This window comes from Salminus brasiliensis, chromosome 11, assembly GCF_030463535.1.
Source record: "Salminus brasiliensis chromosome 11, fSalBra1.hap2, whole genome shotgun sequence".
Classification (NCBI taxonomy): domain Eukaryota; kingdom Metazoa; phylum Chordata; class Actinopteri; order Characiformes; family Bryconidae; genus Salminus; species Salminus brasiliensis.
Window position 1 is genome coordinate 1,412,890 of NC_132888.1, and position 144,179 is coordinate 1,557,068.

At 43.1% G+C, this 144,179-nt stretch overlaps 4 protein-coding genes across 7 annotated transcripts in view; 1 reads left to right on the top strand and 3 right to left on the bottom strand.

The window, feature by feature from the left end:
- Nucleotides 1–1,545: 1,545 nt before the first annotated feature.
- On the bottom strand, nucleotides 1,546–70,213 carry chd7 (chromodomain helicase DNA binding protein 7). Of its 4 annotated transcripts, none has more exons than XM_072691287.1 (38): nucleotides 69,923–70,213; nucleotides 50,985–52,972; nucleotides 44,202–44,629; nucleotides 34,535–34,664; nucleotides 32,304–32,435; nucleotides 32,083–32,148; nucleotides 30,640–30,695; nucleotides 29,452–29,566; nucleotides 28,314–28,397; nucleotides 27,703–27,840; nucleotides 27,444–27,565; nucleotides 26,944–27,187; nucleotides 26,647–26,823; nucleotides 26,141–26,284; nucleotides 25,575–25,848; nucleotides 24,859–25,069; nucleotides 24,472–24,667; nucleotides 24,041–24,208; nucleotides 23,547–23,726; nucleotides 23,289–23,399; nucleotides 22,306–22,511; nucleotides 19,667–19,866; nucleotides 18,934–19,093; nucleotides 16,744–16,833; nucleotides 16,108–16,211; nucleotides 11,847–11,976; nucleotides 10,779–10,836; nucleotides 10,640–10,700; nucleotides 9,657–10,002; nucleotides 9,189–9,397; nucleotides 7,841–8,644; nucleotides 7,197–7,351; nucleotides 6,721–6,948; nucleotides 5,583–5,993; nucleotides 5,215–5,424; nucleotides 4,526–4,666; nucleotides 4,297–4,401; nucleotides 1,546–3,779 (listed from the first exon to the last, which is right to left on the bottom strand). In XM_072691287.1, exons 2-38 carry the CDS (start codon nucleotides 52,803–52,805, stop codon nucleotides 2,709–2,711), a joined length of 9,486 nt encoding a protein of 3,161 aa, XP_072547388.1. In that variant the 5' UTR covers nucleotides 52,806–52,972; nucleotides 69,923–70,213; the 3' UTR covers nucleotides 1,546–2,708. The 4 variants fall into 4 exon arrangements, with proteins under 4 accessions (XP_072547388.1, XP_072547391.1, XP_072547387.1 ...); XM_072691290.1 differs by having other exon boundaries at nucleotides 7,841–8,641; nucleotides 69,861–70,213; XM_072691286.1 differs by having other exon boundaries at nucleotides 69,861–70,213.
- Nucleotides 70,214–71,918: 1,705 nt separating this feature from the next.
- On the bottom strand, nucleotides 71,919–101,971 carry rab2a (RAB2A, member RAS oncogene family). Its single transcript, XM_072691293.1, has 8 exons — nucleotides 101,638–101,971; nucleotides 91,651–91,722; nucleotides 86,634–86,701; nucleotides 79,866–79,948; nucleotides 79,233–79,325; nucleotides 78,250–78,361; nucleotides 76,262–76,330; nucleotides 71,919–73,572 (listed from the first exon to the last, which is right to left on the bottom strand). Exons 1-8 carry the CDS (start codon nucleotides 101,681–101,683, stop codon nucleotides 73,477–73,479), a joined length of 639 nt encoding a protein of 212 aa, XP_072547394.1. The 5' UTR covers nucleotides 101,684–101,971; the 3' UTR covers nucleotides 71,919–73,476.
- A 9,588-nt stretch (nucleotides 101,972–111,559) lies between these two features.
- On the top strand, nucleotides 111,560–135,563 carry ca8 (carbonic anhydrase VIII). The gene is made up of 9 exons (XM_072691318.1): nucleotides 111,560–112,077; nucleotides 116,912–117,103; nucleotides 120,952–121,076; nucleotides 125,285–125,380; nucleotides 125,512–125,574; nucleotides 126,311–126,359; nucleotides 126,458–126,570; nucleotides 128,485–128,655; nucleotides 134,805–135,563. The coding sequence occupies exons 1-8, from the start codon at nucleotides 112,005–112,007 to the stop codon at nucleotides 128,617–128,619; spliced, it is 846 nt and encodes a 281-aa protein (XP_072547419.1). The 5' UTR covers nucleotides 111,560–112,004; the 3' UTR covers nucleotides 128,620–128,655; nucleotides 134,805–135,563.
- Nucleotides 133,416–144,179, bottom strand: part of gtf2b (general transcription factor IIB) — a 340,326-nt gene continuing 329,562 nt past the window's right edge. The window contains exon 8 of the transcript XR_011980593.1: nucleotides 133,416–133,433. The gene's annotated coding sequence lies outside the window, so the exon portion shown is untranslated. The remainder of the gene's footprint in view (nucleotides 133,434–144,179) is intronic.

A 144,179-nucleotide genomic window follows, 5' to 3' on the forward strand; every position in this document is an offset into this window, starting at 1 on the left:
CCCTCCCGCCATCAGGAAGAAGGTACCGCAGCATCCGGTCCAACACGACCAGACTCTGCAATAGCTTCTTCCCCCAAGCCATCAGACTCCTCAACACAACTCAACTTCTGAACTGATATCTTACACTCTCCCTCTCTCTCTCTCTCTCTCTCTCTCTCTCTCTCTCTTTCCAACCATTTACCCCAGATAACATGGGAAGCATTTTTTGCACAAGCATTTGCACTGATAACTTTACTACCTCACTGGACTCTATTTATTACACATTGCACAATTTGCACACTACCGTCATTATTTATTATCCTCTGTCTGTACTGTGTTGTGTTGTCTGTCCGCACTTGTTTGTGTTGCACTTGTGTTTTGTATGCACTGTCTATGTTGCACCATGGTCCTGGAGGAACGTTGTTGCGTTTCACTGTGTACTCTGTATGTAGTTGAAATGACAATAAACCCACTTGACTTGACTTGTTTAGGACGATTTCACACCAAATGTGCAGAGGCTTCAAACAAATCTAACGACACCTGGCTTTAAAATAAGGATGGGCAATATGGCAATATTTATTGTCATGATAAATTACAAAAAAATAAGTGCAGTAATATTTAATCTTACTAAACAACCACAGAACAGACGACCGTTAACAAGTCACTTCAGAAATGACAGTCAGTCGACCCCACCAGAGTCAAATTACTCAGCCCCAAATGTCAGAGTAAAATGAACGGCAGTTATAATTTGTGCCCTGGCTGAGCTGTTCCACACACCAACTCGACTGCAGCTGCTGAGCGAAACTCCGTCTTTTATCATTTATAAAACAAAGAATAGATAAGTAATTTTCCCATATGTATCACACTTTCAATTGTGCAGAATTAGGATCAGCTGCAGATGATCAGAAGATGGTTGGTGAGGATTATTCTGGAGGAGTCTGGCTTGTTTAAACCTTTAGACATTTAGTCTGGTCTGATCTTTATGGTTGAACCTAGACTAAGACTTCTGGAACAATGTCAATCCGACAAATGAATCCAAACTGGAATAATCTGAGCACAAGAACCCAGCTCCACTGTGAAGCACGGAGGTGGAAAGGTCATGATCTGGGGCAGTTTTGCTGCAGCAGGGCTTGGCTAGCTCCTCATCCCACAGCTGAAAGAACTCTGCTTGGAGGAGTGGGAAAACTGAGCTTTATTAAAACACCTGCCTGTTTCTGGCTGAATCTCATACTTCCCAACTCCCCATGAAGTGAACCACAAAAGTCATACAACTACATCTACACAGAGATGGCACAAGAGTTCAGATTTCCACATATGAAAAATGTAAATACTGTTACTGGTGTAGTCTGGGATTTAACCTCAGTTTTCTCTCTGAGGTACAATCACCCTACAACAGTCTCATTGCAAGCGTTTTTGTCTGGACGTAAATAATTTCTGAATTAAAAAAAGAAAAGGAAATATATATTTCATGTGGACAAGGCTGAGCCACACTGCTTAATTAAAAGATTTAATTAGGATTACATACTCGAGTAATTGTAACTGAAACTTTAATAGTAAAACATCAGAATCACAGATCAAAACAAACACGGTTTTGGTTTCCTAGGCGAATATCATGAGTCACTTTTATTAAAAGCATCATTACTACAGTTGGCAGCAATTTACAGTTCATCATACATGATGGTTCAAAAAAAAAAAAAACAAAAACAAAAAGGAAAAAGACACACAAAAAAGAAGGAAAAAAACATTTACAACGTTTATTATGTCTGTAAACTTCAAGGCTAGTTAGAATTGAGGTAATGCTGTTCAGCTTTGTGGCTAAAGTAACAAAAGTCCATTCAAATAGATAAAGGTACCTGATTTAATTCTTACACCAGTGCATTAACGCGGATATAAATGAGACAATTCGACTGCAGTAATTAATGTCACGTCATTGACTTTTTCTTTTCTCTTCTCCACACTTTCCGGTGTCTAAGTCAGAGAGTAAAATCGAACATTCAAAAGCTGCCTTCGTTATTGCTGTCTCCACAGGCCGAGATGTCCCCTCACCCGTATAGATTGTCAGTGTGAGAGACTTTTGAACAGTCAGAGTGTAGGCTATGATATGTGAGAACTTCATCCCTCTCCTCTCAGCAGAACAGTACAACGAAAACTAAAACAGTTCCTTTTGTTTTTGTTTGCTTTCTCAGCAGCAGAGAGAGTCGCTTAATGCCGTTAAAGTTGTACGCCACTGAATGTTACGAGATGCTACTCATTGTTACGTTAACAGTAGAGAGAAAAAATAAAAATAATAATAATAATAATAACCAAAAAACCTCAACAGAATAAGCAGCACAGCACTATCGGAACGAGTAATTCCTATACGATTTCAGGATGTTTCCACCTCTTCTAGAAAGAAAGCACCACCCAGTGCTCGAAGACATAATAAAAAGGTGGGAAAACAAAATACAAAAAAAAAAAACCCTTTGACATCCACAACTCTACTACTGCCCGTGTTTTCCCTGCCTGCCTACACTAGCGTTCGCAGAGACAGCGTCGTCGTGTTCCCCTTGGTTACCGGTCAACAAAACTAAACCAAATTCATATTCATGAAAGGTTTTGGGATTTTGAGTTGGCATTGTAAACAACTGGACTAACCACACTGTCGTAGAGTTCTAAAACGGCATCTCCACGGCCCTCGCGGGACAAAAATGGTGCAGGACCAGTTTTACTTAATTCAGTCAGTCTGTCGGTCAGTCACTTTTATCCTCGTCCTCCTCTCCAGGTTCATCCTCATCATCTTCATCATCATCTCCACCTTCCACAGAGTCCAGTTCCTCAGCAGGTCCAGCCAGGTCCTCGTCCAGTACAGACGAGTCGGCAGTCTTGTTCTGGCTCTCCTCAGAGTCACTGTCGTCCAGCATGGTTGGGTCGGCGCTGGCCGTTAAGGCGTTCTGGTCCCGTCCTGGATGGGCCTCTTTCTTGGATTCTTTGTTTTCCTCTCCGGCAGCTCCTAAAGAGCCAGACATGGCGTTCTGAAGGTCAGCCAGAGCGGCCGGAGAAAAGCCAGGCAGGCCCAAGCCAGCCAGTCCTGGAGACAGGAACATGGAGGGGTAGAACAGGCCTGGAGCCATGGTGGAGAGCAAGAAAGGGTTAAAGGCCAGCGGATTGGTGGACATACCGGCGGCGGCAGCGGCGGCGGCTGCAGCAGCACCTAAAGCAGTTTCGCCGTTGGTTTCGGCTGACTCTGCCTCTTCAGGCTTTTCCGCCTCCTTTCCTACTTCCTTCTCCGCCTCTTCTTTTGGCTTCTCCTCACCATCCTCCTCCTTGCTCTCCTCATTCTTCTTAGGCTGGGCGGTCTCCTCTTGTTCTCCCTGCTCAGGAGCCGCCGCTGCTGCAGCGTTGTTTGCGGCTGCTGTGGTGGCGGCTGCCAGATTGCCCCCGAATAGACCCCCGAGGCTGAACATGTTGGGCAGCCCGCCCATACCGGGAAGCATTAAGGGCAGCATGGCTGCAGCATGCTTACCGTCCGCCGCCCCTCCGCCCAGTGCTGGGGGGAAGCCCATGAGACCAGCGGCCAGCTGGAGGCTCTGCAGACTCTGCAAGCTCTGCAGGCTGGTCAAGTCCATGCCCCCGAACAGACCGTTCATCAGTAAGGGGTTCACACCGGATGTGGTGGCTGCTGCCGCAGCCGCTGCTGCCTGAGCTGCTGCCGCTGCTTTAGCGATCTCCGACTTGGGTCGCCTGCCCCGGCGCCGCACGCCCTCTTCTCTGACCACAGGCCCAGTCAGGAGACGGTCGAACATGGACTCTGGGAGGAAACCCTGCAGAGCAGAACAAAGGACGGGTTTAGGTTATTTAAAAAAAAAAAAAAAAAGGAACGGAGAAACAGGACTTTATTTAATATACACACGTGCGCACACATGTGTATGTTGGCGGCTATTTTCTGCATTTCTGTATATATTGTGTTTTTAACTACTGTGCACTAAAGGTTTTCCACTCTCGTTTACGCCATTGTTAATTAAAATATTTCAAAAAAGCTAAATGATTTTTTAAAAAAGCACTATTGTATACTATAATTGATTTCTAATTGATTAAAATTGGTTCAGTCTGAGGGTGACTATTGTTACACTGCTAATGAGAAACCAGCAAATATTCTACTATAGAGACAAGCTGTTCTCAGAAGAGACCAATATAAAGACTCCAATATAAACTAGGCACAGATTACTCGTTACACTTATACAGCTGCCAGTTTATCCCAACAAAAAAACAAAAAAAAAAAAAAAGGAGAAAAAACTATAATGCTGTAGGTGGGGTCTACAATACTACTGAAAAACTCACCGATTGTTTGACAATATCCGTCCAGTCTGGAGAGACTGCAAATTCTGGATTTTCAACCAGCCAACGTGGCAAATCCTTCATCGGAGGAGCCATAGCACCACCCATCTGTATCCACAAGAGGGGTAAAAACAAAAAACCCACCACATTAGACCAACAAAAACCATCAACAAAACGCTCATTAATAAGGAGGACCACAAACTATTATCTGAAATATTGCAGCAATATTGACCTTTCTCCCGTTTCTCTTATTGACCACAGGGACCCTCTCCTCTCCGGTCAGGGTGTTGATGTCAATTTTGTTGGGGTTACGACAGCGGTGCCTCTTCTGCTTCGGTTTACCCAACTGTGAGAGGAGGAGCTCCTCATTCTTCTGCAAATAAAGAGCGTTCAGCCATGAGCAACTAACGATCCAATTTTTAAAAAAATCTTTAACCTTCAAATGAGTGAGGGCCAGCCACTTCCAATTATATTAATTAGGTAAAAAATTAATTATACCCTTTAAAATATTTCCAACATATTAAAAGCAAAAAAGGAAGTCTTAAAAGATTTATATATACACAATTTTAAATGTATATATACACACCATTTTGCATTAAAGATTAAGAGTAACAGGAGTATTTATTACATAATAAAACAGCTAATAGTAATTGCTGAATTTAGAGAAAAAAAGTTGTACATTTTTTAACTTAGTATTATCAACAGCCCTAGCCATCATTAAAGTAACAATTTTAACCAATAAAATACAGAACCAGATTGTCTTTCTTCTCAACAAAGACTGAACAGACAAAAAAAAGCAAACCAGAATCAGGTGTTACTGATCCAACCAGCACCAGTCCTGTGTGGGTGACGTCCACTGTGTTTAGTGCCTCTAAGCTCTACTGGAGACTAAGAGCTGTATGCATGGTGAAGGCCACTCACTGGTATGTATCCAGGCATGTCCATAGTGTAAGTGGGGTGCTGTCTCAGCCACTCCCGAAGGTCCTTAGTGCTAGTCCCATCCTCTCCTTTGAGGCTGCTCTCCTCCAGGGCGGCGCTGGAGGCCTTCGTTGCAGGAGCTGGAATGTGTGTCTGCGCCCGTCTGGGCACATGTGCCCCATCTGCAAAAGCTTTGGTCCCATCTGAATCCTCCTGGAAAAGCAAAGAACTTGGGTGAGATTTTCAGAGCTAAAAATCAACATTTAAGACAAAAAAAAAAGCTACAAATATAAGGATTAACGATCAATAATGAATCTGAAACCAAAACTATAAATGTAATTCAGATCTGCATTAACAGGATACACCCTTACCACACTCAGCTGGCCTCTCTTGCTGCCCATAAAGAGCAGTTCCAAGCCTTCCACGTTTTTCCTGCGGCCTCTCCTCCTTCGGGTAGGGAGCTCTGCTTCCAGCAGGGAGCCGTTGGCCCTGGACGCTCCGCCTGCCTGCAGCAGCTCCATCTGGGCCTTGAGGGCTGACGAGGAGGTCATGGCACCAGCGCCAGCAAACACTGAAGAGGAGGAAGAGGCTGAGGGTGTCAGGCCATGCAGGGCCTTGGTCAGATCCATGGCCTGAGCCTGACCTTCAGCAGCGTGCGATTCCCGCAATTGAGCAACCATCTCCATCAGGTTACGGCGCTTGGCGGCCCGCTCTGCTTCAATCTCCACCTTTCTTCTTCGGCGTCTCCGCTGCCGTGGGACAGACATACTCAGAGCTTCATCCTGTGAAGGAAATAAGTGGATGGGTCATGATCATGTTATTTACCAAAATTTAACTCCTACCCTCACGTGTTACATATCAACACCACTGTTATTGAGTCTTCACCGCTTTTGTAAATATTCAGAGTTACTATGCAATTTGCACATAGGCACCTGGCCCAATTATTCTAACCCGGTCTCTCAGTAGTAAGTTTTACAGTAGAAGCTCCAGATCTCCTCAGACCAGATAAAGCAGCTGAACATAAATCCAGTAAAAAGGAGAAACAAGAGCTTCTCATTCTGAAGAAAGTAGTGAGATCTTGTCGGTGAGCTAGCCTGAAGAACAGAGCTCGGTTCCTCCAGGGTTCTCCCCCAGTCCAGCCAGCACAGCGTGGAGGATGTGTTCAACTCCATCAGCAGCAGCTCACCTGATTTACCATCATTAAGCCCTGATTTACCACCAAACCAGGAAGAACTCTAAACACTAGACTCCATGAGAACTTTGGAGATGTTCTAATGATGAACACAGTGATGAAGAACCTCCACCACTTTCTGTAGGAGTGCTATTAGATAAAGCACATCCTTCTAGTTTTTTATTTTAAATTTTAAGAGGTGCCTAAAAACTTGGGGGGCTGTATTTGTACTTTAGAAAACTAAACTACAGGTGGAATCGGAAGAGAGCAGAATGGAGATTGATGGTGCTGGGTCAAACCCAGTAACTGATCTGATGGGGGCAGGGTGAGTAACTTGCCTTGTTGACCTGCGGTGACATGGTGAGGTCCTCACTGCCACTATAGCTGGTCTGGCTCACCATGGAGAGATCACCCAGGCCCCTCCTCGGCAGGGGGCTGTCCGTTGCCATAGCACCGTATCCAGGCAACAGGCCTGGGAAGTCAAAGAACTGCCTCCTGTTGGAAGGCCACTTGCCCTTGATGACCGCCTCACAGATGTTGTCCATACGATTGATCATTACCCTGTCCTGCAATACAAACACAGCAGAGAGGCACACAAAACGTGAGCACGTGTGCAGGCGCCAGTGAGTACACAAAGCAAACCGGGGAACATCTGCACATCTTCAACCAGATCTTCCTTCAACAAATGTCACGTTTACTTTTCCAGAAGCTTTGCATACATTAAAAGTTCAGAATTTCACGAACTGCACATTTAACTGCATTCATTGAGATCTAAAGCCAAAAACTGATCACTGACACTTGACTTTAGACCAACCTTAGGCCAGAAGGAAAACATGGCTCGGTCTCCAAACATCTGAGGAGATGGCTCGACATCATCTACCCCAAAGTAGTCGCGCGTCTCGTCCCGCGCTGTGCTCAAGGAGGCATTACTCTCCTCGTCAAAGTTCTTTCTCTCAGAGGACCCTCCAGCTAGAAACAGAAAAAACAGAAAAGCAGCTTACGAATAGGTCCAACCTCTTCTGATTGGATGCTGTGAACTGCTGCAGACTCTAATGAATGCATTAAGCTACTTTAAGCTGCACCCATTGCTGACACAGATGTGCAAATGCACGCACAGCTTGTCTAGCGCCTGTAGAGAAGTACTGCCAATAGAATAGGACTCCACCTATTAGCACCATTCCTAACGCCAGGCGTGGGCTAGAGGGGTATAAAGCCCCCCAGCAATGAGCTAAGCAACTGTGTTTTATAAAGTACTTTTGGGATGAGTTGGGGAGGAGGTGGGGTGGTTAACATCCAACATTGACCCATTTCACTGAATACAATCAAATTCTCACAGCAACATTAAGAAACATACAAAAGCATGATGAATCAATATCCTCGATTTCAGAAGAATCACAATGAACGAAAGGGGTCCAAACACTTGTGCCCATATTGTGTATATTGTTGCGGTTGTCTTACCTTCAGCCTGAGACGATTTCTCAGACTTGTCATCCTCATCCATCTTCTCCTCTTCCTCTTCTTCCAATGTTTTGTCAGTGTTGGGTTTGCAGTCACTCTCTGGAGCTTCAGATGAGGCCTCTTGCTCTTCCGGCAGTGCTTCTTCAGAAGCAGTTGCAGGTAACACGTCTGTAGGTTCAGGCTCAGTGACTGTCTCCTCCTTAGATGTTTCAGGAGTTTCAGTCTTCATCTCTTCCTCCTTTTCCTTTTCCTTTCCCTCTTCTGTTGCCTCCATCTTTTCCTCTTTGGGATCCTCCTGCTTCTGCTCACTTTCAGGCTTCACCTCATTGTTCGGCTCCTCCTCAGGCTTCTCCTGGTTCTCCTCTTTACCTTCCTCCTTCAGGTCATCACCAGCTTCCACTTTTGCTTCCACACTGTCTCCCTGCTCCTCCTTTATCTCCTCCTCCTTAACGAGAACCAGTGGAGTTAGAGGATTTGAGGCTGGTGCAGGTTCCGTTCCTTTGCCCTGGGTGAACTTGCGGTGGGCCTCCAGGAAGCCCAGCTCAGGGTCGTTGAGGATGTGGTAGTCGGTCCGACTGACTCCATGCTTCGCAGCTCCGCGGAGAAGGTCGCGGTCGTGTCGGCCAGGTTCCCACCACGCAGGGAGGTCCTGGCTGGGCTGGCAGAGACGCAGGCGCTCCTCCAGCTGTGGATGGGGCAGGACCTGCTCTCTGATTCTCCGGAGCAGCTCGATACGGTACAGTGTCCGTGACGCTCTCTCTTCTGTGATTGGGTCAATTATCAGGGTGGGGTCTGCTAGATCTGCTTTAAGAGAAAAGTGAAGGAGTGTAAGGGGAAGCAGTAAGGTTGACTCTGAATACAGAGAAATGGCAAAATTAAATAATAAATAAGAGGGTAAAATAATAGAACAAAAGTCTCAAACATACAGACCACAGAATTTTTGGTGCATGTATAAATTTGCTCAAACTTTGAATGGGCAATATATTCTGTGATAAATTTTATATAATGTATTGTAATGGCATAAAATAATGTAGCACAACGCAATTAAATTATTTAATTAGTCTCAGACACTGGAATCTAAATGTTTATAGTCCATTTTACTGTGAATTTTTTATTATAATATTTTAAGCAGCAAAGTAAAAGGAGAAATTAGCAACTTTACATAAATAAAACAGACACTGGGTATAAATTGAAATATATATATGAAATGCTCCAAAATGATTTAAAATAAAATCTTTACATATACTTCCATTGAAAGTTTAGATCTTTTCCTCTTATAAAGTTGCCATTTCATAGATACAAGGATTTTGCATTACATTTTTATATTTATTTTTCAAAAGAGCTATACCTGTGTCTCCTTTGACCTGCATACGGCATACACGTTTGCACATGGCCACAAAGGCATAGTAGTATTTCTCCAGACTTTCGTCAGTCTTCTTGTCCAGACGAGCAAAGGCCCGGAACTGTGACCAGTCAAAGCACTGGCGGTGAACGTCATACACCACTCCGAATGTAGACACCACGCGGTAGAAATCGGCCTCCTCCCGCCTGGTCCATCTGGAGAGCAGACAGGAGTAGAGAGACGAGGGGAGGTTACACAAGGGGTCACGTGTGAAATATGAGTAGAAAGATGAAGTTCAGAACTTCAGAGGAAAGTCCAGCTTAATTTAAAAGGGATGGTTCGATCAACAGCAAGAATCCACTGGTTCTTACGATGGTGAACAGAATCACACTGTGATTCATAAAACATACAGAACTCAAGCAGCAAGCTACTCAATTCGGTCCCAAATATTCTCCATTCCTCCTCAGGCCTTACCTCTGCCGTCGCTCCTTAAAGTAGGCTGCACCGTCGGCCAACAGGGCGGCGCTCTCAGGCAGGAACTGTGAGCTCTTCATGAAAGGCCCGCTTTCTGCCAGGAATGCAGTTGCAGCGGCCACATCCTGACCATAAGCTCCTCCTTCAGTTACCATAGAGAGAATGTCTTCACGGTGACGACGACGTCTGCGACCATCAGGTTTGGTCAGAGCCTCCTGTCTCAGCTGCTCCCTCTTGTGGCTGCGCTGGTAGGCAGTGATGAGGCGACGCAGGCGAGCGGTCAGGGCTGAGGCTGGGGGCCAGTACAGGTTACCCGCTTTACCATTTTCACCAGACTTGGGGACAGCTGGAGTGAGAGATCACCACAATCATAAGTTTAATTGTAGGGTTACATGCTTTAAATGATAAGTTACATATTGTCATAGATTCTGAATAATTGATACTTGGTGAATAATTAGTAGATACTGAATACTTAATGTTGTGGACAACAAATAAGGTGGTATAAGTATGAATAAGTAGTAGACAATGAATAATTACATTGTGTATTAATGTACTAATTATTTGTTATCTACACATTCAATAAAAGATTAATTAGTATAATTAGTAGGTACCAAGTAAGTAAAGAGAACATGACTAGGTACTGAATAATTACGACTCACTGAACATTTCATAGTTGCTTAAGTTACTACTGCTTATTGAATAATCAGTAGGTACTAAATAATTAGAAGGTAATAAATGACTACATAAATGAACACTTATTGAATAATTAGTAGGTACTCAAATTCAGAGTACAAACTAATTATTCAGTCTAATTAATTGTAGTGTATTTAATAATCAGTGGGCATCAAATAATTAGTATGTACTAGGTTAGTAAGAATGAACTACTAATTACTACATGCTGAATAATTAGCAGGTGTTAAACTCAAATAAGGTTGGGGTGAAAAATTCACATTTAAAATAAAAGTAGATGAATCTGAAAATACCTTCTCCACCCTCAATATCCATGGTTTCTTCTTTATCATCAAGAGGAGAGTTAGTGAAGTCCTGGAAACAAAGGGAAGTTAGTAAGCTAATACTCAAATTTTTGTGCGATACATCACATTAAACACTTTAAAAACTTACATCCATCTCGTCTTTGAAGGGCATCCGGAGTGGTTTATACTCCGGGTCTTCTTCCTCACTGTTGGTAAAGAACATACAGCAGTCTTAGAACACACGGCACCATTCTCACTGGAGCCTCATTCAGCAACATCTTCCTAAAACAATTAAATTAGTTCTTGATTGATTCGAATCAAAAGTCTAGGTCAGATTCATGATGTGTTTTAAAGAGCAGGACTGTTCACAGCTCAGCTCTTATAATGATTGATCCCACTGTTCCCCTAAACTGAACACATCCCTAATAAGAAAACCTCTAACGGAGGTTTAGCAAGAAATATATTAAACGGTTTTCAGCTGGTGAGGTGTACAGGCTGCTGCTATACAGTGACTCTGCATACTAGCATATTTATTCTCAATCACATTTTTGTAGTTGCACCAAAGTTGCTACTTAAATATTACATTTCAGACGATCTTTTGTCTAATATATTTTGTACAAAGTACAGAGTGCCATACACTGGACCCCGTTATTGTATAGACTATGGCATATTTAGCATTTCTGCATATTTAGTTCAGTTCTATATTTTTGCAACCAATTCTGTATATATTTAGCATATCTATTGCATACATTTTGTATTTCTACACATTTAGTGCTGCATATTTTACAATTTTCTATATATTCAGCTCTATAGTTGTGCATGTATATTTCAAAACAGCACTAATGTCAAATAAACCGTGAGACAAAGCTGAAAGTCTCCCAAACAAAATCAACCTAATTAACGTCATCCAACCTGAAGTGTGCGCATTACACAAATCAGTCTCAAAGACCCGGGACTATGTGAAAACTAACTCTACAAATCCTACTCATCATTTCCAAACACACCCTGCTTTATTAAACAGCCTAGATATAACTTACAGACCAGACAGACTGAACTGTGCATGAGAATTTCATACAACTCTGAACAAAGGGAAGACCTGAGAGGGCAGAAGAGTGGAAGGAAGAGAAGCAGACAGAACGAGAGAGAGGGCAGAAAGAAAGAGTGAAGAGGGAGAGAAGTCCCTCTCGCTGGGGCTGTGATATCGGGCCAAATTTACCCCTCGCCACCATCTGCCACCATGTCCGCTCCCCTCTGCTCGGCTGCGATGGCTTTGGCATCAGGCATGCCCACCCTCTCCAGGAAACACAGGGTGGGGTCTGCACGCATCGAGTTATACTTCTCATAGCCTGGTGAAGAGAGAGAGCACAGACTCAGCATCACTCACTCCTGATCGAGGGCTTGGCTCTGGGCCTCAGGGTTGAGAAAGTAAGATTTTAAACAGAACATAAAAACAGCACAGAAGAGCAAATACATGTGGGTGGACAAAAGGCAAGTTTCTCAACCAGTTTGGTTTTTAGGCATCTTAACAGATCACATTCATATGGTGACCCGTATCTGTCACGTGAACGGATCCGTCCCTGAAACAGCATGCATGCGATCAGCCTACACGCGCTGCATCCATCACCACCTACAAAAACAATAATTTGTGCCGAATTCCTCAGTCACAGCTGCTCCTCTCCTCCGTTGTTTTGCCATGCTGCCAGTGTTGGCTGATGGTGTTGCAACTCTCACCCCTAAAAATAAAACCTAAAACCAAACCACACTACAGGATCCAAGTGAAATCACCACTAAAAGGGGTAACCAGGACACTGAACCAGGCTACTTCACATCAAAATGACATACTAAGTATTACAGACTAGTATTACTAGTATTACAGTTTTTAATTTAAAGAAAGTCTACAGCAACTAAATCAGAACCTCAATAACCTGAAACCCTAAAACACTGAACCAGTCTACTCCAGAAAGAGGAAAAAGCAAAGGATAGCCACAAGAAACTCGTGCTCAGGTACAAGTGCTACAGCTCAACTTCGGAAAAAGAGTAGAGATAAACAGAACATCAAATCAAGCTCACACCCCAAATGAGACAGATGATTGATTACAAAGGATAACTCCGTGCAGGTAAGTGCAATTCTTTAAAAAAACAAACAAACAAACAAAAAATAATAATAAAACCCCCCCCCAAAAAAAAAAAAAAAAAAAACCAACCAAACAAAAAATACCCTGGTCTCAAGCATGGACACTGGACGGCATGCATCCAACTTGTTTTTTTAATATACTTTTTGAAGAAATCCAAACTACAGCATCTAAACCAGAACCTCAATAAATTTAGAATAAATCAGGCTACTCCACTCCAAAAGCAAATTAACCAATGCAAAAATACATATCAACTAGTACTCAAGAAAAGTGTGCCTCAATACGGTCTTTAAAATGACATTCTACAATCAACTAATACTAAAACAAATAAAACTACCACCCGAATCAGAATCTCAAGGTTAAGCCCCTGAAGGCCACAAAACAAATCCTGAAAACCCAAACTACAGCACCCAAAACATCTCAACAGCACTGAACAAAATGTTACAACATTCACTTCTAAATATAAAACCTAAAACTATACCAACAGAATGATTATTATTATTTTTTTTAATCACTAAAAGCAAACAAGACACAATCAGGCTCCCTGATTAAAATGAGACAACTGCTAGAAATGACATATCAAAGGTAATGGGAAAACTAGTTTAGGTATGAAAACCACTGGATGGTTAAAAAAAACAAAACAAAAACAAAAACAAAAAAACCTACAGAAAACCACACTACAGCACCTAAACCAGAACCTCAGCAGACACTGAGAATTAGGCCACTCTAAAAGAACATGCCATCAACCACAATCCTGCCTCAAATACAGTACTCTAAATGAAGTGGTAGAAGTCACACTTCTAAACATAAAAGCTAAAACCAAACTTAACAAGATCTAAAGCAGAACCTCACAAAAGGTAGAAAACAGCTGCATCACACCAACGAGAATAAACTAACAAGCAAAGAAAAAGGTTAAAAACAATAAACGTGTTACAACTCACATCTAAAAATAAAACCTAAGCCAAAACAATTTATAGGACCTAAATGAAAACCTCTCAAACAGAGTAAAGATGTAAACAGGGCACTAACTTGGCCAAGCCCAGCGTAATGGAAAAACTGGTTGGTACAGTACAGTATCCTGAAAACCGCTGAAGGCCTCTGAATGAAGTGTTACAACTCTCGCCTCTAAAAATAAACCCTAAAACCAAAACACAGGATTGAAATCATACCCTCAATAATGAGGGACACTTTAAAGGAAGCTAGAAAAAGGCAGAAACCCAGAAAGGAGTGCAGTTGTGGAGGAAAACGCCCGTTGAAACTGTCCATGCAGAACAGATTTGAGGCTGCGGATCCCGGCCGTGCACGGCAGGGGAGATGATTGGCAGGCTGGACCCACTTCAGCTGAGAGCTGCTGATTTCTTCCCTCCTCCTCCTCCTCCTCCTCCTCCTCCTCTTACCCCCCCCCCTTCTCTCCGCTCCTCTCCTCTCTCCACCCTCTCCCTCCCCCCTGCCCCTCCCCTGCCAGAACATCACATTTCAATTAGGATTTATGCGGTGACACATTGTTCCTAACTGCCGGCGCGGCCCGAGCCAAACTGTAATCATGAGGGGGTTTTATAGGCTATCATTCTTCCCTCTGCAGCGCGGGACCGCCACCTCTCCGCTGCTGCTTCCTCCCGAGACCTCCCCGCTGAATTGGGATTATGATTAAGAACAGGCTGCCTGTGTTGTACACACGCTTGCATGAGAGTGTGTGTGTGTGTGTGTGTAGGGCAGAGTTAACGAGGCTGTCCAGGGCTCTTGGGAGCAAGAGAGTGCGAGGTTTCTGTGTGGACACTCGAGGAAGCTCTCGTCTTAGATTAATGGCAGCTGTGAGAGCTAGTGGCCGTTATTGAATAAGAAAAAGTGCATTTGACTACATTTAATATCATTACAAGTGAGATGCTGACAATTCAGGCCTGCAGCCTCCATTTTTCTCGCTTGCATTCAAATGTTTACAGTTCTACAAAAGAAAACTAAAGAAATAGGGATGCAGCTGTTCTCTCATATGGAATTTAAAGGAATATCCAACCCATCCTTCAGATTTCCCCCAAATACAGAGCTATATTCTTTAAAATGATCAAATTCAACCACCAATTTGATCTGAAAGAATTGAACAACCCTATAAGACACATACAGCACTGTGCGCAGGTTTTAGGCACCCAAATCAGTGAGTAATTAAAGCTGCTTATCTGGCCAGTAAGTGTTTATCTGCTCAGTAAATCACTGATATTAGAATAAACACTAATAATATCACTCCTACAGAAAGTGGTGTTGGTTCTCCATCACTGTGTTCATCATTAGAACATCTCCAAAGTTCTCCTCATGGAGTCTAGTATTATTTAGAGTTCTCCTCAGATCAACACCTGGTTTGGTGGTAAATCAGGGCTTAATGATGGTAAATCAGGTGAGCTGCTGCTGCTGCTGATGGAGTTGAACACATCCTCCACGCTGTGCTGGCTGGACTGGGGGGCGTCCAGGAGAAACCTGGAGGAACCGAGCTCTGTTTTTCAGACTAGCTCACCAACAAGATCTCACTACTTTCTTCAGAATGAGAAGCTCTTGTTTCTCTTATGGTCACCTGCATCTGTTCTGATGAGATCTGGAGCTTCTACGGTACAAACTCATAGCTGAGGGACAAGATTTAGAGTAATGGGATTAGGGGCCTAAAACCTAAATTGCACAGTACTGTATATGCACCTGTCGCAAAAACGGCAGCTCTACAGGAGAAGGAAAAAAACCCCTTAACTTCCAAATGTAAAGTACTGCCAGATTTCTGCTCCATTAATTTATTTAGTTTTTCACTTTAAGACCAAGATTATCAATATGCAAGTGGGCTCTGTTCTGATTTGCTTCCTTATTCAACAATACAGCCAACGCTGCAACACTCCTTATCTTAAGATGGGTGGAGCTAAACAACTAAAGACTGAATAGGTATGACAAAGCAATAAATACAAATGTGCAGCTTGGTAAATGGACTGTATGGGGATTTAACAGAAATTCTTAAGCAAGAACAAAACCCAAACCAATAAAAATAGCTTTCCAAGACATGGGACATCTAACACACGTCTGCCTGAAGCTTAACGTGGCAGGTGGAGGTTAATAAATGGCTGATGGATTAGAAGATGGCGCAGCTCAATTCTGACACCTCAAATCTATCCCTTCTGCGTTGTCCTCGTCCAGGCTGGGAAATTATCCGTGTGAGAAATATCGCCAATCAATTTTCAAAATGATATTACAATGGGTCAGCGCAGGCAATTACAGCCCACTCAGCCCTCCTGAAAGCTGTCACCATGAGAACACCAATCAGACGTCTCCAGCTGTGAGACGAGTGTGCAGGAGAGGATCTGAGGGGGTGGAGCTCACCATGCTTGAAGACTCCGATAAGGAGGGACTTGTCAGCTTCCAGGTCCCACCAATCAGCAGGGACTTCGGCGTGGAAGGGTTGTGGCATCCAGACGTCCAGTTCGCTGCAAGCAAAGACGGAAGGGGGGGGGGAGGGAGGGTAAACACAGGAAGTGTGATTAAGCTGGAGATGGCCGTGGCTGAGAGTAATCTGATGAGGAACGTGGCAGTGAGGTCTATCCACAGACATCTGGAAGGAAACGTGGCCATTAACACACCGCAACTCATTTAGAGGCCATTTCTCAGCCTGGCCGTCCAGGGCCAACCTGATTACGAGCCACAAGCTTCTTAGAACTTCAGTCAAGACCTCGAGAGCATCATCAATATGGCAGGCACGTCCTCACATTATCCATGCATGCACATCTGGGTGGGGTGGGGGTGGAGAGGGGAGCTGAGGGAGGGGTTGAGAGGAAAAGGGAGAGGAGGGGGGGGATGGGAGAGGAGAAGGAGGAGGAGAAGGTGATGGAAGGAGAGAGGAGATAACAGCAGGCAGGCTTTGGAGTGAGGGATTGAGGAAAGAGAGGGGAGAAGAGAGGGGAGGAGAAAGAAAAAAAAAAAAAAAAAAAAGAAAAAAAAAAAAGAAAAAAAGATGCCAACCTTGAATCCGTTCCCTCCAGGATCCGGTCTGCCAGGTCTCCGATGACTTCCTGTCGCAGATAGTACAGCATGCGAACCCGGAGCAACACTCTGCCAGATATGGAGGGAGGGAGAGAGAGCACACACAAAAAAAAAAACACGAGTGAGAGAGAGATAAGAGCGACAAGCAAAAGGAGAAGCTGAAAGAAAGAAGCAGAGCAAGCGCAGAAGGGGAAAACAAAAGCCCGAGTAAGTTTGGCCACGCAGCTCTGTGCCAGCAGCAGCGGTGGAGGCAGAGGCAGCAGCAGCCGCTCGTTGGCGTGTGCCACGGCTCATCCATCATCCTGCCAGGCCTGATTAGCCACGCTGCGCGCCAGCCTCCGCGCCTGACAGATGGCAGCACATAATCACCTCTGTGTGTGCCGCCTTTCACCCGCTTCCAACAGGTCTGCCTGGCTGGCACCTGGCCTGGCACCATGCCGCTGCTGCACGGGTGGGGGGGAGGGTTGAGATGCCCGTCAACCCTCAGCCCCCCTCCCTGTTCATTATGTTCTGCCTCCACTCTCCTTCTCCCTCTTTTCTTTCCTCACCCTTTATTTCTCCTCAGTCACTCAGACTGTACCCTGCCCTACCTCGCCCTCCTTTTGACTACTCTGTATCGCCCTCATTCTGCCCGCCCCTCATTCTGTACAGTCTTCCATAGTGCTGTACCACCTTTCTCCACCATTTTGGTAATTTTAAAAACATTTTTAGCTTCGGTATTTCTTGCTCCTGGGCACCCCCTACAGTCAGCATGTGCAATTAATGCTTTGAGCCTTTTCACATGCATTTCTGGACAAGCCCCAGAAGCACCATCTGAGGGTAGAGTTACACAGGTCTGGAGAGAGGTCTTACCTTTGGTGCATCTCTGCGTGCTGAGCCAGAAGCGGCCACAACAGAGGTGCTATGACTAAACATGACTTTATGCTGCATTTTTACTTTTAAATAGCATCTCAATGTTTGAATATTTCATTTAACCAGACAAGTCATAATACTTAATAAGTCAGTAGAGATTACATGAGAAGTGGACACAGTCTAAAAACAGGTCACTTAATAGAAAAGCAGGTACACGCATCAGTAAAAATGTCCTTGATGCAGTTCTTAAAATTTGAGCTTGAGATAAAAGCTCCAAATTTTAGGTTTCATGGCAGATGACTGAAACTTGATCCCCTCCCACAGCTCCATTTTCTACATTCAGCCCCTCATATCTATTCCTCGCATTCCCCTTGTTAAATTTCCTGCGCAAGCGCTGTTGAAGTTGCGAGGTGTGAACGGGACGAGGCAGAAGTTCGAGGAGCGGCAGGCAGATGGCTGGCGGTTCGAGCGCCTCGAAATCTATCGACTCGGAACAACGCTTCCTCAGCCTGCTGCTCTTAGAGAGGGAGAGAGCAAGAGAGCGCCAGCAGTATAACCCCCCCCCCCTTCTCCCTCTGCCTAGGCGAGACCCAACAATGCCGGCCTGGCAGCAGAAATTATTTATCAAATGAAACCAGAGAGGCCCGGCAAAACAAAAGAGGGCAGACGACAGCGTGCAGCGGGTGACGGACAAGCGGGGCTATGACAAAATAACAGAGCTTGGCGCGATGAGCAAACGGATGAATTATTGACAAGATCTTAAAATCTTTAATTTCAGCAACAAGAGGGGGAAAAAAGGCTGTGTTCCTCCCTCATTATTCAAACACTCAGAACCAGGCTTTGTGGATTTGCCAAACTAAGCCCTACTGCAGGAACCATTTCAGTGTTTTATGATTTACACACAAGAGAGAAAACAAACATGTCTAAAGGTTTGTGGACACCCCTTCTAATGAATTCAGCTACTTTATGTTGCACCATTGCTGATACAGATGTGCAAACGCGCACACAGCCTGTCTAGTCTCTGTAGAGAAGTACTGCCAATAGCATAGGACTCTGAAGCAGATCAATAAACATGACCCTATTGGCTCCATGCTGCCTAATGCCAGGCGTGGGCTAGAGGGGTATAAAGACCCCCAGAATTGAGCTGTGGAGCAGTGGAAGAACGGTGTTCTCTTAAACAAGGGTGAAGCTCCTGCCATTCAAAACTTTGAGACACTAAAATATTCACTACAGAATGAAAAACCATACAAGCCCCATAGCATCATAACACACCTAAATGCGGGTTTAACTGGCTGATTGCAAGCGCGTAGCTCTTACTTGTTACAGTGGTGTTTCAGATGCCTCTTGTAACTGTCCTCCTGGAGCAGCACGTCTGGGTTGCAGTCAGCCAACCAGTCGGCCTGGGGCATGTGGGGCTGTGACACCGGCAGCTTGCCCTTTTTACCTTTACGGCCTCTGGGCACGGGAGCAGACAGGCCTATACACAGACAAGAAACACGTATGCAAGTGGTGTCAGACCAAAAAAAAAAATACTTCAGCACTTTCCTAATTTAACAGTTTGCAACATATCACCTGTGACCATAATAAAAAATTACAACTGTGTCCTCTTAGACATCCATAAGCTTCTACGGTATCTAACCTAAGTCTACAGAGTCTACATTTTGTAATTATATTTTACAGAAATACTTAAATTTCCCAATCTAATCTCCATCTCCTGCATTTACAGACAATGATTTAAATGGACATTAATTTGCCTTGTATTTCGAAAAATAAACCTAAGCCCAACCTTATTTTGTAACTTATTGAAATACTCAATTTCTCAACCGAAATGTCAGTTTTCTAAACAGAATGATTAATAGGCCAACAATCTTGTATTTAGAAAACAATAAGTACAACTGTGCACCCAATGCCACACTCCCACTGGCTTATATTTTGCAATTAATTACATGGGATCGTTCTAAATTCTACACTACAAATCCATTAGATAAAGATTATATGTAAAAACACTGGTTGACCCTCAAAATAACAGTGCTTGAAAGTCCAGTCATACCAGAGTGGTTGGAGAGAGTGCGGCTCTGTCCGTCCTCCGTGGGGGTGATGAGGTCCCAGATGAAGCTCTTAATGTTCTCGTCTCCACGGTAATGCAGCAGGCAGTAGGCCAGGAGCGCGCGGCAGATTATCTCCACGTCCCGCTCTCGCAAAGGACGCTTGAAGCGCCCATGGGACAAGATGTCCCTCCAGCGGCCCCAGCTAGGTGAAGGAGAGAGAACAGAGTCAGCCAGGGTTTCAAAACAAAAGAAGCTATGCTACAGTTCCAGGATCTGCATGTTCCCTTCTGAGATTTCTGAAATTCTGTAGCTCACATGGGTCACGGACACTAGATATGAGAACTTAATTTTTTGGCTCAGCAAGTTGCGTAGTCAAGTCAATATAAGGGCAAACGAAGCAAATCAAACAATGAAAATTTGAGCTCAATTTAATTAATAAAATAAATAAATCAAATAAGAATAAAGTTCACAGTATGGTTTATTTTTGTGCTCATTCGCTGAATAGATACGGATGCAGACAGAACTTAGTGGAAATCATGGGGCAAGTCAAGTCAACAGTGACTACTGCTGTATGGACACAGCGAAACTCTGGTAGAAAAGACACTCATGGCTGAACATAGTTTTTACAAATGTTTACACTACAACCTTTTTCCTCTTTTTTGCAGCAAGTATATCATAACCTCCTCCATGTTTGTGGTAAGAAAGCTTTGATTCTGAACGGCCCTCTAGTGGATGTATTGTTTAACATCCATGCCAACAAAGGATGTATAGAAGTATGCAGGCGAACGACGTACGAAATGGGACACCAACTGAGACCATTTTTTCCTGCACAGTGTTTTAATTGAAACTCTTAATCTCGTAGACTAATCTACTAATTGTAGTTTCTTGAATGAGTCACTTCTGTTGGCAGCAATTTATGCAGACTAAAGAGGGGGCAGAATAATAACGGGTGTTTGACAAGTTTTAATGCAATCGAACCCGATGTTCAGTACAGTGCACCAACTTCGATATATTGAAGTATCACAATACATTTATGCAACACTATTGATTCTCAAACAGCACTGATTTTTTTTCCAGACACCACCTTTTCACTGCTTACTGTATTTTCATAAACTTATAAATGATAAAAATGGCCTTGCTTACAGTACTACAATGCATACCTACACAATGATTCGTAACCCTTGTATCAAAACATGGCCTACGACATACTCATCCCATCAGTTTGGGATGACAATTTCAAGCTCTCCTACTGCCTGAAGGTCACTACAGTGGAGTTATTTGTATTTCTGCAGCTCTTCTGTGTGTTACAGACACCAGCCGGCAGGAAAAAGCACAGGCTCTGGCTTGCTGGCATGGTCAGTGGCCATGGGGAGACCCAATGCCCTTGTTATTTGATGGAAGCACTCAGACTCTCTGAGGAGAACGGAGTTCTGCCCTGCAGGGATTTCTGGAGAGACGGCGAGAGCACGAGCGAGAGTGCGCGAAAGTGTCTGACTACAAGAAAGCAAGAGAGCATCACAGAGAAAGAGAAAGAGGGGGGAGGTCTGCTCCGATTCCACAGTCCTACACTGCTTTTCATAAAAACAGCATCAGATGAGACCAAGCCCTCAGACTTGATGGATCTAATTTGCTGTGTAGCCCAGGGGTCTAGACGCGTCTGACTGAAAAGGAGGGAGGGGTGAAGGGAGGGAATTTTAAAAATAATAATACTGGTCAGACATTGCGCGTGCAGCCAGCCATGATTAGCGCTCAGAGCGAGCACCGAGGCCGGGTGCTTAATTAACTGTGTACGTTAGATAGCGCCGCTTCTGCCACTGCCCGGGGACAGGCAAGCGTGACAAACTCTGCCACAGCACTGGTGGGCTGCAAGCTACCAGATATCCACATCCAAACGGAAAAGTAGACAGGACAAGGGGGTGTTTGGGTGGCGATGAAACAAGCATTGCAGGAAGCCGAATATCCCGTCTTGTGGCATTGGGATGGCCTTCCTGCTGTGGCCAGTTTCCATGGAGCGCTCTGGCTCACAGCTCCATTGAGGGATCTCTGGGATGTGGCCTGGAAAAGCCTGCGTGGAGGTGGGGCTCGGGGGTTGTGTATGATGTGTGTGGAACTGGGACAGGAAGAGCACATGTTTGTGAAGATAAAGCTGTGTGCTAGAGTCCAGTTTTTCCAAGGGCATAAGGCAGCATCTTCCATGCAGATTTGATACACTATGTCCTAATGTTTGTGGACACACCTTCTACTGAATGCATTCAGCTTCTTTATACTGCACCCATTGCTGACAGAGGTACAAATGCACACAAATCACAAAATAGGACACACTGAAGTAGATACACAAAAAAAAAAAAAAAAAAAAAATCAACACCATGCCTAATGCCAGGTGTGGGCTAGAGGGGTATAAAGCCGCCCAGCACTGAGCTGCGAAACGGTGTTCCCCATTGAGCAGTGGAATAGTGCGCCATCCAACGCTTCAAAACTAGTAGGAACCTAGTAGCCTTCCATGGACAGTAGAGCTTGTTACTCAGTTTCTTCTCAGATCAAGATTATATTAAGAGTTTATGACCTAGCAGGTGTCTCAATACGTTTGTCTGTAGTGTTTTCATAGGTAGCTGATTAAATGAAAACATTAAGCTGCACTCACCCATAGACCAGCAGGTTCTTCTCCACTCTGAAGCATTCACTTCGGGGATACCCCTGGGTCTTGTCCTGGGGCCTTCGTGGTTTCTGAACAGGCTTATCCTCAGAGTCGCTCTCCAGCTCAGAGTACTCCATCATCTCGTCCTCCTTCATTGAGCTGTAGTGACGAGTCTGCTTCCTGACACGAGGGGTGTCGATCACCAGGGTATTCTGAGGAGATACACAATGTTCTTTTAGAGCGCGAAAGAAAAAAAAAATATATATATATTTTTAAATAAATAAAAGTCAGCAGATGGTTTTGTATTGGTGGTCACTTGTCCTTCAAAACAAATGGCCTGCAGTCAACCACACAAGTACCGGACAGATCTGTCTGCTCCATCTACTCTATATTGTTTAGATTAAGAGCTCTGCTCAAGGGCACAAGCAGAAAACAATATTGTGATAAAGCACTTTTGCTTCGACATGAAGCGATGTTTCCATTCAGCAGCCGTAAGCTGCTTAGAGCCTCAAATTCTCCCGAGTGGAGAGAACAGCGGTAATTACAGAAAACGCTTCCCATGGCCAAGTTTAAACAATTTCGCCTTTGCCCAATTACGACTACATTCCACGCACTGTTAGCCTGGGGAAATAAGCCTCATTAATTATGCTCAGATAGCATATTTATGAGGAGTGACACCATTGAGTGCTGGGGAATCTACTCAGACCTGGATTCTCCCCGCCTTTAATTATCAATCTTCAGCTGCAGCTACGAACGCGATACCCGTCAGAAGGCTGCTAATGCGTGACCCTGGCATTAATGAAACAATGATTAACAGTCAGCTATAAATCCCTCACACATCGCCACACAAGTGAGAAGAGAGCTGGAGATTAGCACATGGCTTTAACTACATCTCCTGAGGCACGAGGCATTTCTTCACATAAGCAGGCATCCTAGTCTCATTGCTTTAAAAAAAAAAAAAAAAAAAAAAAAAAAAAAGGGGGGCTCACCCTGCCGTTGATGACGTCCAGGTCCAGCTCTGCTTTCTTTGCCCATTTCTGCCAGAAATCTGGGTCCTCCAGAGAAATATCCGTCCTATTCCCAGAGGACACAAAACTCGCCTGGTGGAGGGGAAGGGAAAATAAATTAACACAAACATTTCACCCTTTAATTAGAGTTATTTATAGGGCAAGATGAAAGTCAAGTCAGCCAAAACGAGGGTAAATATATTGATCTATTAACCTCAGCTGATAATGTCGCTACATTACCTTAGCAAAAGTAGAGCCTTTTCCTTCAGACTCAATAGTAATTGTCTGGGTGCGTCTCTGTAAGATCTGGTCAATGTCCTCTTCACAGAATTTTGAGCCCTCGTCCTCCTCGTCCATGAGGGCTCCATACGCTCCTTTGCGCAGGAGGTCCTCAATCTCCTTCTTTGATAGCTGCTGAACCTGAAACACCACACATTAAAGTACAGTGAGCATTCAGGGATGCCAGTAGCTATATACTTTATTATGGATTTTACAGAAAAAGTTTACAGGTAAAAGTTTAAGTAGCAACAAGGATGGAAAAATAAGTGGGGGGGGAGAGAGCGAGAGAGAGGAAAAAAAAAAAGCAGTCCAGAGAGGTAGTATTAGAGGCCCATCCACCAGCTGTCAGCATGTGGAAAGTATGTGTGTGTATTAATGAACCATCTGGAATATAGTGGAAGAGTTTCAAACGCAGCTCCGTAAAGAGGAGGTGCAGAGAGAAGAGCAGGTCGTACCCCGTTGGCAGCATTCTCCCTTCCGCTCATGGACTGCAAAACAGCCTTGTCCAGACCCAGCTTCAGACTGGCCTTGTCAAACATCTCCCGCTCATACGAGTTTCTGGTGATCAGGCGGTAAATCTTCACCGCCTTGCTCTGTCCGATCCTGTGGCATCTAGCTTGTGCCTGAAAGGCAGCAGGGATAGAGGAGTCAGACATGCACAACCTGACTGAGCAGACACTCTCTGACAACCAAGAAAACTGCACTGGTTGCATAATACAAGAGCCACATTCCATCCATTCACTCTGCTGGAAGCGTTCTTTTATAAAAGGGCTTTTGTTGAATAAAATAGTTTCCCACGGAGGCTACCGGCAGCGTAGCTCGCTGCTAATGACCTGCAGCCCCGGAGCAGGAGAGAGAGGGCGAGTGAGGGAGAGTTTGCGCTTACCTGCAGGTCATTCTGAGGGTTCCAGTCAGAGTCAAAGATGATGCATGTATCAGCAGCAGTCAGGTTAATGCCCAGGCCTCCGGCGCGGGTGCACAGTAGGAACACAAAGCGGTCTGAATCCGGCCTAGAGAAGCGGTCAATAGCTGCCTGTCGGAGGTTGCCCCTCACCCTGCCGTCGATACGCTCATATGGGTACCTGCAGCAGTTTTAGAAATAATTTTTAGAAATACAGATTTCCACATCCCAAAGATAAAATTAATTCCCTGTGTCAATTCAGATAATTAAAATTGAATCAGCTTTATGATTTGACTACAGTCCATTTGATCCAAACCTGACTGATTATGACTATTGACACATTGTGTTGTAGTGATTTGGAGGGGCTCCTACCGTCGCTGGATAAGGTAATCCTCCAGGATGTCCAGACAGCGCACCATCTGAGAGAAGACGAGCACACGGTGGCCACCAGCCTTGAGCTTGGGCAGAAGCTTGTCAATCAGAACCAACTTTCCTGCAGCCTGGATCATGGCCTGTAGGTGGAATTCTGGGTGGTCTAAGGGGTGGGTCTCCCTGAACTCCTCCATTATCTTCTCCTCAGCACCTTAAAAATGAAATAAATAGATAAAAGGATTTAGTTTGACTTGAACAAAAACTCTACAGTTTTGACCTTATCCACTATACACTGATCAACCATTACATTAGGTCCCCTATTGGTCACAACAGACATGACCATTTGAGGTTGTGAGGTGGGCTTTCATGAGCAGCAATGAGCCTTGTGTCCAGCTGACCTTCCTTGGAGCACTTTTGGTAGGTACTGACCACTGCATACTGGAAACTCTCCACAAGACCTGCCTGATGTTTTGGTCTAGATCAGTTTGGTTCTTGTCAAAGTGTCTCAGATTCTTATGCTTGTCCGTTTCCTGCTTCATCACCTTCAAGAACTGACTCTCACTCATTGATCTGATTGGATATATTAGTCAGTGTTATTTACTTCACATGGCAGTGGTTTTTGATGTTATGGATGACCAGTGTATCAGTTTAACAACGATTGACAACTCCCACTTTTTTTCTCTTTTTTCTTTTTAAAGATGACTGTGTGGCCTCACCATTGATGAGGTAGGGATGATTACAGCACTTTCTTAGCTCCATCATGGTATTCAGCAGGTTGGGGACACTAGAGCCTCCGCCTCCTGCACTGCCACCTCCGCTCTTGGACAGGAAGGCAAAGTTTTTCTCAAGAATAGCACGGTAGTATTTCTTCTGCACGTTTGTGAGCTCCACCTCGATAATGGTTTCCTCTTTTGGGGCCAGGTTCTTCTCCACATCCTCTTTGAGTCGTCGCAGCATCATGGGCTTCAGAATGCCCTGCAGCTTTTGCACCTGAACAAGCAAAACCCACCACTTGAGTCAAATACGCATGGTAAATAAGGTCAGATTGACGTTAAGGATTGTTTATGCAAGTAAAATAAGAACTTAGTATTTAAGTGCTGTTACATCTTTGCTGAAAAATAAAAATAACCAATATTTTTTATTTATGCTGAGCTTTTATTAACACTAATGTAGCATTTGCATTATCTGTAACAGGTTTAGCTATAAAACCAAAAGGTAAATCTGCTGTCTCTGTAGGCAGCAAAACAGTAAGTGAAAGATGAAGAGCTGATGAAAGTCGCACCTGTTCCTCAGTTTTGAGATCTCCAAACTCCTGCATGAAGGTGGTCTCTGAGGGGAATCGTTCTGGCTCCAAAAAGTTGAGCAAACTGAAGAGTTCCTCCACAGTGTTCTGCAGTGGCGTTCCTGTCAACAGGACTTTGTGTTCCTGTAAGAGATGAAAAGGCTCGTTAAAAATCACGACCCACCGCCCCAAGTGAATACAAAATTCAATAGAAGTGTCATCTGCAACCCATTAATCAAAGCCCCAAATCCAGCACCTCCTGAGCTCCACAGCCAACGGTCCCACAGCTAGTCCCCCACCTCCAAGCTTGGCAGGACAAAGATTAGTAAAAGCTGCCATTTTGGTTACTCTAATTGGTACAACACTCCAAACATGAAAGGTTTCTCTCAACTCGCCCTCATCAGAACCATTTGGTATTGGGGCCCTTATAACTAGAGCTAGCGTTACACATCTGTAAGAGGCATTCACAGCTTCTAAACTGTATGGAGAACCAGCAAAGAACCAACCATGTCCATCATTTTGAGCCCCTCCAGCAGTTTGCAGTTCCTGTTCTTCAGACGATGAGCCTCATCAATAATCACACAGCGCCAGGGAACGCTGCGAAGCTCTGGGCAGTCGGTGAGGATCATCTCGAATGTGGTGATGATGGCATGGAATTTGTAGGCTCCCTTTATCACACGACCCTAGGAGAGGAGGGCAAAACGACGTGACTCAACAGAAGTGACTCAACAGAAACGCACAGATATCCAAAAACAGTTTAAAAAACATTAAATGTTAAACAAAAGAAAAGTGAAGGTTTTTACCTGTGCATCCCTGTAGTTCATCTCATACGCCTGGATGGTCCTTCGGCTGGCCTGGCTGCCATGGTAGACGACCACGTTGAGCTCGGTCCATGTCCTGAACTCACGTTCCCAGTTTGGTATGGTGGAGAGAGGTGCAATAACCAGGAATGGACCGTGGATGCCCTTCAGGTAGATCTCATAGAGGAAGGTGATTGACTGGATAGTTTTTCCCAGACCCATTTCGTCAGCTAATATACAGTTTCGTCTGAAATTGAAAAAGGAAAGAGTGGAGGAAAATTAATATAAATAAATAAATAATAATGCTTCATTTAGTGCCTGCCAAAAGGAACACCGCTTAAGTGGGGATTAAAGCAGTTCATTAAAATCCCTTAATTTAAACAGAAGGAACGGCAGCCTTAAAAAAAACGAGGGAACGTGTTGGTGTAACTTGTGGCCTTACGGCCTGTGTTTATGAGGGTGAGAAGCAGTGCAGCTGGACGGTAGAGTAATTGCATACATACGTGTTATACCAGTTGAAGAGCAGCCAGTTGACTCCTTCCAGCTGGTATTCCCTGAGTGCGTTGCCGTTTTTATATTCCCTGGAACTCTCGGATTTCTGCCAGTCGCTGGCGGGAGGTCGCTCCTGTTTCAAATAAAACAATTCCCGTTAGTGGTTTTCAGCAACCGCAAGAACGTGGCCCTTTTCCCTTTGCCCCCTCTCTTGCGCTCTCGACACTCAGAAGAGAAAACAAAGAGACGGAGCAGAGTGCCAGTCCTCACCACTCGCTTCGAGTCCGGCTCTCGCGCCATCACTCTCTCAAAGTCCTCGATCTTGCTCTGGTCAATGTCAGCCTTCAGCTCCCACGTGCTGTCCTCATAGGGCAAAGAACACCACTTCACCAGGTACAGAGTGACCGTCTGAGGAGGACAGAGAGAGTTAGAACCCAACTCTCAGTAGGACTGTGTATTGGCAAAAACCTGGCGATACGGTATGCATCCCGAGACAGGGGTTACCATTTAGGATACCACAATCTGTTGTGATTGTTATCAAAACAATATATTGTTTAAGATAAAATAAAGAAAACTGGACTGGAAAAAGTTACCACTGCATGCTGCCAATCTGTACATGTTAGCTATTCATTAAAAAAAAACACTATGAATCGAGACAATGTCGCAATACTTTGCTGAGAACTATGAGTGAAAAAAAATCCATTGCAATGTTTATTTATTTATTTTTTTTAGACTGCAGACTGGCAGAACACTAACTTTTTAAAATGGTTCACAACAAGAGGGGTCATCCTCTAAGCATCTGTTGCACATTTGCTTTACAATTCATCAGAAACAAAAAGAAAACAAAATAAACAAGAAAACAAAATACAACTGCTACACACCTCTCCATTTTCATCTGTGCTCTCAGACACATCCAGAACCCTATCCACCTCCACATAGTCTGGGTTGAAAGGTTCATCATCCATCTTGGAGTGAGAAGCAGAGGTAGAGTAATTGTTAAATGCAGCACACTTTGAAGGTATGCGGATTTCACACGCTAAATATTCAATACCCTTCGTACATCCCACCTGATACAATGCACTCAACATGTGCATTTGACCATAACCATTTTGTTAGCATATACAGAGCGTAATCAGCCCTGTTTAATTCAATGAAGGGCAGCAACAGCAACACTACATGGCATTAATATTACATACCATGAAAATCTCTAAATACAGTGATTAATTTACCCACCCCAGTATATCGTATAATCTCGGTTCTTAAGGAAAACATTTTCCATGGACTTTCATGAACAAACTTACTATTTAACACCCAGCACTACATGCAAATATTTTCAAGATTTATACCCCTCTAAAACGATGGTTTCATTTAAAAAAATGACCAACACAGCCTTACAGTGTTAGGCATGTGTGGTTAGAAGTGTCCTATTAACCAATGACAGCATTTGTTTACTTGAGTCTTCACTTATAAACACTGTAAGACACTATGCTCGTCTATCTGTCCACATAATGCAGCCTTGCCCAATAACTAAGGGCACCTGCAGCTAAACTTGGCAATCTTAGTGGTTCAAAAGCTAAATTTTCCCATTCTCATTTCCCAGGAGTTTCCACACCTGTTCAAATGGTCCATTTTCCAGGTTTTTCAGGGCAAGTGAGAGCCCTGAATAATTAATACAACCCTGTGTTCACAAAGACAAACTCCTAGGAAATTAACATACCCCAACTTAAATGTACAGAATGCATATCTCGTTCAGTTCCCCTTTACACTACAGCCCTTTCATTCGGGACGTAGTATGATCATGAGAGCAATCAATAGGTATCCTCATTTGCCTCAGTAGCAGGAACACAGAAGATAAGGCCATGAAGTGCTTCGTTTTATTGTCTGCTCAAAAACCATAAACATATGCAACAGTGCATGACTACATACTGCCACCATTATCAGCTTAAGCTGTAAAACAGGGGGGGTGGGAGGGAAAAACAAAATGGAGGACAAACCGGGATATAGAGGGCGGGTACTGACCTCATTAAGGAAGTTGTTGAGTGCCTGTTTGGCTTTGAACCTTTTGACCTTCTGGTGGATTCTCTTGTCCTTCTCCAGATCCTCGATGTCCGCCCAGCGGCAGTGCAGGTAGGAGCTAAACAACAGCACACAGAGCCAAAGTTTGTTTTAATGTAAACAAACTAAACATGGATGGCTAACAGACGTCAGGCTTTAGACGAGGGAACAGTGAGTGCAGGTCTTACAGGCTGGCAGCGTGGGGACAGAGCTATGCATATAAATGCGTTTGTTCTTTGCTGGTAAGAAACCAAATCTACAGATTTGTAAATAGCCAATTTGCAAATCCTCAGATGTACACAATCCTATATTCCATTCTAATTGATTTTATTGTTTTTTCTTCCACTTGAGATATTTACAGTATTTTTTATTTATTCCTTCTCATTTTAAATCGTGTTGGTGCAGACTAGACATGAACAGCCTGTCAACAAGACAAATTTCTAGGCAAAATAGTGATAGATTTGATTTTAAAAAGTTATTGGTGTAACAGAACACACATTTTTATAAACACAATCAGCATTTCTTTTTAAAATCATGAATTTAAGTAAATTGCTGTTACATGCATTAAGCAAGTATTTACTTTTTTCCCCATGTTTTAATTGCAAATATTGTAAAGTTACTGTTACTGCCTTCACCCCACCCTGCACACTTTGGCCACCCCTGACTCAAATGCTTGTGACAAGCCAGAGCTCAATCAAATGAACTAAACTTTTACAAAACATGCCTGTTAGAGAAGTTACAGTTACAGCAGCTGAGAAACCTGATTTTTAACAAACATTTTACTTAATACTTTTACTTTTAATTTATTGTAAAAGTACACAGTGAGCCTGCTGTAACAGATTTTGTCTGTAAACACAATCATACAATTAAAATAAAAGTTTAAATCTGATAAGTGCCTCAAGGCAGCTACATTAAGCTGTAAACTATGCAAAAGTGTCCACCAGGCACAGCATGCCCACTTTCAAAGTAAACAATAATTAACATCTTCAATTAAAAGTAAGATTGAAGATTAAGAAAGACGCAGAAAAGTGGCTGAGATGAGGGTGTTCGCCTGCCTAAAAGGCTTTAATAAGATTATAGATTTGAAAGCTTTTAAAATAATCAGTAAATGTTCATAAACTGCATTAGGGTACATGTTTCAGAGATACTCACAAACTCTTAAATTTGACGTAAAATTCCTGAACCTCCACTTCATCTCCAGACTCCAGCTGTAAAATAAAGGAAGAGCAGAAGGGATTGATTAGGTTTTAATGCAGTCGAGGTTCAGTGTTTGTTTAACTTACAACTTTTAGGAGTCTATAAGAGCCTACAAATCACTGCTGCAGAGGGAGAGCCTTTTTTTGTAATTTTCCTCCTCTGCACGCTTCCTGTGACGAAACGAGGAGTTCTCGTTTTCTTGGCACGCGTAATTTTGCCGTCATCTGCACCGCCCCGAGACGAAAGCAGAACGACAATGAGTGAGACGAGGAAAAAAAAAAAAAAGAATAATAAAAAAAAAAGTTCCCAGTCTCTCAGTGAAGAGCAGTGCGGTGTGCCTGAGTCATGAGTCATGAATCACTTCAGCCCTCCACCGCACACACAGCTCCGCTCGCAGGGAGCTGACCCGGGCCTGGCTTCCTGCCAAAACCACAGCTCTACGCCAGACGCCAAAACCTACCATTTCCTCGGGCGGGAGCCCATTTGCAGCTGCGCTACTGAGAGCCGCGTGTGCCGGGTGTATTATTTTTGGCTGGAGGACTCGCAGCACCGCTCTGAAAGGTAGTAGCATTGCATTCTGCACGGTTCCTGCTAAAGCGGAGAGTAATCGCCCCAAGAGGAGGTTCTCACACTCCGTATGTGTCACCAGGCAGCTCACAATTCTATTACCGTACAGCAGCCGTGGAGCAGAAACACTGGAATTCATTACAGGACTTGTATTTTTGCCTTTAGAGTGGAATAAAATCTACTTCCTCTTTGAGCTTCTCAACATTACACACTCTAGGCCTAGAGTTTCTCAGCTCTGAAGATGAGCAGATGCTGGTCTTCAAGGTAGCACACCACATCGGTTCCTGGGTTTATTATTCGGTAATTATTCTATTATACCCAATTACCAATCATTTAATAACCATTTAGTATTTAAAAAAGCTCCTTCAACTTTAACTCATGTCCCCAAGTGGCATACTGAATATGCTGGACACGTCCCAGGACAGGTTGTGTGTGCTTAAATGTGACCTCTTTAACAACATGCCAGCATGCTTGATTAGTGCTCAAGCCAAAACCAGCATACATTGTGTATTTTGTGTTCCTAAGGGCTCGGTTCCAATTCCATTTAACCATTCACACACATTTATTCCATATAGCCAGTTTTGACCCCATTCCTAGACAATAGTTCTAAAATTACCTTTTTAGATTTTAACCTCATGCGACAACAAGAAACACACTAACAAACTTCTCAATTATTTAAACTAATTATTCTGAACTAATATTCAAAACCGGGTCTGGGTTCTTATGGGTTAGCTTTCTCAGAGAGTAGCAGCTCTTACTGCAGGCACATGTGGAGGTTTGGGGGCCGCCGTCAAACATGTAAACATCAGTGATGCCCGACTCAACACTCACCTGTTTCTTTACCATACGCATTCCCATAATCTTCTCCACAACAGGGCCCTCTGCATCAGGCACCTCCTACAAAACACACACACACACAAAGTGACAGTGATAAATCAGTGAGGAAACATGCCTCCAGCACAGCAACAAACAGCTGTTTACATCAGCAATTTTCCACCTCCGCTGTGGTGACTCCATCACTCACCACCACCAAAACAGCTTGTGGTACTGACCGTCTGTTCTGAAGTAGTTGAGGGAGATTTGGGTCCTGGAGAATCGTCTCCATCATCGTCTTCGTCAGAGATCCTAAACTCCAGGTCTTCAGTGTAGCGTTTTCTCTTCACCTGCCGGCTTGAGCGTCTTTTCTATGGGCACGCAAATACAAACACAAATGGTCAAGTAGCACATATTCAAGATGTTACGGTCAGTAAGTAACACCTAGTTAACTGAGAGGCGAGAGCTTTGGGAAATGGTGTTCGCAGAGATCTTTGCAATTAGGTCATCGTTACATTTTTATTCCATTGCCTCTAATATGTACCATACGCTGCAGACCCTTGTGAAAAGGAACGACCATAGCTAGCAAAGAACAGTGCATAAAAATATACAAACTAAGAATTATTTAAGATACATATTCCAGCAGTATAGCCCATCAAAGTCTACACTAGTTGCAACTATGAGATTTTAACAGAATGATGGTAGGAGTTGTGAAATGCTGTATACTGTGATGCTGTAAAGCTGATTTTCTGTGATTGATCAGGTACAATGACCCATAAAGAAACTTTCACTAAACAAAAAGCCTTACTACTACTTATCCATTTAAAAAAGGGAAGGATATGTAAAAGGTCACCCTATAAAATATACAAACGACTATTTAGCTAATAATTTATATTATAGATTATTCTGATAATTATTTTCCATTAATCAACTGACTGGTTTTCTTCTCTGAAAATGGTGAGAAATCTGTTCAGTGCATTTTATACCTGTACTCAGCTTGTTAAAGAACATGCAATACTTGTAATAAATGACTTGCAACTAGCCTGTAGACAGGTAGCAGTAGCCTCAGACAATACTCATGAAACTCATAATAAGGTTCACGGTATAGTAAAATATAATGTTGCCATATGGACTAATACCGTGCACAGATTCCCTTTTCTAAAAGTAATATTTAACCTTCAAATACATCAATAGTTCCTCTTAAAACTACTGCACTTTACAACAAGCTGCCGTTAGTTAAAGTAGTTCACCTCAGACAAGCACCTAAAAAAGCTACAGTTCTTTGAGCGATGCCATAGAAGAACCTCTCATGTTGTATAAAATAACTATATCTGTAATAGATGTGGATAATGATTGTGGAGAACTTTAACATAAGGTCTAACGTAAAATTTCTTCACCAGTTGAAAATTCCACACAGACACCTCTACTACAACCAGTTCTTTATGGAACCAGAAATGGCTCTAATATGGCACTGATCAAAGAATCTTTTAAAGCACCTCTTCTCCTGATAAATATTTTATATCTTTCTTTAATAACTCCCTTTATATCAGTGAGCTAGTCTGAAGAACAGAGCTCTGTTCCTCCAGGTTTCTCCTGGACGCCCCCCAGTCCAGCCAGCACAGCGTGGACGATGTGTTCAACTCCATCAGCAGCAGCAGCAGCTCACCTGATTTACCATCATTAAGCCCTGATTTACCACCAAACCAGGTGTTGATCTGAGGAGAACTCTAAATAACACTAGACTCCATGAGATGTTCTAATGATGAACAATGATTGAGAACCTCCACCACTTTCTGTAGGAACGTATTTTAATATTAGAGTTTTACTGAACATATAAACACTACTAAATACTAAGTAAGACTAATCATGCTGACCAGTTCACAAAAGGAATAGAATCTAAAGCCAGTCAAACCTCCCTGCTAAAACAAGGCCTTTTTCAGAGGACCTCACATCCACAGAGCAATCTGGCAAAGCACATTTTCTTTAACACAACATGGCCGACTCAAAACACAGCCCCCTTTCTAAGCACGGCTACATCCACACCGGCCATGTGTGGCAGCCATGTTGACAATGTCTCATCCACAAAACAAAGGAAAGCAGCCAATCGGTGAGCTCGCCCAAGATTTAGTCCAGAACAGAAAACTGCAGATGGTCTGAATTGGCTGGTCCTGCCGCTGCCTAACGGGGCGGTGGAGCACAGCAGGCCACAACCAGAATGGCACCTAGGCAGTCGTCCAAAACGAGGTGCAACGAAGTCACAGTGGACCAGAAAGGTGCAGGAGAATGAAGATAAATATGTAGAGATATTACACAACTAAAAACACCAGGTCCATTTAACCCGCTAACACGAGACAACTGAACTGTCTGAGCTTTTATTGAATATAGTATGTAGTGTTGTGTATCCATTACACTGGTAATTAAGTAATCTACCAAATGTGACTTCAATAACACTTTGATAAGCTTCAGTTACCTGGACACCGTCATCATCCTCTTCCTCTGGTGACGGGGGAGGAGTTTTCTCAGTGTCAGATGTGATCGAGGACTCCCTCTTGCGCTTGCCGTCCTTCTTGGTGGTGCTCTCCGTGTCAGACTTTTTAGCACTGTGAAGGGATATTGAGGCCGTTAGTGTACACAACGGCGAGCAGAGGCAAAGTTCACAGTCCACACTTCTGTCCAAACGCCACATTTACCACATGACAAATACCAAAACCAACCAAACTACTCAGCCCACCCTTAAAAATCTGAAATACTAAATCACTTTTAGAATGGAGTATAAATGATTCAGTGTGCTATAGATGATCCCACATTTGCTCTAAATTCAGTAGCTGCTACATCATTTATAGCAAATACTGATTCATTCCAAGAGATACAAAATCATTTACAGCAGATCATTTTGATATAGAATATACTGAATCATTCACAGCACCAACTGAATCATACAGCAGCTACCATATTTTATAGCAGAAACCAAATCATTTACAGCAGATGCCGAATCATTTAGAATATTTACTGAATCTCTTGTAGCAGCTACAAAACCCTTATAGATGAGGAATCCATTATAGCCTATACCAAATCCCTGATATACATTGAATCATTTTTCAGCAGCCTCTGAATCACTTGGCAGATACATAACTTAAAGCAGATGCTCAACCACTTATAGCAGTTACTGAATCACTTAGTGGATACAGAATCATTATGTAGTGAATAATTTACAGTAGACACTCAATCATTTAAAGCAAGTACTGAATCATTATATAGACAATGGTTAAAATATATGAATAGTGAATCATTTATAGCAGTTACTGACTCCCTTTTAGAAGTAAAGTTACCAAATCACTTATAGCAGATGGTAAAGCGCATAGCGGCTAATGAATCACTCACATTACAAAGGGAACCAATATACTGAATCCCCTATAGCTGCTACTGAATCACTTGTAGTAGATTCAGCAGAATCATTTAGGAGGTCCTAAAATTAAGACTTATTTCATTAATGAAGAAGACTAAAGGTTCTAGGGGTTAAAGTGGCTCATCTGGTGTCAGTATTAGGGGAGGGGGCAAAGACAGAGATGGAGAGCGAGAGAGTGTGCGAGAGCTAGAGAGCCGTTTTGGGGGTGGAGCGATAAAGAGTGTAGTGGAGCCGGCGATCCGAAACTCCACTTCCAGTTCCGAGTGCAGCCCTGTCCCCGCCACAGATTACTGGATACCCTGGAGGCTCCGGCGCGCTCTCGGCGCTCAGGGCCCCCCTCTCCTTTCATTCGCACGCCAAGAGCAATCAAATCGCCCTGGTAACCGGCGGTCACGTGACCCGCACCTGTTCCTCTGGCTGGACGCCACTGGCTAAAGCCATCTGCTTGCCTCAGTCAGAGTCTCTCTCTCCCTCTCTCTCGCTCTCTAGCACCTGCAGCAGCAAGGCTGGCTCTGTGGCTTTGGGTTTCATACTGTCACCGTTCAGCAAACACAGCCAGAAAAGAAAGGAAGAAAGAAAAAAGAAGCACAAAAGGAAGAAGAAAAAAACTGATAGAAAAAAAAAAAAAAAAAATGGCAAGAGCTACGAGAGCATGAAGAGCGAGAGGAGGGGCGAGGGGACGGCGCACTCGCTGCTTTCGGTGGCCTGACCTTTCTGAATAATCACAGCGGTCAGGGAGCAGTTCAAAGCTCTAAAGGGCGAGAGACTCTGCACTAGTGTAGAATTCACCCTCCCTCACTGCTAAAGGCAGAGTAAAGCTCTCTATATGTGGCAATAAGAGTGGGCAATACACCCAGACAAGTATCACAACACTACAGGTGTCGGTACATCGTATTGTAGTGAAATTAAGCACACTATTCAAGAACGTGGAGATACAACACGCATCAGAATACAGAAGCAACACTTGCTTAAAATATGAGTAAAAGTTTACTTCCTACCCAATCAGAACAATGAAATCGGAAAGTCTGAGATGCCACAATACAAAATAAACTGCTATCTGAAACATTTACATGTAAAAATCAACAGTGATTGAAAATCAACACAGTATCGCAAAACATTGCAATTTCAGTATATCGATATTTACACAGCCTAATATCAGTGTTGTACTGTAACGTATCGCAGGGGTGGCCAATATGAGCATCATAATATACAATACGCCTAAGTACACAAAAGTCAGTACTTACAGTGACAAACTGCACACTTTACTAAAGAGTGTTTAATTAGTGCTGCTTAGTTGGATGGCATAGAAAAAGAGCTACATGACTACTTGGAAAGCTATTTTTGAAATTTGCATCCAATGTTGAATTTTTAATGAAAGACATTTTCTCGATATTACTGTGGTATTTTTGTGGTACTCTGTTTAAGCACTTAGGCAATTATTTACACTGTTGGTGCAGATCATATTTTATAATCTAATGTAAAATACTTTATTGCATTTACAATCATGATCACTGTTTTACTGTTTGTCCAGTTAAATACTGATAATTGATCGTGTGAGCGGATCACCCAGCTTTACTGGGAGCATGCAAGAGTCTGCAGGATGTGCTGTGTCTGTAAGAGACAGAGCTAGAGGGTCTAATTGGCATTAGGAGGGAGTGCAGGCAGGGGTAGGGGGCAGGACACACGGCCCAGTGCCGATTTCCATGAGCCCCGCTGCTCCACACACACACACAAGGAGAGGGCCAGGGGGTTAATGGGACACCTGCCGTTGCCGGTGAGATGACTCATCCTCAACTGGACCCACCCCCACCTCCCCCAAACACACACACACACACACACACACACACACACACACACACACACACACACACACACACACACACAGCTCCAACAGCAGCTGCTCTCTTACACACACAGAACTGTTTACACCCCTTAGCTCTTTTTCAGTCGCCATCGCACGAGAGAAAACGTAAACACACAAGCTAGGAGATGTGGGGTGGGGTGGCACTGCAGGAAGAGGCTGCTCAACACCTGACCACTGAACTCAATTTAGCTCAGTCATCACACACACCAGCATGTAGCTATAACACACCTAATTCTGTTTATGTACCAACGTCATGACTGTCTTGACGCCAAGAAGCCACTTGTGATACCACAGCAGCCACTTAAACCACTTCGCATCCTTAGGTGGATCTGCTGGTCCCCAAAGGGATCATGCTAAATAGCCAGGAGGTCCACAAATGTTGCCAAGCAGTTGCCAAGGTATCCCAGGTGATTCCTAGGGTGCTGCCAGAAGGTTACTTTGGTATCCCACATGATTGCCAGGGTTCTGATAGTGTGCTAGCATCAACACTATATGAGGAGTGCAAAGACTTTCGACAGGAATCCCACAGGCATCAAGCTGTACAGCCAGGGGGTTCACTAAGATTTTTAAGATGTGTGCCATGTGGTTGCTGTGCTATCCCAGGAGGGTTCTAGGCCATTGTTGGGAGGTTGCTTTGGTATTCCACATGGCTTCAAGTGTGTTGAAGCAAGCAAATGTGAAGCAGCATAATGATTCAAGAGGGGTCCAGAAACCTTTGCTCACAAATTTCTACCATTCATTCTTGTGCTGGGTTTTTGAGGAGAAACAGACCAGGAACTGTAGCGCTGCCCCCTAAAGCTGAGGAGTGTAATTAAAATTACAGATCACACCAAATAGCTGTACACATGCATTTGTTGACAAGCTGGGAGACTGTATGGGGCGACTGTACCCCAAAGAATGACCTCAAAAAAAGGTTTAATTCCAAATTACACACTACTAGTGTGTTTGCATAGTGTACTATTCAAAAGAAAATTGTGGATTCCAAATCTTAATACAGCATCATATCTAACAGAACAGAGTTTACATTTATTCTCATGTGGAAATCTGAAATCTAGGGCCATCTGAATTTAGACGCTGTAGTTTTGTGTTTTGCGTAGTTCACTATATGGGAAGTAAGGAGGCATCCGAGATGGAAAATGCATGCTTTGGGACAGTTTTTAAAAATCTTCACCTTTCAGAACAGTTTCTGTGACCAAAAAACATGTTATTGTGTGGCTAGGAGACTGAAACTGACAAATATCTAAATGTGTGGGAATATTGTTCACAAATCTGACACTACCAGAGCACTTTCTTGGGTGTATAAAAATAAAGATGGGTGTCAACGAAAAACTTCCAAATCAATGTAAAAAGATTTTATTCCTAGTCATTCTGGAGCTTTTCCATTGGTCAATTCTTAATCAAATTCTGACAATGAATCCAAGTTCTGTATATTGTCAGTGAAAAATGACAAATTAGAATTATTGCGAGACTGACAATATCAACCATTTGCTATCTGCATTCTCCAAACCAAAACAAGGTCACCATAAGGGCACACAATCCTGCACTTGGTGTGTGTTCATGACTATCAAGTGATTATGAAGTCCAGTTATCATCTGGGAATCAACAGGGCGTGGGAACACAACTGCTCAAAAATGTCACTGAATTAAAGGAGGGGAAATGCCTCACTAGATATGAGAGTGCAAGAGAGCGCGAGAGCCAGAGAGACGAGGAAAGATACAGGACACAGGGGAGAGGGTGGGCTACGGTCACCGAGAGAGCTTGATAATGAGTTAAAGAGCAGTGTGTAGATGTATACACGCACACTGTCCAAATATTTGTGGACATCTAATGAATGCATTCAGCTACTTTACGTTGCACTCATTGCACTAGTCACTGTAGAGAAGCACTGCCAATAGAATAGAACTCTCTGGCATTGAGGAGCTGTGGAGCAGTGCAGGAACTGTGTTCTCTGGAATGATGGACGGTGGAGCTCCATCCAGTACTTTTGGGATGTGGAGTAGGAATGACCAATGCTGTTCTCCCTATTAGTCACCTCATGTACATTACTCGTGGTTCCCTCTCCCAGTCCTACAGTATTTAAATTTTGTGAGCAAGGCTTCTAAAAATGGATATTGGTCGTGTGTGCGCGAGTGTGTGTCCTAATCTCAGTAGAGGCCTGGTTAATAAACCTGCCTTGTCAGTGATGGGGAGTAATTGAGTGATTCCACAGCACCGGTGACCTTGCTCAGACGGCCCACGGTGCAATGCCATCACCACCTCCTTCCTCGCCACACTCTCGCTTGCACACTTCCTACCTGCTCAACACTCAAGTCTGACTTTATGCACATCAAGGACAAAGGTATTGGACCAGCTGCTTTTTCATTTTCTTCTGAAATCAATCAATTCAGTGACATCCCAAAAGCATTAGACGGCGCTCCACGATCATTCCAGAGAACACAGTCCCACAGCTCAATGCAAGGGGGCTTTATACACCTCTAGCCCACGCCTGGCATTAGGCAGCATGGTGCCAATAAGTTCATATTGATCTGCTCCAGAGTGTCCTATTCTATTGGCAGTACTTCACTACAGGGACTAGACAAGCTGTGTGTGCATTTGCACATCTGAGTTAGCAATGGGTGCAATTTACCTAAAGCCTGAATGCATTATTTGGGGGGGGTGGCCAAACACTTGGACATAGCGCCATGCTATGTAGACTACTCTACCCGTTACTGGTCAGTGGAGCATCACAGTGAACTTGACGCCGTTATTTTAAGGTAAAATGCTACATAATGCTGCTTTAACAACTCAGTACTGCTCTGTTACTAGAAGTAGTGATCAGGTGGTTATTTTAAGGCTCTGCCGTCTCGTGAACGAGGGGTACAGGCAGAAAACCACAAACTTAAAAAATTACCACAACAAGCTGCTCTGCAACTCTGCACGCCTCATATCTGCGATCTCCTTCAAAAACGAAAGTGAACACTGCACGACTTGCTCCTGAGGTGCTGGTGGCTGCTGAACCAACTTTCATCATCATCTTTCTAAACAATGCCTGCTCAGCCGACGGCCCTTTCATATGCGTCCTGTGTCAAGGGGGTTGGGTTGGGTGCACTGCTCTTTGTCTTTCGCATACCAAGCTTTGATGGTGTTTAGAAGTTTAGTGGTATGAACGCGCCCCCTCTCTTCCCCCCTTTCTCTCCCTCATGGCCTGCACAGAGTGAACGACATACACTACTTGTCCAAATGTTTGTGGACACCTTCTAATTAATGCATTTAATGTACAAATCCAGACACAGCTTGTCTAGTTCCTGTAGAGAAGTACTGTTAACAGAACAGTTAAAAACCTATTGGCAGCATGCTGCCTAATGCCAGGCATGGGCTAAAGGGGTATAAAGTCCCCACCATTAAGCTGTGGAGCAGCGAAAAGATAGTGGTGCTCCATCCAATACTTTTGGGATGAGGTGGAGTGGTGATCATCTAACATCCGGAACTCCCTAACGCTCTCGTCATTGAATGATGCAATCAAATGCTCACAGCAATGCTTTTGCAATATAGTACAGTACTTTCATATACAACTTATATTATAACTTTAATACCCTTCATTTTAGACGAACCACAGTGAGCAGGTGTCCTAATACTTTTGTCTATATAGTGTAGGTAGTGTTAGCTGGAGCGTTAGACTAATTTATTGACTTGACTGCTCTGGCTCTTCCTTTGGTTCTTCCAAGGAGAAGGCAGTGTCTGATCTCCAAAGCTGGAAAACAATCTCATAAGACGTTAAATCTCCTAACCAACCCCTGGTGGGACGATATGCCTGCTAGGCAGGGAAGGACACATCTTTTATAAAAAAAAAATAAATAAATAAAAAAGGGAGGGTGAAAGAGTTGGCTGGTTAGATGCTGAGTGTTCACTCTTTACAACGCATTGTCTTTGAGGTTCAATGTCACATGAAACTACTTCTGCTGGAGAAGGAGGTGGAGGTGGGAAGGAGGAGCTAATGGCGCTTGTTTGAGGACAAATAATCAGCCAGGCTTGAGCGAGCGCAACCAGGCATGTGGGTCCACAGAGCTAAAAGTGCAATGCACTCGCCGTCTCGCTCGCTCACTCACTCTTACTCATACACACAACACACGTGTTGCTGCACTTCCTATGCAACCACCACTGTTGTGGTTTAGCAGTTCTGAGTGTACAGGATGTACTTATGAGATAACCTGTGCTTCTGCGTCAACGCCAGATCAGATCGGAGGGCCTGTAGAGCCAATGGCTGCACACCGGGGTAGGTACTTGAGTTGTGAGGAGAAGGGGTAAATAAAAAAAAATAAAAAGGTCTCAGTGACTAAAACGGGGGATTTGCTGTAGTTGCTTGGGAACCTGCCAATGAATTGAGGATGAGAGAAGTGTATTTGCATTGCAAAACACTTTAGTCTTCTCACTAGGGGACAGAGACACACGCACACACTTATGGTGGCGGAAGGAGACTGGGAAGTGTTTGATGGCTGCGTGTACAAAAACAAAACGTGCGCACACTCGTATGTAACCCCTGGGTGTGGTCCCATACAAGGCAGAATGACTATTTATAGTTTTACCTTCCCGCTGGATAAGAAAGCCAACAAAAGCAAGGTCAGACGGCCTTTGAAAATCAAAACTACTCCAAATCTTGTTGCCCCTTTTGTTCAAGTCCTCCTGGAATAAATGTGTTAAATCGGTGGTGGATTTAAAAAGGTGTTTAAATGTGGGTTAAGTTCACATATCCTTAAATTTGATTTAAGTGCAATTACAGTTGACTCAAATGTGCTTAAATTTAGATTACATGGTTATAACTCTTCAAATTCAGGCTAAAGGCGCCCACATTTCTTCATGTTTGTTTAAAATTTGCTTACATGTGGTTTTAGGTGGTTAAACTCAATAAATTTGGGTTATATGTGCCCAAACACCTGCAAATTTGGGTTAAATGTGATATTTGAATGTGTGTAAGCATTGGTTTGCTGGTCTGGTGTAAACAGCACAGACCAGTAATGGGTTAGAAGGAAACTGATAAGAGGGCTAGGGAGGTATTCGCAGCTTTGAGAAATGGCAAGTGGGGGTGAGACCGAATGACAAAGGCTAGTCACGTGTGACTGTGTGCCATGTGGATTCGGCCTAGTAGCCCACTTTTAGGGGAAGGGGGGGGTGCTGGAGAACGGAGGTTCAACCCCCAGAACATCCAACACTAGAGGAGATCTGGTCCAATCCAGGGCGGCATGATTAATGACACAGCCTGATGGACTAACTACCATTATGTGCCATTTTGAATGGAGAGAAACCCTTCCCCCATGCCCCTCACTCTCACTCACACACACACACACACACACACACACACACACACACACACACACACACACACACACACACACACACACACACACACACACACACCCCTCCCCCTTGAGATGACCTACTGCTCTGGCTTCGTGCTGCAGAGGCACCGCCGACTGCTCTCTTTGGTCCCACCCTCTTCCTTGAGATGAAAGGAGCGGTGGAGTGGCAGGGCTACAAGAGGAGGGGCATGGTGGTGGGGGTTACACATTCCTCAGCAAGCTCATATTACCACCTTCATCAGTGTGGGGGCAAAAAGGGACGCTTAGGCTAACTGCTAATTGTTTTTTTTCCTCCCTCCCCTCTATTGGGTGGAGGCTATACGTCCATATACTATAATAAAATTATAGGCTAGTCTCCATTTGGGAGGAAGAGCAAAAAGATCAAAGGAAGAGGTAATTCAGGAGTTCAACTCAAACCCTTAAAAGAACCACCAAAGAACATAAAGTTTAGCTGACTCTACAGCGCTTTCACACCTGCACCTTTTAGTCTGGTCAAATCGGACTCTAGTTCGTTTTCACTCTATGGTGCGATTTGTTTGGGCAGGTGTGAATACAGTTACGGCACTCTGATGCAGACAAACAACTGCACCAGTCCCAAACAAACTCTGGTACGGTTTGAGGGAAGAATGTGATCAGAATGCCATTCGATCCAACCATTAGGCAGGTGTTAACCTGGTCTACTGATCATTACTACAGCTAGGAACAGATGCCACCTCAGTGTTAAACTGTACAGAAATCCGCACTAGTCCAGAACACAGGACCTTCTTTCTGTACTTTCCTTCCCACTCCGCCCCAGATAGGACTGACCAATAAGAAAACGTTCCCACATGCGTTGCTGAAGTGCATTTTGGTAAGCTTGGATTTTCCTCCTGTGTGAAAACAAACCAAACCAAGGAGAAACGCTCCAAGTATTCAAACTCCAACCGATACAGACCAGAGCAAGCAGTGGCCTGTGTATTCCAGAACATCCAACATCACTACCTGTATTGATACACAGGTATTTTATATTACACAGCTCATCGGCTGGCTCCTGCGGTTGACTGAGGCTGGGATAATGCTAGGTTTGCTGAAGATCGGAACAGAGCATAAGACCTACAAAATGAGTGATTTAAAAGACAAACAAAGCACTTTTACTGCTATTAGCCACACGTTTGGTCTGTTGGCTGGAGACAACCATGCAGCCACCACAGACACTACTAGACAGTACCAGACGACCTAGAAAACATATCTACGGTTCAGTGAACCGGATGATCACATGACGATCAGCGCCTCCGTCGAACTGGTCGCTGAAAAACAGATCGCTTAAAAAAAATATAAGATAAAACCAAAGACCAGTTTGTGGCTCTTTACGAACTTTAAGGTCACAAAACTGTGTGTACATATGCTTTTTGTCCCAGTTCAGGTCTCCAAAGCATGACAACCAACCTTCAACCACCACACTCCCACACTTCAAATTAAGAACAGTTGTGGTTCTGAATCAGGAAATACTCTCCTGTTCTCAGAGATACAGCATGTGAAAATATTAACGGCATACCTGGGTTTCTTGGCGCTCTTCGGCTTAGGAGTGGTGGCCTTGGGCTTCTTCTCTTTAGGTTCTTTAGGTTCCTTAGGTTCTTTGGGTGTTTTGGGAGTTTTCGGTGTTTTTGGAGTCTTGGGCTCTTTCGGTTCCTTGGCCTCCTTCTCCTTTGGTCTCTTTTTGCTCTTTTTCTCAACAGGAGACTGCTCAGTGGGGCACAGCCCAGTCTCTCCATCTTCCCCCAAGCCTCCTCCTGCATCCAGCTTATTGACCTCGTGTTTCCCTTCTGGGTCGTCGCTCACCTTAGCTTTCTTCTTCTTCTTCTTTTTTGGCTTCTGCTCACTCTCCATCTGTTGTGCGTCACAGCTGCCTGGCTGAGGGTTCTGGCCTGAGGCAGGTGTCTTGCTGGATTCGGTCATCTCTGAAGAGGGGTCTGATGGGGAATGCTGCCATTGAGAAGGGAGAATACCAGTTAGCATTGCAAAATGGACAGGACAATTTCACTTTAATGGAAAACAGGTCATTAAATTTATTAGCCTCCATGTATGAATTCTAGAAAAGCATGAATAGGGGACCAGAAGCAGCACTATTTTCTAACAATACTGAAGTCTTCCCCTGACGGCATCAGCTTGCGTTTTGACCTGCAGGGTTTTCCAATCTGCTTTATTAGCCACTCCTGTGCTGGTCACTACAAGCATCACTCCAATACCTTATAACCAACATCCATCAGTCTTTACCGAATAGGTGTTTGCACAGGATTAGGGTTCTAGAGCTCAAACATTTGGAACAATGGCCCAGTTATCCATGTTAAATAGGTTTCCGAACAGGCCTGTACAGTGCCACTGTTAATATGATATCATGAAAATGGCATAAACAAATGTTGGCATCAGATCAGTACTCTTGGGGCTGAAATATTTAGTTACTTAGGGAAAGAAAACAAGATAAATAGCTGGACACCTAGCTTTTCCTTACTCCTGCAGAAACACCATCAGCAGACTCTTTTCTCTCTGCGTCTTTCCTGCAGCAGCATTAGACCCACCGATTCCTACAGTCTACAGCGGAGACAGACTGACAGGAAACACGGTGGCAGCTGTGCAGAGTGTCCAGCTGCCCAGAGGCCCAGCAGCAGATGGGCCCAAGGCATTATGGCACTAATAAATTATATCTATACTTTAAAAAGGAAAGGAAGGGTGGGGTAGAAGGCGTTTATGGACATCAGCAAAATTTACCGCAATATGCCACAACTCTCGCAAGGCACATGCATCTTAAACATCCTCGCCTCCAGTCAGAGCTTTTTCGGGACTTGGAAGGAGAATTCTGGGAACAGACTTTCCAGCATGGCGGCACATCATCGCAAAATTGTAATAGATCTTTGCAGTGTTAACAGGAATAGTCACCAGAAAAATCAACGGCCCAAAATGGCCCTATATCAGCACTTTCGCCACTACAGTCCCATCAGTGGGACCTGGTGTGGCTGGTTGGTCCCTGGTTGGTACTGTCCCACCGTGAATGCTCAATGCAGAACCTTCAAGCTTTGAATACGACAAGCTAAAAACCAACTAGCTCATCCAATTCATTTATGTGGGCCAATCAAACACCACATCCTAACACACTGCCAGCACAACTCCACATTGTGTTAATCTACATACATGTGTGCACACTGAGAACACCACAGTGGCAACCTTTCATTGCTATTCAATAGAACAGCATGGAAACCTTTTGGTTTTCTGATTTCTGGTCATTTAACAATCCCTTCACAAACTCCGCTTAAGCCCTTAACAAAAATGCTTATTACACACCAAGGTACGCTATTCAGTATAAACTGGTGGGACTATTCTAAACACACATCATCCTACACAGTCCACAGTTCTTTTGTTTTTAAGGCTTTCACAGGCTCAGCTTCAAGGTCTCCACTCGAGAAACCACCAACAGTAACCAGCCTGAAGCTGAAGGGTGTCTTTTCAGCTGCAGAACCAAGGAACTGAATTTCAGGTCTGCTCCGTCTTGTGCAGTCCAAGTCTAGACTTATTTTACTCTGGCATTTTAAGTACTGTTTTGGTTTAACGTTATATTTTATCGACATTTAATGTTTTACGTTTTCACATTATGTCATATTAAACACACAGCACTTGTGTGGTTGGAGGCTGTTGTATTAAATGTGCTCTACAAAATAAAGTTTACCTTCTACTGTAAGATGTCCCTGTACTGCATGGCACACTATTGCTTTAAGATAGGTGTCTCAAAACCACACCACTGTGGTGGTTAAATGCAAATTTCCTGTAACGAACTAAAAGAGGGGAATAGGGTGCAATATGCATGCGAAAACAATCGCAAGGTCACAGAAAACACCCAACACCCAGCCTAGTCATTAGACCAGCTGGACCGGAGGGGAGGATGCTGCCTCTGCCTTAACGGATAAATGTCTCGTCTCTTGCCAAGCCTCCCCAATAATCAATTGCATGAATGACAATGGGCCCTACGCACGCGCTCTCTGAATTTCTAATTTGACAGCCTCCGTCCAGAATGCGATATGCTTGATATAAAGTTTCATCTCTCCGACGGGGAGACTGACGTGTCAGTTAATCTAGCAGGCAAAGTGCTCGCGCCGAGAGCTAAATACTCCCTGAAGGAGAGGAAGAGAGGCGCTCTCCACCACCACCACCCCCCTCCCGCAAAGTGAAAACCAGCGATGAGCTAACACCCAATTCATCTGATGACTCTTGGCTCCTTTGCGCTGGGCCAAACCTCATCTAAACGCTATCTCAAAAGATTCACGGCTCGAACTTCAGCCCTCTTCCATCAGAGAGAGAGGATCTAAACAGGCTTCTTATTTATAATGGGGTTACTGCAGACTTTCAACACTGACTGCAGTGGAGAACCACATTCACCAGAGTTCTGAGATTTAACACCAGGATCACTCACGTGAATGTTGAATTCCCTTCTGAAAGAGGGTCCGGCCAGGTCCACTTTTTTTTTTTTTTTTTTTAAGTAATGCTGTCTGTGCACATTGTGCAAATGGCGCAGATGGCTCTACGTTTACAGGGCCGTACAACCTAATCCTGCATCATTTGCTGCTCCACTCTTAAACTGTATATGCCAAGCAGCCACTTAATTAAAACCACCTCCTTGTTTCTACACTAATGACCCATTTTATCAGCTCGTTTTAGCATATAGGAGCTACCGAGGGTTTCACAACATGGATTTTTAGCTTTAGTATAAGACATGACAAACAGACATTTGCTGGGTACGGAAGACCGTGTTTTTATGAAGTCTGGGAAAATTATATACACACGCCCAAATGTTTGTGGACACCCTTTCTAATGAACATTCAGCTAGTTTAAGTCGCACCAATTGCTGACATAGATGTGCAAATGCACACACTGCTTGTCAGGGCCCTGTAGAAGTACGGCCAATACATCAGGACTCCGGACCAGCTGTGGAGCAGTGGATAAAGTGTTCTCTGGGATGATGAATGGTTCACCATCCAATACTTTTGGGATGAGTTGGAGATATGGTCAGGTGGTGCCCATTTAACATCCAGAATTCATTGCTCTTTTCCCTCAAATCCTCACAGCAAAGCCTTCCTTCCTTGGACAGTAGAGACAGTTAAGCAGGAGGAACTCAAACACCCTTGAGGTTGACAAAAGCGATGAACAAGCAGGTGTCCCAATACTTTTGTCCATATAGCGCAAGTACCTTAGTACATGATTATATCTGTACCCATACCTGTCCCATTTCACTGCTTATTTTATGTTCATTATAGCTCCCTTACCTACCATTAAACAAAAGTAACAGTCTAATCAGATCTGTAACAAGTTCATTTAGTAAAGAATGGGCTGAAGTCTACCCAGACGCGCATCCGATTGTGCGATATTGGGACAATGAAAACATGAAACCTTCAGAACTGCCTAGAACTAGGGTCCAGCTGAATTATGAACAGTATTTTTGAGGTGGAGCACTGTTCTACAGCTAGAAAAGAGGTCCAAGTGAGAGGACAAGAATATCGGAAAAATGTATTAGCCAAGCCTCTTCTCCATTCATTTCGGTCTTTGCCATTACAGCTTCCGTGAACAGCGAGGATGTGTGTTCGTGGCTGTGAACAGCTACGCTTGGTACCCATTTAACTGGTGCTGCAGAAGCCACAATAGAGAGTCTGTTCCAGTAGAGAAACCCCCAGTCTACTGAAGAGTCAGCCTCATTTATTTCCCATCAGAACGTCTCAGTACTTCACGAGGACACCACTGTAACCCAATAGCCCTTAAAATAAAAGGTTCTTCAACTGTTCTTTGAATGTACGGTTCTTTACTTTATACAGTCTATACACCAAATCAGCCACAACATTAGAACCATGCCTTATCTTGAGTTGTTCCCCTTGTGCTGCCATAGCAGATCTGAGCATTTAAGGCATGGACTGCCCAAGACCTCTGAAGGTGTGCTGTGGTACCCGGCACCAAGACTTCAAAACATTAGCAGCAGATCCGTCAAGTTCCATAAATTGTGAGGTGGGACACTTAATGAACATCAATGGGCCTTGCACATCTGTCAGCAATGGGTGCAACAAAGCAAGAAGGGTTGTCCACAAACATTTGGCGTACTATTCAGGCAATTGTTCTGAAATGAACAAAACTGCAGCAGATCCATCCAGGCAGTTGGAACAAGATCCTGGGGTGGATTTTGGACTGCATGCTTAGTAGACTTGCTACATGATCTGTGAGCCCTGCCCAAGTTTGAAGCATGGACTAGGCATGCTCAGAAGTTTTCCAAGACCAGAACTGTGGCAAAAACAGCAATCGGGCTCAGAATGGAGCATTCACAATAAAAATAAAACAATTAAAATTAAGTGAACGGGTACGAACCGCCTCTTGTGAACACCCTAAAAGTGAAGTGATTTTTAGTTTGATTTAATAACACTTCTACTGTATTCCAAGTGTAAAAGAGCCCAACCTCATCAAAAATCACTGTACTATTAAAACAGTGATGAGCTGGGAGGGGGCTGTATGAAGCCTGTGTTCACTCCTGAGAACACAGACTAATCTGTATTGAACATGAATGGAGAACATATCCCTAACCAAATATTTGCCTAAAGCTGCAGTAGCGCCACAACGAGACAACCAAACCTCAATAATTAAACACCACCACAGCTGGTCTGAAGGTGGCTATTAACCCTACCACATGAGAAAGCAGGAGGAGGAAGAGGGAGGGGCTTAAAGTCTTTTTTTTTTCTTTTTAAGGACAAGAAAACGATCTGATGGCTTCAGGCACTTTGTGAGGCAGACAAAAGAAACGACGGCTTACTAGCCCACAGTCAGAGACGGAGATGCACTGAAGCGACCAACACTGCTTCACATCTAGGTCAGATGTGAGGTAAGACAAATTAATACTGACATCCTAAATGTCACCCACCAAAGTTTATAACCAGGACCCCATTATATCTAAAACCTACCAAAAAAAAAAAAAAAAAAAAAAAAAAGCATCACCACAGCCCCCCACCAGGCCCTGCTGCGTTTTCAGTGCTCACTACAGCAGTAATACTGGGGTAAAACCAGCAGCAGAGCTCGGCTCTGGCCAGCCATGCTGCACTCACAGTGCCACTGTGTGTGAATGGGTCACCAGAGAAAGAGCCTCTCAGTGCAAAACAAGCTAATGGCCCGGAGATCACGTGACCCACACTGAGCCGGGGCGATCGAGAGCTGCCTCACCACCAGCCCCCCTCCTCCACCCGCCCTACAGGACACATCCTGCTGAACGCCATTAACTCACGCATGAGTCCTCTGAGAGGGGAGAGAGCTAGACGGAAAGCTAGATAGATAGACATAGACAGACAGAGAGACCTAGATTGAGACAAAGAAAGAGTTAGTGTGTGAGACAGATATGAGAGAGCAAGACTGAAAAAGAACGAGAGGAAGAGGGGAAAGAATGGGCGAGAGAGAGAGAGAGAACGAACAGGGGAAAGTGGGTAGGAGTAAAGGAGACACAGAGGGTAAGCGAGAGAGGAGAGAGAAGAATAGAAGAGGGGGAGAGAAAGAGCAAGAGCGGAAGGAGTGCAGACGGGGGAGGAGAGAGATGCTTAGAGAGAGCAGGAAGGGAGCATTTCCCCTTCATAGGAGGTGGGAGCGGTTTGTGTGTGTGCGTGTATGTGTGTGTGATTAGTGCAGTGGCGCCTGTGTCTCGGGGAGGGCCAGGATATGCAGCAAAGAGGAAATAAACAGCTGTAAAAATCCATTTCCCTCCCACACCCCCAAAACCCCCATACTCCCCCTTCACCCGCAGGGGCTCCGCTAACACGCCACTGTGGAACCCTCAAACACCTTCCACCACCCACCTGCAGACTAAAAGACTTTCCAACTCCACACACATCCCTACACACCTACCGGCCTAATAGGGCAGGAAACTCCATCATCTAACCGACTTAAAGCTGAAACTTACACTAAAAAGACAAAAGTGTTGGGACACCTGCTTATTCATTTCTTCTGACTCAATCAAAAGGTATGAAGACCAACTCTACTGTGCAGGGAAGAGGGTATTCTACTAGATTTTGGAGGAGCACTGCTATAAGGATTTTACTGCTCTTGTTGCTGAATGAGTTAGTGAGGTGGGATGGGGTGTTGGGATGATAATCACCTCACCCCATTCCAAAAGTATTGGACGGAGCACTATCATTCCACAGCTCAATCCTGGGGGGGCTTTACACTCCTCTAGCCCTCGCCTGGCATTAGGCATTCCTTTAGGAGATTCCTATTCTAATGGCAACAGACTTGGCTCATGAGAGATAAAGAACTGCATCAGTGAAGCTCCACTGACCTGTATGTGAGGCACTTGGTGGCACGGTGGAGGTGACTGGTGCGTGGGGACCCAGCCGCCCTGCTGAGGCGGTGGGGAGCCCTGGTGGTGCGCTGCCAGGTGCGCCTGTGTGGCTGGTAGAGCCGGAGAGGTTCGCACCTGCTGCAGCTGTTGGAAAGGCATCGCGGGCGTCTGCAGCTGCTGCCCGGGCCGGGGTGCTTGCTGCGAGAGCGGGGCCTGTGCATCTGCGTGGTTGGTTGGCCTTCCTTGAGCACCCGCGCCCCTGTGGTTGGGTGACAAGGCTGCGTACATCTGTGTAGGGGGAGGGTGTGGGTGCTGCTGCGGATGAGGGTGCTGCTGGGGGTGTGGATGCTGTTGGGCTGGCCCCCTCTGCGGGTGGGCCATTGGACCCTGGGGTTGGTGCGGAACGCCAGGGAATCCACCCATGTCTGGTCCCAGGCCTGCACTAGGAGGGCGCCCCTGCTGGGGTGGAGGAGTGCCCGCAGGGGTGGCCATGTTCCTCATGGGCGACATGGAAGGGGGAGAACCGTAAGATCCCTGAGGCGGAGGGGCAAGGTGCTGCTGCTGCATTTTCGGCTGGGTCGAGGGTTGGTTCTGCGCTGGATGCATAGGCTGGGGGGTCATTTGGTTCACGTGAAGGGGCTGCTGGTGCATTGGTCCCTGCTGGGCCCCAGGTGCGGGGTACCGCTGGGGCCCCCCAGGGCCCGGGTAGCGCTGCACCTGGGCCACAGGAGCACTGGGGTTGCTGTTGCTGCTGGTGGTAAGGCTCATGTTGGGACTCATCCCTGAAGTGTTGGCTAATCCCTGATTAAGGTTGCCGTATGGAGGATAGGGAGGATACTGCCCTGAGCTGTTTACAGTGTTGCTGGAGACCGGCTGGTTGTTCATATTAAATCCCATGTTCTGGTGGGGTCTTCCTCCCATGACTTGCTGCTGCTGCGGTGGCTGCTGCTGCTGTTGTTGCGGCTGCCTAGACGGACTCTGAGGGAACGGTGAGCCGTGGCCGGCCACGGAGTCTGGATGCACAGAGCCTTGGGGCGTTCGGTGAAGGAACTGCTGACCGGGCTGCTGATGTTGCTGAGGTGCTTGCGCTGGAAGGCGCATGGCAGGTCCTGCCATGTTGGGATTCTGCGGTAATCCCACGTGACCCATAAAACGGTTTGCCTCCTGAGGCATGCCTTGGGGGAAGTGGTTCATTCTTGGAGGAGTTTGCGTCTGGTTGTGACCTTGCATGTTGTAGTCGCTGTGCCCCATGTAGGGTCCCATTTGATGGCCATGGCCCTGAGGTCCTGCAGGGCCATGCTGATGAGAAGGTGGCTGTGCCGGCTGTTGCTGGAATGGGGGTCGACCCTGTTCGGGTACCTGCATGGCCTGAGGGCCCCAGGCACCTCCACCATCCGGGAACGACTGGCCTCGCCCATCTCCTTGTGCACCTGGGTAGACGTGGTGCCCTCCAGGAGTTCCGGGTCCTCCGCTGTGGGCCACCGGGGCAGCGTGGTACCGCGAGTGAGGGGACGACATGCCATTGACCGGACCGTTTCCCATCATCCGGCCCCCTTGCTGCTCCATTGAATGCATCTTGTGTTGCTCATACTGACCAAAATGATCAAAGTGGTGGCCAAGCTTGGGCTGCCCGGCCACAGCAGGCGTCGAAAGGTGAAGAGACGAGGGGAGCTGCCCATAGCCTTGGTGCTCGTGGGTCATCTGCTGGCTCATGGGATTTGTCTGGCCTTGGGGAAAGCCACAGTCTCCCAGACTATCGAGCCCGTCGGAGAACAGGTTCTCGTCTCCGAAGAGGCTCATCATGCCTGGGTCGGCCATGGCAGCACGCCGGACCGACTGTGCAACAGGACAGGGGAATGTGTGCTCACGCAGAGGTGGATGTCCTCAAAGCTGCTAATCCGCTAACTAATCTGCAGCATGTCACTCCATATTTCCTTAATTCTCTCGGAGAACGCAGCGTCAGGCGAAGTCAGGTTACAGGGGACCTACCAAAAGAGAGAAAGAGAGAATTAGAACATAGGCCCTAGGTGAGCACCATCCCTTTCGTCCACTTCAGCCTGTGCTTTATTAAACTTTCAGCTACTGAGGCACAGCTGTTGAGAGATCCAAGTGCAGTGAAGAACCAGCGAGCCTTTTCGCTTCAGAACCCCCACCCACCCACCCCTTCAGTTAAGTCAGTTGTAACTGACTCTCAGCCAACCTATAATCCCTACCCCCACCACCCTTCTCCTTTTGCTTCCAAACAAAAGAAACCACACACACACACACACACAGCTTAAATTCATTCATTCTTTACAATCCGTTGTTGGTCGGGAAAGAACAAAAGGATCTGGGAGTGAAGGAGCAGCAGAAGCAGCGGCGGTAGTTAAACTGGAGCAGCTGCCAGGCCAGGCAGGCAGGCAGATGTGGGAACACAAGCAAAGCTCCCACCTGCTGAAACCAAAACAGCCTCGAAATGGGCCATGGCACGCTCTTTGTGTAGCCAGGCGCGTGTGCACACATCTGTGTGTGTGTGTGTGTGTGTGTGTGTGCACGCTCGCGCATCTTATTAGCTAGGATGGACGGATTTTTAGTGGATCAGCACTGGCACAGAGACAAACCTTAAATCTAATAGTGGCCAAGCCTGCCCGCCCCCTTATTGTAAATCCATGCTTAAACAGAGGGACAAAAGTATTGACACCTGCTCATTCATGGCTTCTTCTGAAATCAAGGGTATTAAAGAGTTTATCATGCTTTTGTTGGAGTAACTGTCTCTACTGTCCAGAGAAGTCAGACAGAACAGACTTTCTACTAGATTCTGGAGAAGCATTGCTGTGAGGATTTCAGCGACAAGAGCATTTAAGAGCTCCCCTCACCTCGTACCAAAGGAACTGGATGGAGCACCACCATCATTACAGAGAACAAAGTTTCACTGCTCCACAGCTCAGTGCTGGGGGCTTTACCCTCCTGACCGATGTACAGTAGGCATGGTGCCTGCAGGCTCATGTTTATCTGCTCTAAAAAGTCCTATTCTATTGGCAGTACTACTCTACAGGGACTGGACAAGCTGTATTCATGCACACATTTGCACATCTAAAGCAGCAATGGGTGCGAGCGGTGTCCACAAACATTTGAACATGTAGTGCATTTTATATTCTTGGACTAAAGCACCGACTAATCGGTGCACTGCATGCATGAGTGTGTGCAGGTGGGGGGTCTTAACCTGATTGTCCCGGCATGGTGTAATCAGATGAGGGTGGATGAGGGACGTTGTACAGATGTGAGATAACCCAGGCAGAGGATGGTGGTGGCGGTGGTGTGTGTAGAGAAGGCCCCAATGAAGGGCTGAGTGTGTTCATGCATTTGGTGAGGTGAGGTGGGTGAGGGGTGTGGAATGCATTGCCTCAACTTCACAAACTCCCCACCCCATCCTACCACACACACACACACACACACACACACACACACACACACACACCCCTCCCCTGTCTCAGTGCTCCTCCCTCTGCTCCTCATTTGGCCTCACACCCAACCCCCATTCCCCCCACCCCTTTCCTCCAGTCCTCCTCCCTCCCTGCAGCTGCTAAAGCAATCCCACACTGACCACCCAGATCTACACCACCTTCCTGAAGAACACAACCTAGCAGAACTTCAGAGTTCTTCCAGGTGATCACTCAACTGCAGCTCATTTTCTCCTGATAACAGATGACACCTCCCCCCTGCTTACACGGAGTCCTCTTCCTGCCACAGATCACCGAGACTGACAAAAGAGGGTTGAGTAACGCTAGATAACTTCCCATCTGTAATGAGCCACTGGTAGAATAGCGTGACAGGAGGTGTCAGAACTTCCTGTAAAGCAATATCACAGCTCTCTGCTTTCAGCTTTAACCCTGCTGAAACCAAACGCACTCTTACACAATGGACAATATTATGAAAACTACTCAAGACCAAGTGTCAAACCACTCCACTAAAAAAGTGGAGGTGGAAATCTCTACCTGTGCAGTGGAGTCACAGTGGAAACCAATGACTGCAGAAAACATGGACGCTGTGGCCCCATTCCCTATTCCCTAAATCTAGTAAGAAGTCTTTCCTGGAAGTCCTACAAAAGCAATGTGAAGGTACAGATCTGTGGGTGGAGCATGGTCACCCCAGGGGTAGAGAACAAGGTAAGAGATGATCCTGACTAGCACAAACAGCTTTAGTGTGAACAGACAGTGGGAGGAAGGAGGTTTTAATGGCTCCACAGCTATAAGTGAGTAAGAGCAGGAAGAGGAACTCCTTCGGCGTTCCTGGGCCTTAAAACCACAGCCATAAATCAAACTCCATTCAGAAGATCCACCACAAGAGCTGTGGTGCTACTCCAGCTACAAGGACCACCACACACAAGGGTGGAGAAGGATGAAGACTGAGTGTCAGGCCAAGAGCTGCAAATGTGAATCCCTGTGATGAGATTTGGTGTCTAAGCCGGCAGCACTGACCGTTCACCCAATTCCCTGCGGAGAGTGACAGCTGGCAGAGTGCCAGAGCGCTTCCCCACCCCAGGACACGCCCCGCAAGAGGAAGACAAGGAGGTGTGTGTCACACACAGCAGGAGGGCCATGACGCACCCAGTTTACTCACGCCACAGCGGCTGGGAGTGGGCACCGCGTCTGCCCTGACCCAGGGGCAGAGCGTCTCTCACAAACACACACTTAAAAAAACAGAATGGGATATGTGGGTCACATTAACAGTAGCAAGTCACTCTGGGTTTCTAAGAAAATCCTCCCCCCCCCCCCCCCCCCCATCACTGCTCAGCAGCCCTCAAGATGCACTGCCTAGTTAACCTGAATGCTTATTTATCAAAAGTAAAAGCCAGCTAGCTAGATGTCTGAACATACACACATGGTACACTGTGTTATAATAGACTGCTGCCAGAATTACCAACTACACCAGGGAGGGGGGAGCAGTCCGACTGATGGCAGGGAGCAGAGCAGGAAGTCCTCAAAAAAATAAACAGAAGGCATTTCCTCTGGGCATAATAGAGCAGGTAATGGCCATCTCACTTTCCACCCTCTTTCGTTTTCACAACAATAACCAAGCTTTAAACAGTCTGATAGGTACACAACAAAACACCCCCACAGGTGACCATCCAGACATCCTCTAGCTTCAGAACAGGTTAGCGAGAGAGGGGAGGCAGAGCAGGGCCTGAAATACAGCTGGACCTACTACTACTGCACAAGCATCACAAAACCCACTAAAATTCACATTCTGAAACTACGATTTCGCTAGAAATTAATTCCAATTACACTCGCAGGAGTACTGCGATACAGCAGGCCAATTTTACAGCTGATCAGTTTCACAGCTTGAATGCAAATTCAATGGAAAACAGTAAATACACTCCAGACTGCCTCATACCATCTAAACAAACCTTACTGGCTCACTTTCACAAATGTCATACAATAAACAGTCTAATAAGCAGCCTGAAGACAGACATGGTGTACCTAATATTTATACCTAATATTTAATTACATTGAATCAACCAGTAAATGGTACAATTTGCAATACTAAGCTTTAAGCAGAAAAACCTTTATGGACATTAACTTGACAATAATACTATCCATTAAAAAGTGACAAATCAGTAAAAGGATTATGGCGAGGAAAATAAAAATATAATAAAAATATATAATAAAAATAAAATAAAGAGGACATTTTCCAGATACTGACATTAAAATCAGTACTGATACATAGCAATACAGTGGAACTGCTTTCTCAAATGATGGGGCTCCATCCACTACTACTGTGAGTATTTGGGGATGAGGTGGCATGCTGATCATCCAACATCCTGAGCTCACTAGCGGTCTTGTTGCTGAAAGACATCAAATGTTTATAGCAAATCTACTCCATAATCTAATAATTAGGGGCAGTAGTGGCTCAGCGGTTAAAGCGCCGGGATATTGATAACAGGGTTGTGGGTTCGATTCCCGGGCTCGGCAAGCTGCCACTGTTGGGCCCTTGAGCAAGACCCTTTACCCTCTCTGCTCCCCGGGCGCTGGAGTTGGCTGCCCACCGCTCTGGGTGTGTGTGTGTGTGTGTGTGTGTGTGTGTACTCACTGCCCCTAACACGTGTGTGTGCGCGCATGTGTGTTCACTACCAGATGGGTTAAATGCGGAGGACACATTTCGCTGTATAGTGACAAATACGTGCACCGTTACCTTTAATAGAAACTATTCTTCCCTGGACTGTAGAAATAGTTACTCCAATAAAAGCAGGATAAAATCCTTGTAACACCCTCAATTTAGGAAGAAACATCGAATGAGCAGGTGTCCCAATATTTTTGTCCACAGTGCAAGATGAGCTTCTAAAAGTAGGCCATCACTTCTTCACCCTCCCTCCCCCTCACCTCTTCAGATTTCCAATACAGCATGTTCTGCTGATTACAGCCCCCGCTCCTTTATACCAACTCTAAAAATGATTCCAATATAATGACCTACTGACCCCGGACGTCGTCAGGAGTCCCCACGCCGACAAACGTAAACCCTTATCAGTCTCTGAACCTTAGCTGCACGTCATGCTGGTCTGGCCACAGCGATCCACGAGATAGTGAAACCATAATAACTAAACTTCAATAGAACCGTGAATAGAAACAGGTCAGTGAGAAAGCAGCCTGACTGGTAATGAAGGCTCACGTCTGCACTCTTCATCAGGCTATTCTACACTGTACTAGACTACAGATGCACAGAGGCCTACAATCAATAAGCCCACTGTACAGCCTACTGTACACAACCTGACCCCGATGCAACCTGTTGGTCAGGGCTTGAGGTTGACCTGGAAGCAGTCTTCGGCTGATCGTGTTTTATAACCGTTACACAACACGTGACTACGGCAATCACTCCAAACGCTCACAGTCTGACATCACATGGCCTTCTTAAATAACTAGATCTGCACTGCTTACAGCACCATGTCACAGAGAAGGTTAGTATGGCTGCATAATCAGCCCGTATCAGCTTCCATTGAACAGCTCTCCAACACTTTACCAATACCAGTAATGAACAGGGTGCAGTGAGCATGACTGCATAAGGCATTAAATGGAGTAACAGTACTGTTACATGCAAATGATTATATTAAAAGTACTGAATCGTACTGGGAAAGACAACTCTAACCTGCACTGTCACTAAAATCAGCGCCCTGAACCCTGGGCTTATTCATTTAGCCTACTTAGTAACTACTATAACAGACTTTGTATCTGCTAGAAACGATTCAGCAAAAGCGATAAATGATTGAATTACCACTAAATAAAGCTTCTATTTTATAACCGCTATGAAAAAGATTCAGTATCTACTACAAATGCTTTTGTATATAGAATGGTTCAGATACCCATTATATATTATTCAATAACTGCTAAAATGATTCCATATCTACTGCAAATAATTAATTATCTAGAAAGGCTGCAGTAACAGTAATAGTGTTACCACTATAACTGATTCAGTAACTGAATAATTTAAAAGCAGTTGCTGCAGCATTTAAAGCAATTCAGTATATACATACACCACAACTCAATAACTGCTAACAAACCAGTATCTAGAACACATGATTCAGTTTCTATTACAAATGACTCATGTCTACAACTGATTCAGTAATTGCTAGAAAATGTTGTTTGAGAGAAGGAAATTAAAGCATGGGCCTACAAACAGCACTGTAGGGTTTAAAGGGTTAACCTTCAACAGTTAACCTTATATGCATAAAAAAGGAATTAAGTAAAAGGACTGAAAGGGGAAAAAAAGAGGGGGGGGGGGGGTAGTAGTAGTGGGGAGTAAAGAGGAATGGCCCACCAAGTGTGTGTGATTGCAGTCATTAACACCGCCTAACTCTTTAATGCACTCTGCAAGTAAGTCACTGATTAACCAATCTTTCCTCCACAATTTTCCCATTTTACAGAGCCCTTTAAAAACCTGTTAAGAGAACACAGGGTCCTGGACCACCTATGGCTCGGCTCACTCTAGTTTGATTTCCAAACACAGAAGGTGCATCGTGGCATAAGAGGAGCCGGGGGGGGGGGGAATAAGGCCGGGGCCTCCCCCACTCATAACAGGGCCATCACAACGTTCACCAGGAGCAGAGCTTCCTTTTATTCCTCTCAGCTCTTCAGCAACCCTGGAAGAGTGCAGCTGGGCATAATTTATATCAGAGAGAGCGAGAGAGGGTGGGTGTATCTACAGTGAGCACAAAGGCAGCATGAGTGTGACACAGGATGTGAGGAATTCTGGATTTGGTGGCTCTGCGCATGGCCTCCTTATTAACGGGAAAGATGTGCTCCTCATGTTCCTCGAGCCTGTGAGTAAAGGAAATATGGGGAGGGGGCGAGCGAGGATTACTCTGCACTAAAAGTTCATTTTAAAATTAAATTAACTGGTAAAAAGTCGCAGCACTTTTCTGTTTAAACTGATGAGGCAGCAAAGCAGTCAGACCAGAACACAGTCAAATTAACGCTTTATCAAGGGAAAGTTCTCTGCCCATTGGATTTGGTTTGAGGGGCAGTTTTAAACCCCAAATTGCCTTTTTGATTACCTTTAAGGCTGGTTAGCTTAGCCCATGGTTCTTTAAGGAACCCAAAGTGGTTCTACTATGGAAGCACTCAAAGAACCACTTGAAGCAGCTTTTTATTTATAGGTGTATACTGGACTGTACAGGACAGGCCTCCCTTACGAGTTCAGCACATTATCACATGTCCAAATGTTTGTGGACACTCCTAATGAATGCATTCAGCTACTTTAAGTTGCACTCATTGCTGACATGTGCAAATGCACACAGTTTGTCAAGTCATTTTAGAAAAGTACTGCCAAGTAATACTACTGGACTCTATGGAGCAGATCAACATGAACCTAGAGCCTAGAAGCGTGGAAAAGGCAGTTCTCTGAAATGTAAAGTAATCTCTACTTGAAGTAAAGAGTCTTTGTCAAGTTAAATGTTCCATTATAAACCTTCTTACAAAACACAGGGCCAAGAACATATTCCACAGCTCAACACCATGATGTTCTAACATGCATATTTGAAAGTACTAATAAAGCCTGTGAAGATCCACACACTGCAACTCTGGACTTTGGGACTCTAGACCATAAGTTTAGAGCCGGAAGAGACGTCAGGCAGAGGAAATGCAGAAGAGGAAGAGCAGAGGAACTGGGAGGAACTTTGACCTTCCCTCCCAGGCTCTGATGTCACCCAGTCTGCCTCTGGCACTCGTCTGCTCACCAGCCGAAGACCTGCTGCCGGGGTCAGCTGGGGCAAGAAGGCACAAAGGCTCCCTCTTCCTCTCAGAGCCGGGAGAGCACGGAGCATTGAGGAGAAGGGGGGGGGGGCACACCAGCAAACACTGCTGCTGTGTCTGGAAGGGGTCCTGGGTTCTGTTTAGGTATTGAGGCCTCCATGTGAGAAAACGGCAAACCAGAACCTGGAGCAATTCAGAAAGCAGTGCAGAGTAACAGGGATGACCCAAGTTCAGATTCCACCTGCATTTATGACAGTCACAATAGCTAATCTAGGATCAGCAGTTTTACACCTAGGCTGTGTTAAAACAGACGAACCCCACTGCCTTTTCACGTTCCTTCAATCCGCCTGGCCTGGATCTAATCCACCAACATTTATTTTCAGAAGTACTGAGGGTGACCCTCCATTTCAATGTAGCCAAGAATTTACAGGGATTGAAGGAAAAAATATATACATTAAAAAAAAAAAAAACAACTAAAATCTGAGGTAAAAGAAAGTCAGAGGATAAGTTAAGATTTACTTAATAAAAATAAAGAAATAGAAATGAATAACTCTACCTTAAGGAGGTTTATGTTCTCTCGAATCAACACAGTCTACGCTGCACACTGCACCAGTGTTTACACCTGTGCATTGAGAGAGTCGCTACACCACCAGAACACTAGTTGGCAATGGGGTCTCCATGCCACAATGTTGACTCCCTTGGCGTACTACAAACGATGGCAGCCAACACTAAGCGGATTACAATGGAGGTGGAGTCGACAGCTGTTGAACAACCCGTAAAGGAGAGACGTCAGTATGACCATTAAACAGATTTAGTTTGTCCAACTAAATTAAAAAACGAATACATAAAAAGGTAGAGAAGGCAGAAATAAAGCGGCCCAATCACATTTCTGGGGAGGTGCCAGACAGGCTACAGCGTAGGGCACGGTACAGGGTACACGGCTATGCGATACCCACACTTATGGTGCAGGTTGGATGCAGAAGCATAAATAGGCCAAGAGCCACAGATCAGGTTAAATCAAGGAAAGCAACAAATGGAGCAAACGGGAAACCCTGGAGCCAGAGCTGGTATTCACGAATCCCCTCAGAGTACCAGGGTTGATCTCAGATCAGGTTGCAGTATGGACTTGTAACATACTAAAATATAAAATGTGGCACCATCAGGTTTTGTTGTACTACCAGTCAGACCTGGTCAATTGTGTCAGAAAGGCTAAATAGTATAAATATACAGTGTGTGAGGTGTGAAATCAGAATAGATGAGAAGCACCAGTACTTGCCAGTTTACCACCATCATGTCTTTAGGGGCTCCTACACGTTTCTTGGCTCAGCTGTGCAGTACAAGGAAACCTCTAGAATAAGAATAGAACCTTTACCTTAAAGATTGAGGTTCCTCAATCTTAAATATTAAATAATCCTTACATAAGTTAAATCTAAGACAGTTCTTTCCCAGTTTAAGATAAAAACATCCAACACTGAGACATCAGTCCTGATCAGGTAAAAAAAAAAGGTTAACTGAGCACACTATTTAAAAATCTAATCTAAATCCAATAAAACAGACTAATTATGCCCTTTGTAATCTACTGAATACTTGATACATATTAGGATTTTTTGAATTTAGAACACTGTGCAGTCCAGAACTAGGCTTAATCCTGGTCTGGTACACTGCCTGATTGTGTATTGTAAAAATGTCCAAGTAGCGTGATGCTATTTTTGTGGTATATTGCTAAACCAGGAGCAGACCCTTAACCAACTTTTGTTGCAGGTCAAATTGGCTTAGTGGATAATGACCAATGTTACAAACATCTGTATTATCAAACGTTGTTTGGGTCATATAGCATAACATTTAATAGAGACTGCAAACGTAAATATAATTTAGACCAAATGCGATCTATTGCTAACAGACACCACCTTTCCAAAAAAACAAAAAAAAAAAACAAACAAAAAAACACCTATAAACAAACCATACTAACATTGATTACACTAAACATTTATCAAATTATTGCTAGTAAAAGAATTGTTAAAGAATTTATTTGCTTTCAGAGGGTTAAACAAGACACCGGGAGAATCTGACCCAGGAACATTATTTCTATTTCTTAACGTTGAGCATAACAGGAGGGTTAATGTAGAAAAGCTACAGACCTCCAGCCCTCGAGTAATGTGCAGGCTTATAACACTGAAAAAAATTCAGAGAGGAAGTTTTTACCAGATGCACGTCCTGTCGTGGAGGTCTGGCCAGTATGAAAAGGGAAAAACATTACCAAGGACAAAAATAGTAAAAGCACTGTCTGAGCTGAGCACTCTCGACCTTTGTGGGCATCAGACTTGCAGTACTTCTGAAATTCTAATGTTTCAGGTTTGACTGACAAACCACCCCATAAACAGAAAAACTAAAAGCATATCAGACAGCCAAAACAACCAAATACAGAACTACCATCAAGACCTACCACACTAAACAAAAGCCCAGTTTCTCCCAGATAACCGTACCACATCACTCTCATACCCCTCCCATTAAATCTCTGCATGCTAAAACACTATTTGATAGACTCTTTACCTATAGATGGAACACTTTATTCAATACATAATTCATATCCATTTTTATAGATTTTATTTTAGTTTCCCATTTCAAATATCTAATTACTACAACTATCTTACCCTTTGGTTGATTTATCGAGAATACAAATGTAAAAAATGAAAAAGTAAATTATTATTAATAAAATCATCATCATCAACAATAAGATACATGGGCTGCTGGTCTAAAGAGACATCCTACAGCTAACTACCAATAACCGAATCAGAAACACGTGTAGGAAAGAGGTTGACGACACGGCGAGATCAATGGCCATGCACTCCAGGCACAGAAACATGCTTGGAGGCTATTTTCAGATTTGAGTATTTCCCTCAGGGTGGTTAGGGCTGTATGTCCCAAGGGCTTGTTGCGAGCCCATGGTTGCCTGGGGCTGGGAAATTATCCAGGGGGTGGTCAGATCGTTCATATAGCGAGCAAAGCTGCCTTCAGGAATTAAAATGTGAAGTCAGGCTAACGTGCTTATACTGAAGGCAGCTTTGCTCAGTATATGCACAATCTGACCACCCCTGATTGGTTTAGCCCTCGTCAGGTGGGCGATTGCTCATCCTGCCGAGTCTCTGAAGTGCAAACCAACCAGTAGAAGATCGCAAGCAGCTTTAAATATGATTCTGCTAAAAGCAAAAAAGGTAAATCACTCGCAATTAGAAATCAATAGTGCTTGAGAATCAACACAGTATTGCAAAACATGATACTGAAGTGTATTGATATTTTCTATACACTACTTTTCCATACATAACTAACTTTAGCAGCTACACCACAGTATATTGTTTAATATTCCATGATTTTTAATCCAAATCTCAATTTTACCCATCCTGTCCATCTTGATCTATAAGATCCAGTCAATAAGGCATTTTAGTAATAGCTGAATCCTGTAAGAGTGGATTTGAAACTACAATTTGATTATTAGGCATAAAACAAATCTAATGTAAAGTACACTGACATTTCAGTCCAGTTAACCTATTGATTATTTACACACCACATTTAATGCAACATCTGCTGTTTTATATGTCAGACGCTGAATCAATGAACAAAAATTATTCATAGTAAGAAACCTAGTCAGGCTGATACGGCCATTCATCAACTCCAAGTCACTGGTCTGAAATACACACTATGTCCAAATATTTGTGGACACCCTCTAATGAAGGCATTCGGCTACTTTAAGCTGCACCCATTGCTAACAGATGTGCAAATGCACACACACATGCACACAGCTTGTCTAGTCCCTGTAAAGAAGTACTGACAATAGAATAGGACTCTCTGGAGAACAAATATCATGAACCTACAGACATCATGCTGCCTAATGCCAGGCGTGGGCTAGAGGGGGGCGTAAAGCCCCCCAGCATTGAGCTGTGGAGCAGTGGAAGAACTATGTTGTCTGGAATGATGGTGGTGGTGCGCCATCCAGTACCTTTGGGTTTAGTTGAAAAGGATGAGGTGGGAGGAGGTGATCACTCAACATCCTGACCTCACTAACGCGTGTGTAACTAAACACAATCAAACCCTCACAGCCAGGATCTATTAGAAAGTCTTCTTCCCTGAACAGTAGAGACAGTTACTCCAGCAAAAGCAGGATCAACTCTTTAATACCTTTGACTTCAGAAGAAACAATGAATGCAGGTGTCCCAATATTTATGTCTACACAGTGCAAGTCTTAGAGAACTACGAATGACCAGATTAGAAGAAATGCAGGAACAGAAGCTGATGTCAGCTAATGTATGGCTTGAGAACAGACATTAATGAAAAGGGAAATAAGGAAGCGGTTGGTGAGCAGTAAACACGCTTACTGAAACTTTGGGTGTGGATTTATGCTGATAAACCCACCAGGCATTACTGAATGGAGGAAACACCAGTCAAACGTTTTCAAGACTTTTGTACTTGAGAGTCACCAGCTGTGGTGTAGTTTTATCACTACAGTCAGATCTATTCTTGTAAACATTGGGAAAATATCAGACTCCTTTAAACTACACGAAAACCTACAAACCAATGGATGACCAAAACAGTGCCCAATAGTACATTAAATGTATGTTACAAGTTAAGGACGCAGTCAGATTACCATGAAAAACAAAACAAAAAACCCCACACACTAAGAACTTTATACAAGTAAGAGAAAATGTAAAAACTAATTTTAACAGAATAAGTTTTCACCTTAACTTGACTTTTTTCTTAAGAAAATAAAAAGCAGACCTAAGATTTCCTCTTTTGGGAATAAATATTAAATAAATATTTGATTTGCACAGCAATAACGAGCATCCTTAGTCACCTTTAAGCCATTTAACTTATACGGTTAAGTCTTCTGACCATACTTTGTGAACTTGAATAGTGAACCAATGGGGTAAATACCAAATATTCATACGTTAAAATGATTGAGGCGTACACTTTCTCCAAAACTAAAGGCTCAGGGGCTTTCATTAGAATTAGATTCAGTCACTCCAATCTGTTCATCTAAAACTGTTCCTCCATCTTCTGTATGGGGGGGGAGAGAGAGAGAGAGAGAGAGAGAGAGAGAGAGAGAGAGAGAGAGAGAGAGGGGGATGGTGAGCTAGGAGGAAAAAAGGACTGCTTGTTTTTGCAGCACAACAGGCCAACGCAGCCCTCCTGCTAACCCTGGGCTGGAGAGGAGGGGCGACAGCGCCATGAATGACGTAGACTGAAAGCATGTCAGAGACCCAACACAGCAGCTCTGAAGCACAGCCCGATATCCTTCAGAGTATCTCTTACTATGTTAGGGAGGGTTTTACACTACAGATGATTCTAGGAATCACTAGTGCGTCTAAGACTAAGCATGCGTCCCAACTATGTACCAACTAGTTATACTAACTACGTTTTAGATATGTAGTATTAGATAAGAGTGCCAAAGTAGTATACCCAAATATTGATTTCTGAGTGTGGTTATGATGGACACGAATCCCACGATGCAGTGCAAAACAGAAAGGGAGGAGCTACTCACGTCTGAAAAAATGAGAAAAACATGGCGGATAACGGCGCAAGTGCAGCGGTGACAGCTGCTGAAAAACTTTGATTAGGGGTTTCTGTGTCATTCCTGTTCATATAAAACTGGTTAGAATGCAAACTGTACTAACCTGCCAAACTCACTGAGTATAACACACACACACACACACACACACACACACACACACACACACACACACACACACACACACACACACTATAGCATTAGTGGGGTGTATGCAATTGGAACATAGCCCAAGAGTTCATATCACTTCAAAAATATATTGGAGGACGTGTTAGGGGTGGCCAATATGGTTTATATATCAAAATATAAGACTGCACCCTGCTTACCTCTTGGTGTTCAATGTGTAAAAACACTCAAGGAGAACAACCCAGTGTTGGTAAAGTAGTCCCCCCAATAATCTCATCTACTATGACTACATTGCCCATGCAGTAATCTTAAATTGTTATACTAGGTCATCATCTTAATCCAACCAAAAAGTAGGGCTGGGCAGTATAGTTTAAAAAAACATCACAATATTTAGGCATTTACTAAATCATTAAAAACTGTTGCGTTTGGTAAATTACAAAATGTGCTCAAGTCCATCCAATTAGGGCTGGGCGACATGGTGAAAATATTTTTATTACAATACACATGGTTGCAGACAATGCTACTACTATTTAAATACTCTCCCATACTTACTACAGTGGCTTTTATTTAAGATGTGTTGCATTTGATCCAGTTAATCCAGACTAATTACACCGTTTTAATTAAACTTGCAGTTTACCAGTATTCTATAGGATCTGACAATATCCTTCATGGGCTTAGAAATCATGTGTATCAAGATACAACAAAATGTCATCATACGGCCCCCCTCCCCCCCAAAACACCTTTAGCCAGCCACACATTTAAGCACTGATTCATGGTAAATGTGTTAATACACTATTCTTTCAGGAGGTGAAACATGACACAAAAATATATTATATAGCCCAGTTCTACTATAAACATATAAATCACACTGAAAATGAACAGATTAGACAACTTGTGATAATTAAGAGGGGAGTGCAAATAGGAATTAGAAGATACAATAAAAAGTAACTTAATTTTAAGCACTTTGACGCTTTAAACACTGGTTATATTGAGAAACTAACCAAAAACGACTGAAAGATATGATAGTCAACATAGAAAAGAGAGGCACAAAGCAAACAGGACATGAAAACGAGCCAAAAAAAGATTTCACTGGAGTTAGTATCACATGTCAAACAGCTTACAAGAACTGCAATTTCCCACCTGCTTCCAAATCAAACACAATTTCACTCAAAAGGCAGCAACCACAGCAAACCTAAATGTCTGGAGTTTGCCTTCTTACTGTCGTGCCGGAGCTAGAAGTCTAACAAAAGCCAGGACAGCAGACTTTAACACTGAAGTGGACTTCATACAACTAAACACATCTTGGTCAAGGCAGTTTTTGTGAACCATTTCCCCAACAGTGACATCAGCATGGTACACAATCTGGGTGGCGTACAAGACTGCAGAGACTACAGCAAACCGACGCAGGGTTTTTTGCCAAACCACATCTACTAGATCGACTTCTTGCCACCTGGTGACATCAAACCTTACACTGACACCACCACACTTTCTCTGCTAGGCCCAATTCAAAGCAGCCCATGCCTGCAATGTATTGTGGAGCACCAGATTGGTATTGATTCAGCTGCTTTGATCAAGCTGGTGTGTTTAGGTGCTTTTTGACAGACTAGGGTTAGACTGCCCAGCCAGACGAGACTCCAAACACTACATTCACCAGTGTATGACTATATATTGTATACATACCTATAAATTCAGAATGGGCGAGAATGTTCTTACGACCAGGTATAAGAGGCACCAGCTCTTCTGCACCTGCAGATGGTCTTTGGAGCTGGGATTAAAGTTAAGCCTCTGCTCTGCACCTTCCGCCTCTGAAATGGCTGCTGCATTCGGACTTGCTCTTCAGCTGGAAATTAAACAGGCAATCAAGCCAACAGTGATAAAATAATGACTACAGTCAATGCTCTTAAAGTTGACCCATGGTGGTGATACAAAACCTCACTTTGCTCTCACACAAAAAAATACATTAACTCCATGCTTCAGATGTTCACCCAGAAGCCTTGTAGACCTAGCTGGAGATCACCAACTCCTCCTAACCACAACCTGTGCAGAGAAGCACTTACCAGACACCTTAAAAACACCAAGTTCTGGTTTCCTTCCTTTAAAACTCACAAGCTAGTGCAAACAGCCCGCATCGCCGGCCGAGATCACAGGCTGACCTAGAACCTGTGCAGAGCGCCATACAAACTTTTGTTGTTGTTCCTCCAGGGGGGGAAAAAAGAGGAACCTAAGCACGTCTGGTCACACTTTCAGCCCTGTGCAACTAGTGAACGAGCTGCCGAGACCACAAAGGAAGACCCAGGAGAAGAAAAGAGGGCCAGAAACCACTACAATGCAGCTTCTCATCTGCCTCTCGCCATGCACTGCCCTCATATCTGCTCCCTCACGTTAAAAGCTGCCATCTTAGGTTAGGGCCTGGGGGGTGGTTAGGGGGTTGGGGCGGAAAACAATGAGAACAGACTCAGATTTACTTCAAGTTAGAGTTTGATCAAGTTTCCAAAGACATTTGCTTAAATTAGAGCTTAAAGTAATGGGACTAGTCAACCCTAAGAACTGGGTTGGAGGCATGAGGACAGAGGACAAACGTGGTGGGTGATGGAGGAAAGCTGAGCAGGTGTCTTTAAACTGGTTCTAACTTCATATACACACAGAGGAATAAAGAAACCAGCGATTAAGAGAGATCAGACTAACAAAAACAAGCTTTCTGAGGTAACTAAACCGAAAACTTTCGGAAAAACTCATTTTATCGTAAAATGCTGGAAATAAAACTGCTACTTTTGCACTGAACTTGAGTGTAAAGTAGATTAAATTCGATTAAATTGACGAAAAGGCTTCCAGACAGCACTAAAGTTAATGAACGTGTCGAGGCTAGCACTATTATTACAGCCTGTGGGAGACAATGAGGCCAACAGCAAAGCCACAGCTCATTAGCACCGCTTTAGTGTGAAAAGTGCTCAGAAATCCAACAAACACGTCGTTTTTACCCGCACACGACTTAGATTAGACATTTTAAACTCAGACCAGCTCAGAAAACATCAGATAACGCGTTTAAACGCGGATTTACACGATAAAAACTACCCGTTTGACCATCTGGCCTCAAGCAACCTTCCCCTCATCTATATTGTCCTTCTCCGGACGGACGCACTTTTCTAACCGAGCCCCGCACTCCTAGCCAGGCATTCGGCGTCGCTCACAGGCGGCCCCGAGAACCAGCTCGGGCCAGGGAGTGTAATAGGACCGCTTTAAGAGGTTTAAAGTAAATTTGAGGGCTTTTTACCGTGTATTGTGGCTGTGGGGGTCGGGGATCTCCCTCGCTCGCTCACACACTGACTCACCTCCACATTCACACCGCCTCGTGTCTCACTCAGCACTAAATTAGCCTGGCTAACGAAGCCGCTTCATTTAAAATGAAATAAAACAATTTCCTGAGGTAAAACTACTAAAACAGACCCCCTCGCCGTGTTCTGCCCGCCTCGCTTCCTAAACACGACGACCCAGGCTTGCGATATTAGCCGACATTCCCAGTTTTTCATCACAACTAATCGGGACGCGTTTACAATGAAGGAGAGGGGAGAAAAGGGTGGCGAGCTAAACAAGCTAGCTAACTCACATTAGCACCGAAGCAAAGGGTTACCACTTTCGAAGGGTTCACCCCGTATTTCAGCCTGTAAAAGCGGGTTAGGTGGTGTTGGGTGTTTAGGGAGATCTCACGCGCGTTAAATCGAGTTAAGCGATTTTGGAGAAAGACTGGATTTCAGAGAAAAGCACAAACTAACCTCCTGAAAGTCTTTGGGCACTTTCCTGAGGGGGAAACTCAGCCAGGAGCCGTTAAAAACGAATTTAACGGACAAACGGCCTGAAAACCGTTAAACACGTTTTTAAAAATTCAAATTTAAATGGAAAGTTCCCCGCGAGCCTTTGGGAGTAAAACCCGCTCGCGCCGCTCGCTCGCTCTCTTTCTCTCCCCCTCACCTCGACTCCGCGGCTCGGTCGGCTCGTGGAGCTCGCGCTCTCTCTCTCTCTCGCTCACTCACTCGGTGAAACTCCGGGCGGCTCGTGCTCCGTCCTGCAGGAGAAATCCCTTTAAACCGCGGTAGAAGCGTCGACTTTCTAACTTCTCTTGCCGCCGCCGCGGGTGGTGCTGCTGCTGCTGGTGGTGGTGGTGCTGCTGGTGCTCCTCGCCGGCTCTGCCTCGCGCTGCTCTGTGGTTTAAAAAAATCCAACTCTTTTCGAGTTTTTTTTTTTTTTTTAATCCGAATCGATCCAAGCGCTCGCCGCGTTCACGAGAGCACGCTCTCTCTATCTCCCTCTCTCTCTCACTCACTCACTCTCTTTTCTCTCTCTCTCTCTCTCTCTATCTAACTCACTCACTATCTCGCTCGCTCGCGCTCTCTCTCTCTCCCGCAGGGGGCGCGTTCACGCGCAGCCGCTCGCAGATAAACACGCGTGCGCGTGAGTGAGACAGAGAGCCGGGGCTGTGACGCAATAGCCCTCCCACTTATCAATCTGTTTTAGTGACTTTTAATTGGCTGAAAGAAATTCATTTATTATTTTTGTTTTTATTGTATTTTATTTATTTTTATTGTGCTTAATTAACAAAGTTCAGTTATTTACACATGTTTACATATTACTGCTGTTTACACCACCATAACTGGCTAAACACAAATTTACCTTATTTATTTATTATTCATTATTTGCATTTTTGGTATTTTGTGTTATATAATTATGTATATTATATACATATATGTATATTATGTAAATTAATATTTTATTATATTCATTATATATATTAAATCAACATAAATAGTACATTATTTTGTGATTCAGTGCATTTCTGCACATTATTTTGTCTAGTTTTTTTTAATGAATCCTAATATTATAAAGGAAATCTAAGAAATATTTGGAGATCTTTGTATTTCTTCTTAAAGACTCCATCTAAACGTATGACTTTTACTAACAATCTGAAGTTAGGAGTGTTTCAGACTGGACTTTGTTTTAAAGGAAGTACAATTTGTCCCGCCCACTCTTTCCTAATCAACAATCAGAAACCGCTCTAGGCCGAATGTGTGGATATATGTAAATCGGGCTGTTTTTATTGGTGCCCTGAATTGTACCTCATTCAACAAGCAGTCCGGGCTGAAACACCCTCTGTAACTTCAGTGCGAGTAGGTGGAGCTAAACCGCAGAAGGCCAAGTCGGCCCGTTTCCTCAGCTTAGCTTCTTTATATGTGCCGTGTGCAGGGGGCCGGCAAATTCAGGCCTGTCCAATACGAGGAGATGAACAGGATGTTCCTTTGAGGCAGTTTAGGGATCCGGCTAAACTGAAAAAACCTGCTTTGTGAAGGACCTCACTCAGGAGAATAACCTGGACTGAGTTGTGAAACTCTGTGTAAAAACATTAAAATTCACACTTTTGAGAACATGTTTCCCCCTCAACGACTATTTAAATTAGTAATGGCAAATGATTTACTTTTTTGTTTGATTACAAGGGGTAGCTTTTAGTTTGCTGAAGTTTCTAACCAAATAATTTAATAAGAACTTTATCACATACCTGGTGAATAATGCATAATTATTATTATTATTATGACATTCAGAATAAGTTCTATTTAACTTCTGTTTTTCACACACAAAAGTATTGGGACAACAATGATCCTGCTTCTGTTGGAGTAACTGTGTTTACTGTCCAGGGAAGAAGACTTTCTACTAAATTTTGGAGGAACATTGCTGTTTTTCCAATTGTATTCCGCCACAAGAGCGTTAACTAAGAGGCCAACTCCCCAACTCATCTCAAAAGTACTGGATGGAGCTCCTCCACCATCATTCCAGAGAGCACAGTTCTTCCACTGCTCCACAGCTCCTCAATGCTGGGGGGCTTTATACCCCCCGAACCCATGAATTATTTCTGTATTTATTAATTATTATTACTAAGACATTCAGAGTGACTTGTATATTAGTATACCAGGTTATCACCAGCTTTCGGGTTCAGGACACACACAAACACACATCACACAGATCCAAGTCCAGAGTTGATGAGTTTATTATATTTTATTGTGATAGCATTTCATTTGGAGAACACAGCAAATAAAGTTGAGGGTCACAAAGTTACTTCAGTTTGGCTTTTACCACACCCCTTTCACAACGGACAAGATGTTCACCATATATCTATCATAACAGAACGTACTGCCAGAGAAAGCAAGCCTTTACACAACCACTCAGACACCTAATGAATGTGGATCTGCACTGACGGTACACAGCAGACTGCGCCGGAAAAGAAAAGATCCGAGGAGAAACCGAAAACATGTTTATGCGTACGTATAGTCCGGCTGCGTGGAGAGATATATACGTAGGTTTTGCCGAGTGTTTGCGTGTGTGTGTGCGTGTGTGTATGCAGGTCAGGGCTATATTCATCTACTGTAAGAGGACCTAGCTTTAACACGTATGCTCATCTCAATTACAATCGGCCTGTAGCTGTAAGTCTTTAACTGAACCCTGTGTGTCTGATTATGTTGACGATGTCTTTCGCCGTTCCAAATCTGTTTTAAGGCAAAACAGCAGATCTAGATTGGTGGACAGGTTGTGATCAAACACAGGTAAACACAAATTTGGCATTATTAATAAAACAGATACAGAATATTGAGCCAAAGTTTTTATACACGAGAGTAGATCGAGGAGGGGTGAGTTTTGGGTGGGGTGGGGTTACGGAGACGAGGGCGAAGGCGGATGGCAGGACCAAACTAAAACGAGCAAAGTAAAAAGTTCAACCTTAAAACGGCGTCGGAGCAGGTTTGGGAAACGTAGCAATACTGTTGCATTTTCAAGCTCTATTCGTACAGTATAGAATCGAAGGAAATTCAATACAGAATTCTAGCTCGGTCAACATACATCAATCAAAGCAAGAAATGATAACTATATATACAGAATGTGATGATAAATACAGATTTAAAACAGTCCTGCTTCTTTTATTCCTCACTTTGATAAGCGGCTGCTCCTTTTTCAGCACAGCCCAAACGTTTCCGTTATTTTGACTCGAAAGTTCTCCGCGGATGTTCAGAGAACTCGCCCACATTAACCGATTAAAATACTAGAGATGACTTTGTAGTGTTTAATACAGTTCAGCTTGGGAGTCAAAAGGGCACCAAAACAAATCTGAAGGGAAAACAACAACAACAACAACAACCAAAAAAACAACAAAACAAAAAAGATGAAAAATACAAACGTGGATATATTTTACGAATACGGGTCCAAAGCTCCGGTGTTCATTAAATTGAATCTTTATTTTTACTTTTTGCCTAATAACTAATAACCATAATCACGTCTGCTGGAGCCCGCAGTGAGCTTCAGGAGTTTCTCAGGACTTAAGCTTTTTCTTTTCTTTTTTTTTTTTTTTGGTTATATTTTTATTGGACAGCCATCTAGTACACGATCTGAGGGCACGATTTGAGGGCTGGGCCGTGGAGGGGTGGGGTTAAGAAAATGTTAGTGAGCGCGACCAGTCCAGTAGAAACATAAGGACTCGGGGGGGGTGGAAGAGGAGGAGGAGGAGGACGAGAAGTAGGAGGAAGGAACAGGAGGGTAAAAGGAGAAAAGCTCAGCAACAGCCTCCTCCGGCCTGCTGTCCGCCCTGTCCGCCAGCCAGCGTGGAGTTAGTGGCAGCGTGCTGGGGTCCGATTTTAATCCCATTCGCCTGTGAAAACACACAGTAACACAGTCAGGGTACCCAGCACTGTAATTACACACACACACACACACACACACACACACACACACACAGTCTGATTTGCAAGTTCTGTGTTAGAAGAGTTCAAAGAAATGAATTAAGCCTTTCATCCAGGGTGGACGGCTGATTTGAGGCCGGTTTTATGGGAAATTACATGTTTGTAACGTCTGCTTGATGGCTGAACTGTGAGGCTCATCACTTCTATATAAGATTATATAGAGGATTTATTTTGGTTAAAGTCATTTTTTCTGATTGATGGTAACAGGAAGTCCTCTGGTATGTTCATGCACACATTATATTTGTAATAAATAATAAATAAAAAGACTTGTTTCGAGTCAGACAGCAGGAAAGATGTTCTACAGTCTGAAAGTCAGACTCCCTAAAGCCACATCTGCACAGGTGTCAGATCTTACTCAGATGTGACTCAAGTTGAACTCAGAGCAGATTTTCTTTTCTCTTCATACAGATGCCCTAGTCCTTATTAACACTAATAATTACATTAATTATTTAAAACTCTTAGACAGTACTGTATATAACACTGTATAATATATAAGGCCTTCTACGCTATTGATTTTAAACACATTTTAAAATAAGTAAGTTTTATATATTCTATAGGGAGTTTAAGTACAGTAGTGTATAAGGTCTTATTTACTACTGTACTTAAACACCCTATGGAATATATGGTATACAGTCTTGTACACCACTCAGTTCAAACACCCTATAGAATATAGTAGGTCTTATTCTGTACTGTATATAAACACCCTAAAGAATATACATTTATTTATACAATATTAATGTATATTAATACAGAATGTATATAATCAGCTACTAATAGTGTATTATTATTATTACTGACTGAGCTGCAGATAGTGACACACACAGTTGATAAAATGCAGAAATATCTCTGTGGTGAGAGAATATCTGAAATGGATTAAAATGCAGAAAACTCAATATTAAAATATAAATATGGCCCTCGCAACGCAGACCCCCACCCCTCCTATTACTGCTGTGCTATTGTTGGGGTTCTCTCGCCTCAGTGCTGTGCATTACTGCAGCGGAAACATGGAGAGGCAGGGAAATCTGCCAAGGGTTTAAAGCGCGCACACACACACACACACACACACACACACACACACACAGGTGGCACTTTCATTCATCACACAGAAGCATCGATCTCGCCAAACTACTCCTTTAAGTTTAAAATTGGCCCTCAGTTTGGAGGTCACAGCACTGCGGCGTTCTTAAGGAAACTCCACATCACCCTAAATCTGATTTATAGTGTCTGGGGGGTTTCTCCTGGCCAAGCTTAGGGGCTTCCTGGCCAGGATCTCCATCAGCTGATGCGGTTTGGACCGGGTGCCTAAACTTTTCCTTTTTTCCCCTCCCTCCTTCCAGTTTTCCTACTACTCTCATAAAAAAAGACAGAGCGAGCGCTGCGGCGGCCCGGCTCCATCCGAGCGGCTGTAACCTTATGGGATGTGAGGAATTTATGTGTTGGCGGGCCGCCAGCAGAGGGGCTGGAGGGCCTCTGTGGAAGCTTCAGTGAAACGGGCTCAGGCTTTCCGCTGTTTTTTCCCTTCAGTCCTCACTTTTAGACGTGTTTATATCACCGCACAGGCATCCAGCCCCGATCGCCGTTAAAATCTGAAGCATTTTAACAGTGATTACAAAACCACCACCAACCTTAAACCCTAACCAGTAAAATAACATTTAACAGACACTGATGCACCTCGCTTTCAACTGAAGATGGGAAAAAAGTTATAATATGGCTGCTGTGGGTCAACAACACAAGCCTGATTATAAGCCTGACACACTATATAGACTGTTAAACACACTATATTCAATCGTGATTAAGTCCCTATATTTTCTATAGACACTACAGATTATATAAGGGTTTTTATATCTTGTTCATATTTTAAATGGGGTGGTGCCTTATATACTACTGAATATAAACAAGCACTATAGTGTACATAAGGTGAAATGAACACACTATAGCATAGAAGTCTTAAAGACAACTGTATATAAACTCTAATATATACAGTCTTTTGCACTACTGAAGATAAACACAGAATATAGGTCATAAACACTACTAAATGTCAGACATTATACACTTCTGAATATAAACACTATAAAATATAAGGTCTTCTACACTATTGGATATAAACAGTATAGAATATAGGTCATAAACACCACTAAATATGTCATATTATACACTACTGAATATAAACATTATAGAATATAAGGTCTTATTATACACTACTGCATATAAACACTAGAGTATATACAGTCTTATCTTCTGTAGCTTGCTTATATTCAATAGTGTCTAAGAGGTATACACACACTGTAGGGATATTAAAAATGTTATAGAATAACAGGTCTATATATTTCTTGCGTATAAAACTGGAATGAGAGAGGCCAACAGAGAGCTGCTGGTCATTAGTAAGATGTGTATCCTATACGCAACAGTTGCTACCTCTAAGAACAAGAGAAGAATGTCAGGTTGCTTGAGTTAAGCCCTGCTCTCGAGCACACTCAGTGTACAAATTTAAACTGATTGCTGGAGGAAGTCCCCTTGACCCAATTCTTTGAGTAAACCAATAGAAACTCATGTAGAAGTACAGCATGAGCTGCTTTTCCTTCTCCTGTTCTCTGTTACCTCATTGTTGATATCGAAGACTCCCTCCTGGATCTTTTCATAAATCTCCTTGGCTGTGTTGATGAATGCCTGGAACACAGAAAAGGACACATGCCAATTAAAACTCCATCCACACTCTGGCTAAAGTAGGTAAACAGTTTACTGACCTATTAATCAACGGATTTAGGTCTCAGGTGTTCAAAGCACACACTAACCTGTGTAACACAGACTACTGTAGCTTTACTTCTACTTCAGCCTTTAGATGAGGAGAGGACCCTACTTTCTCCCCAGTTCCACTACAGCCATTGCCACTGACTTCCTAACTCCTATGAGATTTAACCCCATCAGCCCTAACATCCCACAGTCTTCAAAATAGAGGTTCCTAAACTGCTCTCGGTTAGAACAGAATTTTAATAAAAAATATTTAACACGGATAGAAAAATTACCATTATATATATATATATATATATAAACACCACACATTCAAGCCAAGAACAATGTAGGAACCTATATTTTTTTAATAGGAGGCCTGATAAGGTTAAATATGAACCATAGCAGAATATAAATGTTCTAACTGCAGTGTTTTATGTTTCAAAAAGAAGATCCAAAAAGAGCAGAGCCATGTTCCACTGCAGTTTCAGAACTCAGCATGTTACTCCAGTTACTCCAGCATGTTACGCTCCAAAAGGTCTTATTTCTTGGCTTGTTGCATAATACACATAACACACATCATGCAGTCAAATCCACAAATGTCAGCATCAATAATATCAACTATTAATAAATTAGTCAGATAAGACGGATTATCTCGACAGATGTTCCAGCATTAAGCAGGGACAGGGTTTATGGCTGAGGACTGGCGCCCCCTTCTGGTATGAAGAGTCACTGACCCAGTTATTAAAATGAACCAGGCCAGAGATTCATCCTGCTTTTAAGAGGTTAGACGGCAGATTCCTAAACCCAGAGTTCTGCTGAGCTTTAAAATGAGCTGTTTTAATTAAAGCTCTTCGTTTAAGACGAGCCTCTAAAAGTAGACACATACTGAACCTACTCAAATGCTCACAGCCAACATAACACCCCTCTCACAGTGAGGGTGAGAGAGAGCTGTTCCAGGATCAGATCAGCTTCACTCAGCATGTTCTGCTGAGATCAGCTCCACTCTGATGCCTGACAGAGCTGATGCGCTATTCTCTGCACCGCAATTATCACCAAGTGCTAGTGAGAGCCGACGTCAGATGTGCACAAACAAAACCTGTATCTCCGAAACAGAAGAATTTGGAGCATTTCTATTGGACCTTTTGTCATAAGAACTTGAACTATGTAAAAATAAATAAATAAATAAACAAACAAACACACACAAATGAAATTTGTGCTAAAAAAAGGGAATAACGTTAATAAAAACGATTCAATAAGACAACTATGCTATATATAATATTATATACACAATTAAAGTTGCTTATCTGAATAAATACAAACACTATTCATACAGATTAAACCAGTAAAACTATAAATAAAGAATAATTAATAAAATAATAAACATCAACAACTGAATCGTGAGACATTAATATATATATAATTTTATATATTAATATATATATATAATTTTATATATACATACACATATATGCGTATGTTTAAGAATTCTATGAATATGCATGAGCCTTAAATAGGAGACTGAAAAGTCATAAAAGGGCAGGGGGAGGGGTCAGGAGAATTCACACGACACTAATGAGACAAATTAATCATACAGGGTAAGCTGGAGGGGGGGAGGGGCCTCCACAAATTAACGCCTCCGCTGCTTTTAAAGCTGCCTCTCTCCCTCGGCTCGGCGTCGGCTGCCTCCCACTGTGCACAATGAGGCTGTTTTCCTCACACTTAGAGGAGCTTCCCCTGAGTACCGTCTCTATGCATGAGCGTATGTGTGTGTGTGTGTGTGTCTGTGTGTTTGCACATCAACCACAAATCACCACCCAAACACTCCAGACCCCAGAGCCATATGGGGTGGGTTGTACCTCTTCTACGTTCGATGCAGTCTTAGCTGAAGTCTCCATGAAGATAAGGCCGTGTTCCCTGGCAAAAGCCTCGCCCTCCTCTTTCTTCACCTCTCTCCGTGACTCCAAATCGCTGCACACACAGACAGAAGCTTTTAGTGCAATGTTCAAACCAGCAGGAAGGAAAAACCACAATGAATAAATAAATTAATTAATTAATTAATAACATTATGGCAACACCAAATGACCTCTTACAGGCCTTATTTACAAATATATGCTGCAAGTAGAAAGATTACTGTAGTGCAAAACATGCCCAGCGGGGGCAGTGTTGTATTAACATGTTTTATTATGTGCATGTAATATAACACTGCCCAGTAGGACTACTGCACTATGGAGGTTTGGTGGTGGAGCTGCAGGAGGAGAACCTCTCTCCAGAACTGCTGCTGTGTAACGCTGCAGAACCCATAGAGTCATATTAGTGTAAAATCCTGTAGTGTTACTCTACCACCTCCGCCCACATGCTGCTCCACCTTCAGATCAAGCTTCTCAGACTGTCCAGAAATGCAGGTGTACAGCCGTCCATGAGGGAGCGCTCAAAGCGTGATTTTTATTTACAGCAGTGGAGTAAAAGTGAATTACACTCGTGAACTGTAGGGGGAGCCCAGGAGCAGAAAATACAATTTCTCTGCTAAAACCCACTGTGGTTTCCTTTAGCTTCAGTGGTCGTACACTAGGGCGGTGGTGCAGTTTGTTTGGCATGAATTTACGATGCCCCAACCCAGCTGTGATTGGATTAAACATGAACCACATATGAACAAAGACTGTAAGATCTACATCTAGCTTCTTGTTGATGAACTTTATTTTAGTTTCAGCTACATTTTAGCGTTTAAAAAAAAAAAATCAATCAAAATTCTAGAAAACAGAAATTAATATTAATGTTATAAATGATTAGCAGAGTTTCCTAATTACTAAACCCGGACAGATCCGGACAGGAGCGAGAGTACCTCTTATTTCCGATGAGCATGATGACCATGTTGGAGTTGGAATGTTGACGAGCATCTTCTAACCAGGTTGTCAAATGGTTAAAGGTGTCCCTTCTGTGGGTCACAATCAGAACACACACCATTAAAAACAAAACACCATCAAACACTGTCGACTTCAACAGAAGAAAATCTGTAATAAGCAAATCTCATTTTTTGAGATGAGTTCAAAGAGCTTCCAGCTCATAGAAACCAACACTGGACACTCATTGGACATTTTATTGGAAACATATAGCTCCGCTATACAGGTGTGCAGTTACAGACTGCACTTCACCTGCTGCTGCACAGTTTATCAGCCTCCTCCTTCATCCCAGGAATGAACAGTCCCTGTCCAGATATTATTATGGGGGTGGTGGTTTGTTCTCAGCACAGTGGTGGTCCTCAGGGTGGTGCTCTGGAACGTCCATCCAAGAATCCATCTGTGGTCAGAAGCTGACCCAGGGTGAAGGTCTAGATTATATGCTATAGCAAGGTGGAGCTACAAGGGAGGTGTTTCTAATAAAGTGGCCACTGAGTGTGTGTGTGTGTGTGTGTGTGTGTCATGACCAAGGGGAGCTGTATGAGTCCTCATGTGTAAGGACAGGGTGCTGGACTTGCCTTGTGATGTCGTACACGAGGAGGGCTCCCGCAGCTCCTCTGTAGTAGGACCTGGTGATGGAGCGGAAGGACTCCTGGCCAGCCTGAGGAACACAAACACAGCAGCGGTGAGCGTCACTATCAGCTTTAGCTAATGGCACCTAGAGGGCACCAGAGAGCGCTCTGCTGGAACACAGCGGTAAAAACAAAGGGTCAGAACTGGATCAGGCTGAAAATAGCCAATAGTCCAACCATAAAATATACCTGGACCGAACCTGAACCCAATTCACTGGATCAGACTGGGACAGCTGGAGTTCTCTGCCTGGTTCTTTACGTGAAAAAAACCCTTAGCCTTTTTTTAAAGGTTCTGTTCAGCTAAGGAAATAAACACTTACTGCCCAGATAAGAAGCTTTTCTGTCACACACACACACACACACACACACACACACACACACACACAGGAACCAATATTTGAAGACAGAGCTGTGCACCCCTGCTGAACACTACCGTTTATGCTACAAGACGGAGTACCGCTCACCTTCAGCCATTCACTCAGACACAAGGACCCACTGTCTGCCCTGCATCCCACAATGCATCTCTCTCCAGCAAAGGTGGCCGACCAATCAGACGAGGCCTCTGAAGCCACCATTCAACAGCATCTTTGTCACGGCGTAAAATGGCCTCCCCAGCAGCTCTGTGGTCAAGTGGCCCCCTCTGGCAGAAGGCGAGTAAGCCAGGGGCGCATTCGAATTCAATAACCCCGCTCCCCCCGGGGGCAGCTGTTAACATTAGAGTTAATGGAGCCCATTGTGAATAAATGATGAATGGCACTTTTATGCCTGCCATCTGCCCAAGTGAAAGGTTACAGGAAGGCCAGAAATGCTGATTTCTCTCGTTACATCACACACACACACACACACACACACACACACACACACACACACACACACACACACAGCACCAAAAAGCCAGGTTTTACCACACGTCTGATTAAAAAGTGACTTTAAAAAGACTGCAAATATTTACATCACAAAGAAACGGTACTGCTCCAAAAAATAAACACATACAAATGCTGAGTCAGGCCTCTGTCCCACTACAGTGCAAGAGGAAGTGAGTCAAGTGTTAGCTTACCCTTAAACAAACAAAAAAATATATATATAAAAAAATTAAATAAATTAAACAACACATTTAATTAAACCTTCTAATAAAAATTATTACAACTAAATAAAACTCAAACAAAAATTATTATAAAATATACACCTTTACAATGACGCTTAAATATATATATATATATATATATATAAAAAATTATGTATAAAAATGCTATTTTTAGTAGAGGCAATGATTATATATATTTATAGGGTTTAATGTTTAAAAGGTCTGGAATGTTTAAATGGTTCCTCTCAGTGATGGAAAACCTGTTGTGCCCCATGGTTTTTTTAAAGAAACTTTTAAAAATAATTCTCTATTAAGCACCAAAACCTAAAACAAACAAACAAACTAAAAAAAACATAAAAGCTGCTGCTGAAAATTTTTCATCACGTCATTATCAGAACTTCACTCCTTTTAACGAAGAAAACCTCTAGACGAGTTCAACCTATTTGCTGTAATGCTTTGGCTCCCCCTGGTGGCTAATAAGCGTCCTTGCGGAGGCCTCTACAGTGATCTTAGTACTGCTCACAGCAGCTTTAATGCACGACTGAACATGTAATTCAGCTCAAATCCCAGAGCGTCGCCTGTCTGAAGGAGTCTAGACGAGCACAGCGCTGTTTCAACGTAGTGGAGACGAAGAGCCAAAACATTAGTACCACTTAATGCATAATATGCTGCTAAGTCTTCCATATGCTGCCATGAGAAGTTGTATCTGGTCCACAACAATGTTCAGGCAGGTGTCACACGTCACAAGCTATGCTCAAGACATTCAAATAAATTGTCTGTAATATTTAATAAATGTCAACAAAGTGTTTTTCAGTCCGACTCCGTTTGTTAAGACCAGAAATGTAAAACCTCGCACTGGAAACAAGAGCAAGTGTGTACAATATATGTCCAAAAGTTTGTGGACACCGATTCTAATGAATGCATTCAGCTACTTTAAGCTGCATCCATTGCTGACTCAGGAGTGCAAATGCACACACAGCTTGTCTAGTCCCTGTAGAGAAGAAGTACTGCCAATAGAATAGGACTCTCTGGAGCAGATCATCATCATGACCCTATTGGCTCCATGCTGCCTAATGCCAGGCGTGGGCTAGAGGGGTATAAAGCCCCCCAGCATTGAGGAGCTGTGGAGCAGTGGAGGAACTGTGTTCTCTGGAATGATGGTGGAGGAGCTCCATCCAGGACTTTTGGGATGAGGTGGGTTGGTGATCATCCAACATTCCGACTACACCAACACATTTCACTGAATGCAATCAATCAAATCCTCACAGCAATGCTCCTTCTCCAGAATCTAGTAGAAAGTCTTCTTCTCTGGACAGTAGAGACAGTTACTCCAACAAAAGCAGGATCAGCTCTTTAATCCCCTTGATTTCAGAAGAAGCCGTGAATGAGCATGTGTCCCAATACTTTTGTCCATGCAGTGTATCTGGAGGCATCGTGTTAACGTCACTTGCTGGCGTTGATTACATTATCCAGCAGTGGTGATCTGAGCAGCTTGCAGGACGCTCAGAACCCTCGAGGCAAAGTACCAGAGCGTTATTTCTGCAGCACGGCGGATCCACAAGTCACAATTTATAATGAACACTAAAAGGACAAAAGTATTGGGACACCTGCTCATTCACTGCTTCTTCTGAAGGTGGTCATCAAAGGTATTAAAAAAGAGTAACTGTCTCTACTGTCCAGAGAAGAAGACTTTCTACTAGATTTTGGAGGAGGAGCATTGCTGTGAGCATTTGATTGCATTCAGCAACAAGCAGCGTTAGTAAGGTCAAGATGTTGGATGATCACCACCCCACTTCATCATCCCAAAAGTACTGGATGAAGCACTTCCACCATCATTCCAGAGAACACAGTTCTTCCACTGCTCCACAGCTCCTCAATGCTGGGAGATTTTTACTGGTGGATAGATTTAGTGTCCACCCACCAAAGTGGACACGTGCAGGTTAACTGGTTCCGTTCTACTACTCCGCCATGTTGTCAATTTTGCAACCAGAGTCTGCTCAGTAGAGACCAGAGGCGGAGCCAGCTTCACCTACTCACTGGGTAGACCCGCCCCCTCCTCCCAGACAGAGCCTCAGTGTCTCGCGGATTTCCTCCTGTACTCCCAGTTTGTCGGTAAGTGGACGGACGCTCCACCAGTAAAAGTTCCTCTACAGCTCAGCTCCTCCATGTAACGATCAGAAAGGGGACGCCATGCAGATCCTGCTGCAGACGAGCGGCCTCCTCCAGCCAAGACTGTCTGTCTGTCAATCACTTCACCTTCGCCTTCACCTTCTTACTATAGAGCAGAGTAAGGGTTAAACACTGATTTCTGAAGAAATTAAAAATGGGCCGATATCAGCTCAGGGAGAACTGCTGGAGTTTGGAGACGCTGGAGATGGAGAGACAGTTTAGAGGAGGAAGATGAGATGGAAAATGGGCGGAGCTGTTTTGTATTTTAAACATATGGGGATGGGCGGAGCTACACATAAAAATGCTACCCGCCAGCAGAGGCGCTAAGACCTGTGATTGCTTCACTATTGAGAGACGTTGCACAGTTCCTTTCTACAGTCACTGGTTTGGATAGTAATGAAATTCACCACCACCGTCTGTGTCTCAATGAAGCACAATCACAACCGCCCCTCAACCCCCCAACCCCGCCCCACTCTGAACGAGCTTTAAAACACTGAATTGTGCAGAAATTTGGAAAAATTGGTGGAATTTCCTTGTTTAAGAACAGAACAGTGCAATTAAGTTAAATTAATCAGACGTGAGGTCGCAGAAACCCGATCCGCAGGCAGGCCGCTCCAGCCCTGCAGATCCAGAGCGCTGAGTTTAGCGTCCCTCCCGCCGTATCGCCTAATTGTGATCTCCAGCGCTCAGTAATTATCTGATGAACTGAACAGGGTGTGTCACATCAGGAAAAACGGCCAACTCAAACCGGCCAACCCACTGTGCAAAGAAACACAGGAGTACAGGAACATCCTAACACAATCACCTGCACCATCTACAGCTAGTCTGACACTCGGGTCAGTCCGAGGCCCTGAGGGTGGTGATCCAGGCAGGGGAGGACAAAATAAAGGAAACATTGAGTAATTCAAAAATCAATAACAATGAGTTTGGCAGCGTTCGGTCTTCGCAGCAGCCCTAATCCTGCTTGGAATGCTGCTACACGCGTTCTGAAAAACGCGCTCTCCGGAAAGAAACCATTCGTCAAGAAGAAACGTCCTCTACAGCTGTCCAGCAGGCAGCCGGCTGACGGCTTTCTCCGGCTAAAAAAATAAAAGGCAAAGCAAAGCAGGAGATAATTTACTGCTCATAAGATCTAAAGTGGCTCCTAAACAGCAGATCCATAATAAACGTCAGCTTTGTGCGGTCATTAATACCCCAGGCTAGATTTAGGAGGGCTAACCTGAGGCCTGCAGACACGGGGAGTTTAGGTCAGTGTTGTTTTCTTTGGCATGTGTCCCGTATCAGCAAGCTGAAACTTTCACCTGCTGTTTCGCCTTCATTAGTCAGTCTTGCCTCGTTACCGGCCTCTACTGACACATGCAAATGTGACCATGTGACCGGCACACCTGCAACCTGAACGGTTAAGTATGGAGCTCCAATGCAGCAGGACTTCAACTGCTCAGCTGCTGAATATGACGTTTAAACAGCCTGTATCTTGACTTTTCTCCATAATGTGAATCTGGCAGTTGTTCTTCACACTGTATCAGATGTTCCTGATAAACCGAACAATAGAAATGCTCCAAAATAAAATATAATAATAAAATCCGATAAAAGTTACGAAGGTTTTTCCCGGCTGGTTTGGAGATACAAGGACGAAATTCAAGTTTGGAAAAGTACAGAAAATGCTACACAGCTACTGATAGTGGTTGTGTTCCTTAAAAGGGTTATTTAAGTTATTTTTATTTATTCAGTATTTATTCCGTTTTTTTTTTAATTCTGCATAATTAAATGATTAATTACACACAGTTGTTCAGAGTGGGTTTGGTATCTAAAAAAAAAACAAAAACAAAAAAAAACGTACCCAATCAGAACTGTTCAGTGTTGGTGAAAGGGACCAGTATTGCAGTTGCACCAGCTGAACGAAAGTCTGACTGTAAGTCTGACTGTAGTCCAGTTTAAACGTAAAGGCCCACCTTTGAGTTTATGAGCTGCTAAAATTGAACCTGCTGCACCAAGACATCCAGCTTCAACGTATCTCTACATTTTGTTTTCACACCTGCTGTTCAATAGGTGCAGAGATCATTCATTTCATTTATATTCACCATTTGGTTTTCATAGGTTGTAGAATTCAAATAAATAAGTCAAATTACACACACACTCTCTCTCACACACACACACACACACACACACACACACACACACACACACATATATATATATATATATATATATATATATATATATAGAGAGAGAGAGAGAGACACTGTTCTACCAGAATTCTGAAAAGAAAACTGGATTAGTTGAGGTTCTCCACTATTTTACCTTCATCATCATCATCATCATCATCATCATTCCATCTAAAACTCAGAAGACTCATGTTGTAGATGCACTGGTGGGTTTGGGTAGGAAATTAATTATGGGCTGTATCTGTGTTGTAGTCATGGCGACTGACACCTGGTTCAACTTACCACCACTGTAAACAAGTCAGAGTGGGTCAGTTTCTGTATAATGGAGCTTAATTTCACACCAAAATCTTGCTGTTTTTTTATTTAAACTCCTGATTTTGATGTAAAATTATACCATCCTTAATCTGCTGTTTCTGTTACTCTGCGCTTCCCCCTCAATAGGGCAGTACAGCTGCTGACCTCAACAATTACTGCCCCGCATCAAAGCTGCCACGCTTTCATTACTTCTTCAATATTTAATAAATTCCAGTTTCTCTTTCCAAACAGAGCAGCCAAGCCTGGTGGTGCTTTTATGTCAGTTACTTTCGCTTGGGAGAGATTAATTAAACATTAATTAACCATTTAAAATTACTAATAAAAATGCTGCAACTTCTATTAATACATTCTTAAAATGAAAGGTGCTACACGGTTCTCTGAGAGATGCCACAGAAGAACCACGTCTGTCTGAATGTGAAGAACTTTTAAACTGGTTAAAAAAAAAAAAAACTGAAAGAGGATCTTCACCATCACATTTAAGTGGGTTTACGCTGGGTTCTAGATAAGCTCCCCCAGTCAGAGCTGTGGTTCTACAGTGGAGGTTCTAGATAAGCTCCCCCAGTCAGAGCTGGAGTTCTACAGTGGAGGTGAAGGGAAGCAGACGTCTGAAGCTCTAATAAAAGCTCCTCACAGAAAGTTCTTCACCTAATGGTGATGAAGACGCTGCCTGATGCCTGAGACACGGTTCTACCAGAGTTCTGAGAAGAGTTCGGCTCTAGAACCTGCTTTTAGAACCAGATCATTAAAATGGTGGAGGGATACATGCTGCAGGGTGTAGTGCGGCTACAGAAAGTAGTCCCTAAAGAAAAGGCATTTATTTACAGCACTATTTAAATACAGCACCAAATTACAAACCAGAGACTGTGTGTGTGTGTGTGTGTGTGTGTGTGTGTGTGTTACTACAATCGTTGGTATTCAGTAGAAAAGGCCACACAGCGTCTGTGCAGAGGTGCTGAAGCTGTGGCCTCTCAGAACACTCACCGTATCCCAGATCTGAAGCTTTATCTGTTTGCCATCTATAGTGATCATCCGCGCTCCGAATTCTACACCTGCAAACCAGAAAACAGAGCGCCATTAGAAACCCGAGGGTACAAAATCAGCTGCAAGGGGGGGGGGGGGAAGAGAGTGAGAGAGAGAGAGAGAGAGAGAGATAACCCTTTAATACCTGAGCCATCAAATAATTCTATATAATAACTGACAGTCCTAATTCTTTAAAACCAGACTGATAATTCTGCGACCAGTAAGTGAAACACACACACACACACACACACACACACACACACACACACACACACACACACACAACCTGTTTTGTGTCATTTCTGATCCATAAGGAAGTTCTTTTTAAAGCATATTTAACATACACTCCACATAAAATGTATTTCAATTACATTACATTTGATTTAATTAACATTTTTTACAGCTTTACAGAGATCCGGGTTCGAGCCTCTGTTGAGGAGCTAGTGGCGACAGTAGCAAGGAAAAACTCCCTCAGTCGAGAGGAACCAAGACTCAACAGAGGAACCCGTCCTCCTCGGGTCCACACCGGATCAGAATAATAAAAATCTAAACAGAAATAAAAACAACAATAAAACTAAACTGAATTAAGAGAAATAAAGTATTATTTAAGGTAATTAAAACAAAAATAAGGTCATTCATTCTTTAATTTTCACACTGATGAGGCAGAGGTCTCAAAAACTCAAATATCTATCAAATATCAGACAGCAGCAAAAAACCCACTACAACTGGCTATAGGCTTCCAGTTGTTAGCCACATTAGCCTCATAGCTCCAGTGCTAACTACTCAGGGGTATAGGCTGAGGGTATAAGCTACTATTACTTGTTAGCTACATTGGCTTCATAGCTCCATATTACTTGCATTAGCTATGAGGCTAATGTAGTCACTGATTCTCTACAGAGACACGCTGCTGAACACTCAACACAGAATTAGTGGTTATTTACTGAATTTAACACCAGAGAAATCTACGAAACCAACGACATTTTCTAATCTGCTTAATTCTGGATTTGTTCACTTATTTACACTCAAAAACCATCAAACCATCAACATATATTATATTGTTCCTTTTAATATCTTTACTTTTAGTCTTTAGCTATAATTTCCCTTATTTAGTCTTATTTATGTACAGTATTTAATCCGGTTGAGCAGGAGTTCACGTTTAAAAAGATGCTAAAACACAAAGTTATCATTATTGTTTATTTACTTTTAATTTTATCCATTTTTTTCAGTGTCCAGTGTGACCACCAATTACCCACTCCATACACCACCCCCTCTCACCCGGCTCCCACGCACCAGCCCGCAGACGCCAGTGACGGCCAGGACCGCAGCAAAGTGATGTGGGGAGAGAGAGGGCACGGTCGATTGTGCTCTCTCGGGCCTCAGCTGGCAATGACTAGCAGTGTGACCGGGATTCGAACCAGCGACCCTCTGATCATAGTGTTGTCAGTCTACCCATATGAATAATTACTGTAAAAGCATTATAAACATGTATATATACTTTTATACTCAGATCTTTCTAACACACACATCGTCTGCAGCGGTATCACCCACCCGACACCCCGACCTCTTCACATACACCAACACCCACAACCCACATTTACCAACGCTTTACCACTGAGTGAGAGCGAGAGAGGCTGCGAGAGGCTGCAGGGCTAGGAGCAGTGTCTGCCCTTCATATCCTGATTAAAGCAGTTAAACAGGCTGAGCTGTCCTGACCCCGACCAGCGCCCACGCCCTGAGTGAGCCGGTAAACACAGGCAGAATGCAGAAGTGAGGAAGTGCTAACTCACTCCCTGTTTAGAGGTTAAACCTGCGGGTCACACTCCACTTCTCTCAGCGAACAACCAGAAAACACTGAACGCCATCAACCTCAGAGGAGAGGCAGAGCGCCGCACACACCGCCTGAGTGCAGAACTGTGAAGAACCTGGGTCTGAAGGTCCAAATTAGAACTTTACAATCCTTAGATCCACCAGGACGTCACAGCCTAGTTTCTTTGTTTTTAATATTAAAACACAAACATCAAAACACACGTTCGGGTCCGAGGCTGAGGCTGTAGTATGTGTGTGCAGTACAGGAGTGTGTGTACTATAGTACACACACACACACACACACAAAATATCAATGAGTGTACTGCTGACCGTGGCACAAAACACAGGACACCATTACCAGAAGCACATTTATCTGAACGCTTAGGTACAGCAGGGTGGTCTGGATGTATCCTGACAGGTAGTGTGCTTCACCATAGAAGCGCCAAATAGAGCAAAGAGCTTCTGTTAAAGTATTTAATGTAGTTTATTACATATTCTTAAAAAATCACATTTAACATAGCATATACATTATATATATATATATATATATATATATAATTATTTGTTTATTTATATTAAACATAACTATATATATATATATATATATATATATATATATATAACATCTGTACATACTTTTAAAATGTGTATACACTTGGGCAGAGTGTAGAGTGTGTGGAGTATTAGGGTCTCCAGACTGACTTCTGTGTTTAGTAGAGTCTAAGATTAGAGGATCTTCTGGAGTCTAGTCTGTATAAACTAGATAAGGGTGTTTTCTGACCGAACAGTGAAGCTCTTCTGGAAGTCCCTCTGGAGAAGAACGTCTGATAAAGTAAAATATAAAATGTAACGCTAATTAAATATAACAAATTTAAGTATAAATATTTTGAAGTGTATAAATACTATATTAAATATAATTAAATATAGTATTTATATATATATATATATATATATATATATATATATATATATATATATATATATATATATATATATATATATACACACACACACACACACACACACACACACCTCATTTTCATGTTTTAATGTAATTCTTTAGAACCACCCTCTCTACTAAAGGACCCCTGATTAAAGGACCCCTGAAGAAGGGTGTATATCTAAGGGGATTGTGGCTGGTTGTTCTGAGAGTGTTTGGGGAGGTTATAGGTGAGGTCAGGTGAGGTGGATATGCTTTGTCAGAACTACACTAATCAGCCATAACATTAAACACTGAACCAGGTGAAGGAGTGCATCAGAACCAAACTGACCATGCAGTGGTCAGCACCCTACCAAAAGAGCTCCGAGGAAGGACAACTGGTAAACCAGCGACAGGGACATGGGCACACCAGGGCTCTCATTGATGCTCACTGAGGCCCCGCCCACCTCACAACTTACAGGACTTAAAGGATCTGCTGCTGCTAACGTGAGGCTTGGTGCTCCAGACACCACAGCAGGACACCTTCAGAGGTCTTGTGGAGGTCATGCCTCGACTAGCCAGAGCGGTTTTGGGGACATACACAAATGTTAGGCAGGTGGTTTTAATGTTATGACTGGGACCTGTAGAAGTATACAGTGAGGTGAAAGTGCCTCCAGTGAGTGAGGTCAACAGCAGCCCAGTTTACACAGTTTTCCCAATAAATAAACCAGGAATGGCCACAGTAGTCCTCTGGACACAGGCCTCACATTGCTGCCTGCAAAAATACTCTCTCCCTTGCTCTCTCTCTCTTATAGGGAGTTAAATGTGCGCTCAGTCTGAGGGTGTTCAGCGCTCTGCGAACGTGGGGTGAGACCTCGTCAGAACAGCAGATGACGGAGATAATTAACCAGCTAGCATCGCAGGACGCTAAAGGAAGAAATACGATAGCACAGACTTGAGGATGACATCATCCAGGCAGGCTGTCCTCAGGGGGACAGTGAGGATTTAGTGGCTGTGGGGTCCGCTGCAGTACAGCTCTCTGCCCAGGACCCCTCATGTGTGCCCACACACCCTCACTGCCCTGCAGATGTGCCTCATTCAAAGAGCAGACATTGCTGATATATACACACATCCTGTATATACACACACACACTATATGGACAAAAGTATTGGGAAACCTGCTCATTCATGCCCTAAAATCAAGGGCATTAAAAATAGTTGATCCTGCTTTTGTTGGAGCAACTGTCTCTACTGTCCAGGGAAGCATTGCTGTGAGGATTTGATTGACTGCATTGAGTGATAAAGCATTAGTGAGGTCAGAATGTAACTGATGATCTGGTCCCAGTGGCTCCTGTCAAGGGGTGGAGATATTAGGCAGCAGCAGGTGAAAAAGGTTTTGAAGCAAAGTAAGAATCTGAGACAAGAACCAGACTGTGATGTTCTAGATAATGACTGGGTCAGAACATCTCCAGAACATCAGGCAGGTCTTGTGTTTTTTTGTTTTTTTTACCAGGTATGCAGTGGTCAGTACCTACCACTGCACAGTAAATGTGCTCCAAGGAAGAGCAACCTCGACTGTCCAGGGAAGAAGGCTTTCTACTGTATTTTGGAGGAGCACTGCTGTAAGGATTTGATTGAATTTGGCCACAGGAGTGTTAGTGAGGTCAGAATATTGGATGATCACCACCTCCCTCATCTCTAACTCCCCAACTCACCCCAAAGGTACTGGATGGAGCATCACCATCATTCCAGAAAATCACTGGAATATTTATTTAATTCAGCTCGAAAATCCAAGCAAAAGTACCAAAACACGTGCTCTCAAAAGTCTCCCTCAACAGTGTCCTCTTATGTTGGTGTGCATTTCAGATTTAGAGCCAACATCCCTGCTGGACCAAACCCCGGCCTGCTGCTTGCGCTCTGTAGCGGCTTAAAAGGGAAAAATACATAAATCTGCAGGAATTCCAAAGAGTGTGATAACTGAGCCACTCTGAGGAAACACTAACCAGTTTAACTGTAATTCTGCCAAACTACCTTTTTCACATGGCTTTTATCTCCTTAAAACACACACACACACACACACACACACACACACACACACCCCTCGCTTATACAGGCCTAGGAGGTGTCTAGCTACATTTCTTGAACTAACAGACTTATTTACCATCTGTGATAATTAAGAGGATATGATGACGAATACGTGCACCTTTATCCTTTATCCTTTATCCTTTATGAGCGTGGCTGAAAGCTGCTTACCGATGGTGAGATCGTGCACTGGCTGGAAGCGTTTGTCTGTGAACTGTAATAATAGGCATGATTTCCCCACACCTGCAAAGCAAACACAGAGACACGGCAGGTGAGCGCACACATTCAGACCCATATCCCATTACCTGTAACATACATACGGCTTAGGAGGAGAACAGAATAATAAAAATAACTGCTTTTATTTTCATCATAGCTGTTTGAACAGGCAGCGTTTTCAGGAAGCGATACAATCTGAAGGAAATATATTTATCAATTTTATATATATATATATATATATATATATATATGTATATACACACACAATTATCATAAACCCAACAAACAAAGTCAGTGATCAGTCAGAGCGTCTACCTGTTAACTGTTTATTTGGGTTTATTCTAATGTTATATAGAGTTAATTACAGGTAGACACTTTCACTGACCACTGACTTTATGTTTATTTGGGTTTATTCTAATGTTATATAGAGTTAATTACAGGTAGACACTCTCACTGACCGCTGACTTTATGTTTATTTGGGTTTATTTTAATGTTATATAGAGTTAATTACAGGTAGACACTCTCACTGACCACTGACTTTATGTTTATTTGGGTTTATTTTAATGTTATATAGAGTTAATTACAGGTAGACACTCTCACTGACCACTGACTTTATGTTTATTTGGGTTTATTCTAATGTTATATAGAGTTAATTACAGGTAGACACTTTCACTGACCACTGACTTTATGTTTATTTGGGTTTATTCTAATGTTATATAGAGTTAATTACAGGTAGACACTCTCACTGACCACTGACTATGTTTATTTGGGTTTATTCTAATGTTATATAAAGTCAGTGAGAGTGTCTACCTGTAATTAACTCTATATAACATTAAAATAAACCCAAATAAACATTTAAAAATCATATGAATCCAAACGAAACAAGTCCAGTGAAACGACTCTGAATCAGTCAGATGAATCTGAATGAACCTGTTGGATGAATCCAAATGAATCAGTGAAACAAATCAAACAATTGAATTAAAGAAATGAATGAATGAATTGTGGTGAACTTGTGAAATCTTCTGACTTACTGACTCAAATCAAAGGGTTGTGAGGTCAGACACGTATGTCCTGCGTCTCTCTCTGTACGTCAGAACATCAGTCTAATTAATGGCGGGACAGACGGGCCTGACCGAACTATTACCACTCCTACTTTTACATTCATTAGGAATCAGAACCTCACGCTATAAACCCACCCCTGAATCCACTCTGCTGCTCGAGGCTATCTCCGCCGAGCTTCGCCCGTGTGTACTTTACTCTGAGGACAAAGGCCTCGTACAAAATGGAGTCTTGCAGGTCTTTGGTCAGTCGCTTCGTAAAGTGATCCGGCCTCAGAGCGTTTCGTCAAAACCAGCGTAACAAACAGCGCTAATGAAATCATCGGTGTCTGTTTCCTAACGAGGGAGGGGGAGGGACAGAGCTGCCTAAATAAAAAACAGGTTGGCCCATAGGAGTGTGTGTGTGTGTGTGTGTGTTTCCAGGAGCAACAGCAGTTGCTAAGTGAGGGAGGTACGCTGAAGGAGTGATCACAGGGGAGACGTATAGATTGAACATAAATCAATGACACACACACACACACACACACACACACACACACACACACACACACACACACACACACACACACAATAATTCTGGTATATCGGGGGAAAGGCTAACACTTACTAAACCCACTAATGTGTGTATCTGAAATTTTACATTTTAGATATTTACAGCATCTGTTTTTAAACCAACATGAATATTAAAAATTATATTTTTGGTCTTTAATGACTGATTTTAAATGTAAAAGTTTTGGAAAAATTTTGGAAAAAAGCTAAAAATGAATCACAAAAATGATCTTTGCACAGCTGATCAATTGTCTGCAGTATAACTACTCTAAGAACGATCGAAATATTAGAGACGAGATGATCAGATCACAATGTGATATTTATTTATTTATTTATTTATTTTCATTATTTGAGTCCAACTGCCAGAACAGGAGCACACAACCCACTAAAAAGTGGAACCAACACACCCGTGTTATTTTAACATTAAACACATTAAAACACAGAACCTGGGCTGGACTGGATTCTGAGACGCCTTCAGACACCATTCAATTTAAAGTTTTTTTGCGAGATGCTGTAGAAGAACCACTTTGCTCCTGTAAAGGTTCCACACAGAACCGTGCTTGTGGTTGAGAGTGAAGAACCTTTTTGAATGGTTCCGGTCTTGGTTATCTGTGTTTAGAGCCGTTTAGAGAGGCTTCATGTCGGATGTAGCTCTAAATCGCTGGGCTGAACTCACTCTCCTGCCTTAGCACCCCTACCCAACCCACCTCACCCACCGAACCCTGACAGAGACCACCCCCACAGCAAACAGCTCAGACGGGCAGTAAATACTTGGGACACAAGTTTCTTCTGAAATCAAGGAGATTAAAGAGCTGATCCTGCTTCTGTTGGAGTAACTGTCTCTACTGTCCAGAGAAGAAGACTTTCTACTAGATTCTGGAAATGCATTGCTGTGAGGATTTGATTAATTGCATTCAGCAACATGAGTGTCAGTGAGGTCAGGATGTGGATGATGATCACTACCCCACCTTATCATCTCCAACTCATCCCAAAAGTACTGGATGCAGCTCCTCCACCATCATTCCAGAGAACACAGTTCCTCCACTGCTCCACAGCTCCTCAATGCTGGAGGGCTTTATACCCCTCTAGCCCACGCCTGACATTAGGCAGCATGGAGCCAATAGGGTCATGATGTTGAGTCCTTTTCTATTGGCATTACAGCTCTACAGGGACTAGACAAGCTGTGTGTGCGCATTTGCACATCTGTGTCAGCAATGGGTGCAGCTTACAGTAGCTGAATACATTCATTAAAAGGGGTGTCCATAAATATTTGGACATATAGTCTATCTATATATAGTCAGTATGTATGTGTGGGGTAGGGAAGGGGAGGGGGAAATGGTGCACTGTTTTTTTGGGTGAACGACTCCTTTAAGACCTAACGGCTAATTAGTGTGTGTGAGTTACGGAGCCAGCTCCACGAGGCGTTTCACATCTTTAAAAAAAAAAAAACAAACAACAACAACAATATTAATATGCACATCAGAACAGCTGTACTCCACACATACACACACACACTTCAGAACTGAAGGAAATTAGCATAAAGTAATTACCACAATCTTACACACCACCTCCAGCCAGTATAATCTGAAGAGGATTATTCGGGGTTGTGTTGCTCTAAACAAACGAGGCCTGCAGTGAAGCTCATCACAGACGACAGCTAAGCCTGTGGAGCTGAAACCAGTGGATTTACACACACATTTAACAGCAGAGTCTGGAGAACAGCTGGCAGACGGGAGTTCTCACTGGCCTACACACACCACCACAGGACTGAATACATCCAGAGTAAAGTCAGTAATTATGAGTCGAGTTTCCTTAAAGAGCCTATTTCTTACATCTTTCCAGGTTATTAACAATATTTACAGTGTGTGTTTCCGTTCTCCAGGATCTCCAGTTAGCTCACATCTGTATGGTTTAACAGCTATACTTCATTAACGGCTGGACGATATAACTAAATAAACCACGTATCTCGATACGCTTGAAAGAAATGGTGATACCATGACGACCTTAATAGCTGGATATTTTGTTTAATACTAAATATCCTGTGTGTCTATGTAATATCTAGAGATGGAAGATTGTGGTCCAGAAAGCCGTCAGGGCAGCTAGAACAAAACCCTGGGGTGGATTTTTACTTTCTGGACCTGAATTTTCATTTAATAATAAAACATTAGACAACGGCACAGTAGCTGGCATTTCTCTGACTCAGCAAACTGCACTGGGTTGTGTTATCTGAGAGGTGGAGAAGTCGTCAGGCTGCTCCTTTAATTAGGATATTACCAACATGGCCATTTTTAAGATTTTGTATAGAACAGCGTTGAATATATGGGTATTTATGATGTATCGCCCACCCCTAACTTCCTCGCCTTTACAGGGCTGGTGAAGAGAGACATTTTCATAATACCTGATATTCATCACAATGTTTTGATATGCAGGATAAACACATCAATACCAGCAGATTCTAATTCTACACTTCATTCTAATACTTCCCCATAATTCATACAGTGATCTCTAAACAGCACTAATGACACTCTTCATAGTGAAATATACAGTTCTCTCAGCACTGACGATGTCCCTGATACACTCAGAGCATATTGTACATCATGATGACAAACTTTATCATGATATGATAATATTGTAATATTGCCACCCCTACCCCTACCAATTAAACAGGCTGTGCCTGTAAAGCGCAAGTAAACACTTTTATTGTTTTAATATAACATTTCATTTCTATCTACAAACATTTTCAAAGACATTTGCAGCATTTGCCAAAAACAAAAAAACAAACAAACAAAAAAAACTGGCCAGAGCGACCCCTAGTGGTTAAAGCAGGTCCTCTGTGTCTGTAACTCCGCCTCCACTGATGATGAAAGAGAGGATTCAGGCCTACCCCTTCCTTGATCTTCTGAATGTCAACACTCCTATTTGTAGGCGACATACAAACAAGAAACCGCCCTGATTGGCTCTATTTCACCCCACCCAATCCTCTTTAAGCCCCGCCTCCACATGCTCATCAACCTCCTAATGTGCATTTTTATTCACCCACAGATGCATGTAAATGAGATATAATCTGATTGGCTGCCCAGACATAGACCTTCCTTCTAAGGTAGTCTGCATTTCACAAGGTTTAACAATAAACAAATAAATAATGTATATAGAACTTTATATTTTTGATTATTAATTTTAATAATAAATTTTTTAAAATTAATTTTCCACACTCATATAACCTTCATTTTCTTCATCTTCATTTTCTGTTGTATTTAGGTTATTTGATGTTTATTTGTCATTATAACACAGGTTATATTCTCTTTTTGATTGAACAGTAAAAAATGTAATATTTGGCAGGAGGAGGATTTTTATAAGCGTACACTGGGTTTTCTTGTTGTCTCTTGTTGTAAAGGATGTTATCTTTGATTTTGTGAGGATTTTAAATTGTGCAATATTAATAAACTAAACTAACAAACTAATGAATTCTACATGGACTGTGTTCATTGGTATATTTGGAAACTTTAATAATATTTACACATTAAATCAAACTTGTTTAAAAAAGGTATTGGGACAAAAGCATTATATATATAATAAAAATAACATGTTTATTATAGTTCTATATATATATATATATATATACATACATAGAACTATAATAAACATGTTATTTTTTAATATCAGACAAAAGTATTGGGACACACTCATACATGTTTATTACAAAAAAAAAGCTTGAGAAGAAGCTTGTTGTCCTATATTTAGGCCCTTTCAACACCACAACCAGCTTACACAGGGAGAATCTGAACATGGGGTAGGGTAATGCAGCCCTGATGGAGCAATATCACAACACTATGTGAGCAGACTGGGTTTCAGTCGGAGCAACAGGAACCTGTTTACAGCTCTGTTTACTCATCACAACAGCTTTCCCTGTGTACTGACGTTCAGAGGACGTACATTACTAAACCATTCCCAAAAACATTAAAGTGTGCTGATGGTGCAGACTGCTGGGATTGGTTCTACAGGTTTTGCTTCTAATGAACTGGGTAACATCACTAATGGGTTAAATTAGGTATTTTGGGTTAATATGACACACTTTAAGTCATGTTTAAGTGGCTTTAGGAACCAAATGCAGTTTTAGGCGACCATTTCCAACCTCCCGTTACCCAACTGAATTAAACAGACTGTGCCTTTAAGACTGATTTATGTAAATGAGCTCTGATTTGATTGGCCACCCTGCATTATGTCTTGTTAATAAGTCGTCTAAGCTGAAAATCTCCTTATAACTTCAGCTTGAATGGGTGGAGCCAATGTGCTATAGGCACATACACTATATGGACAAAAGTATTGGGACACCTACTCAAACCTACTTAAAAAGAGCTGATCCTACTTTTGTTGGAGTAACTGTCTCTACTGTCCAGTAAATGAAAACTGCTGTGAGGATTTGATTGCATTCACTGGACGATCACCACCTCGTCCTTTCCAGTTCATCTGGACTGAGAACTCTGGGCGGCGGTTAAAAGGGCCGGCGGTGTAGACATTGGGGACAGACACTGAAAGCCTCCACTCTACTCTGTAAGACTAGAACTGCTCCTAGCTTTGCTCACTGAAGCCCTGCTGGGCTCTAGTCACGTTTACTTTAAGTTGAGCTCATCATTCCAGAGAACACAGTTCTTCCACTGCTCCACAGCTCCTCAATGCTGGGGGGCTTTATACCCCTCTAGCCCACGCCTGGCATTAGGCAGCATGGAGCCAATAGGGTCATGTTTATTGATCTGCTGCAGAGAGTCCTATTCTATTGGCAGTAGTTCTTCTCTACAGGGGCTAGACAAGCTGTGAATGCCTGCATTAGAAGGGGTGTCCACAAACATCTGGATGTATAGTGTATGTAAATGCACTGGATTTTGTGACATCACAGAAGCTGTTGTATTTTTTTTTCATCCCAGCTTCCATATAACGTTTTAAAATATTACGTTAATTTAAGAAAGGTTTTTTATTTTAGTTTTGCATTAAAAAGCAATATATAACTGATTCAATCATGAGATACACTCTGACACAGATCTGACATGTCCAGACTCTGCTCGCTGTCTCAAAGCAAATGTAATTTGATGCATTTCTCAGGCAGGACCAGGAAATGGTCAGTCTACTGGTCTAGGACACTGTGCTTGCAGAGTGTCTGGTTTCAAGAAAGAACGGTCACTAAAAATGGTCTCTTCAATCTCTAAACCTCGTCCAGATCAGAAACCCACACTTTCAATTTTTTTCATATGACTGAACTGAATCTGCTAGGCAGACTCACCACTGTGGTAAAACTGCAAGCTCAGGAGACACCGATACTCAGCCGCGAGGGCTGCAGTAATGTAGATAAACAGGCTTTTAATCAGCTGCAACATGTCTAATGAGTAACGCGTGGAGGAGCTGACCCTACATCTCCAACGCCTCAAAATGTTCCTCAAGCCAGTAAACAGAGGCCAAAAGCATCGGAACACAAGCAGCTCAGGTAGAAAGGAGGATATCCACGGGTTTCTATAGATGTGTGGGATACGTGAAGCCGGCACACCGTATGTCCATTTAGCTACTTGTGCAAATGCACACACACAGCTTGTCTAGTCCCTGTAGAGAAGAAGTACTGCCAATAGATTAGGACTCTCTGGAGCAGATAAACATCATGACCCTATTGGCTCCATGCTGCCCAATGCCAGGCGTGGACTAGAGGGGTATAAAGCCCCCCAGCATTGAGGAGCTGTGGAGCAGTGGAGGAGCTGTGTTCTCTGGAATGATGGTGGTGGAGAAGCTCCATCCAGTACTTTAGATGAGGTGGGGTAGTGATCAATCACCCAACATCCTGACCTCAAAGTCCACACAGAGTCTGAAATTAGGCTATATTAGTTATTAACACCCCTCATTTTGAATATAGTGCACTATTTGGGGGGTGCAGACGTCATCATTTCATGAGATATACAGGGATTCATATGGCTTTAGGATTAACAAGTAAGAATGGCCATGCCTTAATGCTCACTGCACTCAGACTTCCCAACTTAGAAGGTCAGGGTCAAATCGTAGGGTCAGCCAGAGATGCTCAACAGCCCTAGAGGAGCATCTCAGCGGACCCGGGTGTCAAACCGAGCAATCCAACCACTGATCCACCACTACGTATATACAGATGTACATATACATACATACATACATACACATACACATACACATATATATATATATATATATATATATATATATGTATGTATGTGTGTGTGTCTATATATATTACGCGTACAGAACTACATAGGGAGAGTAGAGCAAGTTCAGAGGTCTTCATGTTTAAAACCCTGAACATTAACAGTAGTAACAGATCAAAAACACATTAAATGACCCTTACTTTGAGTGAGGTCATATTCTCAAGCTCAAATTCTGCTGAACCCCCTTTAAACCACCCTACAATTTGGTGAAGTTCCAGCCTGGTGAAGACTAGTGGCAGTCCTAGCTGGCAGGGCCTGCCTGGCCTTTCCCCACAGATCCTTCCCATCAGAGGCGAACAGCCCCGCTGGACCCACGTTTCCCAATCCCTCAGAGTCTGATCCTCACTTTTACACCCCTCTGCTCACTAAGTAAACCCCGTCATGGTGATACGAGCTGGACGTTTGACAGATCTGACAGCCAGATTCGCTGAACGCCATTTTCAGACACATCTGCTGACAGCCAGGCTAGGCTAGGCTAGGCTAGGCTAGGCTAAGCTAACGCTACTGCCACTGTGGCCTAGGCGTTCAGAAACGCTAGCGCTAACGTTAGCTTAGCATCACACACGAAGCCACAAACGGGCGGTTTCTGATAAACACACACACACAGGTCGGGTTTAATCGGTGTAAACAGGATTAAAGAGGTGTAAATCAGTTCTATTAATCCGGATCTCTACGCTGTTAGCGGAGACTGCGACGGCACAGATAGCACGCCGGCTAACTCCTTCCCCCACCCAGTTTGAAATAAAGCAGACAGTAAATAACAGCCATTTTCACTCGGTTTCCAATAATGACCAACTTTGACAGCTGTGCAGTTTGTTAAAACGTGGGTGTTATGGTTAAAAATCGCAATTCACCCCAATTTTAGTGGCTTATTTTTCGTTCTATACGTAAATTTTCTAACCTAGGTGTTGCACCGAAATCGGTGATCGCCACATTCTACGCCTATAGAGGCCGCTGTTCGAATCAGTGACCACTGTGGCACAGCCTTTCTGTCCACTCCAAATACTGGCACACATCAGCAGCGCCTTTACTGAAGCTGTAGGATCAGGGCAGGTTAGCGACAGCCTTCTCCAAATTAAACTATAAAGTTATTAAAATATGTAGAAAATAACAACTTTAAACTAAAGAAAAAAAAAAAACACAAAAAGTTAAATTAAAGCCAATTAAAAAGCATTGCGAAAGTAAAAATGCCAAAACTACAACTGATCACCAATAAAATGTACAGTTTTTATTATAAATAAAAAATAAGTGCATAAAAATATGGTGCAAATATCTAGAACATATTCCCAACATACATCTGCCAGACTCCTCCATTTATTATAATTATCACTTTTTTAAATATGAAAAAACATTCAGCTATTTAAGCTAATAACCAATACTTGCGTTGTTTCCATTGTTTTCACTGAAATATTCCCTTTCCTTTTATTTGAATTATTTAAGTTTTTAATTTTCTCTACTTCCTCTATTGTTTTTACTTTGTGTAGTAAAGCACTCTGAGCTGCATCTGAATTATTATTATTATTATTAAATATTATTTCACCACCTTTGCATCTCTAAATAGATACACAGTAAGATAGATACAGATAGATGCTTTATTGATCCCGAAGAAAAATGAGCAAATGCAATAATATATCAGTATATTTATCATAAACCACAGACCAGTGTAAACATATTAATGATGATATGAACGGCATTACTCTACACTCGGTGTGTTTTGCGCATGCGCAACATGTTTACTGTATTTTTCGCTTTGTTGACACACAAAAAGTGTCATTTCTGTGGCGTGGATAAACCTCGTAAAATCCCTGATCTTCTTACAGGTAAATGAAACTGCGAATAACCCTCGCCTGCAGACATTAGCGGAATTAAAGCCCCAAACTGTGAGTATTTCAGGCCTGTTGAGGGGAGCAGTCGTTCGGCTACGTGGTCTGCGTAAAGGCACTCCTGCGTGATCTCGCACAACAGCGCCCTCTACGGTCACACAATACGGCGGTCACAGATTTCGGTGCAACACTACAGAAAGCAATCAAGCAAGCAAGCAAGCAAACATCCCTCCCCGTCCCTCACGGAAAGCACACTTCTACCTCCAGGAGTGAGTGCAGGAGTGAGTGCACAGCTCTTACCCGTGTCCCCGATGATGATGTACTTGAACAGGTACGCGTACGCCATCGCCCTCCGATAAAGCACAGCAGCACCTTCCTACTGCTACACACACAGATCTCCTCTCTATCTGCCTGCTCCTCTGTGTTTTCTCCCTCCTCTCTCTCTCTCTCTCTGTGTCTGTCTGTCTCTCTGTCTGTCTCTCTCTCTCTCTCTGTCTGTCTGTCTGTCTGCGGCTCTGTTGTTTTCCTCTTCTCGTCGCTTTTATTAAAGGAACAATAAAAACAGCCGCGCGGCCCGGAGCTCCAGCACTGCTGCGTCACACAGACCGCCTCCGCCACGCAACCGGAACTGCACGAGAGCGAGCGCGAGCACGAGCACTGGAGCACACATGCACGAGCACAGGAGAAAGCATGCACGAGTATGCGGGTGCACGCACTCACACCATCCACCCCCTGCCCCCGCCCCCATTTCTCCTGCATTGTGATTTCCCTAACTTCAGTCAAAGGATATACAATATGGACAAAAGTATTGGGACACCTTTTAATCATTGAAAATTGCACCACAGCTGTGTAGAATCAAACCTCCAGTCCTGCAGTCTGCGTTCCTCCACACATCAGTGAAAGAACGGGAGGTTCTGAAGAGCTCACTGAACTCCAGCGTGGTTCTGTATGTAATAGGAGACACCGCTGCACCAACTACAACAAGTCAGCTGGTGGAGTTTCTAAGACACTTTTACAAGAACCAAACTGTGATGTTCGAGGCGACTGGGTCGGAACATCTCCACCAAAACTCCTGACCTTGGAGGCATGCTGTGTTGATGGGATTTGAACGTATAATCGAGTCAGACAGTTGCACCAACCTGAGAGCTGGGAGACCATGTTCATTTCTGTGTGCAAGAAGTGTAAGGAGGTCATGATAAGGTCAAATCCTAGCAAGGCCCCAGAGCTCCATTGTCAAAAGCCTCCCAGTCAAAAGAACAGAACAAGTCAAAAAGGGACTAGACCGGCCCTACGGCCTAACTGCTGCTCATCAGGTTTGAGGAGGTCATCAGTTCAAACCCCAGCAAGGCCTCGGCGCACCAATGTCAAAAGTCTCCCAGTCTGAGGAGGTCATGTGATAGGGGGCGCTCTCACCTGCAGATGGGAATAAACAGTAAACAGATTGAGGGGGCGGAGCTACAGACTAAACCTCAGTTTCAGCTGCAGCTCATTTACTGGTTTTGAGGATCAGCTCAGAGTGGATTGTTGATCAAACAGATGCAGAAGATAAAAATGTGAGTTAGGAGAATTTGAGAGGATCTAGACTAGGTTTTATAAGCCATTGTTATTAAGAATAGCCTCTACAGTGCAAATACTGCGTTTTGTGCTGTTTCTGCCTGTAAACTGCTAGAATACTGCTGTGGTGTCGTGTGACGCACAAGTTTAGTGTGAAAGGCTTTATTGAGTAATACAGGAGCTCATTGCTCAGTGTTAAACATTCAAATATCATCTTATCAAGCTGTATTTACCTCAGCTGTTGGACTTGATGAAGATGGTCAAAGTCCGAGTCAAGTTCCAGCTTCAAGTACGGCTCTGCTCGACCCGCCATCCTTTAAGATCCACGGAAGACGAGCTTCCAGACTTTTTACTGTCCTGCACCGAAGTGGTGGAACGAGCTTCCCCTGGGTGTCCGAACAGCAGAGTCCAACGCTCGCTGTCCTCAAACCCAGACTGAAGACCCTCCTCTTCCGGGAGTACTCAGGCGAAGAGAAGAGTACTATTGTCTCTATAGTGACTTGTGTTTAGTAGAGTCAAGGTTAGATGAATTTTTAGTCTATTCAAACTAGCTGAGGTTCTTCTTGGGTAAATAGCAAAGCTGGAGAAGAGAGTCTACTAAATGCTGTAAATGTAAATGTTAAATGGGCTTTAGGTTAGGGTCGAGCAATCTTCACATAGGAAGTACCCCCAATGCAAAGATGTCCCACATTAGGATCAGATTCATTTACCCTCCCTCTAATCTCAGATACTGGCAAATACAACAGTCAGCATTAAGACCTAGAAACAGACGTGCGCAGTCCTCCTCAGCCTCAGGCACTGCACTGCACTGTGTCTGAAAGTAAGACCACACAGCCTCTTCTGCCTGGACATGTCCTCTTTTTGGGATGAGACAAATGCGTCCAGATGGGATTTCTAAATTGAGTAAAATGTCCAAGAATTTGCATTGATTCATGTCAGTGTTTACCTCTACAGTCGCCACACATTCTTTGTCCAGATTTTTACCGTTTTAAACACCAAACTTTAAGCCCCGCCTCCTCATCGCCACTATTGGCCTACATGTACCTGCATAGACAACAACTGATAGGCAAACTGTTTCCCACACAAATCAGGTAAATGACTTTCCCTGGCTTTTTATTTGATTGATTTATTTATTAATATTTGTAACATTACCATAAAAGCATGTTCTGTAACAGGGTGGTAAAACAATTTTTTTAACAGATGTTATTGAGCTGAAAGGAGCTGATTTAGCAGTATGGGTTATTAAGTCTATTTGCTGTTGTTAGTAAATGAGTAAATAATGTGTGTGTTTGAATGTTCATTAATGTAGCTGCATGATTTTAGAGAAATTTAACTCCTATCCTTATGCCGCAGCCACAACATCCTAACTACGGTAGAAGTCTGTGTTTCCCCAGTGTTTTTTTTTAATTTTTTTTAATACAGTTTTCTTTAGATATGTTCCTATTTTAATAAGTCTTTAAAGAGATGGGTCTGCTTCAGTCTGCTTTTCAAGACAGCAAGGATTCTGCCTTGAGAAGCTGGTTCCAGCAACGTGGTGAAGTCCCCTCCATAACATCCTCCTGATAAAGTTTCCTATAGCTGCTGCTCCGGATTTCCCTGATTAAAGACTGATTAACCACTCTGGACCAGCAACTCAGCTTTGAAGCTCAGCCAAACATCCGCATGATAAACAGACAACCACCAGGGGCGCTGTAGGGGAGGACTGAAAAGTTAAGGCCTGTGATTGACAGGGGTCCTAAAAAATAACAGAACAAGTCAAAAAGGGACTAGACCGGCCCTACGGTCTAACTGCTGCAAATCAAGTTTGAGGAGGTAATCAGTTCAAACACCCAGAAAGGCCTCAGCGCACCAGTGTCAAAAGCCTCCTAGTCCTGGGATAGGGGGCGCTCTTACCTGCAGATGGTAAAAAACAGTAAACAGATTGAGGGGGCGGAGCTACAGACTGAACCTCAGTTTCAGCTGCAGCTCATTTACTGATGATTTTGAGGATTTTGTGGATTGTTGATCAAACTGAGATAAAAATCAGATATAGGAGAATTTTAGACTGAACAGAGTTGAGTTCAATCAGAAACTCTTTGAAGTCAGAAACTGTAGCGGTTTAATCTGGACTGACTGTTTTTTACAGTCACTTTTATAAATGTGGAAATAAATGTGTTTAGGTCTTGAATATGTTGGTGTTCTATTACGTTTCTTCAGAAACAGGATTGGGGTTCTTGCATTGATACCTATAATCATCTGGAAACAAATATATTTTATTCATATCTTATGCTATTTTCTTCTTTCTTATTTGTCTCTGTCTTTTATTAATCACTATTTATGTAAAGCTGCTTTGTGATGACAACAGTTGTAAAAAGCGCTATACAAATAAATCTGACTTGACTTGACTATTAATTGCAAAACTTTATTTATGTTTGTTATGTTATGTTTCTTTAGTTTCCATAAGATCCCTCCACCACAGGATGTGCTATGCTTTATAATGTCCACTAGAGGGCAGTGCTGGACCTTACAATTTTAAAAGTTTAGTTTCCTCAGAATCACCAGTTAGTGTATAGTTTATATAGCTTATGTTTTGTACATATTTTATGTTTTGTGAAATAAGTAAATATGTAAGCAAGTGTGTTATGCATTTTTATTTATAAAAAATAATGAATAAAATATACATTTCATAATTGTTTCTTGTAGAGAATTCATATTATTTATTTATATATATATATATATATATATATATATATATATATATATATATATATATATATATATATATATTACATGTATTACAGTCTAATGCAGAATGTATATATATATATAACAAGCATGACAGGAATTCCATCGCTCAACAGAATGAAGATATTCTAGATTCTTATGGTCTGTGAGGATGAGAAACAGGTTTTCTGCACCCTCCAGCTAATGACACTGTTCCTCCAAAGCCAACTTCATGGCAAGTAACCTGTGATCTCCTATGCCATAGTTACACTCAGTAAATTATGGGAAAAGTGAGCTACAGGAAAGAGCTTATGTGGTGAACCATGATATTGCGACAGAACAGCCCTGACCAATCACGAAACATCCCATTATATCGATTATAGGTTGATGAGAATACTGAGAGCGTTCTGTAACCCAAAAGGCATGACTACATATTTATAGTGTCCCTTAGTGGTGAAGAAGGCAGTTTCCACCCATCACCCTCTCCAACCAGGTTGTAAGTGATACAGAGGTCTAATGTAGTAAAGACTGTAGTGCCTGTTGTTCCAGGGCTACAGGGACTGGTGGTAAGACCTGATTTAAAACTCAATGGCCAATACAGTAACAACACTGACTACAACAGCACTGACTGTAACAGCACTGACTGTAACAGAACTGACTACAACAGCATTGACTGTAACAGCACTGACTACAACAGCACTGACTGTAACAGCACTGACTGTAACAGCACTGACTGTAACAGAACTGACTACAACAGCATTGACTGTAACAGCACTGACTACAACAGCACTGACTGTAACAGCACTGACTACAACAGCACTGACAGTAACAGCACTGACTGTAAAAGAACTGACTGTAACAGCACTGACTACAACAGCACTGACTGTAACAGCACTGACTGTAGCAGCACTGACTGCAACAGCACTGACTGTAACAGCTCTGCCGACAACAGCACTGACTGTAACAGCACTGACTACAACAGCACTGACTGTAACAGCTCTGCCGACAACAGCACTGACTGTAACAGCTCTGCCGACAACAGCACTGACTGTAACAGCACTGACTGTAACAGCTCTGCCGACAACAGCACTGACTACAACAGCACTGACTACAACAGCACTGACTGCAACAGCACTGACTATAGTAGCACTGACTGTAACAGCACTGACTCTAACAGCACTGACAGCAACAGCACTGACTGCAACAGCACTGACTATAGTAGCACTGACTGTAACAGCACTGACTCTAACAGCACTGACAGCAACAGCACTGACTCTAACAGCACTGACAGCAACAGCACTGACTACAACAGCACTGACTGTAACAGCACTGACTACAACAGCACTGACTACAACAGCACTGACTGTAACAGCTCTGCCGACAACAGCACTGACTGTAACAGCACTGACTGCAACAGCACTGACTGCAACAGCACTGACTACAACAGCACTGCCTGTAACAGCACTGACTCTAACAGCACTGACAGCAACAGCACTGACTCTAACAGCACTGACAGCAACAGCACTGACTACAACAGCACTGACTGCAACAGCACTGACTATAGTAGCACTGACTGTAACAGCACTGACTCTAACAGCACTGACTGCAACAGCTCTGACTACAACAGCACTGACTGCAACAGCACTGACTATAGTAGCACTGACTGTAACAGCACTGACTCTAACAGCACTGACAGCAACAGCACTGACTCTAACAGCACTGACAGCAACAGCACTGACTACAACAGCACTGACTGCAACAGCACTGACTATAGTAGCACTGACTGCAACAGCACTGACTGCAACAGCACTGACTGTAACAGCTCTGACTACAACAGCACTGACTGCAACAGCACTGACTGTAACAGCTCTGACTACAACAGCACTGACTGCAACAGCACTGACTGCAACAGCACTGACTGTAACAGCTCTGACTACAACAGCACTGACTGCAACAGCACTGACTGTAACAGCTCTGACTACAACAGCTCTGACTACAACAGCACTGACTGCAACAGCAATGACTGCAACAGCACTGACTGCAACAGCACTGACTAGAATTGGGACCATACTGGTTTAGAATCCTATTGTAAGTGATACAGAGGTCTAATGTAGTAAAGACTGTAGTGCCTCTAAGTTGTTCCAGGGCTACAGGGACTGGTTGTAAGAGACCACCAGTACACGGTCACAGACCACCATCTTTCTTCTTAATAAAGAAGACACACACACCAGAACACACCTCAGAGGTTGACAATACCTCCAATTAAATACACAGGTAGAAACTGGGCACAGGCGAGGAGCGTTAGTGCCCCGGAGATGATGAACAGGAAAACTGTTCCTGATTGGATGAGGGCTGACATGTGACGACAAGTCTGCAAGCTGAGGAAAATTGTGGGAGTTGTTGGACTGTTGTTGTCAGCCAAAAACCTTGTATCTCCAGCAGTATCTTTACAGCAGACCTTCACAGCTTTCAATGGTCAATGTAAGATTTTATTCAGGGTCATTTTGGAGCATTTCTATTGGTCCATTCATCATGAAATTCTGATACAACATAAAGAACAACTGTCTTCACATTATGGAGAAAATTGTATTTTTCCCACAATAGCAACTAAAATACTGGCTGTTAATGAGGTGTTATAGTCAGACCTGCCGGAGTCGTCAGACACTCTCTGATACTGCTCTACTCTAACTCTCTCTTTACCTCCTCCCAGTAAACGGTAACCCAGCCTGACCTGCTGGAAGACTGACCGCTCAGGTCCCCTCCACCTGCGTCAGACCAGCTGCCACCTACCAGTACAACCAGCAGGCCCCTCACCACCACCACTCATGCCAGACCAGCTGCACACCCTCCTACCACTGCTACCTGCCTAATAACCATGTTAAACCTAAATGGACTCTAAACTATCTGCCACTATTAATATCACCACTATTACCCATCATTCCTCTCACTACTCTGACCATCACTGCTGTGACTATATTAAGTTATTCTACACCATGATTATTATATTATGATTATGATCAGAGCAGTTCAGCAGTTTAGATGGTTTGGTAACTTTTATCAATAATTTATAAATAGTTCTGATCAGAGGAGGACGGGTCGGGTCCCCCTTGTGAGTCTTGGTTCCTCCCAAGGTTTCTTAGATCCTTCATGTCTTCTTATGTTATTTCTTTTTTTTTCTGTCTTTTACTAATTACTAATTATGTAAAGCTGCTTTGTGACGACAACAGTTGTAAAAAGCTGTACTGATACATTTGACTTGACTGCTGTATATTTTTCATTTCTGACAGATAAGAAAACTCTGTGACATTGTGATTAGTGCTGGTTATCTGAGGGTGAAGTGATTTACGTGAAGGTCGAAGTGTCACTCGTGTGTTGTAGTAAAATCTATAAACCATAGAGAGGAAAATGACCCAATTCGAGTTCATTAGAACAGGCTGAATTACACGATTAGAGTTTTTAATTTTAGTAAATGTGGGTCAGAGTGATCACAGAGAACACTGAGCTCATCTGGATGTTACGCTTTCGCCTGGGACAATGGAAGGGCACTCACACACAGACTCTCTCTCACACACACAGACATCACACTGCCTCTGTTTTAAAGTGCTGCTTCACCCAAATATTAACTTTACAATATTTTGCCTCCTTACCACCCCGTTACTACAAATAACGTCAATGAGCCAAGAAGACAGTCGTTCAGAGTGGGGGGTTGATCTGATATTGTGGTTCATTATTACTGAAGCTTGAATTCAGATCTCTTTACAGTGGTGGTGAGTGGAACCAGGTGTCGGTCGCCATGACTACAGATACAGATAGCCCATATTTGATATCCTATCCAAACCCACCAGTGCAGCTACACCAGTCTTCTGAGTTTTATATGGAATGATGATGATGATGATGATGATGAGGGTAAAATAGTGAATAGAGAATCTCAACTAATCCAGTTTTCTTTAGGGACTACTTTCTGTAGCTGCACTACACCCTGCAGCATGTATCCCTCCACCATTTTAATGATCTGATTTTAAAAGCAGGTTCTAGAGCCGAACTCTTCTCAGAACTCTGGTAGAACAGTGTCTCAGGCATCAGGCAGCGTCTTCATCACCATTAGGTGAAGAACTTTCTGTGAGGAGCTTTCAGAGAGCTCCTTAGATGTTCCCTTCACCTCCACTTTAACTATTTTACATTTAAGTGTAGATGCAGAGCTTATTTCCCACAGAGCTTATGTCCATATGTCTCAGATAACATGCCTGTTTATAATATGGATGCCCATCACGGTCAGTGATGGGACCAGGAGGGGTTAAACATGGTCCTCACTGGGTTGTACACTGCACATGAGGCCAGGATGGGACCCTTGAGCATGAGCATGTTGGCTGACTGGTTAGCTGCAGGCAGTGGGATCTGTGGATTATTCACACACACGCCTCCATTTCACACATTCATGAGGAACTCGGGACGTTCTCTGTGAGGTTCCTCACAACACTCACACACATGATACAGTAACAGCACAGACCAGCACTGACTGCAACAGGACTGGAACCATACTGGTTTAGAACTGTGACCATACTGGTTTAAAACTGGCACCATACTGGTTTAGAACTGGAACCATACAGGTTTAGGACTGGAACCATACTGGTTTAGAACTGTGACCGTACTGGTTTAAAACTGGCACCATACTGGTTTAGAACTGGAACCATACAGGTTTAGGACTGGGACCATACTGGTTTAGAACTGGAACCATACAGGTTTAGGACTGGGACCATACTGGTTTAAAACTGTGACCATACTGGTTTAGAACTGGAACCATACTGGTTTAGAACTGGGACCAAACTGGGTTAGAACTAGGACAATACTGGTTTAGAACTCAAACCATACTGGTTTAGAACTGGGACCAAACTGGGTTAGAACTGTGACCATACTGGTTTAGAACTGGAACCATACTGGTTTAGAACTGTGACCGTACGGGTTTAGAACTGCCTATGGGAGGAGTATACCTGTCCGTTCTGGCTCCACGAACTCCTCTGACCGCTGTCTCTCGTCTCTTCGTATTTGTGTGAGTGTCACTCACTCCAGGGCAGCACTCATCATATTGCACATATCTGATTGGCTGAGTAGCATCACATTTACAACACCTGTGATTGGACTGTGAGTTTGCTGGGCTGCTTGACCTTTACCGTAAAGTCTAGAGAAGTTTCATTGGTTAAAACAAACACTCCCTCAAAATGAACTCCTCTCAGTAGTTCACCAGTTAGAGGTCCAGGTCTGGACAGCACAGCGTCTGGGTACAGTCAAGCGTTTGGACACACCTGGTTAAATGTGTGCTGATCATCATCATCTTAGAAACATTTGATGGAGATGCTAGAGTGACCCTGTTTCTACTGTTGTTAGAAAAGAAGCTTGTAGGGCTTTGGAGGTATTTCCATCCTCACACATTCAGTCCTATCAATAAACATTGCCATGGTCTTACCCCAGGCCTACCCCACTGACATGACATCCTAACTACGGTAGATACCCCCGTGTCCCCATGTCCTCTTTTTTTAAGATGATGATCAGCACACATTCAACCAGGTGTGTCCAAACTTTTGACTGGGACTGTATTAGTGACCTCTGCTTTATGGAAGCATGTGGACGGAGGCAGTAGAGGAATACTCCAAAATGACCGCTCTGGCCCCTAACACCAACACCACTCTGCTGGGCTTTGTGTGTCCAGTCCAGTGTGTGTAGGTCCAGTGTGTGTGTGTTTGTCCGTGTGTCCAGCATGTGTGTGGTCAGACTGTTAACCAGGCCGGACTATGAGCTGTTTCTAAGAGATGAGAGAATCATGGCTCTCTGCCATGTGTGTGTGTGTGTGTGTGTGTGTGTTGGGGTAAGAAAGAAAAGCGAGTTTCAGAGACAGAGTGAGAGAAAATGAGTGAGTAAGAGAGCTTTAGAAAGTGTAAGAAGATACAGGAGAGAGTGTCAGAGAGAGAGAGAGAGAGAGCAAGGAAAAAGAGTTTGTGGGTTTGTGGTAGAGAGAGTGTGTAAGAGAGCCTATGAGAGAGAGCACAAAGACAGAGAGAGAGACAGAAGGAAGTGGGGGAGAGAGAGAGAGAGAGAGAGAAAGAGAGAGAGAGAGACAGAGAGAGAGAGAGAGGTGTGGATAGTATAAAGGGAGAGAGCACAAAGACAGGGAGAGAGCAGAAGGAGGCGGGAGAGAGAGAGAGAGAGAGAGAGAAAGAGAGAGAGAGAGAGAGACAGAAGTACAGAGCAGAGTGTGTGAAGTGCACTGTGAGCAGACAGTATTCCTGTAGCAGTGTGTGTGTGAGTGTGTGCTGCTGTTGTATGGGTGCAGGGTGAGGAGCAGTACAGTAGAACCCGGGCCTGTTCTCTGAGGGAGGAGAGGCATTTCTCTGAGTTCTGGCACTGGCTCCATCAGCATGGCGGACAGCGTGATCGAGGAGTCTGATTACATACCGGGAAAAGACGAGCTGGACTGGGGCTACGAGGAAGGTAAGAATTCATTCAGTGATTCAGCTATACACACACACACACACACACACACACACACACACATACACACACTGTCTTTTCTGAGAAACATGAGCCTGCACTGTCCCACCCATAAACACACTTAGAAAGAGTTCTCTACAGTAAACACCTCACTGTAAATACTGTACTCACATTACAGCTGGGCTCTTAATCAATTACATTATTCAGTATCTGCTATAAATTATTCAGCATCTACTATAACCTATTCTGTATCCACTATGAATTATTCAGTATCCACTATGAATTATTCTGTATCCACTATGAATTATTCAGTATTCACTATGAATTATTCTGTATCCACTATGTCTTATTCTGTATCCACTATGAATTATTCAGTATCTACTATGACTTATTCTGTATCCACTATGAATTATTTATTATCCAGTATGAATTATTTAGCATATACTATGAATTACTCAGCATCCATTATGAATTACTCAGTATCCACTATGAATTACTCAGGATCCACTATAAATTATATGCATCTACTATGAATTATTCAGCATCCACTATGAATTATTCAGGATCCACTATGAATTATTCAGTATCCACTATGGATTATTCTGTATCTGCTATAAATTATTCTGTATCCACTATGTCTTATTCTGTATCCACTATGAATTATTCAGTATCTACTATGGATTATTTAGTATCCACTATAAATTATTTAGCATCCATTATGAATTTTTCTGTATCTACTATAAATTATTCTGTATCCACTATGTCTTATTCTGTATCCACTATGAATTATTCAGTATCTACTATGACTTATTCTGTATCCACTATGAATTATTTAGTATCCAGTATGAATTATTTAGCATATACTATGAATTACTCAGCATCCATTATGAATTACTCAGTATCCACTATGAATTACTCAGGATCCATTATGAATTATTCAGTATCCACTATGAATTATTCAGTATCCACTATGAATTATTCAGTATCCACTATAAATTATATGCATCTACTATGAATTATTCCGCATCCACTATGAATTATTCAGGATCCATTATAAATTATTCAGGATCCACTATTGATCCACAGTCAGTTTACATTGTATTGTATATAATTACAGATATATAACTTAATGTAGTGTATGTGATGTAATAAAAGGGTTCAAGTGTTTATGTGTCAAGTGTCAAGAGAACTGACACATAATGCCGAAGTTCTACACGGGTAACAGGGTCAAGAAGGAGTGCAGACTAGGTCCAGTTCAGTGGCCAATAGTCATTATAGCTTTAGAGCAACAGCAAACAATCCATACAGACTGCTATTATAAAGTATTTTAGTAGACTGAACACTGTGTGTGTGTGTGTGTGTGTGTGTGTGTGTGTGTGTGTTTGCTGAGCTGAGCACTAAAGATAGTTTAATGCTACTTCAAATCTGTCGTCTTTACAACCCGTGTGTTTACATGTCCTACGGGTCAGTCCACCACGCGCTGTGTGTGTGTGTGTGTGTTGGGTTTGTCACGGATGTCGGTCAGAAGAATAACAGATAACAGCCTCAGTCTGATTTACTGTTAAACACACACATGACCTTTCAGGGCCAACCCCTTCAGGTGAGCCAAGACAAGCAGAATTCTGTCAAAAACAGGAAAACCAACAATGAACACAGAGAACCTCCTTAGAATAGAACACAAACAGTCCCACGACATCTTCTTACGGTGAGGCCCGGCTGGGATGACGCAGTGGGCTAGCGGGTGCTTTTACTTTCAGAATGAGAACAAATTACAAAGTAATTTTAATGACTGTAGAAAGATCCATTTATTTTATTGAACTATTGTTATTCATCAACAGTTCAGTAATCAGCACTTTCAGCATCAGAATTAGGAGAGAAAATGATTTCACAGATTTTATTGTTTAAGACAGGGCAGGTAAAGTGTGTGTTAAGTCACTTATGAAGGCTGATAGAATTTGAACGGTACTGTAGCTGTAGTATCATAGACAAAGTAGTAGTAGTACGAGTCTAAGTAGTAGTAGTAGTAGTAGTAGTAGCAGTAGTAGTAGCAGTAGTAGCAGCAGTAGTAGTAGTACGAGTCTAAGTAGTAGTAGTAGTAGTAGTAGTAGTAGTAGTAGTAGCTGTAGTACTATACAAGTTGTTGCAGCTGCAAAAGACCTTTTATGGTAGTAGTAGGCAAGAAGGTAAAAAGCAGGAAGTAGTGAAAGTACATAGTGGTGGTGGAAGTAGTAGTAGAAGTAATAGTGGTCGTAGTAATAGTAGTAGCAGAGATACTGTATCAGTATTACTAGAAGTAGTAGCAGTAGTAGTAGGAGTGGCAGGATCAATAGTAAAAGAAGTAGTAGTAGTAGACTAAAAGCAGTGCTAGTAGAGGTACTAATAGTAGTAGTAGAAAAGAAGCAGTGCTAATAGTAGTACTAATAGTAGTAGTAGTAGTAGACTAGAAGCAGTGCTAGTATAAGTACTAATAGTAGTAGTAGTAGTAGACTAGAAGCAGTGCTAGTAGAAGTACTAATAGTAGTAGTAGTAGTAGACTAGAAGCAGTGCTAGTAGTAGTACTAATAGTAGTAGTAGTAGACTAGAAGCAGTGCTAGTAGAAGTAGTAGTAGTAGTAGTAGACTAGAAGCAGTGCTAGTAGAAGTACTAATAGTAGTAGTAGTAGTAGACTAGAAGCAGTGCTAGTAGTAGTACTAATAGTAGTAGTAGTAGGCTAGAAGCAGTGCTAGTAGTAGTACTAATAGTAGTAGTAGACTAGAAGCAGTGCTAGTAGAAGTAGTAATAGTAGTAGTAGACTAGAAGCAGTGCTAGTTGTAGTACTAATAGTAGTAGTAGTAGACTAGAAGCAGTGCTAGTAGAAGTACTAATAGTAGTAGTAGTAGTAGAATAGAAGCAGTGCTAGTAGAAATACTAATAGTAGTAGTAGTAGACTAGAAGCAGTGCTAGTATAAGTACTAATAGTAGTAGTAGACTAGAAGCAGTGCTAGTAGAAGTACTAATAGTAGTAGTAGTAGACTAGAAGCAGTGCTAGCATAAGTACTAATAGTAGTAGTAGACTAGAAGCAGTGCTAGTAGAAGTACTAATAGTAGTAGTAGACTAGAAGCAGTGCTAGTATAAGTACTAATAGTAGTAGTAGTAGACTAGAAGCAGCGCTAGTATAAGTACTAATAAGAGTAGTAGTAGACTAGAAGCAGTGCTAGTATAAGTACTAATAGTAGTAGTAGTAGACTAGAAGCAGTGCTAGTATAAGTACTAATAAGAGTAGTAGTAGACTAGAAGCAGTGCTAGTATAAGTACTAATAGTAGTAGTAGACTAGAAGCAGTGCTAGTAGAAGTACTAATAGTAGTAGTAGTAGACTAGAAGCAGTGCTAGCATAAGTACTAATAGTAGTAGTAGACTAGAAGCAGTGCTAGTATAAGTACTAATAGTAGTAGTAGACTATAAGCAGTGCTAGTAGAAGTACTAATAGTAGTAGTAGACTAGAAGCAGTGCTAGTATAAGTACTAATAGTAGTAGTAGTAGACTAGAAGCAGCGCTAGTATAAGTACTAATAAGAGTAGTAGTAGACTAGAAGCAGTGCTAGTATAAGTACTAATAGTAGTAGTAGTAGACTAGAAGCAGTGCTAGTATAAGTACTAATAAGAGTAGTAGTAGACTAGAAGCAGTGCTAGTATAAGTACTAATAGTAGTAGTAGTAGACTAGAAGCAGCGCTAGTATAAGTACTAATAAGAGTAGTAGTAGGCTAGAAGCAGCGCTAGTAGTAGTACTAGTAGACGTAGGTGTTGTAATGTGTAGTTTACAGTATTTGGTCTGTAAATAAAAGGAAAACAGAGGAAGAAGGATAAGCGGTGTGGAGAACAAAACCGAGGGGAAAGTGAAAGTCAGCAGTGTGGGCAGAATGAAAAGGAGGAAATGAGCACATCCTGAATCTCCCAGGGGTCTCCTGCTCCCGCAGGACCCACAGCTCTAATGACCAAAGGGCCCTGGGGCCCTGCAGCCTTTATTTAGTTCCTGTATTGGAGCACAGAACTGGACTAAAGCCTACATTAGAACAGCGCAGCTCCAGCTTAACCGTCTCAGGGTCAAACAAAGAGAAATCTGTGACACCGACCTTCAGAGAACTAAATTAAGTATCAAACACAAGGCAACAACAGACACAGAGCAAGGCCGAGGAGGAGTCTGGCACCAGTGTTATTACAGACCAAACTCAACTCAGTTCAGTCTAAAGTTCTCACATTTTTATCTGCTGCATCTGTTTGATCGATAATCCATTCGGAATTCAGCCTCAAAATCACCAGTAAATGAGCTGCAGCTGAAACTAATTAAATACTGTGTAAGAAGTTTGGTCTGTGGCTCCGCCCCTCAATCTGTTTACTGTTCATTCCCATCTGTAGGTTAGCTCGCCCCCTGTCACATGACAACCACAGTCTTATAGGGTTTTTGCTCTGAGGCCTTGCTGGGGTTTGAACTGATGATCTCTTCACACTTAATGAGCAGCAGTTAGGCCGTAGGGCCGGTCAAAGGGCTGTGAAATTCCACTCTATACAAACCCAGTTCTGAGTAAATTTACCTTCCTTTCTTTCTCAGACTACTGTCTGTCTGCTCATCAAGAGAGTCAAAAGATCATATGTTCAAATCCTATCAACACCACAACCCTCCATAGTCAGGAGTCTGGGAATAGATGTCATAGGGGGCGCTCTATCGTGTGCAGGACTATGATACTGTAATGATGGTGAACTGGATGTACAGGATGTGTGTGTAAGAACTGAGAAACAGCCAGTGTGCCCTGTGTGTGTTGTTTCTGAGCTGTGGTGTACTCTGTGTCTGTGTGTAGGTGTAGAGTGGGGTCTACTGTTTCCAGAAGCTAATGGAGAGAACCAGTCCCCCATTAACCTGAACTCCAGAGAGGCACGGTACGACCCTCGCCTGCTAGAGGTTGGCCTGAACCCCAACTATGTGGTCTGCAGAGACTGTGAGATCATCAATGATGGACACACTGTGAGGATCATGCTCAAATCAAAATCAGGTAGGGCTAGCATGAGTGCTGATACTGATTACAGCCTCACAGCTCTGAATAAGGAACACAATACACAGCTTTCACACCCTGAAGTGTATTACAGACTGTATTGCCTGTAAAGCAAATATATTTCTTTTTTGTTTTAGTAATACTATTTTAAAATACTATTAGTACTAGCACTACTTATAGCCTACTACTACTACTACTATTAGTACTACTACTAGCGCTGCTTCTAGTCTACTACTACTACTATTAGTACTACTACTAGCACTGCTTCTAGTCTACTACTACTATTAGTACTACTTTTAGTACTACTACTAGCGCTGCTTCTAGTCTACTACTACTACTATTAGTACTACTACTAGCACTGCTTCTAGTCTACTACTACTATTAGTACTACTACTAGCACTGCTTCTAGCCTACTACTACTACTATTAGTACTACTACTAGCACTGCTTCTAGTCTACTACTACTACTATTAGTACTACTACTAGCGCTGCTTCTAGCCTACTACTACTACTATTAGTACTACTACTAGCACTGCTTCTAGTCTACTACTACTACTATTAGTACTACTACTAGCGCTGCTTCTAGCCTACTACTACTACTATTAGTACTACTACTAGCACTGCTTCTAGTCTACTACTACTACTATTAGTACTACTACTAGCGCTGCTTCTAGCCTACTACTACTACTATTAGTACTACTACTAGCACTGCTTCTAGTCTACTACTACTACTATTAGTACTACTACTAGCACTGCTTCTAGTCTATGACTACTATTAGTATGTCTACTAGCACTGCTTCTAGCCTACTACTACTACTATTAGTACCTCTACTAGCGCTGTTTCTAGCCTACTACTACTACTACTATTAGTACTACTACTAGCACTGCTTCTAGTCTACTACTACTACTACTATTAGTACTTCTACTAGCACTGCTTCTAGTCTATGACTACTATTAGTATGTCTACTAGCACTGCTTCTAGCCTACTACTACTATTAGTACCTCTACTAGAGCTGTTTCTAGCCTACTACTACTACTATTAGTACTACTACTAGCACTGCTTCTAGCCTACTACTACTACTACTATTAGTACTTCTACTAGCACTGCTTCTAGTCTACTACTACTACTACCATTAGTACTTCTACTAGCACTGCTTCTAGTCTACTACTACTATTAGTACTACTACTAGCACTGCTTCTAGTCTACTACTACTACTACTAGTACTACTACTAGCACTGCTTCTAGCCTACTACTACTACTATTAGTACTACTACTAGCACTGCTTCTAGTCTACTACTACTACTATTAGTACTACTACTAGCACTGCTTCTAGCCTACTACTACTACTACTATTAGTACTTCTACTAGCACTGCTTCTAGTCTACTACTACTACTACTATTAGTACTTCTACTAGCACTGCTTCTAGTCTACTACTACTACTATTAGTACTACTACTAGCACTGCTTCTAGCCTACTACTACTACTATTTGTACTACTATTAGCACTGCTTCTAGTCTACTACTACTACTACTATTAGTACTTCTACTAGCACTGCTTCTAGTCTACTACTACTACTACTATTAGTACTTCTACTAGCACTGCTTCTAGTCTACTACTACTACTACTAGTACTACTACTAGCACTGCTTCTAGTCTACTACTACTACTATTAGTACTTCTACTAGCACTGCTTCTAGTCTACTACTACTACTATTAGTACTACTACTAGCACTGCTTCTAGTCTACTACTACTATTAGTACTACTACTAGCGCTGCTTCTAGCCTACTACTACTACTATTAGTACTACTACTAGCACTGCTTCTAGTCTACTACTACTACTATTAGTACTACTACTAGCGCTGCTTCTAGCCTACTACTACTACTATTAGTACTACTACTAGCACTGCTTCTAGTCTACTACTACTACTATTAGTACTACTACTAGCACTGCTTCTAGTCTATGACTACTATTAGTATGTCTACTAGCACTGCTTCTAGCCTACTACTACTACTACTATTAGTACTACTACTAGCACTGCTTCTAGTCTACTACTACTACTACTACTATTAGTACTTCTACTAGCACTGCTTCTAGTCTATGACTACTATTAGTATGTCTACTAGCACTGCTTCTAGCCTACTACTACTATTAGTACCTCTACTAGAGCTGTTTCTAGCCTACTACTACTACTATTAGTACTACTACTAGCACTGCTTCTAGTCCACTACTACTATTAGTACTTCTACTAGCACTGCTTCTAGTCTACTACTACTACTACCATTAGTACTTCTACTAGCACTGCTTCTAGCCTACTACTACTACTATTAGTACTACTACTAGCACTGCTTCTAGTCTACATACTACTACTATTAGTACTACTACTAGCACTGCTTCTAGCCTACTACTATTAGTACTACTACTAGCACTGCTTCTAGTCTACTACTACTACTATTAGTACTACTACTAGCACTGCTTCTAGCCTACTACTACTACTACTATTAGTACTTCTACTAGCACTGCTTCTAGTCTACTACTACTGCTACTATTAGTACTTCTACTAGCACTGCTTCTAGTCTACTACTACTACTATTAGTACTACTACTAGCACTGCTTCTAGTCTACTACTACTACTATTAGTACTACTACTAGCACTGCTTCTAGCCTACTACTACTACTATTTGTACTACTATTAGCACTGCTTCTAGTCTACTACTACTACTACTATTAGTACTTCTACTAGCACTGCTTCTAGTCTACTACTACTACTACTATTAGTACTTCTACTAGCACTGCTTCTAGTCTACTACTACTACTATTAGTACTACTACTAGCACTGCTTCTAGTCTACTACTACTACTATTAGTACTACTACTAGCACTGCTTCTAGCCTACTACTACTACTATTAGTACTTCTACTAGCACTGCTTCTAGTCTACTACTACTACTACTATTAGTACTTCTACTAGCACTGCTTCTAGTCTACTACTACTACTATTAGTACTACTATTAGCACTGCTTCTAGCCTACTACTACTACTATTAGTACTTCTACTAGCACTGCTTCTAGTCTACTACTACTACTATTAGTACTTCTACTAGCACTGCTTCTAGTCTATGACTACTACTATTAGTACTTCTACTAGCACTGCTTCTAGTCTACTACTACTACTACTATTAGTACTTCTACTAGCACTGCTTCTAGTCTACTACTACTACTACTATTAGTACTACTACTAGCACTGCTTCTAGTCTACTACTACTACTATTAGTACTTCTACTAGCACTGCTTCTAGTCTACTACTACTACTACTATTAGTACTTCTACTAGCACTGCTTCTAGTCTACTACTACTACTATTAGTACTACTATTAGCACTGCTTCTAGCCTACTACTACTACTATTAGTACTTCTACTAGCACTGCTTCTAGTCTACTACTACTACTATTAGTACTTCTACTAGCACTGCTTCTAGTCTATGACTACTACTATTAGTACTTCTATTAGCACTGCTTCTAGTCTACTACTACTACTACTATTAGTACTTCTACTAGCACTGCTTCTAGTCTACTACTACTACTACTATTAGTACTACTATTAGCACTGCTTCTAGTCTACTACTACTACTATTAGTACTACTATTAGCACTGCTTCTAGTCTACTACTACTACTATTAGTACTACTACTAGCACTGCTTCTAGTCTACTACTACTACTACTATTAGTACTACTATTAGCACTGCTTCTAGTCTACTACTACTACTATTAGTACTACTATTAGCACTGCTTCTAGTCTACTACTACTACTATTAGTAATTCTACTTCTACGTTTCTTGTTGCCCCCCCTTCAGTGGTGACCGGCGGCCCTCTGCCGAGTGACCACGAGTACGAGCTGCATGAGGTCCGTTTCCATTGGGGCAAGGAGAACCAGCGTGGGTCCGAACATACAGTCAACTTCAAGGCCTTCCCCATGGAGGTCAGTCACACATCAATCATTCAGAACCACATAATCAGATTACTGAACACCTCCAAACAGTTACAGGGACGTGTGTGATGATACATGCCTGCAGTTAGCATTATGCTAATTGGTGTACATAAGCTTCTGTCAGTGGAAGCATGGCAAGCTAGGCGGAGTATGCGCCAGGCTAACAGCTAGCTCCAGGCTAACTCCTGCTTTCGAACATTTGCACCCTGGAGAACAAACTGGATTATTTCCGAATCCCTGGGCTTCCCAGCCCAGTTCAGAGACTGCCGTGTTTACAGAGCCATTCCGTCTGACAGGGGTGCTAGCCAGGGGGCTAACATGCTGGATCTTGTTTACACAAATGTTCCCAGCGTGTACAGGGTACTGCAAAGTACATCACAAACCACATCAACAAGTTTGCTGATAACGCAACTGTGGTGGACCTCATCAGCAAAAATGACGAGTCAGCACACAGAGAGGAGGCGCAGCGGCTAACAGACTGGTGCAGAACCAACAACCTGTCCGCTGTATGTGGACAAAACTAAGGAGATGGTTGTTGACTTCAGGAAAGTGTGAGATGACCACCCCTACTAGACATCAATGGCTCTGCTGTGGACATCATCAGGAGCACCAAGTTCCTCTGTGCTCACCAGCTTTATAGACAAGAGAGCCGAGCAGCGCCTCTACTTCCTGAGGAGACTGAGGAAAGCTCATCTGTGAGGGACTGTGGATCCTGAGCATCCTGAGCAGCTGCATCTCTGTCTGGTTTGGGAATTGCAGCGAATAGTGAGGACAGCTGAGAAGATCATCAGGGTCTCTTTCCCCTCTATCATGGACATTTGCACCATTTGCACAAGCCACCAGCGTTGTGGACGACCCCATTCACCCTCTGATTCCATGTTTGCAGTTATGTTTGCAGTTATGCTTCTGTACTGTACTGAGTCTGTTCCATATTGCACCATGGTCCAGGAGGAACAGGCGCAGTGGATGTGGTGGCTCAGCGGTTAAAGCTATTGATGACAGGGTTGTGGGTTCAATACCCTGGGCTCAGCAAGCTGCCACTGTTGGCCTTCAGCCTCTCTGCTTCCCGGGCGCTGGAGTTGGGTGCCCACCGCTCTGGGTGTGTGTGCTCTCTGCCCCTTGTTCACTAGTGTGTGTGTATGTGTGTGTGTTCACCAACACAGATGGGTACTGAATTCATAGTGGAATAAGTCATAGTGGATAATGACTAACTCATAGTATATACTGAATAATTCATAGTGGATACTAAATAATTCCTAATGGACACTGAATAACTCATAGTGGATACTGAATAACTCATAGTGGATAGTGGGTAACTCATAGTGGATACTGAATAATTCATAGTAGATACTGAATAACTCATAGTGGATACTGAATAATCCACAGTGGATACTGAATAACTCATAGTGGATAGTGGGTAACTCATAGTAGATACTGAATAATTCATAGTAGATACTGAATAACTCATAGTGGATACTGAATAATCCACAGTGGATACTGAATAACTCATAGTGGATAGTGGGTAACTCATAGTGGATACTGAATAATTCATAGTAGATACTGAATAATTCATAGTGGATACTGAATAATTCATAGTGGATACTGAATAATTCATAGTAGATACTGAATAACTCATAGTGGATACTGAATAATCCACAGTGGATACTGAATAATCCACAGTGGATACTGAATAACTCATAGTGGATAGTGGGTAACTCATAGTGGATACTGAATAATTCATAGTAGATACTGAATAATTCATAGTGGATACTGAATAATTCATAGTGGATACTGAATAATTCATAGTAGATACTGAATAACTCATAGTGGATACTGAATAATCCACAGTGGATACTGAATAACTCATAGTGGATAGTGGGTAACTCATAGTGGATACTGAATAATTCATAGTAGATACTGAATAATTCATAGTGGATACTGAATAATTCATAGTGGATACTGAATAATTCATAGTAGATACTGAATAACTCATAGTGGATACTGAATAATCCACAGTGGATACTGAATAACTCATAGTGGATAGTGGGTAACTCATAGTGGATACTGAATAATTCATAGTAGATACTGAATAACTCATAGTGGATAGTGGGTAACTCATAGTGGATACTGAATAATTCATAGTAGATACTGAATAACTCATAGTGGATACTGAATAATCCACAGTGGATACTGAATAACTCATAGTGGATAGTGGGTAACTCATAGTGGATACTGAATAATTCATAGTAGATACTGAATAATTCATAGTGGATACTGAATAATTCATAGTGGATACTGAATAATTCATAGTAGATACTGAATAACTCATAGTGGATACTGAATAATCCACAGTGGATACTGAATAACTCATAGTGGATAGTGGGTAACTCATAGTGGATACTGAATAATTCATAGTAGATACTGAAAAAATTCCTAATGGATACTGAATAATTCATAGTGGATACTGAATAATTCATAGTAGATACTGAATAACTCATAGTGGATACTGAATAATCCACAGTGGATCCTGAATAACTCATAGTGGATAGTGGGTAACTCATAGTGGATACTGAATAATTCATAGTAGATACTGAAAAAATTCCTAATGGACACTGAATAACTCATAGTGGATACAGAATAATTCATAGTGGATACTGAATAATTCATAGTAGATACTGAAAAAATTCCTAATGGACACTGAATAACTCATAGTGGATACTGAATAATCCATAGTGGATACTGAATAGTCCATAGTGGATACTGAATAATTCCTAATGGACACTGAATAACTCATAGTGGATACTGAATAATTCATAGTGGATACTGAATAATTCATAGTGGATACTGAATAATTCCTAATGGACACTGAATAACTCATAGTGGATACTGAATAATTCATAGTGGATACTGAATAATTCCTAATGGACACTGAATAACTCATAGTGGATACTAAATAACTCATAGTGGATACTGAATAATTCATAGTAGATACTGAATAACTCATAGTGGATACTGAATAATTCATAGTAGATACTGAATAATTCCTAATGGACACTGAATAACTCATAGTGGATACTGAATAATCCATAGTGGATACTGAATAATTCCTAATGGACACTGAATAACTCATAGTGGATACTGAATAATTCATAGTGGATACTGAATAATTCCTAATGGACACTGAATAACTCATCGTGGATACTGAATAATTCATAGTGGATACTGAATAATTCATAGTGGATACTGAATAATTCCTAATGGACACTGAATAACTCATAGTGGATACTGAATAATTCCTAATGGACACTGAATAACTCATAGTGGATACTGAATAATTCCTAATGGACACTGAATAACTCATAGTGGATACTGAATAATCCATAGTGGATACTGAATAATTCATAGTGGATACTGAATAATTCCTAATGGACACTGAATAACTCATAGTGGATACTGAATAATTCCTAATGGACACTGAATAACTTATAGTGGATACTGAATAATTCATAGTGGATACTGAATAATTCCTAATGGACAATGAGTAATGTGTGGTACATACTAAATACTAAATACTGAATAATTCATAGTGGATAATGAAATATGCATAATAGATTATGAATAATTAATAGTAGATACTAAATAATTCATACGAAACACTGAATCATTCATAGTGGATGCAGTTGTTGCAATGATTGTGGAGTATTCGTCTAAATAACTTTAGGATGCGCTGGTTTGTGTGGTTGTTAATTACTGTGAACTCACACGTCCCTGTGTTATTTTAACCATGTTAGGTCACATGTTTGTGTGAGATGACCTCAGCAGCGTGAAAACACAAGAGTACGGAAACACACCCGCACTGAGAGCTGCGGCCTGGCCACAATAGCAAGGGCTCTTTAAACAGTGCTCACAACTTTATTTCAAAGCCCTGAGTAAACACCTGTCCCCTGCACCTGCTCTCTCTCTCTTACACACACACCTGCCGCTGTCTCCCGCAGCCTGGCAGGACGATAAGGGCCTAGTAGGTCATCACCTGCTGCCATGACACAGGCAGAGAGGTAAACACTGGGTTTCTAGGAAAACAAGGGACATTTATACAGCAGTTAGTTCTGATCTGATGTTTCTAATAAAGTGGCCAGTGCGTGGAAACACAATGTGGGGTTTTTAATAAAGTGTGTGTTTGTGTTTGTTGTGTGTTGTAGCTCCATCTGATCCACTGGAACAGCACGCTGTTTAACAGTGTAGAGGAGGCCATGGGGAAGAAGAACGGCATCCTCATCATCGCTCTGTTTGTACAGGTATGGCCAAGACCCTGAAGATATCAGCACAGCACAGTGGCAGTGATCAGCAGAGTCACATATCGTCGTACTGTTGAGGTTTTAGCGTGAACTAGTCCTGTGTTCAGCCGGCTGCTGTGCTGTGTGTGCAGGTGGGGAAGGAACATCTGGGGCTGAAGGCTGTTACAGAGGTTCTGCAGGACCTGCAATACAAGGTGAGAACCAAGCAACACTATCATAAACTATTATAACTCAGACATAAATACAGATGGATAGATTAATGGATAGGTGAGTGGGTGGATGTATCATTGGGTGGGTGGATGAATGGATAAGTGGATGGGCAGATGGCTTGATAGGTCAGTAGTTCAGTGGATGGATGGATGAGTGGATGGGTAGATGGATGCATTAAACCTTTTGAAGATGATGAACCCTTTAAATACCATAGCACTAAAAAGGGTTCCACTATCAGTCAAATCCTCCTCTGGTTCTTCTGGAGTTCTTTACTGAAGGCATGGTTCTATATGGAACCATGACGACTTGCTTATGATCTGTCTCTATGAGAAAACCCTGTAGTCTATAGTTCTTTGAAGAAACTTTTTAAAAGTCACTATTGCTACAAGTCAAAGAACGCTTTTCAGTTCTGTACAGTTGCAGTACTGTATAGAACCCTGTTTAGTAACAGTCACCATAAGCATTCAGATGTTTTTGGAGTTTGGAGTCACAGTTCTGCTTAGATCTTATTATGGAGTCTTTACTGAAGAACCCTGGAAGAACAGCCCTTTGAGAGCACAGTTATTAGAAATGTGTGTGATGTGTAAACTGTATAAACTGTGTATATTGAGACTGTAGTAAATGTGTAGCTCAATAACCGTACATTAGGGCTGTGCTGTGAGCTCTCAGCACTCCTGGTAATTTTCTATTGTTTTCATTAGCTCTGTTCTGTGGTTGCAGGGGAAGACAAAAATAATACCGTGCTTTAATCCCAATACGCTACTGCCTGGTAAGACTTCCCAGCATTCCAGTTCATCAGAACCATTTCTGCCCCTTAAAAACACTCCCTCACGCTGTGTCCCTCACACTTCCTCCATATCTGCCTAGATCCATTATTAAGAGATTACTGGGTGTATGAAGGCTCTTTAACCACGCCTCCCTGCAGCGAGAAGGTCACCTGGATCCTCTACCGTTACCCACTGACCATCTCTCAAATGCAGGTAAGGCAGTTCTTTAGGAAAACAGCCGCCCCGACTTCTGAGTCCACCCTCCCGGTTCAGCTCAGGGTGTGGTCCGCACTAGCAATGGTGCACTAACACCAGTGACAAGTAGATCCAGTCCTGACTGCTCTTTAAATGAGAAATAATACAGGGCAGCCAATCAGAACATAGCTCATTTACATATGGTAACGTATGGATTTATGAACCAAGGTCATAATTCATTTTTACATGAGAATGGCTCAGTCTTTTTTATCCCTTAGAATTAAACATGCAGTTTCTGTTACTGTAAGACTGTAAGAGATATATGTAAATAAGCTCTTCCCTGATTGGCTGCCTCTTTTAAAAATAAATCTGGTCTGAAACACTCCTTGCAATAATCAGTATGAAACCCCTACCTTGTGCTTCCACTCACTGGCCACTTTATTAGAAACCCCTACCTTGTGCTTCCACTCACTGGCCACTTTATTAGAAACCCCTACCTTGTGCTTCCACTCACTGGCCACTTTATTAGAAACACCCCTACCTTGTGTTTCCACTCACTGGCCACTTTATTAGAAACACCTCCCTTGTGTTTCCACTCACTGGCCACTTTATTAGAAACACCCCTACCTTGTGTTTCCACTCACTGGCCACTTTATTAGAAACACCTCCCTTGTGTTTCCACTCACTGGCCACTTTGTTAGAAACCCTACCTTGTGCTTCCACTCACTGGCCACTTTATTAGAAACCCCTCCCTTGTGTTTCCACTCACTGGCCACTTTATTAGAAACCCCTACCCTGTGCTTCCGCTCACTGGCCACTTTATTAGAAACCCCTACCTTGTGCTTCCACTCACTGGCCACTTTATTAGAAACCCCTACCTTGTGTTTCCACTCACTGGCCACTTTATTAGAAACCCCTACCCTGTGCTTCCGCTCACTGGCCACTTTATTAGAAACCCCTACCTTGTGCTTCCACTCACTGGCCACTTTATTAGAAACCCCTCCCTTGTGTTTCCACTCACTGGCCACTTTATTAGAAACCCCTACCCTGTGCTTCCGCTCACTGGCCACTTTATTAGAAACCCCTACCTTGTGCTTCCACTCACTGGCCACTTTATTAGAAACCCCTACCTTGTGCTTCCACTCACTGGCCACTTTATTAGAAACCCCTACCTTGTGCTTCCACTCACTGGCCACTGTATTCCAGTCCTGACTGCTCTTTAAAAGAGGGAGAGTACAGGGCAGCCAATCAGAACATATATTACATAAATCAGTCTGAAGGGGAGTGGTAAATGGCCCTTTAACAGAGGGTCTTAGTAAACTGTAGTAAACATCTTTAGTCTGATTGGACTGTACAGTATTTGATCATCGTTAGGCAGGTTTACTGTAGAGAACTGCGTTTGATCAGCAAGCTTTTGAAGTCCTTTGATGGTTCTTACCTGCTGATTGATCCGACAGGCAAAGGGCACGCATGAAAGCAAGTCTGGTAAACTTTGATGACCGTATAGGAAAGATTTCCACTCACAGATTTCTCCACTGACCACTAAAACTCAGTCTGTCCTTCTGGACACAAGTCTACACCTACACCTGTATGGACAAAAGTATAGGGACACCTGCTCATGTATGGATTTATGAACCAAGGTCATAATTTATTTTTACATGAGAATGGCTCAGTCTTTTTTATCCCTTAATTAAACATGCAGTTTCTGTAAGAGATATATGTAAATAAGCTCTGCCCTGATTGGCTGGTGGAGCTGAATAGGTTTATGCAAATAAACTGTTTTTGCATTTGCACCTTTAATGATGCCCTTCTCCATGAGACAGGTCCTTTAATGATTGTGTAAATGCTGAGAAACATCAGTGTTCTGAGCATCAGCAGGTGATGTGTTCGTATTTGTTCTGTCTGTTTGATGGTTTGATGTTTTTGCTGCAGATTGAAGAATTTCGCAGGCTCAGGTCACATGTTAAAGGGGCGGAGCTTCTTGAAGGTAATGATGGGATGCTTGGGGATAACTTCCGTCCCACTCAACCCCTCAGTGACCGGGTGGTTAGAGCAGCTTTCCAGTAGACCCTCAACACCAGGACTCCCCATTATCCTCCAACGGTAAATCAACACCACATCTGGACACTCAAAACACTAAAACACCGAATTCAAGCCCTGAACTGAACATCTGCAGAGACTATTCCTGCTGTGAGAATCGACCACCTGAATGAAACCTGTTACAGTCATTGGTGTTCAGGACCAAGACTATACATATACACTCACTGGCCACTTTATTAGAAACCCCTACCTTGTGCTTCCATTCACTGGCCACTTTATTAGAAACCCCTACCTTGTGCTTCCACTCACTGGCCACTTTATTAGAAACCCCTACCTTGTGCTTCCATTCACTGGCCACTTTATTAGAAACCCCTACCTTGTGCTTTTTCACTGGCCACTTTATTAGAAACACTTAACTTGTGCTTTCACTCACTGGCCACTTTATTAGAAACACCCCCCTTGTGCTTTCACTCACTGGCCACTTTATTAGAAACCCCTACCTTGTTATTCTACTCACTGGCCACTTTATTAAAAACCACTACCTTGTGCTTCCACTCATTGGCTACATTATTAGAAACCTCTACCTTCTGCTTCTTCACTGGCCACTTTATTAGAAACCCCTACCTTGTGCTTCCATTCACTAGCCTCTTTATTAGAAACACCTACCTTGTGCTTCTTCACTGGCCACTTTATTAGAAACCTCTACCTTCTGCTTCTTCACTGGCCACTTTATTAGAAACACCCCCCTTGTGCTTTCACTCACTGGCCACTTTATTAGAAACCCCTAACTTGTTATTCTACTCACTGGCCACTTTATTAGAAACACCTACCTTGTGCTTCTTCACTGGCCACTTTATTAGAAACCTCTACCTTCTGCTTCTTTACTGGCCACTTTATTAGAAACACTCCCCTTCTACTTCCACTCACTGGCCACTTTATTAGAAACACATACCCTGTGTTTCCACTCACTGGCCACCTTATTAGAAACCCCTACCTTGTGCTTCCACTCACTGGCCACCATAAACTGTGCATCATCTGATGGGCTACAGTCTCTAGCTGTACACCAGCAAGCTGGAGCGAGAAGGTTTCCAATAAAGTGGCCACTGACAGTAAGTCTCAGGTTGGGTCAAAGTGTGTAATGGTGTCGTGCTCCAGTGCTCTATGAATAGTATTCTTTTATTGGGGTCAGATGCACCCAGTGGTGATTGACATGTCTGACCAATGGCGCTGGAGTAATGGAATAACCCAGTTCTCTATAATCTAGGGCTAGCCGTGATATTGTGTCGAGAACCATCTATTTCGGTTCTCCCGAGGGGACACCTGGTTCTGCTCATTACTCATTCTGAAACGAGGCCTAGTGAGGGACCGGATTTAGGCCACGGTGATGCAGGGCTGTAACTGCAAGCCAAGCATTTGGGGTAAGGGGTGAGCTGTGTAATATTTTTATTACAGGCTTGCAGTAGATCATCCGAGTCATGGTGCCATTCACCTATAATATACACTATTTTGACACAAGTATTGGGACACCTGCTCATTCATAGTATCTTCCGTAATTAAAAAGAACTGATCCTGCTTTTGTTGGAGGAACTGTCTCTACTGTCCAGAGAAGAACGCTTTCTTGATGTTGGAGGAGATTTGATGTAAGGATTTAATTGCATTTAGCGACAAGAGCGTTAGTGAGGTCAGGATGTTGGATGATGATCACCACTCCACTTCATCATCCCCAACTCATCCCAAAAGTACTGGATGGAGCTCCTCCACCATCATTCCAGAGAACACAGTTCTTCCACTGCTTCACAGCTCCTCAATGCTGGGGGGCTTTATACCCCTCTAGCCCACGCCTGGCATTAGGCATCTGTTTTCAGATTATTCAGTTCTGTTAGAACCTAAAGTGCTTGAAATGTCCTTTAACTCTTTTTAACAACCAAACACTGCTGAACTGAACTCTTTTGATTACATTTGACTCATTGAATATTTAACTGGTAGAAGAGGGTTCCAGTTTACTGGGGTAAAATGTTGATGTGCCCCATTAAAATCACGGTTGTAAAAAGTCACTTTTATCTTGGATTGCTGAGCAGAACTACAGGACACACCACGCAAGTTCACTACAAGCACTACATTTCCCACAATGCCCCCACATCCTTCCAAACGCTTGAGCAGCTAATGCTGTTCAGTCACAGCCAGTTGATTGTGTTTTTGAGCAGAGTAATGGGCCACGCAACAGAAAGTGATGGTGATAAATATAATCATTATAATAACCATTATCATTATCATAGATAAAAAATAGATCATAGCTCTATGTTGTGGTTATAGCCACTTATAACCATCTAATCCTCTAATTTATCTAATCCATCTAATCATCTAAATTGATAACACAAGCTTGCAACATTAGCGTTGTGATACAGGCAATAAAACTGTTGTAGCTACAGTTCACATATAGTATCTATAATATGCAGCAAAGAAAATATTTCATGCATGAGCGATGAAATAACCAATTAAATATATTCCTCAAAATAACTATTATTATTATTATCATCATCATCATCATCATCATCATTATTATTATTATTTATTATTATTATTATTTTAAACAATAATAACTAGTAATATTATTAGTCAAGGCAAATATTTGTGTAGCTTTTTACAGCTGGTGTCATCACAAAGCAGCTTCACACAATCAGTAATTAGTAAAAGACAGAAAAAGATAAAAATAAATAACATTAAAAGACATGAAAGATCAAAGACCCCCAGTGAGCAGCCAACTGCAACAGTGGCAAGGAGAACCTCCCTCAGAGCTGGAGGAAGAAACCTTGGGAGGAACCAAGACTCACAAGGGGGGCCCGACCCGTCCTCCTCTGATCAGAACTATTTATTAATTATTGATAAAAGTTACCAAACCATCTAAACTGTTAAACATATTCATAATCATAATATAATAATAATTATTAGACCAGCAGAGGGGTAAGTTCAGTATAAGCCCAGGTCCACAAACTAGTCTAGAAAGGCCTCTGGGTTCCCTGTGTGGAACAGTTCCAAAAGAAGGCGAGGTGTGTCCAGACTCTGGAGGAGGTAAAACAGCTGAAGTGAAAGGTTGAGTGTGCACTGTAATAAATACAGTCCAGGCTGCTGGACATGGTGTGATAAGTGAAGGTCAGTGAAGGTGATTGTAATCCCACCCCTGCTGGGAACGATGAGCTCACTCTTTACCCGAAGCCAAGTCAGACACTACTGACACGATGCCATTACCACCCCGTAACAAGCACTGCGTTTACACTGCAGACACAGATGTGCTAAATATACTCATACAGTTCTGTCTAAAGGTTCCCAGCCAACACAGCCATTATCTGATCTGTCCTTTATTATAGTGGTCAGTTATTTAACCCCTCATGGCCTATTGTCCGCCGCCAGGCCGAAAGTGTTATTGCGAACTTCTATTTTCAGAGAATCGCCCACCCGTCTGTACAGAAGCCCCTGTAGGTACTGAGGAATACATCTCAGTGTGTGATAAGCCTGTGTCACTCTCACAGCCCCGCCTCCTCATCCTCATCTCATAGCCCCGCCTCCTAATCCTCATATCACAGTCCTGCCTCCTAATCCTCATATCACAGCCCCGCCTCCTCATCCTCATATCACAGCCCCGCCTCCTCATCCTCATATCACAGTCCCGCCTCCTCATCTTCATATCACAGTCCCGCCTCCCAATCCTCATATCACAGCCCCGCCTCCTCATTCTCATCTCACACCCCATCTCCTCATCCTCATATAACATCTCCGCCTCCTCATCCTCATATAACACCTCCGCCTCCTCATCCTCATATAACATCTCCACCTCCTCATCCTCATATAACATCTCCGCCTCCTCATCCTCATATAACATCTCCGCCTCCTCATCCTCATATAACATCTCCGCCTCCTCATCCTCATATCACACCCCATCTCCTCATCCTCATATAACATCTCCGCCTCCTCATCCTCATATAACATCTCCGCCTCCTCATCCTCATATCACACCCCATCTCCTCATCCTCATATAACATCTCCGCCTCCTCATCCTCATATAACATCTCCGCCTCCTCATCCTCATATAACATCTCCGCCTCCTCATCCTCATATAACATCTCCGCCTCCTCATCCTCATATCACACCCCCATCTCCTCATCCTCATCTCACAGCCCTGCCTCCTCATCCTCATATAACATCTCTGCCTCCTCATCCTCATATCACACAAGGCCCAAAATACCTGGCAGGACCCCTGGCTACGGTTTTGCTAAGGTGTTTTGGGGTGGTTGCTATTGTATACCAGGTGGTTGCTTTGATGATTCTTATCTTATTTCAGGTGGTTGCTAAACAGTTCCAAGTGGTTGCAGTGGTGGTTGCTATGATGTTTTTAAGTGGTTGCTAAAGTTGTTGCTATTTTAGGTGGTTGCTATGAGAGTTGCTATGGTATATCAGGTGGCTGCTAAGGTATTCCAGGTGGTAGGTTGGGTGTTACGGGTGTATTTGTTGCTGTGTTGCTGCACAGAATCTGTTCATCCTGTCCATAAGCCTTGCATAAGCCCAAATCAGGATGGCTAACAGTACATTTAGAACCCTATTAAGAGTACGGTTCTACTACAAACTTCTGGAACCAGATAGAAATAGTTCAAAACATGAAACATGGAGCTTCTAGTAAAAAGCACTTAACACCCCCCCCCCCCCCCCCCCTGTCAGTCTGTGGGGCACACACACACACACACACACACACACACACACACACACAGGCACACAGAGAGATATTGTTAGGGTGTAATGGATATGTAATGGTCCTGTGGTCAGTTCAGAGGGGTGGGGTGTGTGTGTGTGTGAAGCTGGGTGTGTGTTGGAGCTGATACAGCTCAGCGGCTGCAGGTATTTCCCTGCTGTTCAGAGGGGAAGCCCACCCCTGTGAAGTCCACCCCACCCTGCGCTCAAACACTCCGCCTGTTCAGCTCTCTGCCATGATGTGATACAGCAAAACACAAATGTTAGCATGATGCTAACTGCAGGCCTGAACCATCACACACTCTCCTCAAATCAAGTGGACTTGTTTAAGTGGTTAAGTGGTTGCTATAGTATACCAGGTGGTTGCTAGGGCAATTGGTAATGTAAACCATCCCACACTCTCCTCAAACCACATGTGTGTTCAGTAATCACTAATAGACTGGATTATGTGTTAGGCGGTTGCTGTGGTACATCAGGTGGTTGCTAGGGCTGTTAGTAATGTATTTTAGGTGGTTTCTAAAGTGTTGCTAAGTGAATGCTATGGTGTTGCAAAGGTGTTTCTTGAAAGTTGCTAAGGTGTTGCTCAGTGGGTGCTATAGTGTAGCTAAGCTATTCCTATGTGGTTGCTAAGGTATTTCATGAATTATAATATACTCTCCTCAAACTGTGTGGAGGTGTTCAGCAACACATGGTACACTAGGTGATTGCTATGTTATACCAAGTGGTTGCCAGGGTGGTTGCTAAGGTATTTCATGCATCATCATGATGCTAACTGCAGGCGTAAACCATTATATACTCTCCTCAAACTGTGTGGAGGTGTTCAGAAACACCTGGTGCAGGTGTTCCTAGGTTATTGCTAAGTTATGCCAAGTGGTTGCCAGGGTGGTTGCTAAGGTATTTAATGCATTATCATGATGCTAACTTCAGGCCTAAACCATCACATACTCTCCTCAAACCCAGTGGTGGTGTTCAGTAATCTCTAACAGGCTTGTGTGTGTGGCCAGGCGGTTCATATATACCAGTATATCAGGGGGTTGCTAGGATAATGTATTTTAGGTGGTTACTAAAGCGTTGCTAAGTAGGTATTTTGGGATCAAACCTGTGACCTCCTGATGACAAAGCCAGTGCTCATGTTTATAGATCTTATAAGATACCTCCTCTTGCTGTAAGGAAAGTGGGTGATAGTTGAGGGTGTGCTGCAGAATGCTGCACAGTGTGGTCGTAATTTCAACCATATACACACTACTGCACTCTGCACTACTTTCAGACCTCTTCACTGAGATCACTGTGACCAAAACCCCAATGAGTGCATCTGATAAGGCCGAACAGACCTTCACACTGAGAACATCAGTGAGGACACAGTGAAGGCCTGTCTTACCCCACTCATGTCTATACGTGCACTTTCACACTCCCTAATCCAGCATTTCCAACCAAGCTCTTTTTCACTGTGATTTCTCTCCTCTGTTTTCCAGCATGAGAAGGAAAGCTGGATGAAGGACAGGGAGGGTCTTCACTGAGGCATGGCTGAAATCAACATGGACCAGATGGATCAAACAGATCAGACGGATCACAGGCAGCTCCTGCTTTCCACTTTACCACGAGATTCAGCAGCGCTGGGTCCGAACGAGCCGGCAGGACCAGCACACATGAGAAGAACCCCACTAATATCTCAGCGACTCACAGTTACATATAATAATAGGGGCGTGCAGGAACCTGTGCTGGACTGTGGAGAACATTGGTAGCTTCAAATATCATCTTTATCAGCGAGATCTCTTTAATCCATCAGCTTAGTTCACACCTCTCACTCCATCTCATATGAATGATATGAATTATTCTGTAAGCAAGTCAGCCGCCTTAGGTCTTAGAGCAGTAGTCATTAACCTTCCTCCTGAAGATCTACCTTCTTGCTCAGTTCTGCTCCTGAAACCCAAAACAGACCGAGTCTAGCTCATTCAGGCTCTCTGACTGAGTGAGAGTGATTATTAGGATCACGTGAGGTTGGAACTGAGCTCTGTAAGAAGGTGGACCTCCAGAATTTGGTTAAGTGACCACGGCAATAAAGGAAAGGAACAAACTGGAACATGAAGATTATCTTAGAACACTTTAATTAATGACGTAATGAACAAACTCATGCAGTTACACTAGCATTATGTGCATTGCCCTGTATACTACTGTAAAGGATCATGGATTACAGAGAGATCATCAGGTTTTAATGTTTAGTGCTCTGAATAAAAACACAATTTTTACCTCTAGATTGTAAGATGGTCTCTTTATGGAAAAACATGAAATTACACTGTATGTCCAAATGCTTTCATCATCCAACATCTTGGCCTCACTTTGCTCTTGTGGCTGAAATCAATCAGTGGAAATCAAGCTGAGGAGCAGTGGAAGAACTGTGTTCTCTGGAATGATGATAAGGCTCCATCCAGTGCTTTTGGATGGAATGACGTGGGGAGATCAGGATGGGCTGGGATGGTGATCAATCATCTAACATCTGACCTCACTAATGCTCTTGTTGCTGAACGCAATCAAATCCTTACCGCAATGCTCCTCCACAATCTAGTAGAAAGTCTTTTTCTCTGGACAGTAGAGACAGTTACTCCAACAGAAGCAGAAGAAACTCTTTTAGAAGAATAAACAATGAATAAGTAGTGTCCCAATACTTTTAGACTGAATGAGCAGGCCTACACTGCTGTAGGTTGACTGGGCAGGCCTACACTGCTGTAGACTGAATGAGCAGGCCTACACTGCTGTAGGTTGACTGAGCAGGCCTACACTGCTGTAGACTGAATGAGCAGGCCTACACTGCTGTAGGTTGACTGAGCAGGCCTACACTGCTGTAGACTGAATGAGCAGGCCTACAATGCTGTAGACTAAATGAGCAGGCCTAAACCGCTGCAGACTGAACGAGCAGGCCTACACTGCTGTAGACTGAATGAGCAGGCCTACACTGCTGTAGGTTGACTGGGCAGGCCTACACTGCTGTAGACTGAATGAGCAGGCCTACACTGCTGCAGACTGTATGAGCAGGCCTAAACCGCTGTAGACTGAATGAGCAGGCCTAAACCGCTGTAGACTGAATGAGCAGGCCTACACTGCTGCAGACTGAATGAGCAGGCCTACACTGCTGTAGACTGAATGAGCAGGCCTACACTGCTGTAGACTGAACGAGCAGGCCTACACTGCTGTAGACTGAATGAGCAGGCCTACACTGCTGTAGACTGAATGAGCAGGCCTAAACTGCTATAGACTGAATGGATGGCCTAAACTGCCGTAGACTGAATGGATGGCCTAAACTGCCGTAGACTGTATGAGCAGGCCTAAACCGCTGTAGACTGAATGAGCAGGCCTACACTGCTGTAGACTGAATGAGCAGGCCTACACTGCTGTAGGTTGACTGGGCAGGCCTACACTGCTGTAGACTGAATGAGCAGGCCTACAATGCTGTAGACTGAATGAGCAGGCCTACACTGCTGTAGACTGAATGAGCAGGCCTACACTGCTGTAGGTTGACTGGGCAGGCCTACACTGCTGTAGACTGAATGAGCAGGCCTACACTGCTGTAGGTTGACTGAGCAGGCCTACACTGCTGTAGACTGAATGAGCAGGCCTACACTGCTGTAGACTGAATGAGCAGGCCTACACGGCTGTAGACTGAATGAGCAGGCCTAAACTGCTGCAGACTGAACGAGCAGGCCTACACTGCTGTAGACTGAATGAGCAGGCCTACACTGCTGTAGACTGAATGAGCAGGCCTACACTGCTGTAGGTTGACTGGGCAGGCCTACACTGCTGTAGACTGAATGAGCAGGCCTACACTGCTGTAGGTTGACTGAGCAGGCCTACACTGCTGTAGACTGAATGAGCAGGCCTACAATGCTGTAGACTAAATGAGCAGGCCTAAACCGCTGCAGACTGAACGAGCAGGCCTACACTGCTGTAGACTGAATGAGCAGGCCTACACTGCTGTAGGTTGACTGGGCAGGCCTACACTGCTGTAGACTGAATGAGCAGGCCTACACTGCTGTAGGTTGACTGAGCAGGCCTACACTGCTGTAGACTGAATGAGCAGGCCTACACTGCTGTAGGTTGACTGAGCAGGCCTACACTGCTGTAGACTGAATGAGCAGGCCTACACTGCTGTAGGTTGACTGAGCAGGCCTACACTGCTGTAGACTGAATGAGCAGGCCTACACTGCTGTAGACTGAATGAGCAGGCCTACACTGCTGTAGACTGAATGAGCAGGCCTACACTGCTGTAGACTGAATGGATGGCCTAACCTGCTGTAGACTGAATGGATGGCCTAACCTGCTGTAGACTGAATTGATGGCCTAACCTGCTGTAGACTGAATCGACAGGCTTAAACTGCTCAAATCACGTCACAACACAGGTGTAAAAGTGAGTGAAGAACTTAGGTGCATTGTCCCTCACGGTGGTAAAAACAGAAATACATACACTTTGAATAGGCAGGGGTGTCCAAACATTTGCACATGAACATAATTACTATGCAGCTTCATTCTTCTGACGCAGCGAGTCCTGATATCATCCCCAGCCTCCAGGCCATGTTTCCTCTTTAACGGATGGAGCTCCTAGATCATCTATCTTCTTCTCTGTCTGTCTCTGTGGAGGAGCTCAGCAGACAGAGTCTCTAACAGAGAAAGGAAATGAATCTAAGTGTGCCATCGAGCAGTTCTGCTGCTGTCTGACCACAAGGCCGGAGAGCTGCCGTTGGGAAGTGGTGAAGATGAAGTAGGGCAAGAGTTTTAGTTCACGTAAAGCACATCAGTGCTAATGGCAGTGGTTTAGTGCAGTAACTGTGGTGGTGTTCCTGCACAATCTGTTGTGGTGTAAAGAAAGTGTTCTACAGACGATCATACGGCAGTGACCACGAGAGATACGATACCGGTCCGAGCTGTAAACTGTAAAAAAGGTCCTTCATTGCTTATGTACACCAATTAGCATGGTGCTAACTGCAGGCCCAAATGGTGTGGAGGTGTCCAGTAAACTAAAGGCCTGCTTATGTGGTTTCACACTCTGCACTACTTGTCAAATGTTTGTGGACACCCCTTCCAATGAATACATTCAGCTACCTTAAGCTGCACCCATTGCTGACACAAATGTGCAAATGCACACACACAGCTTGTCTAGTGCCTGTAGAGAAGAAGTACTGCCAATAGATTAGGACTCTGGAGCAGATCAACATCATGACCCTATTGGCTCCATGCTGCCTAATAATGCCAGGCGTGGGCTAGAGGGGTATAAAGCCCCCCAGCATTGAGGAGCTGTGGAGCAGTGGAGGAACAGTGTTCTCTGGAATGATGGTGGAGGAGCTCCATCCAGTACTTCCGGAATGAGTTGAGGAGTTGGGAACGATGAGGTGGAGTGGTGATCATCTCTCCAACATCCTGACCTCACTAACGCTCTGGGGAGTGGGTGAGGAGTTCAGGATGAGGTGGGGTGGTGATCAATTATCTAACATCTGACCTCACTAATGCTCTCGTCGTTCAGAGCAATGCTCCTCCAAAATCTAGCAGAAAGTTTTTTCCCTGCAGACAGTTACTCCAACAAGAGCAGAATAAACTCTTTTTAGAAGAAGAAACAATGGATGAGCAGGTGTCCCAATACTTTTGCCCATATAGTGTGTGTAGGTGGAGGTTCCTCCAGGCCTCCACTTGCAGTGCTTGTTGGCACAGTGCAGTTCACTGCAAATAAAGAGCATCTGTTTGTTTGTGGCTCTGTGGATAAAAGCAAACCGAGACTGGGCCGTGTGACTGTACACACACATTCAGCTGTGTGGGCTCGGACTGCAGTAACGGCTGATGTGAGCTGGGCTGGTAATGGAGATCAGGTCAGAGTGAGGACTTACTAAAGGCTCTATAGTGGCCTCTACTGGACACTTGGTAAATGACACAGCGTGTGTCAAAACCCAAGCAAGGCTCCTAGACCTGATGTTCCAGGACCACACACACTACCATGTCAGTGTCACTGCTGTACTGAGAACAGACCGCCACCCCAACAATATCTGGACAACAGCAGTCCTGTGGTCAGAAACTGACCAGTGATATATAGGGTTTTGTAGGGGATTGAAAACTTTAGGGTTTGGGGTTTCTAACCTTTCAATGAGTGGAATAAGTGGCCAGTGAGTGGAAGCACAAGGTAGGGGTTTCTAATAAAGTGGCCAGTGAGTGGAAGCACAAGGTAGGGGTTTCTAATAAAGTGGCCAGTGAGTGGAAGCACAAGGTAGGTGTTTCTAATAAAGTGGCCAGTGAGTTGAAACACATGGTAGGGGTTTCTAATAAAGTGGCCAGTGAGTGGAAACACATGGTAGGGGTTTCTAATAAAGTGGCCAGTGAGTGGAAGCACAAGGTAGGTTTAATCACATTAAAATACATGATAAAATTTATATTAAAAGATTAAAAGACAATTGCAATTATATTAAAGTACATTTTTAAATTACATTAAATAAAATATAAGAACACAAGAAAAATGATTATATATACACATATATATTACATAAATATGATTTAAACAAGTACAATTTAAAATGAGGCAAACAGACTCAGAATAGAGCTCAGTAGAGTAGAGCGGTGTTACACAGGTGCAAATGAAAATGACCTGAAGGTGATAAATCTGCTCTCCTCATTCAGAGAACACTGTGGATGTTTAAGCTGTGCATTAAATGCATCATACTTTTAAAGTGCGCTAAGCGTTACAGGCCTGGAACTAAAAAAGCCCCATTAAAGGCCGTGTGGGGGAGAACTCGATACAGAAATAAATCAGTGAAGCCAGTCTCACCATCAATAATGGATAACAGAGAGCTGTGGCACATTTAAACGTGAAATTTTAGATGGAAAAATGTATCAGAATTCAGTTGCCCTGGAGGGGTGGGGGGTGGTGGGGGGTCTAAATTATGATAACAGATGCATTTTTCATCCTACAGATCAGAAGATGAAATGAGATGGTTTGGTCTTTCATCTCCAAATCCGACGTGTCACGCTCTGACATCACAGCGAATGGCTAATTGGGCTAGTCAGGCTAAGGCTTCCTCGCGCCTGTCGCGCTAAATGAAGTGTTTCACTCGGCTAATCAGCAGGAAGATTTACACAATGCTCATCAGTCCCAGCTAATTCCTCAAATCCTCTTATCATTATTAAGTCTTGATTAGAGGCAAATTATGGCACGGCAGATAAACAAGCTACAGATGTTAATATGCTAATAGCGCTCCCTCGGGCCAGAGACGGACAGATTATAGCAATCGTTTACAATGACAGCACAATGACGGAGAACAATAACACACACACACACACACACAACCTGAGTAAACACACACACACACACACACACACACACACACACACACCCCTAGAGTAAACAGTTCATAATACATTCCCAGAATCATGCTCATCCGGGGCTCACATGGGCTTGTACGTGTTGTTACTGGGACCCAGTTAGGCCTCCCGAATTGCCCCCATCGCTACAGCCCACCCTTATCTCACGTGGGTCCCATCTAGGCCCTGTGTGCAGTGCACAACCCAGTGAGGCCTGATTTTTGAACAAGGCACAATACAGGGCAGCCAATCAGAAAATAGCTCATCCTTTTTACATATACACAATATGGACAAAAGTATTGGGACACCTCATTGTTTTTTTCTACTGTCCAAAGAAAAATACTTTCTGCTAGATTTAGGAGGAGCATTGTTGTGAGGATTTGATTGCATTCAGTGACAAGAGTGTTAGTGAGGTCAGGATGTTGGATCTCATCCCATCTAAAAGTACTGGATGGAGCTCCTTCACCATCATTCCAGAGAACACAGTTCTTTCACTGATTTATACCCCTCTATCCCACGCCTGGCATTAGGCAGCATGGTGCCAGTAGGCAGGGTCACTGTATGAAGTTAGGAAGATTCTAAGGGCCCGTGACTAACAGGGGCCCTAAAATGTATTCATTGGGTATTTTAGCATAACTGTTGGTTTGTGGAAGCTTCGGCAGTAGAGATGAATATCACTGGATGGATCACTGCTGCCCTTCTTATTTGTGTTATAACTGATTATTAATATAAGAGGTGCTTATGATCTTAATAATCATGTAATAAGCAAATATCTGCCCTTTTTATGAACCTTTATAAGCGTGGTCATATTTTAACGTGGTACTGTTAGAGATTACTGAACACCTCTACACTGACAGGAGAACCACACTGTCCCAAATCTGCCCAGACCTGTTCAGATCAAAAGCGGAGCTATCACACACACACACACACACACACACACACACACACACACACACACTGAGGGTAAAATCTGTGAACCTGAGGTGTGTTAGCCAGTGGCCTGGCTGTCTCTGACCATTATGACAAACAACATTTGATATTTCTGTACCTCTTTAACTCTCTTATAACCGCCCTGTGCCGATACCAGGGTTAATCAGGTTCCAGCAGAACATGCTTTTGGTCATCTTCTCATGTTCCCATAGCAACACGGTCTACCAATTTCCCCACCGGTCAGACAGATATTTCCATGGTGAGTGTGTTTGATGACTGAGGTGTGTGTAGAAGTCCCATAATTCACTCCTATAGTATCTGAATCTCCTCTTGGTGGTGTAATAGAGCACCATTTAGAAGCAGATCAGCTTCAACCCACAGTGAGAGCTAGCCAGGCTAAAGTACAGCTTTCAAACATGGTGGAGGTAGTTTCACACAGTGAGATCCCTTCCATATTCATTACCAGCAGCTGATGTTTTTGGACACAGGTGGATCAGATCAGATATCTGTCAATATATATACTTATACTTATACTTATATATACTTTTCATAATTTAGGATTTAGATATTTATTTTCATGCATTTATCTCCATTGTTTTGTGATTATTCACTTTTGGTTATTTATACTGTATGAGAATTTCACAATGAATGGACCAAAAGAAATGGTAATAATAATATATATATATGTAGTATAGATATTTTTGGCTCATCTTTAATGAGGGACACATGGGTGTAGCTAGTTGGATGGGTGTAGCTAATTGGGAGGGTTTAGCTAGTTGGGTGGGTGTAGCTAGTTGGGTGGGTTTAGTTAGTTGGATGGGTGTAGCTAATTGGGAGGGTTTAGTTAGTTGGGTGGGTGTAGCTAGTTGGGTGGGTTTAGTTAGTTGGAAGGGTTTAGCTAGTTGGGTGGGTGTAGCTAGTTGGGTGGGTTTAGTTAGTTGGATGGGTGTAGCTAATTGGGAGGGTTTAGTCAGTTGGGTGGGTGTAGCTAGTTGGGTGGGTTTAGTTAGTTGGAAGGGTTTAGTTAGTTGGGTGGGTGTAGCTAGTTGGGTGGGTTTAGTTAGTTGGGTGAATGTAGCTAGTTAGGTGGGTGTAGCTAGTTGGGTGGGTTTAGTTATGGTAGAATAGGGAGAGAGAGGTACAGTTAATGTACAGAGGGAGGGAGAGAGGTGTAGTTGGTGTAAATGAACAGGTGGGGGAGCTCTGATCACACACTCTGAGCTGCAGGCTGAGCGCAGTTGGCTACGGGCCAAAATAATGGACAGATTAGCCTCGGCCTGTCGTGGTCAGGAGGAGAACATCAGTGAAGCGGCTCCATCTATTCTGACATTTCTATTATTCTGACCCAGATTTACAAACAGGTTTTATTTTCACAGGACAGCGACACGAGTCCTTCTTCTTCTCACAGCCTGAGCTCATCTCCTACCTTCAGCGTTTCATATGAGCTTAGAGACGATTTTAGAGATGGTGCAACTTTACAGTTATTATTCATACACATGGTCTTAAATCACACTGCATTACATCAAAATACATATCTTATATCTTATATCTTATATCATTAATATTACACACAGGTGCTTATGTTTCAGGCCTTTCACTATTACCTATAACTCCTTTCATATGTGTATATATATATATTTATATACACAGCTCTGGAAAAAAATCTTTCAGATATTTATTATTATTTATTATAATTATTAGTATATATATATACACACACACACACACACACACACACATATATATATATATATATATATGCACAATATATTGTTTCAGAATCATTTTCACAAGGTGTGCATGACATATATATATAAACACACAGGGCTATATGATCTTGGAGAGAACTGACATTGCACTATATATGTATTATATCTGTGTATGTATAATACATATGGAATATTGTTATTATATAAAGATACTTATATACTCTCAATCTGGCAGTTGTCCTTTACATAATGTCCAACATTTCGTGATTATTAGAATTAGCATCACAGTATACTTCCATATATATAATAATGATAAATTATGGAATATTTTTAATAATATTATATGTAGGTACTTTGCACATATATATTACCCATGGGACATTATTAAAACACCTAGATACATATGTATTATATCTAACATAATACATATGAGAGAATGAGTGAATGGAGGCGGAAGTGAGCATGCCCACGGCACCACCCTACACTGCCCTGATGCCCTTCACCTGTGGCCGTGCAGGATAACGAGCCAGGTGAACGGCATAAAAGGGCATACTCAGTCATTCACAGGGAGACGAACATGGGGAGAGCACGGACTGAGCTGCCAAAACACAGACCGAAGTACTCATGTGTGTAGAGACTGTTAGAGCCCCTGTTAGAGTATATATAGAAACTGCAGAAATTGAAATAGCAGAATTGCACTGTGGAGCTTAGATTGGAGACACCATTTAGATTAGACATATGATTTTAGTCTAGTTTATGTTATTTATTTTTTTTATGTCTTTTACTAATTGTTTGTAATTACTGATTGAAAAAACTATACAAATACATTTCACTTGACTTGACAACTGAAAAAGGCCGCTCATCTAGTGCTAAAACTCT

Excerpts from the sequence above, each read along its gene's own strand:
- rab2a (XM_072691293.1), bottom strand. The coding sequence starts at position 101,683 with ATGGCGTACGCGTACCTGTTCAAGTACATCATCATCGGGGACACGG. Across the intron at positions 86,702-91,650 it reads AGTGCACGATCTCACCATCG|GTGTAGAATTCGGAGCGCGG; the intron begins GTAAGCAGCTTT and ends TCTGGTTTGCAG. Across the intron at positions 78,362-79,232 it reads ATGCTCATCGGAAATAAGAG|CGATTTGGAGTCACGGAGAG; the intron begins GTACTCTCGCTC and ends CTGTGTGTGCAG.
- chd7 (XM_072691287.1), bottom strand. The coding sequence starts at position 52,805 with ATGGCCGACCCAGGCATGATGAGCCTCTTCGGAGACGAGAACCTGTTC. Across the intron at positions 24,209-24,471 it reads ACCCTCAGAATGACCTGCAG|GCACAAGCTAGATGCCACAG; the intron begins GTAAGCGCAAAC and ends GCTGCCTTTCAG. Across the intron at positions 23,727-24,040 it reads GGGAGAATGCTGCCAACGGG|GTTCAGCAGCTATCAAAGAA; the intron begins GTACGACCTGCT and ends GTGGTGTTTCAG.
- ca8 (XM_072691318.1), top strand. The coding sequence starts at position 112,005 with ATGGCGGACAGCGTGATCGAGGAGTCTGATTACATACCGGGAAAAGAC. Across the intron at positions 117,104-120,951 it reads CATGCTCAAATCAAAATCAG|TGGTGACCGGCGGCCCTCTG; the intron begins GTAGGGCTAGCA and ends CCCCCCCTTCAG. Across the intron at positions 121,077-125,284 it reads TCAAGGCCTTCCCCATGGAG|CTCCATCTGATCCACTGGAA; the intron begins GTCAGTCACACA and ends TGTGTGTTGTAG.